We start from the raw sequence: 144,179 nt of genomic DNA, 5'->3' as shown, positions 1-144,179 counted from the left end.
TAAACATTATTGTAATGGTACATGCCATTTTGCTCATTTCAGAAATATGTGGAAGGTATTTTTACAAGCTAAGGATGAGGTATTTAACAGGCACATCTAACTAAGGTAATAATGAGCAGTAAAGAAAATAGCATAATATCTACTAAAAGTTGTATTTCACAGATATGCTTTATGTCCTGCATGTTGCAAAAGTTTATGCCCATCGGCACTACAGAGGTGAAAGAAATTTGTTCTAGGTGTAGGTCACTGACCACCTTTCAGTATGAAACGCATATAGCAAACTAGCACACATATTGGATGATGTCATCAGTGATGTCCAATGATATAATTAGAGATGGCATCTTTGATGCATCAATGATGTCATTTAACATACCATGACGATGTAAACTGTGCGATCAAAAAACAGTGCATGGCGGGGTTGCAAGTTATAGTTAGCTCATTGAACTATAGCTGGGGAATTTCAGTGATATTTTTGCTTTTTAAACATTTGTTTAGAACACATTTCTACGCCTAACTATAATAACAATGTAACCTTTTTCAATTAACACATCACAATTACACTCATGGTGAGTGACAAGATTGCATTCTGGGACTGGTAGTCAATAAATTCCCATGTTGGTCACTGCCATATAAAACCATTAACCAAGTTTTTAAAGGAAAACAATGTCCAGTAGACTTGCTCTTGCTCATTCAAAGCCCCTCCTGCTCCGCACCTCAGCTACTAACATATGCAGCGGTGGTCCCGCTTGGGTCTCACGGTGGTGCTGCTCCATGGCCGGGCTGGCCACATAAATTGCAAAGGTAACCCCTTGTCGGATCTACACTCCCAGGAGGTGGATGCTAGTAGGCAAAAGTGATCTTCACGAACATATTCCTGCCATTTAAAACCGTTATACAAAATCAAAGGGAGAGCTAGGGACTAAGTACAAGAGTACGTCCCTTCCCCAAATGAGTACAAGACTTAAACAATAAGGACGGACCCACTATGTGTATGCAATTGAATCACTCTGAGTAGTAAGAACATGGACCCATTAGGTGTTATTTAAAGACCCCTCACACACCAACCTGGTTGGTGTCATGCTTCATCATTAGGGTCCCAACCGGGCGGCCTCCCGGTTGTGCTACGACGCCTGATTACAGCGGAGCAGGTGTTGTGCATAAATGTGGTGTGAGGTGTATTATTTACAGTTAAAAATATCTCTGAGGATCCTTGCCTATGACTTTAATAATGACGGCTCCGGATATGGTTAAAAATCATACACGTACCAGGTATTATTAACTCCTGATAAAAGCTGCCTCCACTCGGTTCTCCCAGAACTACAAGGGACCGAGATAGGTTTGCAGCGGAGGGACCACGAAGACCAAGTAAGACAATGTGTGCTCCATAAGGTGGCCCCCCTCACAGAGCCCGCAACGATCTTCGTACTTACTATGATTGTCATTTTTTACAGATCGGTTCTTGGATGAACATCCCGAGCCCCAAGCCCCAGTTTTCCTGCCTAATATGCGATTGCAGAACGCGCTAGCCCAGGCAGTGTTAGTATTGCTTTTACCCGTTTTTAGCGTTTTTTAACCTGTTGCTTTTAAAACATTGCTTTTTAAAATTGTATTACCTGCTGTGAATTCGCAAGCAAACATCCTCTGCTAATTAGTCCTCTACCTCCTCCCCGCTTTCCCCACGAGTCTCAGGGGCCTCAGCTGCTGCTCAGCAGGGCTGATTGGAGGGGAGGGGACTAGGGGCATTGAGAAGCATTGAAAGACACGCTGGAGCGGACGCGCAGCGAAGCGATTGCAGAACGCGCTAGCCCAGGCAGTGTTAGTATTGCTTTTACCCGTTTTTAGCGTTTTTTAACCTGTTGCTTTTAAAACATTGCTTTTTAAAATTGTATTACCTGCTGTGAATTCGCAAGCAAACATCCTCTGCTAATTAGTCCTCTACCTCCTCCCCGCTTTCCCCACGAGTCTCAGGGGCCTCAGCTGCTGCTCAGCAGGGCTGATTGGAGGGAAGGGGCCTAAGGGCATTGAGAAGCATTGAAAGACACGCTGGAGCGGACGCGCAGTGAAGCGATTGCAGAACGCGCTAGCCCAGCCAGTGTTAGTATTGCTTTTACCCGTTTTTAGCGTTTTTTAACCTGTTGCTTTTAAAACATTGCTTTTTAAAATTGTATTACCTGCTGTGAATTCGCAAGCAAACATCCTCTGCTAATTAGTCCTCTACCTCCTCCCCGCTTTCCCCACGAGTCTCAGGGGCCTCAGCTGCTGCTCAGCAGGGCTGATTGGAGGGGAGGGGCCTAGGGGCATTGAGAAGCATTGAAAGACACGCTGGAGCGGACGCGCAGCGAAGCGATTGCAGAACGCGCTAGCCCAGGCAGTGTTAGTATTGCTTTTACCCGTTTTTAGCGTTTTTTAACCTGTTGCTTTTAAAACATTGCTTTTTAAAATTGTATTACCTGCTGTGAATTCAAAAGCAAACATCCTCTGCTAATTAGTCCTCTACCTCCTCCCCGCTTTCCCCACGAGTCTCAGGGGCCTCAGCTGCTGCTCAGCAGGGCTGATTGGAGGGGAGGGGCCTAGGGGCATTGAGAAGCATTGAAAGACACGCTGGAGCGGACGAGCAGTGAAGCGATTGCAGAACGCGCTAGCCCAGGCAGTGTTAGTATTGCTTTTACCCGTTTTTAGCGTTTTTTAACCTGTTGCTTTTAAAACATTGCTTTTTAAAATTGTATTACCTGCTGTGAATTCGCAAGCAAACATCCTCTGCTAATTACTAGTCCTCTACCTCCTCCCCGCTTTCCCCACGAGTCTCAGGGGCCTCAGCTGCTGCTCAGCAGGGCTGATTGGAGGGGAGGGGCCTAGGGGCATTGAGAAGCATTGAAAGACACGCTGGAGTGGAAGCGCAGCGAAGCGATTGCAGAACGCGCTAGCCCAGGCAGTGTTAGTATTGCTTTTACCCGTTTTTAGCGTTTTTTTAACCTGTTGCTTTTAAAACATTGCTTTTTAAAATTGTATTACCTGCTGTGAATTCGCAAGCAAACATCCTCTGCTAATTAGTCCTCTACCTCCTCCCCGCTTTCCCCACGAGTCTCAGGGGCCTCAGCTGCTGCTCAGCAGGGCTGATTGGAGGGGAGGGGCCTAGGGGCATTGAGAAGCATTGAAAGACACGCTGGAGCGGACGCGCAGCGAAGCGATTGCAGAACGCGCTAGCCCAGGCAGTGTTAGTATTGCTTTTACCCGTTTTTAGCGTTTTTTAACCTGTTGCTTTTAAAACATTGCTTTTTAAAATTGTATTACCTGCTGTGAATTCGCAAGCAAACATCCTCTGCTAATTAGTCCTCTACCTCCTCCCCGCTTTCCCCACGAGTCTCAGGGGCCTCAGCTGCTGCTCAGCAGGGCTGATTGGAGGGGAGGGGCCTAGGGGCATTGAGAAGCATTGAAAGACACGCTGGAGCGGACGCGCAGCGAAGCGATTGCAGAACGCGCTAGCCCAGGCAGTGTTAGTATTGCTTTTACCCGTTTTTAGCGTTTTTTAACCTGTTGCTTTTAAAACATTGCTTTTTAAAATTGTATTACCTGCTGTGAATTCGCAAGCAAACATCCTCTGCTAATTAGTCCTCTACCTCCTCCCCGCTTTCCCCACGAGTCTCAGGGGCCTCAGCTGCTGCTCAGCAGGGCTGATTGGAGGGGAGGGGTCTAGGGGCATTGAGAAGCATTGAAAGACACGCTGGAGCGGACGCGCAGCGAAGCGATTGCAGAACGCGCTAGCCCAGGCAGTGTTAGTATTGCTTTTACCCGTTTTTAGCGTTTTTTAACCTGTTGCTTTTAAAACATTGCTTTTTAAAATTGTATTACCTGCTGTGAATTCGCAAGCAAACATCCTCTGCTAATTAGTCCTCTACCTCCTCCCCGCTTTCCCCATGAATCTCAGGGGCCTCAGCTGCTGCTCAGCAGGGCTGATTGGAGGGGAGGGGCCTAGGGGCATTGAGAAGCATTGAAAGACACGCTGGAGCGGACGCGCAGCGAAGCGATTGCAGAACGCTCTAGCCCAGGCAGTGTTAGTATTGCTTTTACCCGTTTTTAGTGTTTTTTAACCTGTTGCTTTTAAAACATTGCTTTTTAAAATTGTATTACCTGCTGTGAATTCGCAAGCAAACATCCTCTGCTAATTAGTCCTCTACCTCCTCCCCGCTTTCCCCACGAGTCTCAGGGGCCTCAGCTGCTGCTCAGCAGGGCTGATTGGAGGGGAGGGGCCTAGGGGCATTGAGAAGCATTGAAAGACACGCTGGAGCGGACGCGCAGCGAAGCGATTGCAGAACGCGCTAGCCCAGGCAGTGTTAGTATTGCTTTTACCCGTTTTTAGCGTTTTTTAAAATGTTGCTTTTAAAACATTGCTTTTTAAAATTGTATTACCTGCTGTGAATTCGCAAGCAAACATCCTCTGCTAATTAGTCCTCTACCTCCTCCCCGCTTTCCCCACGAGTCTCAGGGGCCTCAGCTGCTGCTCAGCAGGGCTGATTGGAGGGGAGGGGCCTAGGGGCATTGAGAAGCATTGAAAAGACACGCTGGAGCGGACGCGCCGCTGGCGCGCCAAAGGCGCGCCTAAGGCAAGCCCGTCTGCCCCCGTCCGCGCCCGAATGGGCCCAGGGACCAAAAACTCTGCCCTTGCTTTCAAATACTCGCACAATGAGCTTCTAAGTCTAGGCACTGACTTACATCCCCTAACATCAGAAACTTTGCTTGCCCTCCAGAGAGAAGGTATTCTCAATTCACAGGTGAAGGGGACAGGCTGCGCCTCTCCCCCGCCCAATCCGGACCTCACCCACTCAAAGCATCTCATCCCCATGAAACTCGTCTCCCTCAATACAAGATCACTCCATAAACACGCCCCAGAAATGTTCACCCTCCTACAAGAGGATGCCCCTGACACCCTCGCCCTGACCGAAACCTGGCTCGACGAGGACTCAGAACCCACGCTAATCGCATCCTTACCTCCAGGCTTTGATGCCCTTTGGCACAATAGGTCAGCAGGGAAGCGTGGCGGTGGGGTTGCCCTTATCTTCAAAGATCATCTGACAATTGAGAAGCTGTCTGGGGAAAACTTGGAGGCAGCAGACATACTGGTCACCAAGGTCTGCAACAGCGCCTCTAACATAGTCATCGTGACTGTTTACCAGACACCTAGCTGCTCACCCTCCTTTGTCGACCTCCTCACCGATTGTATTACTAACCTTCGTTCACGCTTCCAACAAATGGTGATAGTAGGTGACTTCAACTACCACTGGGATCAGACACCCAGAGGGGGACAGGCTCTACTTATTGAGACAATGCTTACCTCCCTCGGATTTACCCAGCTGGTGTCAGGCCCCACCCATGAGAAAGGTCACACCCTTGACCTGGCATGGACTACTTCCCCCTCCGTGAACTTAATAAATATCATCCCCTGTGGGTGGTCTGATCACTACTCTATTAACCTTTTACTCCCCCCGGTTAAACATAACCCCAGTCCACCTTCTACCTGGAAGGTAGTTAGAAGCTGGAACAATATTTCCGGTCCTACCCTAGAGAGTACTCTTCGGAGTAACCCTGTCAAGAGGCCTATTACATTGGATCTGGAAAAATGGCCAGATTCCATTAATAACCATCTTATATCTGCCATGAACACACTTGCCCCAATTAAAAGGAAAAAAACAGGAAATAAGGGCAAAGGCTCCCCTTGGTTTTCAAACGAACTCCGAGTCCTGAAAAGCACACTTCGCCAATATGAAAGACGTTGGCGCAAAGCCTATGAACCACAAGCTCATGCAGAATATAAGGCAAAACTCGCCATCTACAAAAAGACCTTGTTGAGCTACAAGGCCAAACATTACGAGAACAAGATCCAGATGGCCACTAATAAACAAAAAGAAACATTTAATATCCTCAATGAACTAAGTCAAAAACAGGTGCCAGTCGCCCCTTCTAGTAAGGAACTATGTAACAAATTTTTATCCTTCTTCTCGGATAAAGTCCAAGATATTCTGACGGACATTAACAATTCCCCCTTTAAACTCCCCCTTAACATGAGGGTGGAGTCAAAAGGGAAAGGAACTGAGCTGATATCCTGTTTCCAGCCCCTTGACTTGGAGACACTGCGAAGCATTGTGACCAAAATAAAATCCGGCTCACCATTAGACCCTTGCCCTCCCAAGATTTTCAAACTGGCCCTTCCAGCAATCGAGGATGAAATCCTGGCCCTGATGAACTCCTCGCTGGATTCAGGAAGTGTCCCACCCCAATTCAAAGAAGCTAGAGTTATCCCCCTTCTTAAAAAGCCTGGGACTGATGTATCCAACTTGAAAAACTTCAGACCCATATCTCAGCTGCCCTTCCTCGCTAAAACACTGGAGCAATACGTCCTCCAAACCCTCTCCAAATTTATGGAGTCCCACAATCTATTTGAGGACAGGCAAGCCGGCTTCAGGGCTCACCACAGTACAGAACTGGTGATGCTGTCTGTTCTAGATGAAATTAGGACCAAAGCAGACAACAAAAAACCCTGCGTCCTAATTCTCCTCGACCTATCGGCAGCGTTTGACACGGTCAATCATGCCCAACTCCTGGATAGAATTAGAGACACCGGCATTGGAGGGTCGATCCTCCGCTGGATTGAATCATTCTTGTCAGATCGTACCCTCAAAATACAGATGGGGGATCTGACGTCAGAGAAGGGATCCATTCCTTGCGGTGTTCCCCAAGGGTCAGCACTATCCCCCCTCTTGTTTAACATCTACCTGGGTCCCTTGATCAGGAAGCTCGCCCTACTGGACTGCCAAGTCTTCAACTATGCGGACGACACACAAATCATTATCCAAATAGACAACAGAACGCAAGCACTTGATAGGGTAAAAGATATCTTGAGATTTGTGGTCAGGTGGATGACCTCTAACTCACTTAAGATCAACCCCGATAAAACTGAGGTGTTAGCAATCACAAACAATAGCAACCCTTGGAACTCCCAGTTCTGGCCAGATGAACTGGGGGCAATCCCTGCACCAGCCACAATGGTAAAAAGTCTGGGAATTAAAATCGATGCGAATCTCTCCTTGTCAAATCAGATCACCTCCGTCTTCGGGACTTGTGTGAGTCTTCTCAGGCGATTAAGAAAACTCTCCCCCATCCTCTCTTTCTCAACAATGAGAACTGTAGTATCCTCCCTGATCTTGGCCCGGCTCAACTATGGCAATGCACTATATATTGGTCTTCCTTCCACACTACTGCACAGACTGCAGGTGGTTATGAACGATGCAGCCAGATTAATATTTAAACTACCCAGACACACTCACGCTTCCCCCTTACTACAACAACTACACTGGCTGCCCATCAAGCAGAGGGCCAAATTTAAAGGCCTCTGCATCACACACAAGGCCTTGTTTGGGCAAGCCCCCAAATATATTAAAGAACGTCTGACAATCTATACCCCCGGTCGCACTCTCAGGTCCTCCACGGAGGGTCTACTAAAATGCCCACGTTTCCACTACTCCAAAACAGGGGGCCGAGCCTTTTCCACCCTTATGCCTCAAACTTGGAACAAACTACCAAGCAACTTGCGCTCTGAAAGCAGTCTCCTGCCCTTCAGGAGGAAACTGAAAACCCTCTTATTCACGGAGGCTTGGGCCTAAAGCCCTTGCTACAATACTTTCATTTCCTGGCACTTCCGTAGTTCCGCTCACAGCGCTTAGAGACCTGTCGGTATTAAGCGCTCTACAAATTCAAGTTAACATAACATAACATAACATATACCTATACATTGTAACTATGATTATTTTCTGTGCTTGATTCACCACTGTCTTGACAGTTTTTAATATTCACTATTGGTCTTAGAAGTATCCAGTCACATCACTGTATGTACATGCTCTTGACCACAAGCGCACTATGTGCCCAGGACCACTCGTCACAGCGCCAGTGGCCCTCTCTCATTTGCATAGCCCGCAGACTACACAGGGTGCTGTCTCACTATTTCTAACGGTCTCCTCCCACTTAGGAGCCAGACAAGCGCCACTTTGTCAGTCTAAGATTTGCACCTATAACTTTTTACTCAAAGCGCACACACCTTCCATTTGCCCTTGCTGTCATTCATAAATTTTGACGCATATGCATAGTACCACCTGCATGCAGCCACAAGCTTGGGCTACATGCCATTCACTGTAGTAGTCATAGAAACACTTGACTACAATACTTCCTTTGCCACTAAGATTGCATTTTATGTTGATTTGATTTGATTAGGTACTTGTAAAGCGCGTCTGTCACTCCGCGAGGAGTATCCTGGCGCTGATTTGGTTTGAAGGTGAGAGAGGACCATAAAGATACTAACAAGAGCAAGGCATAATTCATCTGGGGCACTAAATACCCAAGTCTTCAGGTCCTTCCTGAATTGAGTTTCTGAATTAAATAGCCTTAGATGAGGTGGAAGTAAATTCCAGGCTTTGGCCCCAAGGAAGGCCACTGTCTTCCCTCCTTTCAATTCATATCTGAAAGTGGGGGGTTTGAGCAGGGTCGCTGAGGGTGACCTGAGAGATCTTGTTGTGTTGTATGGAACAAATCGTGCTGCGAGATACTTTTGTAAAAATTTTCTTGTGCACTGGGAGCCAATGAAGACTATTTAAAGCTGCGGAAGCTGAGGATCTTCGTGGGAGTTTGAGCACTAACCGCGCTGCCGCGTGTTGAACCACCTGTAACTTCTTTAGAATTGCTTTCTTAGCTCCTGCGAGAAGACTCTTACAATAATCTAAGCGAAAGAGAATCAGGGACAGTGCCACTGATTTCCTTGCGGCTAGTGGGAGAAAGTTCAAAAAAAATTTTAGTGACTTGATAAGGCTGAAGCATGTCCCTGCTACCGATGTGGCATGTGGTAAGAAAGAGAGTGTTGCATCAAATTGTACTCCCAAATTCTTGGCCCCCTTTACCACATCTGGCGGAGGAGTATCTCCCTCGGGCAACCATTTACAGGGCTGGAACAGGACATCTTTCCCTATCGGGAGGATTTCTGTTTTGTCTGTGTTGCATCAGATGTTGCGAAATTATATGTCTTGTTATGTCTCTTCTTTTCCCAACCCGTATTTTTCAAGTGTCAGTGAGTTCGCCGACATTTTTTACCGCACACCTTAGCGTGTGTGTAGGTATAACTAAAGGTTTCACGTGGCACTATTCACCTTTGCCACTCACAATTCACTCACCTGGTCCTGAAGAAAGCCCTTTTCACTTTTTTTACGGGCTGAAACATGTAGACCGCCACACATAGTCAACTCATGGTAATAATCCCAGATTAGTTGCACTACACATATTTTTTAACCATATCCTGAGCCGCCATTATTAAAGTCATAGGCAAGGATCCTCAGAGATATATTTTTAACTGTAAATAATTCACCTCACACCACATGTATGCACAACACCTGCTCCGCTGTAATCAGGCATCGTAGCACAACCTGGAGGCACTCGACCTCCCGTTGGGACAACAATGATGAAGCATGACACCAACCAGGTTGGTGTGTGAGGGGTCTTTTAATAACACCTAATGGGTCCATGTTCTTACTACTCACAGTGATTTAATTGCATACACATAGTGGGTCCGTCCACATTGTTTAAGTCATTTAAAACCATTAATCAAGTTTTTTTAATGCAATCTTGTCACTCACCTGAGCAGAATTTAGAAAACAATGAAATAAATAAGGGACTATACCGGTGTCTTCTGCTTTCCTTTATTTTCACAAGCTGTCCTGGAGGAAGCGTTACAACAAACAAATGATGGACGGAATGCTGACAATGCAGACATTCTCCCCCAGTCAAGAGATCTGGGTTAAATCCATCGTTCTTTTGCCCACTACGCCACCCCAGTTCAGACATGGCCATATGCAAATCAGTCTTGACCCTGTGCCTCATGGGAACAGTCCAGCCCGAACTGCCAAGCCATGTCTTCCCTGGACCGGAATCAAGCATCCTAGGACCGGTTTCTGGCTATCAGCCGTCATCAGCCAGGATAGCTTGACTCCAATGGCGTAGTGAGCACGGGTCCCACGTCTGGGAATACCCATCCCACTTAGGGCGAAAAGCGTTACAACAAACAAATGATGGACGGAATGCTGACAATGCAGACATTCTCCCCCAGTCAAGAGATCTGGGTTAAATCCATCGTTCTTTTGCCCACTACGCCACCCCAGTTCAGACATGGCCATATGCAAATCAGTCTTGACCCTGTGCCTCATGGGAACAGTCCAGCCCGAACTGCCAAGCCATGTCTTCCCTGGACCGGAATCAAGCATCCTAGGACCGGTTTCTGGCTATCAGCCGTCATCAGCCAGGATAGCTTGACTCCAATGGCGTAGTGAGCACGGGTCCCACGTCTGGGAATACCCATCCCACTTAGGGCGAAAAGCGTTACAACAAACAAATGATGGACGGAATGCTGACAATGCAGACATTCTCCCCCAGTCAAGAGATCTGGGTTAAATCCATCGTTCTTTTGCCCACTACGCCACCCCAGTTCAGACATGGCCATATGCAAATCAGTCTTGACCCTGTGCCTCATGGGAACAGTCCAGCCCGAACTGCCAAGCCATGTCTTCCCTGGACCGGAATCAAGCATCCTAGGACCGGTTTCTGGCTATCAGCCGTCATCAGCCAGGATAGCTTGACTCCAATGGCGTAGTGAGCACGGGTCCCACGTCTGGGAATACCCATCCCACTTAGGGCGAAAAGCGTTACAACAAACAAATGATGGACGGAATGCTGACAATGCAGACATTCTCCCCCAGTCAAGAGATCTGGTTTAAATCCATCGTTCTTTTGCCCACTACGCCACCCCAGTTCAGACATGGCCATATGCAAATCAGTCTTGACCCTGTGCCTCATGGGAACAGTCCAGCCCGAACTGCCAAGCCATGTCTTCCCTGGACCGGAATCAAGCATCCTAGGACCGGTTTCTGGCTATCAGCCGTCATCAGCCAGGATAGCTTGACTCCAATGGCGTAGTGAGCACGGGTCCCACGTCTGGGAATACCCATCCCACTTAGGGCGAAAAGCGTTACAACAAACAAATGATGGACGGAATGCTGACAATGCAGACATTCTCCCCCAGTCAAGAGATCTGGGTTAAATCCATCGTTCTTTTGCCCACTACGCCACCCCAGTTCAGACATGGCCATATGCAAATCAGTCTTGACCCTGTGCCTCATGGGAACAGTCCAGCCCGAACTGCCAAGCCATGTCTTCCCTGGACCGGAATCAAGCATCCTAGGACCGGTTTCTGGCTATCAGCCGTCATCAGCCAGGATAGCTTGACTCCAATGGCGTAGTGAGCACGGGTCCCACGTCTGGGAATACCCATCCCACTTAGGGCGAAAAGCGTTACAACAAACAAATGATGGACGGAATGCTGACAATGCAGACATTCTCCCCCAGTCAAGAGATCTGGGTTAAATCCATCGTTCTTTTGCCCACTACGCCACCCCAGTTCAGACATGGCCATATGCAAATCAGTCTTGACCCTGTGCCTCATGGGAACAGTCCAGCCCGAACTGCCAAGCCATGTCTTCCCTGGACCGGAATCAAGCATCCTAGGACCGGTTTCTGGCTATCAGCCGTCATCAGCCAGGATAGCTTGACTCCAATGGCGTAGTGAGCACGGGTCCCACGTCTGGGAATACCCATCCCACTTAGGGCGAAAAGCGTTACAACAAACAAATGATGGACGGAATGCTGACAATGCAGACATTCTCCCCCAGTCAAGAGATCTGGGTTAAATCCATCGTTCTTTTGCCCACTACGCCACCCCAGTTCAGACATGGCCATATGCAAATCAGTCTTGACCCTGTGCCTCATGGGAACAGTCCAGCCCGACCTGCCAAGCCATGTCTTCCCTGGACCGGAATCAAGCATCCTAGGACCGGTTTCTGGCTATCAGCCGTCATCAGCCAGGATAGCTTGACTCCAATGGCGTAGTGAGCACGGGTCCCACGTCTGGGAATACCCATCCCACTTAGGGCGAAAAGCGTTACAACAAACAAATGATGGACGGAATGCTGACAATGCAGACATTCTCCCCCAGTCAAGAGATCTGGGTTAAATCCATCGTTCTTTTGCCCACTACGCCACCCCAGTTCAGACATGGCCATATGCAAATCAGTCTTGACCCTGTGCCTCATGGGAACAGTCCAGCCCGAACTGCCAAGCCATGTCTTCCCTGGACCGGAATCAAGCATCCTAGGACCGGTTTCTGGCTATCAGCCGTCATCAGCCAGGATAGCTTGACTCCAATGGCGTAGTGAGCACGGGTCCCACGTCTGGGAATACCCATCCCACTTAGGGCGAAAAGCGTTACAACAAACAAATGATGGACGGAATGCTGACAATGCAGACATTCTCCCCCAGTCAAGAGATCTGGTTTAAATCCATCGTTCTTTTGCCCACTACGCCACCCCAGTTCAGACATGGCCATATGCAAATCAGTCTTGACCCTGTGCCTCATGGGAACAGTCCAGCCCGAACTGCCAAGCCATGTCTTCCCTGGACCGGAATCAAGCATCCTAGGACCGGTTTCTGGCTATCAGCCGTCATCAGCCAGGATAGCTTGACTCCAATGGCGTAGTGAGCACGGGTCCCACGTCTGGGAATACCCATCCCACTTAGGGCGAAAAGCGTTACAACAAACAAATGATGGACGGAATGCTGACAATGCAGACATTCTCCCCCAGTCAAGAGATCTGGGTTAAATCCATCGTTCTTTTGCCCACTACGCCACCCCAGTTCAGACATGGCCATATGCAAATCAGTCTTGACCCTGTGCCTCATGGGAACAGTCCAGCCCGAACTGCCAAGCCATGTCTTCCCTGGACCGGAATCAAGCATCCTAGGACCGGTTTCTGGCTATCAGCCGTCATCAGCCAGGATAGCTTGACTCCAATGGCGTAGTGAGCACGGGTCCCACGTCTGGGAATACCCATCCCACTTAGGGCGAAAAGCGTTACAACAAACAAATGATGGACGGAATGCTGACAATGCAGACATTCTCCCCCAGTCAAGAGATCTGGGTTAAATCCATCGTTCTTTTGCCCACTACGCCACCCCAGTTCAGACATGGCCATATGCAAATCAGTCTTGACCCTGTGCCTCATGGGAACAGTCCAGCCCGAACTGCCAAGCCATGTCTTCCCTGGACCGGAATCAAGCATCCTAGGACCGGTTTCTGGCTATCAGCCGTCATCAGCCAGGATAGCTTGACTCCAATGGCGTAGTGAGCACGGGTCCCACGTCTGGGAATACCCATCCCACTTAGGGCGAAAAGCGTTACAACAAACAAATGATGGACGGAATGCTGACAATGCAGACATTCTCCCCCAGTCAAGAGATCTGGGTTAAATCCATCGTTCTTTTGCCCACTACGCCACCCCAGTTCAGACATGGCCATATGCAAATCAGTCTTGACCCTGTGCCTCATGGGAACAGTCCAGCCCGACCTGCCAAGCCATGTCTTCCCTGGACCGGAATCAAGCATCCTAGGACCGGTTTCTGGCTATCAGCCGTCATCAGCCAGGATAGCTTGACTCCAATGGCGTAGTGAGCACGGGTCCCACGTCTGGGAATACCCATCCCACTTAGGGCGAAAAGCGTTACAACAAACAAATGATGGACGGAATGCTGACAATGCAGACATTCTCCCCCAGTCAAGAGATCTGGGTTAAATCCATTGTTCTTTTGCCCACTACGCCACCCCAGTTCAGACATGGCCATATGCAAATCAGTCTTGACCCTGTGCCTCATGGGAACAGTCCAGCCCGAACTGCCAAGCCATGTCTTCCCTGGACCGGAATCAAGCATCCTAGGACCGGTTTCTGGCTATCAGCCGTCATCAGCCAGGATAGCTTGACTCCAATGGCGTAGTGAGCACGGGTCCCACGTCTGGGAATACCCATCCCACTTAGGGCGAAAAGCGTTACAACAAACAAATGATGGACGGAATGCTGACAATGCAGACATTCTCCCCCAGTCAAGAGATCTGGGTTAAATCCATCATTCTTTTGCCCACTACGCCACCCCAGTTCAGACATGGCCATATGCAAATCAGTCTTGACCCTGTGCCTCATGGGAACAGTCCAGCCCGAACTGCCAAGCCATGTCTTCCCTGGACCGGAATCAAGCATCCTAGGACCGGTTTCTGGCTATCAGCCGTCATCAGCCAGGATAGCTTGACTCCAATGGCGTAGTGAGCACGGGTCCCACGTCTGGGAATACCCATCCCACTTAGGGTGAAAAGCGTTACAACAAACAAATGATGGACGGAATGCTGCCAATGCAGACATTCTCCCCCAGTCAAGAGATCTGGGTTAAATCCATCGTTCTTTTGCCCACTACGCCACCCCAGTTCAGACATGGCCATATGCAAATCAGTCTTGACCCTGTGCCTCATGGGAACGTGAGCGTGAGTTATAGTTGCCTGCACTAACTATAACGGGGGAATTTCAATGGTTTTTCACGAGTGAAATGTCCAGCTAACTATAACATGTGTGAAACCTATGGTTTTTTCAGTGAATTTGCAAGGTTTTTTAAATGCTAATTCCTAACTATAACGTGTGTGAAACCTATGGTTTTTTCAGTGAATTTGTACGGTTTTTTAAATGATAAGTTACTTTACGCCGTTCGTAGCGTGCGCGCCCACTTCACGCAGTTCGTTCCGTGCGCGCACGGTGCGCTTCGCGCACCGTGCGCGCACAGTGAGAACGCGGTGCGCTTTGCGCACCGCGCGCCCACTTTACGCAGTTAGTGCCGTGCACGCACGGTGGGCACGCGGTGCGCTACACGCACCGCGTGCCCACGTTACGCTGGATGGGCCATGTACGCACGATGCGCTTCGCGCACCGTCCGCACACGGAGGACATATTATGCGCTTCGTTGTGAAAGGTTATCTATTAAATGTTCAATTTTGAAGTGAATATTCCAAGCACAAAAGGTCCCCTACAGGCACCTTTTGCACACGGGGGGGGGGGGAAATGTGGAATTTTTTTTTTTTTATTTATTTTGGACCGGTAAGCGCAATCGGCGTTTTTAAAAAAAAAATTGAATTTTTGGCCTTGGGGGTTCTTTTAAGACACCCTAACCTAGTCTAGGTGGTTAGGAGCTGTCTAGCCTGCCACTTTTCATGTTATCCAACTTTGTTTTTCCTCTCCCACTCAGAGTGCGAGAGAGAAAATGGCGGCCGACACTTCCTGGTTTCGACCGATTCGAATGTTTACTAGGATCTAACAGCCAATCAGAATCGCGCTCTAGGAGGAGTGGAGGTCTGCCACTCTATCGCAAGGATGATGTCATCAGTGATGTCATCAGTGATGTCATTTGAGATGTCATGAGTGATGTCATGAGTGATGTCACTGACCATGTCATGAGTGATGTAATATGTGACGTCATCAGCAGTGCATTGCGGGCGCGCGAGTTATAGTTAGCTGAACTAACTATAACGGGGACATTTCAATGGTTTTATACAAGTGAAAAGTTCAGCTAACTATAACGCCCCTGAAACCTATGGTTTTTTCAGTGAATTTCTAAGGTTTTCTAAATGCTAATTCCTAGCTATAACGTGCCTGAAACCTATGGTTTTTTCAGTGAATTTCAAAGGTTTTTTAAATGCTAATTTCTAACTATGCCTACAGAGATAGGACATGTGAAGAAAGAAGAAAAAATGCACAGAAAGAAAAAAAGAAATGCAGAAAGAAGCAACAGAAGTCCTCAAAGACGAAGAAAAGTGCAGGAAGAAGGATAACATGCAGAAAGAACAAACAGAAGAGCAGAAAGAAGCCTTGTTGCAAAATCATCCTGTACACTCAACTTTTTCAGACGGATACTGGCAGTAACTGAGTCTGACTAACCAGTCCTAAAGCCAGTGCTATGTTAAAAGACACTCAGAATATAGTGAAAACACCTACATACACTAGGGAACACTATGCGTTTGGGTCCCCCTGTGATTAGCATGACCTCCTCTGTAAGCCCCTAGTATATAATAGGGCAGGGGATTAAAACTACCTCTTAAAACGTGCCACCGGGAGCGTTTGCACACGTCCCCTCAGGCCCCGTCCCCTCCCTTCCCTACTGTGTAAACACGCCCTGTGGTCGTTTTAAGTTGGGAGATTAAGTCCCCTTGAATCCTGAGGGTCCCTAGGATCCAACTAGACCACTAGGTACCTCCAGTAAGCGCCACAGAGCTGTGTTGCAGAGAGATGTAAAAAGGGGCACGGCCTAGACCACCTCTCTGCAACGCAGTGCAGTGGCACTTACTGGAAGCACCTGGTGGGCTAGTTGGCCCTCAGGGTCCCTCAGGATTGAAGGAGAATTATTTGCCCAACTTAAAACGCGCCACAGGGCTTGTTTGCACACGTTAACTCAGGCCCCGTCCCCTCCCTTCCCCACTGTGTAAACACGCCCTGTGGCCGTTTTTTAAGTTGGGAGAGTAAGTCTCTTTGAATCCTGAGGGTCCCTAGGGGGAAAATAGCCCACAAGGTACTTCCAGCAAGCGCCATTGCAGAGAGGTGTAAAAAGGGGCACGGCCTGCACCACCTCTCTGCAACGCAGAGCAGTGGCGCTTACTGGAAGCACCTGGTGGGCTAGTTGGCCCCCAGGGTCCCTCAGGATTGAAAGGGAATTATTTTCCCAACTTAAAACGCGCCACAGGGCGTGTTTGCACACGTCACCTCAGGCCCCGTCCCCACCTTTCACCACTGTGTAAACATGCCCTGTGGCCGTTCTAAGTTGAGAGATTAAGTCCCATTGAATCCTAAGGGTCCCTAGGGTCAAACTAGCCCACTAGGTACCTCCAGTAAGCGCCACAGAGCTGCGTTGCATAGAGGTGTAAAAAGGGGCGTGGCCTCAGAACACCTGTCTGCAACGCAGCTCCCTGGCGCATACTGGAGATACCTGTTGGGCTACTTGGCCATCAGGGACCCTCAGTATTGATTGGGAATTAATTCCCCAACTTACAACTGGCCAGGGGGCGCGTTTGCAGAGTGCTGCAAAGAGGGGGCGTGACCTCCGGTGCGATTTCGGTCTTTTATTTTTTTTATTTTTTTAAGAAGGAGGGCTGTGTGGCCCCCCTTCTTTTTCTAATTTATTGGCCTTGGGGACCCCATCCCCTAGGGCCTGCACCCTAATTTCTTTTGTTGAAAAAAATTAATTTGGCCCTCCAAAGGCCTCAATCAGCCCCGGGGACCCCAATCCCTGGGTCATGGCCTTTTTAAAAAAAGAAAATCTTTAGGAGGGGGGCTGCGTTGCCCCCCTACTCAGGCCACATATGGCCCCGGGGACTCCATCCCCCGGGGCCGGCCTTTGTTTTTTATTATTTTAAAAAAATATATATTTATAGAAACACATAGGACATGCTGGACAAACCGTATGTACCTATCCCCATGACGATTTGCGTGATATTCATTAAAAGGCGCCTATGCATACAATGAATCCACGTGGAATGTATTTATACCGCTAGTGAAGCTCTGACGTGTCTGACGCCCTACCGTGCCTAATCCCTGCGCCCCCGCCGGTGGGTACTCTCCAAGTAGACACCCTTGTCGTTTATTTATACAAACATAGGTAGCTATTGATGGGCACATTTAATACACATGCACACCAAGCCATTCAAAGGGGATTCAACAGAAATTTGACCAAACTATGCAAGAAACCCCCCTCACGGTTAATAAAACACACATCCACCACCGGATGTGTAATACTTTTTATTTTGCTTTCTGGAAAGGAGACAAACCTCACTTGAGAGTCACAGCGTGCTCCTGGCTGAGCCCAATGCTGTGTTACACCCACAAGTGCCCGCCGAGTGCCACACACCTCTGTGTTGTATTCCACCAGCTAGTGCGTATGCTATGACACTCTCTAGCCCATGTGCACTGTAACACCACCCCGTGAATATGTCATGCCACACTTGCCTTCGCACGGGTTATATTGCCACATCTAACGTGCTTTCCTCGATGCCTATGTTATAACGCACAGCGCTATGCCATACATATTACAATCTGGGGTCCATATCTTTGTCACAGTGCATATGCAGCGTTACACTCTCCAGCACATATTTTATATTACAACTTTAGAGACTAGTCAGGTTACACAACACTGCCCTGTGCATATTACACTCCAAGGCGTATATCACATAGCAGTCGCTAGTACCTGTGCTATCTCGCGCTCTCCAATGAATCTGTCATTGCGCACAATGTATTGCATATTATATTGCACGCCCCAGTTCATCTTATATCACACTTTTTGGTGCATAGTTTACACCATATACTATATCTAGTTTTCATTTTCAATCGTGCTCTCAGGACTATGTTCTATATAACACTGCGTCCACCTACCCTTTTCATGGGCATTACATTTTGCGATGGGGGGTGGAGGGTTAGGGGGTGTTTCTGCCAAGTGAGCCCGGAGTCACCGTCACAAACGTCCTCTTCTTCCTAAATAAAAGTGAGATTATACTGCATACTTGTTCATATTTTAAGTAGTTTGCACAGACACACATTTTAAAAACAATAACGTTTCTAATACCCACCTTCTCTGAACAGTTAGCTTGCTGCCCCATCCACCTCCTCCCTATCCTCTGTTGTCTGAATCCATGGACTAGCCTCCTCCCTCCTACCATGCACGGTCTGATGTGCTGCCACTGCCCTCCATTTAGCATGATGTACCAGTCCACTCTTCCTGCCCTCCATTGCCCAATTCTATGCCCCATCATTGACCTTCTGCTTAGCCTCTGTGCTTAGCTTGCTGCCCCTAATCTCCTTCCCCCTGCCCTCCGGTGTCTTTGTGCATGCCCCTGCCCCATCCTTTTTGCCCACCATGTTCCATGGACCTGCCACTCCTATCTACTCTGAGTGTTCTGTTGAGCTGCCACTCCCCTCCCACCTGCCTAACATTGTCTGATGACTGTAACCTGTCCCTGCCACCTCCACCCTGTCTGTCCACATGCCATGCCCCTATCCCCTTCCTCCTGTCCTCCATGGTCCATTTTACTGCCACACCCTTCTGCCCTCCCTAGTCTGTTGTGCTGCAACTGCTCCTCCTGCCTGCCCCGTGCGGTCTGTTGTGAGTCCCCTTCCCCTGAACTCTCTTGTCTGTGCCAAGGTCCTGACCCTCCCTTCTATCCTCCATGGTCTTTTTTTGCATGCCCCTGCACCCCCCTTCTTGCCCATCATAGCCATTGTGCTGCCACTAACCCTCCCGCTTGCCACGCATGGTCTTCTGTGCTGCCATGGCTCCTCCCACCTTCCCTGCGTGGTCAGCTAGCTGCCCCTGACCCCCTCCCACCTTCCCTCCATGGTCTGTGTGTATGCCATCATAGTCTCATTGTTGCTCTCCATAGTGTATCTTGTTTCTAGTGCCCATCCTGCCTGACCTCCATGGTCATCTTGCTGCTCCTGCCCCCTTGCCCCCAGCCCTCTGTTTCCATGTGCAGACCCCTATTCCCTCCCTCCTGGCATGTGTGTTCCATTGTAATGCCCCTGATCCGTCCCTCCTGCCCTTTATGGTCTGTTATGCTGCAGCTTTCTCTCCTGTCTGTCCATTATGGTCAGCTAGCTACCATTGCCTCTTTCCTCTCTGTTCTCTGTTGTCCATGTGCATGGTCCTGTCCCCTCCCTATTGCTTTCTATGGATTGTTGTGCTGCACTCCCGTCCCGCATGCCCTGTGTGGTGTATTGTGCTGCTGCAAACCCTGATGCCTGCCCTGTAGGGTCAGTTTGGTGCACCTCTCCATGTCCCTCCTGTCCTCTGTTATCCAAGTCCATGTCCCTACCCCAATTCCTCCTGCCTACCATGATCCAATGTACCATACTTGCGAACATTTTGAACTTGGTAAGAGGGAGATTTTGAAAAAAAACTGGGGTATTGATTTTCCCCTTTGAGTTACATTGAAAAAGATGAGATTGTAGACAGGAGACAGATCAAATAAAGCCCATTTCTGCTTAAAAGCATTGGACGTTTCCTGGCTGAAACGGGTCTTTTGGCATGTATGGTTGTACTACCACTGCCTCTTCCTTCTGCCCACAATGGTCTATTATGTTGCCACAGCCTCTCTTGCCAGTCCTGTATTGTTGGTTTGTTGCCCCTGCCCCACTTTCCACTGCCCTGCATAATCTGTTGTGCTGCCACTGCCCTTCCTGCCTGCCCAGTGTGGTCAAATTGTTGCCTCTGCACTCTCCTACCTGCCTTCAATTTTCAGAGTCCGTGCCCCTGGCCTCTGCCTCTCAACAGTATCCCAATGAACAACTAGATTGCTAACATTCTATATTAATTACAAAAGTGTGGAACGCCTGACGTCATCTTGATGTAAACAAAACTGTAATACCTAGAGCATTTCCTTTAGAAATTACATATATGAGAGGGTCTTATTTGCATCAAAATTATGGTTAGTGCTCTAAAAAACTAAAATAAGGACATATTTTCTGAGTTTTCAAATAGCGACAAAGAACTTTTAAATTATTTGTAATCTTTATGTTTTTTATCCAGTTGACCACTTGATTAAATGTTGCACTTAGGGGAGAGGATGTGGTGTTACTTCCAGAGCTGCAGACTTTGCAACTGGGGAACCAGGTTGGAGTTTCTGCTTCAGCTCACCATTCTGTGATTCTGGTCAAATCACTTAATCGCCCCATGTCTACAACCAAAATGAATTTGATCTTGTGTGATGTAACCAATGCTCATGTAAAGCACTCCAATACCTGACAAGTCTGCACTATATAAAACTTCAAATACACAAAAAATAAGTGTTTTGCACACTTCTGTCATTGGGCTACACGTGGGCTACATCTGGATGATATTTGTGCTGCATTTGGGCTCTTTTGTCTCTGATGGCCATCTTGGGAGATTTATTTGTTATGAAGTTTCCTAATTTCCTCATTTACTGCAGTCTCCTCAGTAGGAAATGCTTTCAGTTTTTTACTTTGATTCCATCAAGAAGGTATTCAGATGTGTCACACATTTGCCATAAATTTTGAATGTTAGCACTCTAGTTGCTCATTAGATCACTGTAGTAAAGCTACTGCTCACCAGGGAAGTCTGCTGCGGGTATTCAAAGTGCATGTTTCAGTATGCATGTCAGAATTTTTTTAGGAAATAGAAGAGGATTTGAGAAGTCAAAATGTGCCCTAATTTTTCTTTCTACAGCACTAATCATAATTTCTATGGCAAAATGAACCCCATCATGTTGTTCCTTTGTAAATTAAATGTTTTAAGTGTTACCACTTTATTCCAATCAAGATGGCTTCAGGTGTGCCATACTTTTGTCATAAGTAAGACTGTTAGCGCTCTAGTTGTTTGTTAGAACACTCTGGGACATTCTGTCATTGGGCTATACTTGGGCTGCATCTGGGTGATATTTGGGCTACATTTGGGCTCTTTTGTCTCTGGTGGCCATCTTGGGAGATTTATTTGTTATGAAGTTTCCTAATTTCCTCATTTACTGCAGTCTCCTCAGTAGGAAATACTTTCAGTTTTTTACTTTGGTTTCATTAAGAAGGCATTCAGATGTGTCACACATTTGCCATAAATTCTGAATATTAGCACTCTAGTTGCTCATTAGATCACTGTAGTAAAGCTACTGCTCACCAGGGAAGTTTGCTGCTGGTATTCAAAGTGCATGTTTCAGTCTGCATGTCAGAATTTTTTGATGAAATAGAAGAGGATTTGAGAAGTCAAAATGTGCCCTTATTTTTCTTTCTGCAGAACTAATCATACTTTCTATGGCAAAATGAACCCCCTCATTTTGTTCCTTTTTAAATTAAATGTTTTAAGAGTTATCACTTTATTCCAATCAAGATGGCTTCAGGTGTGCAATACGTTTGTCATAAGTAGGACTGTTAGCGATCTAGTTGTTCTTTAGAACACTCTGGGAAGCTGCAGTAGAACACAAAGGAATCAACTGACAATCTCTTCCCTTGTTGCATGCACATGTTTTACTGAGAATGTCAGACTTCAATCTCACATGACTAAGAAAGATAATGTGAATTTACAGAAAATATGCTCTCAGGTTACCTTATAGATCACCTTCCAAACTTCTGTGGGAAAAGCATGAGAAAATAGCTTTCTCTCAAACATGATTCATGATATCACAGCAGAAGGCTTTTTCACATGGTTAAATCACTTTAGAACACACCACAATTCCTAAAATGAGTATGGTACCATCAACAAATGATTTATAATGTAACTAAAGTCTTAAAACCTTCTATTAACTGCAATGCTTTTTAATGAGGTGCTATCATGTATAGTGGTCCCAAGATGGCTGCCAACACTTCTTGGATGAAGTACTGACAGCCAATCCGATCTCACGATGAGATGTGTGGTTAGGCTCCGCCCAGATATATCTATCTATTTAACTCTAATTTTTTCAGGAACTACTGAACGGATTTACACCATTTAAGCAAAAGGCACGAGTCTGAACTGAGGACTGCCTCATTGCCAAATTTGGCGTAATTTCGTTCAGCAGTTCATGCTGTAGCTGCGTCAACAGGTCCGAAGGGAAAATGCATGGGGAGAGCGCGTTTTGGGACCCCCCTTTTTTCTCGGCCCCCAATTGACGAATCACCGTGAAGTTTTCAGGATAGGAGCATACCGGAGCTGGCCAAAAGTTTGGAAAATTTTGCGAAGATTCGTCAATCGGCACCAATGTTATTCCAAATAGAATGTTGCGGATTTCCTATGGAAAATAGGTCCTAACTATAACTTTCTACTGGCGACTGCCAGTAGGTAATATATATATGTGTATATATATATATATATATATATATATATATATATATATATATATATATATATGTACTACAATGCGGCTTGGATTCGGATCGCTCAGCAGCGGGTGCGAGTGTTGGGCCAAGCCAGCGGCCAAGAGTCAATTTTACAACAAATGACGCTCGCACTCAGGAACCTTGCAGATATTTTATTCTTTAACAGAGTACCCTTCTGTTACACCGACGCGTTTCAGCCATGTCGGCCTTGTTCACGGTAGGTGACACCATATCCTGTTGCAATTTAAAGCATTTCCTATGCAACGTAATACACCCCATAGGCTTCTGGGAGCTGTAGTTTTTACATTTTGTGAGTTTTTTTAACATAAATAAAGTTTTATGGTAATCACCTTGTAACAGAAAAAATCAAATTAATTCAATTTCCCAAGGCACCAATAAAGCGTTTGGACAGTTGTCAATTATTACAACAATTGATTGAATGAGAGTAGATTCCCCGATGTGAATTTAAGTAAATGGTACTACTCGAGGAATGGTATTTTCACTGTATACAACCTGAAAGTTCCAGTTCTATAGTAGCCTAAATCTAGAACATACACAATGGCAATATTTTAATAATTTAACCACAGATTTTTCAAATTTTTCAATGAGCCGGCATTAGTGGCCAGTTGGAGTTCCCTGAGTATAACTGAGATTTTTTAAGTTATGCAGAAATCTACTTAATCAATGAATGTTTGCACAAGAATAGGGAAAAGAAATTTGCAGAGATGGGTACGTAAGCAACAGACCCTAGTGGCACAGTCCTACTAGAGGTGTACATAAAGTTCCTCGTCCAAGTTCATCCCTCTCGGGTGTTTAGTTCGAAGTCGAATAATGTATTTTGATTCGAGTTGTCTCAATTTTTTCTGACGGTCGCCCAATCTCTCATTGGTTTCGATGGAATCAATTGCAAAGAATGACATGTTCATCCAGTTGCCCTCCTGGCATGCTAGCATGTGTTTTGCGGTAGCATAGGAAAGATCTTTGTTTTTGACCGCTCTGACATGTTCCAAAATGCGTTTTTTTAGCATGCATATAGTGCTACCTATTTAGAGAATACCACAATCGCATTGAATTGCATAAATGACAAATTTGGTGGTGCAAGTTATTTTATGTTTAATGTGAATAGTTTTGCCTTCTGGGTCAGTAAGTGTCTTCATGTTTTTCCCAATTTTGCAGGCTTTGCAACTGTTGCATTTTCGAAACCCTATTTGTTGCTGCGTGAGCCAGTTGGATTGCGTGGGTTTGATGCCTTGAAAGTGACTCTTGGTAGTAAGGTCCCGAATGGATTGGACCTTTTTATATGCAATTGACGGTTGTGTTCCGATAATCGGCATCAAATCTTGATCCTGTTGTAAAATCGACCAGTACTTTTGGATGATTTGTCGAATTTTATACGATTCTTTGCTGTATGTGAGTATCAACCGAGGAGCAGATTGATGTGCAGTGATTGATTGATCCGATTCTAAGTGTTTCTTGACCAGAATGTCTGTTCTACTTTTAGTTTGAACTCGTTTCATACATTGATCCAAGTCTCTTCTCCTGTAGCCACGCTTTTGAAGTCTCTTGGTACATTCAAGAATTTGATCCTTCGCATCTGCATCTTTTGAACAGTTTCTTTTCATGCGGATGAACTCACCATACGGAATGCTTCTGAGTAGAGCTTTAGGATGAAAGCTATCTGCATGTAGGATACTGTTAGTGGCTGTTTTCTTCCTGAATAAGGTTGTCTCAATTTGATCATTTTCAATGTAAACAGATATATCAAGGAAGTCTATTCTATGGCGGCTAGTATTGCACGTAAAGGAGAGACCAATATTGTTATTATTGAGACTATTGAAATATGACATGAAATCTTTTGTATCCCCGTTCCAAATTAAAAACAGATCGTCAATATATCTTGTCCATAAAATGATTTTCTCAAGTGCTGTGTTGTTCTGTGGTCCCCATGCTATTTCCTTCTCCCACCATCCCATTGTGAGGTTAGCGTAAGTGGGCGAGAAGGAAATGCCCATGGCACAGCCACATAGTTGGTGATACAGTTGATGATTGAACAAGAATATATTGTTTTTCAGACATATTTCAATCATGGTCAATAGCATGGCTGAATGTTCTAGTTCATGTATACTTTTTTGGCGTAAAAAGTAGGCACAAGCGTTTAGGCCAATCGAATGCTCTATAGAAGTATACAGTGATACTACATCTATAGTCACCATAAGATAGTTGGGGTTCCATGAAGTGTTAGCCAAAATCCGTAAAAAGTCACTGGTGTCTTGGATGAATGAAGACAAATTTCTTACCAGGGGTGCAAGATATCGATCAATGTACATGGAAATGTTCTCATATATTGAATCACAAGAGGATACGATTGGTCTCCCTGGTGGTTTGATCAATGTTTTGTGTATTTTTGGCAGAAAATATATCGTTGGCATCGTTGGGTTTTCTTTAAATAGGAATTTCTTTTCCTCAAGGTTGAGTAAATTCTGTTCATGCCATTCATTTAGGTTCTTTTCAATCTCCTGGAGCATTTTGAACATGGGATTATTAGTCAGCTTGGCATATTTCTCGGTGTCATTTAGTTGACGATAAGCCTCTTCTACGTAATCCACAGTGTTAAGTATTACGATATTGCCGCCCTTATCAGCCGGTTTTATGATTATGTTAGAGTTGTTTGCCAGGTTTTGAATAGCTTGACTTTCATTTTTTGATATATTTTCCCTGATTTTATTGTTCCTTGTTTTCTTGAGTTTGTCAATTTCACTCATAATTATTTCGGAGAAAGAGTCAATTTTGTTGCCTGGTGACAACTGTGGGCTGTATCTCGATTTTTGTTTCAAACCACTCGGTTCATGTTGTTGAGTATCAATCTCAAGTAGTTTCAGTGTTTCTAAATCGGTAGTTTGTTGGTTTTCCGTATCGTTTGCTAAATCATATAGACTCAATAGGTGTGGAATTTCCTCAATTGTGAGTCGGTGTTCTTCGATCGATTCCGTACTTCCATCCCCTGAATGTAAAGTGTTCGATTTTCTTGATGCGTGTATTTTTGCTAGTTTTAGCTTGCGTACATATTTGTATATGTCGATTTTGGTGGTAGTGTAGTCGAAGTGTTTTTCAGGACAGAAAGACAGGCCTTTGTTGAGGATTTTTTGTTTGGTTTCCGTTAGTATATGGTCTGATAAGTTCACTATTAAATTATCGATAGCTAGTTCTTCTTGGTGCGATTTCTGAGACCATACCTTTTTCCGTTTGGATCTCCGAGTTTTCCTGAGGCTTCGGAAGACTTTGAATTGCCTCTTCCATACCCTCTGCCTCGTCCTCTGCCCCTGCCTCTTCCCCGCGTCCGGAACAAGTTCTGGTCCAGGTTGACGAGGCGCATTTCCTCTAAAAAAGTGGTGTTGGTAAGTTGAGTAGTGCTAGAGGTTTTTTCACTTTCACTACCACTGATGTCTGATTCTGTGTCAACATCGCTTGGAGGTTTTGAGAGAAGTGTTGTACGATTCAGCTTCATTGTATCAAATCTCTTTGCAAATGTTAGAATCCTGCCATATTTGTAATCGGCCTCGTCGCGAGCAAACTTTCTCTTTTTTCTTTGTTCTATTTCATCTTCATACTTCTCTAGACGTTCTTCCATTTCTTTTCTTAGTTTGTTAGTGTCCTCTTTGTTGTTCACACCGATTTTGGCTTCCAGTTCTTGGATTTGGATATGTATTTCCTCCAGATCTTTTTCAGCATATTTTATAAGGATGCGCATCATGTTTTGACTGCATGCAGTGTTATTCGCCCCCCATTCTTCAAGCATATCAGTTCTTGTATCCGGGTGGGTGGGCATTGTAAAAATTCTCAGTCCGCGTGGGATTCGATTGATTTCGAGATACTTTTGGAGCGCAAGTGCTTCCCAGCTTTTGCTGATTTCACGCTTATACTGTTTTTCGACTGATGCAAACAGTTGTTTAAGTGTTGGATTGGCATCATTGCGTGTAGTATTTTCCCCATCAGTTGGGGCATCATCGTTCCCAGCGGGTTGAAGAAAGGTTGCTACTTTGATAGCGCGTTTGGCTTTACGTTCCTCCATCTTGTGCAAGTTTGCAATTGTAATCCACAGTGGTTAAATCCCTATGACCGTCGTCCACTTAGCCAAGTTGGATTTTAAAAAATTAATTTTGGTATGATGCGGGTTGTCTCAAAAGGTGATAACTCTCTCAAGGTTCCTACTTAGTGTAAGTTGATTCCGACGTGGCGCTCTAATTCCACGCGCAATTGTCGGATTATGCACATGAACACTATCAAGTCGCTTCGACGGACATTGTACGTTTGTAGAAAGCAGGTTGCTGTTCACTTACCCGATGCGAAAGCTCCCGTAGAGGCGGCGCTCTCTGCCCCGCCCTGCGGCGTTTCAACGGGTTTCCCAGTGTGGAGCAGCGTATTGGTCTCCGTCGGGCGCCTCCGATTTCAAAATTGATGTACTACAATGCGGCTTGGATTCGGATCGCTCAGCAGCGGGTGCGAGTGTTGGGCCAAGCCAGCGGCCAAGAGTCAATTTTACAACAAATGACGCTCGCACTCAGGAACCTTGCAGATATTTTATTCTTTAACAGAGTACCCTTCTGTTACACCGACGCGTTTCAGCCATGTCGGCCTTGTTCACGGTAGGTGACACCATATCCTGTTGCAATTTAAAGCATTTCCTATGCAACGTTATACACCCCATAGGCTTCTGGGAGCTGTAGTTTTTACATTTTGTGAGTTTTTTTAACATAAATAAAGTTTTATGGTAATCACCTTGTAACAGAAAAAATCAAATTAATTCAATTTCCCAAGGCACCAATAAAGCGTTTGGACAGTTGTCAATTATTACAACAATTGATTGAATGAGAGTAGATTCCCCGATGTGAATTTAAGTAAATGGTACTACTCGAGGAATGGTATTTTCACTGTATACAACCTGAAAGTTCCAGTTCTATAGTAGCCTAAATCTAGAACATACACAATGGCAACATTTTAATAATTTAACCACAGATTTTTCAAATTTTTCAATGAGCCGGCATTAGTGGCCAGTTGGAGTTCCCTGAGTATAACTGAGATTTTTTAAGTTATGCAGAAATCTACTTAATCAATGAATGTTTGCACAAGAACAGGGAAAAGAAATTTGCAGAGATGGGTACGTAAGCAACAGACCCTAGTGGTACAGTCCTACTAGAGGTGTACATAAAGTTCCTCGTCCAAGTTCATCCCTCTCGGGTGTTTAGTTCGAAGTCGAATAATGTATTTTGATTCGAGTTGTCTCAATTTTTTCTGACGGTCGCCCAATCTCTCATTGGTTTCGATGGAATCAATTGCAAAGAATGACATGTTCATCCAGTTGCCCTCCTGGCATGCTAGCATGTGTTTTGCGGAAGCATAGGAAAGATCTTTGTTTTTGACCGCTCTGACATGTTCCAAAATGCGTTTTTTTAGCATGCATATAGTGCTACCTATGTAGAGAATACCACAATCGCATTGAATTGCATAAATGACAAATTTGGTGGTGCAAGTTATTTTATGTTTAATGTGAATAGTTTTGCCTTCTGGGTCGGTAAGTGTCTTCATGTTTTTCCCAATTTTGCAGGCTTTGCAACTGTTGCATTTTCTAAACCCTATTTGTTGCTGCGTGAGCCAGTTGGATTGCGTGGGTTTGATGCCTTGAAAGTGACTCTTGGTAGTAAGGTCCCGAATGGATTGGACCTTTTTATATGCAATTGACGGTTGTGTTCCGATAATCGGCATCAAATCTTGATCCTGTTGTAAAATCGACCAGTACTTTTGGATGATTTGTCGAATTTTATACGATTCTTTGCTGTATGTGAGTATCAACCGAGGAGCAGATTGATGTGCAGTGATTGATTGATCCGATTCTAAGTGTTTCTTGACCAGAATGTCTGTTCTACTTTTAGTTTGAACTCGTTTCATACATTGATCCAAGTCTCTTCTCCTGTAGCCACGCTTTTGAAGTCTCTTGGTACATTCAAGAATTTGATCCTTCGCATCTGCATCTTTTGAACAGTTTCTTTTCATGCGGATGAACTCACCATACGGAATGCTTCTGAGTAGAGCTTTAGGATGAAAGCTATCTGCATGTAGGATACTGTTAGTGGCTGTTTTCTTCCTGAATAAGGTTGTCTCAATTTGATCATTTTCAATGTAAACAGATATATCAAGGAAGTCTATTCTATGGCGGCTAGTATTGCACGTAAAGGAGAGACCAATATTGTTATTATTGAGACTATTGAAATATGACATGAAATCTTTTGTATCCCCGTTCCAAATTAAAAACAGATCGTCAATATATCTTGTCCATAAAATGATTTTCTCAAGTGCTGTGTTGTTCTGTGGTCCCCATGCTATTTCCTTCTCCCACCATCCCATTGTGAGGTTAGCGTCATTGGGCGAGAAGGAAATGCCCATGGCACAGCCACATAGTTGGTGATACAGTTGATGATTGAACAAGAATATATTGTTTTTCATACATATTTCAATCATGGTCAATAGCATGGCTGAATGTTCTAGTTCATGTATACTTTTTTGGCGTAAAAAGTAGGCACAAGCGTTTAGGCCAATCGAATGCTCTATAGAAGTATACAGTGATACTACATCTATCGTCACCATAAGATAGTTGGGGTTCCATGAAGTGTTAGCCAAAATCCGTAAAAAGTCACTGGTGTCTTGGATGAATGAAGACAAATTTTTTACCAGGGGTGCAAGATATCGATCAATGTACATGGAAATGTTCTCATATATTGAATCACAAGAGGATACGATTGGTCTCCCTGGTGGTTTGATCAATGTTTTGTGTATTTTTGGCAGAAAATATATCGTTGGCATCGTTGGGTTTTCTTTAAATAGGAATTTCTTTTCCTCAAGGTTATCAGACCATATACTAACGGAAACCGAACAAAAAATCCTCAACAAAGGCCTGTCTTTCTGTCCTGAAAAACACTTCGACTACACTACCACCAAAATCGACATATACAAATATGTACGCAAGCTAAAACTAGCAAAAATACACGCATCAAGAAAATCGAACACTTTACATTCAGGGGATGGAAGTACGGAATCGATCGAAGAACACCGACTCACAATTGAGGAAATTCCACACCTATTGAGTCTATATGATTTAGCAAACGATACGGAAAACCAACAAACTACCGATTTAGAAACACTGAAACTACTTGAGATTGATACTCAACAACATGAACCGAGTGGTTTGAAACAAAAATCGAGATACAGCCCACAGTTGTCACCAGGCAACAAAATTGACTCTTTCTCTGAAATAATTATGAGTGAAATTGACAAACTCAAGAAAACAAGGAACAATAAAATCAGGGAAAATATATCAAAAAATGAAAGTCAAGCTATTCAAAACCTGGCAAACAACTCTAACATAATCATAAAACCGGCTGATAAGGGCGGCAATATCGTAATACTTAACACTGTGGATTACGTAGAAGAGGCTTATCGTCAACTAAATGACACCGAGAAATATGCCAAGCTGACTAATAATCCCATGTTCAAAATGCTCCAGGAGATTGAAAAGAACCTAAATGAATGGCATGAACAGAATTTACTCAACCTTGAGGAAAAGAAATTCCTATTTAAAGAAAACCCAACGATGCCAACGATATATTTTCTGCCAAAAATACACAAAACATTGATCAAACCACCAGGGAGACCAATCGTATCCTCTTGTGATTCAATATATGAGAACATTTCCATGTACATTGATCGATATCTTGCACCCCTGGTAAGAAATTTGTCTTCATTCATCCAAGACACCAGTGACTTTTTACGGATTTTGGCTAACACTTCATGGAACCCCAACTATCTTATGGTGACGATAGATGTAGTATCACTGTATACTTCTATAGAGCATTCGATTGGCCTAAACGCTTGTGCCTACTTTTTACGCCAAAAAAGTATACATGAACTAGAACATTCAGCCATGCTATTGACCATGATTGAAATATGTCTGAAAAACAATATATTCTTGTTCAATCATCAACTGTATCACCAACTAAGTGGCTGTGCCAGGGGCATTTCCTTCTCGCCCAATTACGCTAACCTCACAATGGGATGGTGGGAGAAGGAAATAGCATGGGGACCACAGAACAACACAACACTTGAGAAAATCATTTTATGGACAAGATATATTGACGATCTGTTTTTAATTTGGAACGGGGATACAAAAGATTTCATGTCATATTTCAATAGTCTCAATAATAACAATATTGGTCTCTCCTTTACGTGCAATACTAGCCGCCATAGAATAGACTTCCTTGATATATCTGTTTACATTGAAAATGATCAAATTGAGACAACCTTATTCAGGAAGAAAACAGCCACTAACAGTATCCTACATGCAGATAGCTTTCATCCTAAAGCTCTACTCAGAAGCATTCCGTATGGTGAGTTCATCCGCATGAAAAGAAACTGTTCAAAAGATGCAGATGCGAAGGATCAAATTCTTGAATGTACCAAGAGACTTCAAAAGCGTGGCTACAGGAGAAGAGACTTGGATCAATGTATGAAACGAGTTCAAACTAAAAGTAGAACAGACATTCTGGTCAAGAAACACTTAGAATCGGATCAATCAATCACTGCACATCAATCTGCTCCTCGGTTGATACTCACATACAGCAAAGAATCGTATAAAATTCGACAAATCATCCAAAAGTACTGGTCGATTTTACAACAGGATCAAGATTTGATGCCGATTATCGGAACACAACCGTCAATTGCATATAAAAAGGTCCAATCCATTCGGGACCTTACTACCAAGAGTCACTTTCAAGGCATCAAACCCACGCAATCCAACTGGCTCACGCAGCAACAAATAGGGTTTAGAAAATGCAACAGTTGCAAAGCCTGCAAAATTGGGAAAAACATGAAGACACTTACCGACCCAGAAGGCAAAACTATTCACATTAAACATAAAATAACTTGCACCACCAAATTTGTCATTTATGCAATTCAATGCGATTGTGGTATTCTCTACATAGGTAGCACTATATGCATGCTAAAAAAACGCATTTTGGAACATGTCAGAGCGGTCAAAAACAAAGATCTTTCCTATGCTACCGCAAAACACATGCTAGCATGCCAGGAGGGCAACTGGATGAACATGTCATTCTTTGCAATTGATTCCATCGAAACCAATGAGAGATTGGGCGACCGTCAGAAAAAATTGAGACAACTCGAATCAAAATACATTATTCGACTTCGAACTAAACACCCGAGAGGGATGAACTTGGACGAGGAACTTTATGTACACCTCTAGTAGGACTGTACCACTAGGGTCTGTTGCTTACGTACCCATCTCTGCAAATTTCTTTTCCCTATTCTTGTGCAAACATTCATTGATTAAGTAGATTTCTGCATAACTTAAAAAATCTCAGTTATACTCAGGGAACTCCAACTGGCCACTAATGCCGGCTCATTGAAAAATTTGAAAAATCTGTGGTTAAACTATTAAAATGTTGCCATTGTGTATGTTCTAGATTTAGGCTACTATAGAACTGGAACTTTCAGGTTGTATACAGTGAAAATACCATTCCTCGAGTAGTACCATTTACTTAAATTCACATCGGGGAATCTACTCTCATTCAATCAATTGTTGTAATAATTGACAACTGTCCAAACGCTTTATTGGTGCCTTGGGAAATTGAATTAATTTGATTTTTTCTGTTACAAGGTGATTACCATAAAACTTTATTTATGTTAAAAAAACTCACAAAATGTAAAAACTACAGCTCCCAGAAGCCTATGGGGTGTATAACGTTGCATAGGAAATGCTTTAAATTGCAACAGGATATGGTGTCACCTACCGTGAACAAGGCCGACATGGCTGAAACACGTCGGTGTAACAGAAGGGTACTCTGTTAAAGAATAAAATATCTGCAAGGTTCCTGAGTGCGAGCGTCATTTGTTGTAAAATTGACTCTTGGCCGCTGGCTTGGCCCAACACTCGCACCCGCTGCTGAGCGATCCGAATCCAAGCCGCATTGTAGTACATCAATTTTGAAATCGGAGGCGCCCGACGGAGACCAATACGCTGCTCCACACTGGGAAACCCGTTGAAACGCCGCAGGGCGGGGCAGAGAGCGCCGCCTCTACGGGAGCTTTCGCATCGGGTAAGTGAACAGCAACCTGCTTTCTACAAACGTACAATGTCCGTCGAAGCGACTTGATAGTGTTCATGTGCATAATCCGACAATTGCGCGTGGAATTAGAGCGCCACGTCGGAATCAACTTACACTAAGTAGGAACCTTGAGAGAGTTATCACCTTTTGAGACAACCCGCATCATACCAAAATTAATTTTTTAAAATCCAACTTGGCTAAGTGGACGACGGTCATAGGGATTTAACCACTGTGGATTACAATTGCAAACTTGCACAAGATGGAGGAACGTAAAGCCAAACGCGCTATCAAAGTAGCAACCTTTCTTCAACCCGCTGGGAACGATGATGCCCCAACTGATGGGGAAAATACTACACGCAATGATGCCAATCCAACACTTAAACAACTGTTTGCATCAGTCGAAAAACAGTATAAGCGTGAAATCAGCAAAAGCTGGGAAGCACTTGCGCTCCAAAAGTATCTCGAAATCAATCGAATCCCACGCGGACTGAGAATTTTTACAATGCCCACCCACCCGGATACAAGAAGTGATATGCTTGAAGAATGGGGGGCGAATAACACTGCATGCAGTCAAAACATGATGCGCATCCTTATAAAATATGCTGAAAAAGATCTGGAGGAAATACATATCCAAATCCAAGAACTGGAAGCCAAAATCGGTGTGAACAACAAAGAGGACACTAACAAACTAAGAAAAGAAATGGAAGAACGTCTAGAGAAGTATGAAGATGAAATAGAACAAAGAAAAAAGAGAAAGTTTGCTCGCGACGAGGCCGATTACAAATATGGCAGGATTCTAACATTTGCAAAGAGATTTGATACAATGAAGCTGAATCGTACAACACTTCTCTCAAAACCTCCAAGCGATGTTGACACAGAATCAGACATCAGTGGTAGTGAAAGTGAAAAAACCTCTAGCACTACTCAACTTACCAACACCACTTTTTTAGAGGAAATGCGCCTCGTCAACCTGGACCAGAACTTGTTCCGGACGCGGGGAAGAGGCAGGGGCAGAGGGCGAGGCAGAGGGTATGGAAGAGGCAATTCAAAGTCTTCCGAAGCCTCAGGAAAACTCGGAGATCCAAACGGAAAAAGGTATGGTCTCAGAAATCGCACCAAGAAGAACTAGCTATCGATAATTTAATAGTGAACTTATCAGACCATATACTAACGGAAACCGAACAAAAAATCCTCAACAAAGGCCTGTCTTTCTGTCCTGAAAAACACTTCGACTACACTACCACCAAAATCGACATATACAAATATGTACGCAAGCTAAAACTAGCAAAAATACACGCATCAAGAAAATCGAACACTTTACATTCAGGGGATGGAAGTACGGAATCGATCGAAGAACACCGACTCACAATTGAGGAAATTCCACACCTATTGAGTCTATATGATTTAGCAAACGATACGGAAAACCAACAAACTACCGATTTAGAAACACTGAAACTACTTGAGATTGATACTCAACAACATGAACCGAGTGGTTTGAAACAAAAATCGAGATACAGCCCACAGTTGTCACCAGGCAACAAAATTGACTCTTTCTCCGAAATAATTATGAGTGAAATTGACAAACTCAAGAAAACAAGGAACAATAAAATCAGGGAAAATATATCAAAAAATGAAAGTCAAGCTATTCAAAACCTGGCAAACAACTCTAACATAATCATAAAACCGGCTGATAAGGGCGGCAATATCGTAATACTTAACACTGTGGATTACGTAGAAGAGGCTTATCGTCAACTAAATGACACCGAGAAATATGCCAAGCTGACTAATAATCCCATGTTCAAAATGCTCCAGGAGATTGAAAAGAACCTAAATGAATGGCATGAACAGAATTTACTCAACCTTGAGGAAAAGAAATTCCTATTTAAAGAAAACCCAACGATGCCAACGATATATTTTCTGCCAAAAATACACAAAACATTGATCAAACCACCAGGGAGACCAATCGTATCCTCTTGTGATTCAATATATGAGAACATTTCCATGTACATTGATCGATATCTTGCACCCCTGGTAAGAAATTTGTCTTCATTCATCCAAGACACCAGTGACTTTTTACGGATTTTGGCTAACACTTCATGGAACCCCAACTATCTTATGGTGACGATAGATGTAGTATCACTGTATACTTCTATAGAGCATTCGATTGGCCTAAACGCTTGTGCCTACTTTTTACGCCAAAAAAGTATACATGAACTAGAACATTCAGCCATGCTATTGACCATGATTGAAATATGTCTGAAAAACAATATATTCTTGTTCAATCATCAACTGTATCACCAACTATGTGGCTGTGCCATGGGCATTTCCTTCTCGCCCAATTACGCTAACCTCACAATGGGATGGTGGGAGAAGGAAATAGCATGGGGACCACAGAACAACACAGCACTTGAGAAAATCATTTTATGGACAAGATATATTGACGATCTGTTTTGAATTTGGAACGGGGATACAAAAGATTTCATGTCATATTTCAATAGTCTCAATAATAACAATATTGGTCTCTCCTTTACGTGCAATACTAGCCGCCATAGAATAGACTTCCTTGATATATTTGTTTACATTGAAAATGATCAAATTGAGACAACCTTATTCAGGAAGAAAACAGCCACTAACAGTATCCTACATGCAGATAGCTTTCATCCTAAAGCTCTACTCAGAAGCATTCCGTATGGTGAGTTCATCCGCATGAAAAGAAACTGTTCAAAAGATGCAGATGCGAAGGATCAAATTCTTGAATGTACCAAGAGACTTCAAAAGCGTGGCTACAGGAGAAGAGACTTGGATCAATGTATGAAACGAGTTCAAACTAAAAGTAGAACAGACATTCTGGTCAAGAAACACTTAGAATCGGATCAATCAATCACTGCACATCAATCTGCTCCTCGGTTGATACTCACATACAGCAAAGAATCGTATAAAATTCGACAAATCATCCAAAAGTACTGGTCGATTTTACAACAGGATCAAGATTTGATGCCGATTATCGGAACACAACCGTCGATTGCATATAAAAAGGTCCAATCCATTCGGGACCTTACTACCAAGAGTCACTTTCAAGGCATCAAACCCACGCAATCCAACTGGCTCACGCAGCAACAAATAGGGTTTAGAAAATGCAACAGTTGCAAAGCCTGCAAAATTGGGAAAAACATGAAGACACTTACCGACCCAGAAGGCAAAACTATTCACATTAAACATAAAATAACTTGCACCACCAAATTTGTCATTTATGCAATTCAATGCGATTGTGGTATTCTCTACATAGGTAGCACTATATGCATGCTAAAAAAACGCATTTTGGAACATGTCAGAGCGGTCAAAAACAAAGATCTTTCCTATGCTACCGCAAAACACATGCTAGCATGCCAGGAGGGCAACTGGATAAACATGTCATTCTTTGCAATTGATTCCATCGAAACCAATGAGAGATTGGGCGACCGTCAGAAAAAATTGAGACAACTCGAATCAAAATACATTATTCGACTTCGAACTAAACACCCGAGAGGGATGAACTTGGACGAGGAACTTTATGTACACCTCTAGTAGGACTGTACCACTAGGGTCTGTTGCTTACGTACCCATCTCTGCAAATTTCTTTTCCCTATTCTTGTGCAAACATTCATTGATTAAGTAGATTTCTGCATAACTTAAAAAATCTCAGTTATACTCAGGGAACTCCAACTGGCCACTAATGCCGGCTCATTGAAAAATTTGAAAAATCTGTGGTTAAATTATTAAAATGTTGCCATTGTGTATGTTCTAGATTTAGGCTACTATAGAACTGGAACTTTCAGGTTGTATACAGTGAAAATACCTTTCCTCGAGTAGTACCATTTACTTAAATTCACATCGGGGAATCTACTCTCATTCAATCAATTGTTGTAATAATTGACAACTGTCCAAACGCTTTATTGGTGCCTTGGGAAATTGAATTAATTTGATTTTTTCTGTTACAAGGTGATTACCATAAAATCTTTATTTATGTTAAAAAAACTCACAAAATGTAAAAACTACAGCTCCCAGAAGCCTATGGGGTGTATTACGTTGCATAGGAAATGCTTTAAATTGCAACAGGATATGGTGTCACCTACCGTGAACAAGGCCGACATGGCTGAAACGCGTCGGTGTAACAGAAGGGTACTCTGTTAAAGAATAAAATATCTGCAAGGTTCCTGAGTGCGAGCGTCATTTGTTGTAAAAAAAAAAAAAAATATATATATATATATATATATATATATATATATATCCAAACAACAAGTTGCCTGCAGTGAGGGAGCCCACACAAGTATATTCTTTCAGCGGACATCTTTAATGAAGGACAGCGTTGGAAGCATCATGGTACTTCGCATAATTTCAAAAGTCCAGCCCGACGCGTTTCGTGCCTGGCAGCACTTCCTCATGGGCTCTGGGCTTACAGGTAAGAACTACAGCAGTTTCAAACAGCACACCTTCAAATATCTTGACACCCCACCCCTGTGGGTGTGGCCACCCGCGTGGCCTGCTGGTTGACGTAGTGCTGATTATCTTCCTCTAGTGAGTTGTCGTGTCTTACTTGTGATAAAAAATAATATATATCCAAGTGGATTGCAGATAGCACTTCAGCCGCTAACAATGCCTGCTTGCACCTCCATTAGCTGATACTTGCTCCTTAAGCTGCCGAGTTAAGTGGCACCGCAGCAGGTCTGCACCAGAAGTGAAGCAGGGCTCTCCTCGCAGCTCAGGCAGTGCCGTATAACATCCAAACAACAAGTTGCCTGCAGTGAGGGAGCCCACACAAGTATATTCTTTCAGCGGACATCTTTAATGAAGGACAGCGTTGGAAGCGTCATGGTACTTCGCATAATTTCAAAAGTCCAGCCCGACGCGTTTCGTGCCTGGCAGCACTTCCTCATGGGCTCTGGGCTTACAGGTAAGAACTATGGCAGTTTCAAACAGCAGACCTTCAAATATCTTGACACCCCACCCCTGTGGGTGTGGCCACCCGCGTGGCCTGCTGGTTGACGTAGTGCTGATTATCTTCCTCTAGTGAGTTGTCGTGTCTTACTTGTGATAAAAAATAATATATATCCAAGTGGATTGCAGATAGCACTTCAGCCGCTAACAATGCCTGCTTGCACCTCCATTAGCTGATACTTGCTCGGAGTTCTTATTGGTTTCATAAGGCGGCATGACCCACTCGACACAGCTAAACCCATGTGGGAGATGCTACTATAGCAAAAACAACTGCGGCGCGGGAAGGGATTTGATGGGGATGCTTTTCCCATTTCAGGAAAAGAAGCTTGCAATTCAAGTAATGCCAAGTATTTTTGAACATGTTACGAGACTGTTCCATTTTATTCCAGTATTAACCAATGCATCAAATGGCTGTGAGTACATACTCTATGTTGCAGCAATATAAGTATTTTCTGAGTTTGAACATCGTTACATAAACTGATGCATTGTGGGAGATGCAGTATTGAACAAGTCACGTGGTTAGTAACATTTAAATACGCCTACAGCGAGGCAATCTGTGACCACTCCTGTCCGAGATCAAGGCAGTATCGCCGAAACATGTTGGACTAGAAGGAGAATGTATGCAGTGGTACTTGGATTAAAGCAACTTTTCCTGAAATGGGCCTCTGAAAGCTTCTTTGGCTTTGGTTTGAATATTGAATTGGCGAGCATCTCCGTGCTCACCTGTGAGGACGCCCTGAAGGGTCGGGGGCCGCCTGCTCGGAGTTCTTGTTGTTGGTTTCATAAGGCGGCATGACCCACTCTCCGCAGCTAAACCCATGTGGGAGATGCTACTATAGCAAAAACAACTGCGGCGCTGGAAGGGATTTGATGGTGATGCTTTTCCCCAATGATCGGACTAGAAGGAGCATGTATGCAGTGGTACTTGGATTTAAGCAACTTTTCCTGAAATGGGCCTCTGAAAGCTTCTTTGGCTTTGGTTTGAATATATATATATATATATATATATATATATATATATATATATATATATATATATATATATATATATATATATATATATATATATATATATATATATATATATATATTACCTACTGGCGGTCGCCAGTAGGTAGTTATAGTTAGGACCCCTTTTCCATAGGAAATCCGCAACATTCTATTTTGAATAACTTTGGCGCCGGTCGATGAATCCTCGCGAATTTCTCAAAATAGGTGGGGCGCTACGCTCCGCTCCTACCCTGAAAGTCTCGGGGGGATTCGTCAAGCGGGGGCTGAGATAAAAGGGGGGTCCCAAAACGCGTTTTTCCCATGCATTTTTCCATAGGTCCTTTAGAACGAGCTACAGCCCGAACGGCTGAACAGAATTACTAGAAATTTGGCAGAGAGGTAGCCATAAGGTCAAGGAAGTGCCTTTTGCAGGTCTGGTGTAAATCTGTTCAGTATTTCCTGAGTAAATAGCATTTAAAAGCATATATATATGTGGGCGGAGCCTAACCACACATCTCATCCTGAGATCTGATTGGCTGTCAGCACTTCATCCAAGAAGTGTTGGCAGCCATCTTGGGACAAATATACATGATAGCACCTCATTAAAAAGCATTGCAGTTAATAGAAGGTTTTAAGACTTTAGTTACATTATAAATCATTTGTTGATGGTACCATACTCATTTTAGGAATTGTGGTATGTTCTAAGGTGATTTCACCATGTGAAAAAGCCTTCTGCTGGGATATCATGATTGAGAGAAAAATATTTTCTCATGCTTTTACCACAGAGGTTTGGAAGGTGATCTATAGGCTAAACTGAGAGCTTATTTTCTGTAAATTCACATTATCTTTCTCAGTCATGTGAGAATGAAGTCTGATATTCTCAGTAAAACATGTACATCCAACAAGGGCAGAGACTGTCAGTTGATTCCTTTGTGTTCTACTGCAGCTTCCCAGAGTGTTCCAAAGAACTACTAGAGCGCTAACAGTCCTACTTATGATAAACGTATGGCACACCTGAAGCCATCTTGCTTGGATTAAAGTGGTAACTCTTAAAACATTTAATTTAAAAAGGAACAAAATGAGGGGGTTCATTTTTCCATAAAAAGTATGATTAGTGCTGCAGAAAGAAAAATTAGGGCACATTTTGAGTGACTTCTCAAATCCTCTTCTATTTCATTAAAAAATTCTGACATGCAGACTGAAACATGCCCTTTCAATACCAGCAGCAGTTTTCCCTGGTGAGCAGTAGCTTTACTACAGTGATCTAATGAGCAAAAAGAGTGCTAACATTCTGAATTTATGGCAAATGTGTGACACATCTGAATGCCTTCTTGATGGAATCAAAGTAAAAAACTGAAAGTATTTCCTACTGAGGAGACTGCAGTAAATGAGGAAATTAGGAAACTTCATAACAAATAAGTCTCCCAAGATGGCCACCAGAGACAAAAGAGCCCAAATGTAGCCCGAATATCACCCAGATGTAGCCCAAGTATAGCCCAATGACAGAATGTCCCAGAATGTTCTTAAAAACAACTAGAGCGCTTACTGTCTTCATTATGACAAAAGTATGGCACACCTGAAGCCATCTTGATTGGAATAAACTGGTAACACTTAAAACATTTAATTTAAAAAGGAACACAATGAGGAGGTTCATTTTGCCATAGAAATTATGATTAATACTGAAGAAAGAAAATGAGGGCACATTTTGAGTGACTTCTCAAATCCTCTTCTATTTCATTAAAAAATTCTGACATGCAGACTGAAACATGCACTTTTAATACCAGGAGCAGACTTCCATGGTGGAGTAGTTTTACTACAGTGATCTAATGAGCAACTAGAGTGCTAACATTCAGAATTTATGGCAAATGTGTGACATATCTGAATACCTTCATGATGGAATCAAAGTAAAAAACTGAAAGCATTTCCTACTGAGGAGACTGCAGTACATGAGGAAATTAGGAAACTTCATAACAAATAAATCTCCCAAGATGGCCACCGGAGACAAAAGAGCCCAAATGTAGCCCAAAATCAACCAGATGTAGCCCAAATATAGCCCAATGACAGAAGTGTGCAAAACACTTATTATTTTGTGTTTTTGCAGTGTTATATAGTGCAGACTTGTCAGGTATTGGAGTGCTTTACATGAGCATTGGTTACATCACACAAGAACAAATTCATTTTGGTTGTAGACATGGGGAGACTAAGTGATTTGACCAGAATCACAGAATGTCGAGCTGAAGCAGAAACTTCAACCTGGTTCCCCAGTTGCAAAGTCTGCAGTTCTGGAAGTAACACCACATCCTCTCCCCTAAGTGCAACATTTAATCAAGTGGTCAACTGGATAAAAAAACATAAAGATAACAAATAATTTAAAAGTGCTTTGTCGCTATTTGAAAACTCAGAAAATATGTCCTTATTTTAGTCTTTTAGAGCACTAACCATAATTTTGATGCCAATAAGACCCTCTCATATATGTAATTTCTAAAGGAAATGCTCTAGGTATTACAGTTTTGATTACATCAAGATGATGTCAGGCGTTCCACACTTTTGTAATAAATATAGAATGTTAGCAATCTAGTTGTTCATTAGGATACTGTTGAGAGGCAGAGGCCAGGGGCACGGACTCTGAGAATTGAAGGCAGGTAGGAGGGTGCAAAGGCAACAATTTAACCACACTGAGCAGGCAGGAAGGGCCGTGGAAGCACAACAGACTATGGAGGGCAGTGGAAAGGGGGGCAGGGGCAACAAACCAACAATACAGGACTTGCAAGAGAGGCTGTTGGAGGGAAGATCTATTACGGGTCAAGGAAGCTAGGGGCGGTCCCCAGATCCCCGGGAGCCACCACAGAACTGAGCAGGAGAGTGAGTCAGGGACAAAAGGGGCACCTTAATTTGAGCCGGGGTGCCTAGGAACGCTTGCTCCAAAAATGAGGAAAACAGACATATGAGACATGGAATTGGAGGCAGAATACAATGGCAGTTTAATGAGAAGATGCAACTTCAAAGAAACCGCAGAATAGAGACATAAAGTACAAAAAACAGAATCCAGATAATCATACAGCTGTCATAATATTCTCTGTATCTCAATTAATGTACTGACAGAGAGAGAGAGAAAACACATCTATAAATGCAAAATGAGAAACAAGTTACACCAAGGAAAATGTTACCTAGGAACACTCACGTTTACTCTTAGAGCAAGCATTCCTGCAATTACAATACAAAATCTTTTAAATGCAAAAGTAAAGAGAACAATGGTTAAACATAACATGACATTTCATATAGGTAAAATAGAATAAGATACTTCAAGCAAAGCAGAGCAAGACATTTTAAGCAAAGGAAGACAAGAGCTCCCAGCTCTTGGGGAAAACCTGCACTGCCTGTTAACCTACATACAGACGGCGAGGTAGTCCGTCGATATCTGTGGGTGCTCCCTTTTTATATCATTTTGTGGGCTCCTTTGCACGCTACATCTACCTACGTATGCTACCCAAAAGCTTCGACTGCAGATTTTACCAGACATTTCGTCATTTACCCACTTAATGCTGACAATGGACTGGGTGAAAAGGTCAGTCTCTCAGGCCAATCGCTTATCGTAAGTTCCATAGAGCAAGCAGAAAATAATGGGTATTGTACGGGAATTCAATATATTCATGTATAAAATCTCCTCAGTTCTCCTAACTTGACGCTCTGCGGTTGCCACTTCCTTAAAAGCGGGAAACCTGCCCAGGAAGCAAGTACCAGTCCAGGATGCAGCCTACTGTATGTCGACAGCTTCAGGGGGATGTTGAACTTTGATACCAAGCACGGAGCACTCGGGTAGGGTGGGGGCTACTAGTTTGGATCAGAAGGCCTCGCAGACCTGCCTTCAGACTGCTATACACTAAAATTGCAGAGCTATGGTCAATTTAACAAAGAGGCCTACATATTGAACAGAAGGGCCTACACAGGGGTTTTATGCTGGCTGAGTGGTAAGGATGTCTCAGGATAATTATATAGCAATACAGGACCCGCTGGTCAATTTAATACGGCCTACAAATGCAGCTGGCAGGGCAAGGACAAGGGTCTCATACTTCAGGTGTGGACAGAACGGGCCAGGGGCCCCCTGTGATACAAAATCTACCCTCCTTCAAGGCTGTGGCAATGTAATAGACCATTGTGGGCAGAAGGAAGAGGCAATGGTAGTACAACCATACATGCCAACAGACCCGATTCAGCCAGGAAACGTCCAATGTTTTTAAGCTCAAATGGGCTTTATTTGATCTGTCTCCTGTCTACAATATCCTCTTTTTCAATGTAACTCAAAGGGGAAAATCAATACCCCAGTTTTTTTTCAAAATCTCCCTCTTACCAAGTTCAAAATGTTCGCAAGTATGGTACATTGGATCATGGAAGGAAATGGGATAGGGACATGGACTTGGATAACAGAGGACAGGAGGGACATGGAGAGGTGCACCAAACTGACCCTGCAGGGCAGGCATCAGGGTTTGCAGCAGCACAATACACCACACAGGGCATGCAGGACGGGAGTGCAGCACAACAATCCATAGAAAGCAAGAGGGAGGGGACAGGACCATGCACATGGACAACAGAGAACAGAGGGGCAAGAGGCAATGGTAGCTAGCTGACCATAATGGACAGACAGGAGAGAAAGCTGCAGCATAACAGACCATAAAGGGCAGGAGGGACGGATCAGGGGCATTACAATGGAACAGACAAGCCAGGAGGGAGGGAGTAGGGCTGGGGGCAAGGGGGCAGGGCAGGAGCAGCAAGATAGCCATGGAGGTCAGGCAGGATGGGCACTAGAAGCAAGACACACCATGAAGAGCAACAGTGAGACTGTGATGGCATACACACAGACCATGGAGGGAAGGTGGGAGGGGGTCAGGGGCAGCTAACTGACCACACAGGGAAGGTGGGAGGGGCCATGGCAGCACAGAAGACCATGCATGGCAAGTGGGAGGGTTAGTGGCAGCACAATGGCTATGATGGGCAAGAAGGAGGGTGGAGGGGCATGCACAAAGGACAATGGAGGATAGAAGGGAGGGTCAGGACCTGTGCACAGACAAGAAAGTTCAGGGGAAGGGACCTCACAACAGACCACACGGGGCAGGCAGGAGGAGCAGTTGCAGCACAACAGACCAGGGAGGGCAGAAGGGTGTGGCAGTACAATGGACCATGTAGGACAGGAGGAAGAGGATAGGGGCATGGCATGTGGACAGGCAGGGTGGAGGTGGCAGGGACAGGTTACAGTCATCTGACAATGCTAGGCAGGTGGGAGGGGAGTGGCAGCTCAACAGAACACTCAGAGTAGATAGGAGTGGCAGGTCCATGGGACATGGTGGGCAAAAAGGATGGAGCAGGGGCATGCACAAAGACATCGGAGGGCAGGGGGAAGGAGAATAGGGGCAGCAAGCTAAGCACAGAGTTTAAGCAGGAGGTCAATGATGGGGCATAGAATTGGGCAATGGAGGGCAGGAGGACTGGACTGGTACATCATACTAAATTGAGGGCAGTGGCAGCACATCAGACCATGCATGGCAGGAGGGAGGAGGCTAGTCCATGGATTCACACAACAGAGGATAGGGAGGAAGGGGATGGGGCAGCAAGCTAACTGTTCAGAGAAGGCGGGTATTAGGAACTTTATTGTTTTTAAAACATTGTGTCTGTGCGAACTACTTAAAATATGAACAAGTATGCAGCATAATCTCACTTTTATTCAGGAAGAAGAGGACGTTTGTGACTGTGACTCCGGGCTCACTTGGCAGAAACACCCCCTGACCCTCCACCCCCTATCGCAAAATGTAATGCCCGTTAAAAGGGTAGGTGAACACAGTGTTATATAGAACATAGTCCTGAGAGCACGATTGAAAATGAAAACTAGATATAGTGTATGGTATAAACTATGCACCAAAAAGTGTGATATAAGATGAACCGGGCGTGAAATATAATTTGCAATACATTGTGCGCAATGACAGATTCATTGGAGAGCGCGAGATAGCACAGGCACTAGCGCGTGCTATGCGATATGCGCCTTGGAGTGTAATATGCACAGGGCAGTGTTGTGTAACCTAACTAGTCTCTAAAGTTGTAATATAAAATATGTGCTGGGGAGTGTAACGTTGCATATGCACTGTGACAAATATATGGATCCCAGATTGTAATATGTATGGCATAGCACTGTGCGTTATAACATAGGCATCGAGAAAGGCACGTTAGATGGGGCAATATAACCCGTGCGAAGACAAGTGTGGCATGACATATTCACGGGGTGGTGTTACAGTGCACATGGGCTAGAGAGTGTCATAGCATATGCACTAGCTAGTGGAATACAACACAGAGGTGTGTGGCACTCGGCAGGCAATGGTGGGTGTAACACAGCATTGGGCTCTGTCAGGAGCACGCTGTGACTCTCAAGTGATGTTCGTCCCCTTTCCAGAGATTAAAATAAAAAGGATTACACATCCGGCAGTGGATGTGTGTTTTAATAACCGTGAGGGGGGTTTCTTGCATAGTTTTGGTCGAATTCTTGTCGAATCCCCTTTGAATGGCTTGGTGTGCATGTGTATTAAATGTGCCCGTCAATAGCTACCCATGTTTGTATAAATAAACGACAAGGGTGTCTACCAGGATTAGGCACGGTAGGGCATCAGACATGTCAGAGCTTCACTAGTGGTGTAAATACATTCCACGTGGATTCATTGCATGCATAGTCGCCTTTTAATGAATATCACGCAAATCGTCATGGTGATAGGTACGTACGGTTTGTCCAGCATGTCCTAGGTGTGTCTATAAATATATATTTTTTTAAAATAATAAACAGTGGCCGGCCCTGGGGATTGGGGTCAAAAAAATATAATTAGGAGACTGGCCCTGGGGGATGGGGTCATCAGGGCCAATAAATTAGAATAAGAAGGGGAACCAAACAGCCCCCCTTCTTAAAAAACTAAAATAAATAAAAGACTGGCATCGTGTCGGAGGCCATGCCCCCTCCGTGCAGCACTCTGCAAACGCGCCCCCAACAGGCATCTCCAGTATGCGCCAGGGAGCTGCGCTGCAGCCAGGTGTTCTGAGGCCAAGCCCCTTTTTACACCTCTCTGCAACGCAGCTCTGTGGCGCTTACTGGAGGTACCTAGTGGTCTAGTTTGACCCTAGGGACCCTTAGGATTCAGGGGGACTCTCAACTTAGAACAGCCACAGGGCGCGTTTACACAGTGGTGAAGGGAGGGGACGGGGCCTGAGGTGACGTGTGCAAACACGCACTATGGCATGTTTTAAATTGGGGATATAATTTCCCTTCAATACTGAGGGCCCCTGGGGGCTAACTAGCCCACCAAGTGCTTCCAGTAAGCGCCACTGAGCTGCATTGCAGAGAGGTGGTCCAGGCCGTGCCACTTTTTACACCTCTCTGCAACGCAGCTCTGTGGCACTTACTGGAGGTACCTAGTGGGCTAGTTGGACCCTAGGGACCCTCAGGATTCAAATGAACTTAATCTCCCAACTAAAAATGGACACAGGGCGTGTTTACACAGTGGTGAAGGGAGGGGACGGGGCCTGAGTTAATGTGTGCAAAAACGCCCTGTGGCCTGTTTTAAGAGGTAGTTTTAATCCCCATGCCCTATTATACACTAGGGGCTTACAGAGGAGGTCATGCTAATCACAGGGGGACCCCAACGCATAATGTTCCCTAGTGTATGTAGGTGTTTTCACTGTATTCTAAGTGTCTTTTAACATAGCACTGGCTCTAGGACTGGTTAGTCAGACTCAGTTACCACCAGTATCCGTCTGAAAAAGTTGAGGGTACAGGATGATTTTGCAACAAGGCTTCTTTCTGCTCTTCTTTTTGTTCTTTCTGCACGTTATCCTTCTTCCTGCACTTATCTTCGTATTTGAGGACTTCTGTTGCTTCTTTCTGCACTTCTTTTGTTTCTTTCTGTGCATTTTTTCTTCTTTCTTCACATGTCCTATCTCTGTAGGCATAGTTAGAAATTAGCATTTAAAAAACCTTTGAAATTCACTGAAAAAACCATGGGTTTCACACACGTTATAGTTAGGAATTAGCATTTAAAAAACCTTAGAAATTCAATGAAAAAACCAAAGGTTTCACACATGTTATAGTTAGCTGGACATTTCACTCGTAAAAAACCATTGAAATTCCCCCGTTATAGTTAGTTCAGCTAACTATAACTCGCGCGCCCGCAATGCACTACTGATGACGTCACATATTACATCACTCATGACATGGTCACTGACATCACTCATGACATCACTGATGACATCTCAAATGACATCACTGATGACATCACTGATGACATCATCCAGTGATTGTGTGTTTTTATGAAAATTATATATTTTTTATATTTATGTATATCTCAAGGTCAAAGGAAGAATAAATGGGTATATAAGTGTCTAAATGGATACTTTTTTTGGAATTTTTTTTGTGTAACTGGCTGTTTAAGTGTATCATAGTGAATACATGGCTTACTGAGTAATCTTTAAATATTTAAATATCTGTATCAGTTTCTTACTTTGTGTATAAGTGGCTGCATGGGTTGGTGAGTAGCTACATGAGTGTCTATATAGGTTATTAGTTGGTTTTTTATCACTATGAGTGTCTGAGTTTCTGTATGGTTCGGTGGGGGGTATTACTTAGTGCATAGGTGCATGAATGAGTGACTCACTGTTTGTATGTGTTGAATACAGCATGTGTGCAGGACTGTATGGGTGGATGAGTGTGTGCATGGGTGTGTTAGTGAGTGAATGACTGTCTCAATAGTGTCTTTATGAGTAACTACATATGTTTTAAACTAGTATATGTGACTATTGGTGTATATAAGTGAGTATATGTGAGAGTGAGAGATTGGAAGAGTTCCTGTATGAATAAGTATGTGTTTCTATAAGTGATTGTTTAAAAGAGTAAGTATATGTAAGTTTCTGTAGAAGTAAGTGTGGTGGTGTGTGTATAACTGTATATGCAAGTAAATGGATGATTGATTCTTTATTAGCATGAGTGACTATGTGTGTGAGTTACTCTATGGATGAGTGGCATTGTGTAACGGGATGTACAGGTGTATGAGTACATATGATGAGTGAGTACATGTATGAGTGACTGTAGAGGACTGTTGGTGAATTACTGTATGTGTATGTGGTTCTTAGAATTACTGAATAGGTTGTTGTAACTGATATTGATATGTTCATTATTTTGAACATTTTAGTTTCTATTTTTGAATGTGTGTTTCAATGGTTATATTAGGGGGAGAGGAGGTCTGCCACTCTATCACAAGGATGATGTCATCAGTGATGTCATCAGTGATGTCATTTGAGATGTCATCAGTGATGTCATGAGTGATGTCAGTGACCATGTCATGAGTGATGTAATATGTGACGTCATCAGTAGTGCATTGCGGGCGCGCGAGTTATAGTTAGCTGAACTAACTATAACGGGGGAATTTCAATGGTTTTTTACGAGTGAAATGTCCAGCTAACTATAACATGTGTGAAACCTTTGGTTTTTTCATTGAATTTCTAAGGTTTTTTAAATGCTAATTCCTAACTATAACGTGTGTGAAACCCATGGTTTTTTCAGTGAATATATATATATATATATATCACACAAAGAGCCCAAATGATACGCACGCTCAGGAAATGCCACTAAGTGCAGGTTTAGTAGGCAAGTAGTAATGCGTTTCGACAGCAAGGCTGGCTTGATCACACACTGACTAAACAGTGAGTTTTCAATACTTAACCATGCGAACACATAGACAGAGGACTTCATGTGGAGTAGATGGAATTAGACAAATGTGTGGGGGCCATCTTTGAACAAGATGAGAAAAGAGTGATATAATGCAACTTTCAGACATGACTAATGTACTTCTGTAAGTAAATAAAGAAGGTACAGAGTCAAAGTAACCAATAAAAACCGTAGTGGATAACTACAGATACGCAATGATTTAAACATAATCAAAAAACATGATTGTAAATTTCCTTTAACATAGTTGTCATTGCAAAAACCTTTTGCCATGGCATAAGTATATAATCCTAAGTGGCTATGGATATTTAAAAAAAACACATCCAAATCCAAAAGGCCCAGGCCATTGTGTATATCTTTAGGACTTGCCATGAAAAGATATATGTTTGGAGGCCATTATTAAACATATTGATACACCATGCTAATGCATCTAATGGACAAACCTAGATATGCAATGCAATAATAATAATACTGGCATTGTAACTGAGAATAGAATAAATGCATGTTATGCATACGGAATATATTGAGTAGAATTAATTTGCCAAGTGGCAGATGGTAACTAGCTAAATCAACATGACCCCAGAGGCAAACACGGTATGTGCAAATCCAGACAAAGAATGAGCAATGTGCAGAGTGGAAAATAGCAACGGCAACAAACATGAAATTAAAAATATGGTATATTGCTGCTGTAAAAGACAACAGTAAAAAACAAAATTTCTTATCTCTAGGATGTGTAATACTGAAAATGGCAAAGAAAAGGCTAGGGAACCCGTGCATAGTGTCCCTCAGACATCAGTGTGTCCCTTCCTTTCGCCTGTGAAAAACAACAAATACAAATGATTAAAAACTTGTAGAACACTGCAGAATAGTTACACAAAATGCATTACAAATCATTGTTAAAAAAATACAGAAATAGAAATAAAAGGAGAAACAGAAAGACATTCAGGAGTAGGGCTTGTTAGTCATCATGGAGATGCATTCCTAATTCCTCATCCAAATTGTGTCCCCCAGGATGTTTTCTCTCAAGCTCCAGTATACTTTTGGACTCTCGTTTGCAGAGCTTCATTTCCCGATTGCCACCCCTAGGGCCCGTATGGATTTGTTCGATGACAAAGAAACTCAAAAGGGAACTGTTGGATAAGTGGTATTCCTGGAAATGCCTAGCAATGGGAAAATGTTGTCTCTATTGTTGATAGCTCGCATGTGCTCTAATGCCTTCTTCTTAACCATAAAGGTAGTACTCCCTACATACCCCAATTTACAAGGGCATTCAAGCACATATATCATGAAGGTAGAACTGCAGGTCATAAATTGTGTGATTCTTTTGTTCTTGTTTTTTACCAGGTGTGGGGAATTCCTTTTTCATGTAGCTATTGTGGCAAGCCTTACGGTGCCTGCATGGGAAAAAAACCTGTAAATTATGGTCCCCTTGGTGGTGCATGTGGGATATATCACTATGAACAAGAATATCCCTCGGACTGACGCCTTTCCTGTATGTGACCCTTGGTCTGTCATGAAGGGTGTGTCCAACAATCGGATCACTGGTAAGGATGTCCCAATTCTGTATCAGGATTTTGTGCATCTGCTGGGAATTTCTACTGTATGTCAATATGACCCTAGTCAGAGCGGTGGGATGGTGGGGCGGTTGGGGGGTTTCCACACACAACCCTGAGGGAAAATTAATTATTCATTTAATTTTCCCTTGTGGTCGTATGTTGAAATCCCCTCCCACCCAGCCCCACCACTCTTACCTGCACAGGCCGTGGCTGACCCTAGTGTCAGTGTTTTCCGCTGTGTCTGTATCCTTGGTCTGTTCATTAAGATTTTGAAATCTACTGACATTGCTATCCTTCAAAATGGCAAGTTTCAGGACCCAGTTAGGGTACCCTCTAGGCCTGAATCTGGAGATCAAGTTTTCTTGTTCAATGGTATAGGCTTCAATTGTGCTGTACATTTTTCTTGCTCTCAATAGCTCACCATAAGGAATATTCCACTTCAGATTGTCAGGGTGGCTACTGAGAGCATGGAGAAGACTGTTACCTGGTGTGGTTTTACGGAAAACACTAGTCTGCAAAGTACCCTGACACATCCCTTCTTTGACATCTAGGAACTCAATATTCGCCCTTCTCATGTTATGGGAAAGTTTAATGTTGTTTTCATTGCAGTTGAGTTTGTTAATGAATGCAATGGCCTCTTCTTCGGTGCTGTTCCAAATTAAACACAGGTCATCTATGTCATGTAACCAGGGGATAACCTTCATGAAATCGGTGCTTTTATCAGTGTCTTTGCGAATCTCATCCTCCCACATCCCCAGGAACAAGTTGGCAAAACTGGGAGCAAAACATGTTCACATCACAGTCCCAAGCACCTACTTGTGAATGGTGCCATCGAACATAAAGATGTTGTTATGTAGGCATAGCCTCATCATCTTCAGAAGCATAATGGTATGCTCCAGATATCCTATTTGTTTGGTTTGGGGGAAAAGGAAGCAGGCTTTGATTCCCTGATTGTGTTTGATTATAGTGTACAGGGAATTGACATCTAGGGTGATATTAAGGAAACTTTCTTCCCATTGCAGTGTTTGAATTTGAGGAGAGCTTTGGTGACCACTTCATGAAAAGTATATATATTGTCATGTTGTAAGTTCGAGTAGAAGATAGAGTGTGGTTGGAATTTTGTAGATGCAGCCAGGTCAGTGGTGATGTCAAGATCGCTTGAAAAAATCTCCAAACCCCCATGAGCGGACTCTGAATCAACTTCTTGTTCATGTAACAGAAGGAGTGTATCCGCATCTCCAACCGTGAGATTGGAGAGGGAGCATGCATTGGTATTAAGACGAGTTTCAATGTGTGCCTAGGGGTTTTCAGGCTGTGCCATTTTTTCAATTTTAATTTTCTGATGAATTTGAAAGAATCGATGTGGGTTTCCAGTAGTTGAAAAGCTCAGTGGCGCAAAAGGTGAGAACTAAACATGGTGTTCTCCTCTTAAGGTAGGATAAGGGACGATCTGTAAGGTTTATGATGGTTCTATTTACCGTTTCGTTATCCATTACAGCATCCTTTTGGAACTTCCTGTTTAGTTTCACATGAACCCTTTTCTTTTTCCTTTTTGGTCCCTTTGTTTGCGCCGTCTTCTCCTTGTTGGCTCCTCCCTTGTCTCTTCCTCTTCCTCTGCTGTGTTGTCCTCTCCCCCTCACTGGTGTTGTTTGTGCTGTTGTGGTTCTTGCTGTTTGCCAGGCCTTCCTGAGGAGCCGGTACTCGTCTAAAAAAAGTGGTGGGTTTGGTCATGACATCATTTTCTGACATGGAGCTGGCTGTTGTGACAGAGGTGTCTGTGTTGCTGTTGTCCACAATTGGCGGTTCTTTCCTTTCAAGTGTTGCCGCACTGGCCTCAGATTTCTCCGGTTGCGCATCGTTAAGATGATCATGTTTATGGCTATATGTGAGTATTCTGCCGCTCTCATAATCAACAATGTCCCTGTGCAATTTCCTCTATTTTCCTGCTTTGATGTCATCTTCATGTTGTTTTAATCTTGTCTTCAGTTCTTCTTTAAATTTGATTATAGTTTCTTGTTCCCTGTTTTGCTTGAGTTCATCCTCAATGGTTGCAAGTTCATGTAATATTGCCTCCCTAGCCTGCCAGGCATATTTGACTGGAATATTCAACATGTTCTTTGTACTCTAAGCAGAATTCTCTGCCAATTCCTCCAATATGCATGGATTAGGAGACCCATATGATGGCCTTATGTAAATACGGAGCCGTCATGGTACAATGTCCGCGTTGATGTAATCCTGTAGGGAAATTGCATCCCCACATTTAGATGTTTCTGATTTTTTTAAATTTCTCCAATCGCTTTAATTTCATACTTAGAGATGTATCTTGGTTCTTGATGGTTGTGGGGTTTTATCCCTTGCCTGGTGCCTGTGCAAACAGCATTTGTGCTGCTGCACGTCTTTCAGCTTTCATCTTCCATGTTCTCAATTATTGACTTCTGATCAGTACACTCTGTGGTTTCAGCTAGTGGTATAAAGAATATACTTCCATGTATCCCCACAATAACCTGAACTAAGGTGGCAAAATTCCCCCCCTTAGGCTGAGAGGTTCCCTCTGCCGCTCAACTAAACTCGCAGAGCACCTCAGGTCACGGGTATTGATTGGCAATCAGCTAAAAGCAGTGCTGATGAATTTAAGCCGGAACATGATCCAACTGCCAGCAGTTGGATTTATTGTCTGATACTAATGTCTCGTGATTATTCATGAATCACTCAGCGTACTATCAGGTAAGACGTATTCTTCGGTTGGCAGACAGCAGCTACATGTGTATGTGTTCCGACTCAAATGTGCCTCAAGCACCAACCAGAGAAGCAGGTGGTCCCTCGGTGAAGCATCAAAAGGGGGATAATACGCGCCTCCTACGATACACAAACAAGTCCCCCCTGAAAACATCTCCCAGGGTTAGACCTACCTCTGCGACGTGATCCGGTACCTGTGCTGCAAATTCCTGTCATCCTTCTGTATTCAAAAGGTGGCCGGCACTCGGGTTCCTTGTGTAAATCCAAGCAAAACAGAACTCCTACTTGAATCCACAGCCCGTTGTAAGGTGGTGCATAATCCTGGCCGAACCTGCCGGTCTTCAATACCAAACAAAGAGTCATAATGATACGCACACTCAGGAAATGCCACCAAGTACAGGTTTATTAGTCAAGTAGTAACGCGTTTCGACAGAAATTCTGTCTTGATCACACACCAACTAAACAGTGAGGTTTTAATACATGGACATGGACAGAGGAGTAGATGGAATCAGAGAAATTTGTGGGGGCCTTCTTGGAACAAGATAAGAATAGAGTGATACAATGAAACTTTCCGACATGACTAATGCACTCCTGTAGGTAAATAAAGAAGGTACAGAGTCAAAGTAGCCATTATAAACTGTAGTGGATAAATACAGGTACCCAATGTTTTAAACATAATCGAGGGAGCGTTTCCTGCTGGTGCTCCATCTCTGCATGGTCTAAAGCACTCTTCATAGCAATCCCCCAGTCAACGTAGTCCTTGGGGGGACCGCAGGAGACCAGGGGCAGGCAGCGGCAACCTGGGAGCCCAACAGTGCCTAGTCAGAGTACCTACGGGGGCTCAAAGCGATCTAGGATCTGTCCTCCGCACAGGATGCTGCAAACCCCAGTATCGGCGGGGACGAACCGGAGTCCTGGGCCTGGAGCCACAACAGAGGTGACGGATAGAGCAGCGGCATGCACCAGCACAGACACAGAGACTCCCATCGGCGCACCCCGGATCAGGCAGGAATCTTCAGCAGAGGCGCCGTTTTCCCAAGTGTCCGTGCCCTGGATAGGGCCTCGGGACAGCCTGAACACGTAAAACCAGAATATGGGTGGCGGCCGACGGTGAGTGCTACCCTACGATAGAAGGTGCTCAGCAGCCCGGCCGCTCTCTCTGCGCACTGCACTACATCAGGTAGCCCTCACAACTCCTCTGCCCTGAATCTCCTCCCACCGTGGATGCGGAGGCGAGGCCTGGGCCAGCATAGAGGCCTGGTGCAGGAGTGGGCGCCTGCTGGACTTGAGCTTGGGGTGGGGCCAGGCCCCTGCACAACTCAAAGCACATTACACTTGGAGTGACACCAAGAGGCCCCATTGGCATCTAGGCTTGTGCGGAAGGCAGTCAATAATGCCCCTCTTCCAGTTAAAGACATGGGCTCTCTTTTTTTATGCTCAGATCCACTAAGGCCCTAAGAAACTTGTTTTCCACCAGATTAAGCTTTTTAGCGCCTACGTGACCCCAGAGTTCAGCACCATAGAGGGCAGAGCTTTTAGCTTTGGTTTAAATTACAATAGCTGGGGAGAGGTTTCTGGATTTCATTCTCTCTACCATCTTAGTACCTGCCCTACTCCCTGCTGCAGTTTTAGTTCACTCATGCTTATCCGAGCCCTCCAGCTGAAATTGTGGGTCACACTCTCTCCCAGACAAACAAAGTCTTGGACCTTGCTCACAAGGGGGCTTATTTATGGGCTCTTGCATCACTTTTGCAACGCCGGTGCGTTCCTCTTTGTGACGCACCAGCAGTGTCTAGGTAGATGCGTCACTTTGTAAACCCCTGCGCCAGATATAATGTATGCAGGGGGGCATTCCGACGCAAGAAAGAGTCTTAGAAGTGACGCAGTGAAATCTATAAGATTCCACTGCGCCACTTCTAGGATGCAAATGCATCATTATCTTACGCCTGCCTCATGGCAGGTGTAAGACTGACGCAGGCACATTTACCATGAGACTTGCCCATGTGTAATGACCCATTGCTGGAGTTGCATCAATTTTGTGACACAGTCCAGCAATGCATCATTTCTGCGCCTACACATACTTCAGAAATACTGATGTATCTGTAACTCCTTGCGACATGATGCATCATACTGTAAATATGACGCATCATTGGTATCGCAAGTAGGAGTCAATGAAATGTGACGCATCTCTGTTTTTTCGCACCGTTGCATCACTTTTCATAAATGAGGGCCAGGATGTATTTTGCACTGAAATTCTGGATCTCATGACCTTGTACGGATTTAGCACTTTGAATTTCATTTTGCATAGATTTGACTCAAGCTCTCTTTCTTTGCAGAACGTTAAAAAATGGTTAAGTACAGGCTTAAGGCCTGCAGGGGTTTTCGATGTGAGGAGGGTGTCATCGGCAAATAATAATGATAACATTTTAGTTGCACCTATTTTTAGGGCGCCATTTCTTAGGTAGTCAAGGAACCGGACCAAGTTGTTAAAGTACAGAGAAAAAAGAGTTAAAACGCAGCCATGTTGAACACCTTTTTCTATTTAAAGGAGTCAGTCAGCTCCTACTTGCTCCTGTGCGTAACGCCTGTGTGGTTATATTCGTGAAGTCTGATAAGTACCACTAGGATGTGTGCTGGGACTCCCATAATTTCCAGCACCTCCCAGAATTTTCATCAGGGAACCAGGTCAAATGCTGATTTTAAATCAACGAAGGCTATGTATGGGTGACCCTTCACTAGCTCTACTGACTTCCAGTAAATTATGCTAAATCGCATCAATTGATCTAATATGCTAGTTTTTGGCCTGAATCCCTCCTGGAAATTCGACAGAATATGGTTCTCTGTAGCCCAGTCAGTAAGTTCCCCAGAAACTGGCGACAGAATGACTTCTGTAGGCCATCAATTAGGATGATGGGTTTGTTGGTGCTGGGATCACCCTGGCAACCCTTGTTAAATATTGTGATGATCTTGGCGTTCTGCCAAGATTTTGGTATATGATCATCATCCAAAATTCCCCTGGTAAGGGCACTAAGATAGTGGGCCCAAAAATGTGGCTCAGCTGCATATAGATCAGCTGGTATGCAGTCTGCGCCAGGAGCCTTCTTAGGAACTGTTAGACCTGGTACCATTGGCGTGGGTCTCCCTTCCATTTTTTGCTGTTGCCTCCTGTGTTTTTGCTATATGTTTTGGTGGTCTAGATGCTTTGGGCACTGTGCCACTGCTATTCAGTGCCACAGTGCAAGTGCTCCCTATTGTAAAGTGTTGTATTGGATTAGTGACTCCATGATTGGTTTATTTGATTTACTTGTCAGACCCTAGTACAGTGCACCATGTGTGCCAAGGGCATGTAAATCAAATGCTGCTGGTGGGATTGCAGAACTGGTTGTGCCACCCACAGAAGCAGCTGGTAAAGTGTGTCTCAGACCTGCCATTGCAGAGCCTGTGTGCAGTCTGTGACTGCCATGTCGAAGTGGCAAGTGCACCCACTTGCCAGTCCCTAAACCTACCCTTTTCTACATATTAGTCACCCCTAAGGTAGTCCAAAGCGCAGGGTTCATTGTATGTAAACGGTAGGACATGCCGTGATGTGTGTGACATGTCCTGATAGTGAATTACAGCCAATTTTGTTTTTCACTATTGCAAGGCTACCTGGCCAGAATGGGCAGTTTGATTATAACATCTTATAATCCTAACTGACTCAGGGAACTAGGTAGAAATTCGAGTTTAGTATGCCTGAACTCAGAATGATGAAATGTATCTTTTAGTGAAGTTGGTTTTAACATTCTGTGTTTGAAAATATCACTTTTAGAAAAGTAGGTATTTTCTTGCCTAACCATCCTAGACTGCCTCTGCTAGGTTGTGTATTGCATGTCTGGTTTATGAGTGACAGGGGCTGGGGTGGCTCCAGGAGACAGGGTGAGTCAGCACAGGGCTGAATAGACCTTTCTGCATGCAGAGTGGTGGGAGGAGTAGCACCTGGGCCTGAATAGGACTGTGCCTGCCTTCCACAATGCTGGCTCCACCTCCTGCGGTGTGTCTGATGACCCTGGCCCACACTGTCAAAGGAAATAAGGAGTCCTGTAAACAAAGTGCTCCAGGACTGCACAGAACTGTTTTGGACTAGGTACAGACACTCTCTGCCGTCAGAGACAAAGGATTTTAGTGTATAAAAGGGGTGACCCAGAACCCAGAACTTTAGATCACTTCTGGGAATCAAGACAACCCTTTGCCGAGGAGAAGAACCAAGGAAGCTGGAGGAGGACACAGCCCCTATGCTGTGCTGTTGGGGTTGGCCTGCAGTGGTTACTTTATTTGCCAAGGAAAGGAGAAAAGGAACTTTGTGTGTACTTTTGAAATCTTGAAGAAGAATCTCCAAGGGCTTGAACTGAGCTTGCCTCCTGCCTGAAGTCTCAGGGATACAAGACTTCACCACCAGCTCCCCTGAATTACCTTTGCTGTGGAATTCTGCCTGTAGAGAGGTGCCTACTGTTGTTTGGGCCCTCTGAGAAGACTGCAAGTCGCTGGGAGCTGGAAGCGTGACGCAACGAGGTGAAGTGTGTCGCCGCCGCAGCAGATGCTGTCGCATCGCTGAAGAAGCGTGTCACCGCTGAAGCTGTTCGCCATCGCATCATCAACGAAGTGCGCCGCATCATCGGAGAAGCGTGTCACTGCCGCAGAGGTTGTCGTCACATCACCGGAGAAGCATGTCGCAGGGTTTGTCGTGGCTCAGAAGTTACTGAGTTCGCTGCACGGCAGTCAGGCGTGCATGTATCTCATCCAACGTTGTCGCATTGCATCAAGACGCCATTGTCTCGCATCGCACCGGATCACAGTAAGAAACTGACGCATCACCTCCTCTCCGGAAAGGAACCAACGCATCACCTCTCCTGCGCTGCAGTAAGGAACTGACGCATCACCTTCCTGCACAAACACAATCTCCCCATGGCTTAGGCATCCTTGCACCATGGTGCTAGGGTGCCTGTGCCAGCTTGTGGCAGCTGTTTGTCCGCCAGCGCAGGGGAGAGCACAGGAATGCGACATACCATTGTAGATATGTCGCATTCCTGTGCTCTGAAAGTGCCGCAGCGTGGCGCAGCCAAAGGGCTTGCGGTGCTGCGCTGCGGCACTTTTGTGTAGCTCTGCCCTCAGAGTGTTTAGGCCAGATGGAATACCACAGCAGGAGTGGTGCTAACTTAATGCGATCTTCCAAATTCAGTAGGCCTAGCTCAGTGTGACAAAGAAATAAGGGGACACTACTGGGTACAGACAAAAGTCTTCTCAGAAACACATTCTCGCTTACCTGTACGTGAGATGTATCACAATAACTGCGGACACCACCTTCATATGTCATAACAGAGCGACAACTTGACTTATAATTATTAATCATGGCATCCAATGGTTTTGAGCCCAGCAAGTACAGATTCCTGAGGCTTTGTAGTCAACTGTGTGAGAAATTAAGGATGTTAGAGTTGGAGACAAAAGGAATAGCAGAAGATGTACCTCCTAACTTACTGCCCAAATGGCGGATGGGGATTCTCATTAACTGGGGTGAGATTACTCCGGTGGTCAAAGTAGACCCTGTGCATACTACTGAAGTATTTTATTCTCCAGTTAAAATTGAGTTTCTAGATCCAGGCTATTCAAAACATACGCAATAGTAGATCTCCAGACTGCTATGATCAATATGTTTTCTTGAGGTGGCACTAACCAATAGAGGGGTATATCATCAAGGGCTGGCGATAATTATCGCTCAGCGCTCTTAGCGTGAGGATAATTATCACCGGCCAACTCTGAATTGTATCGCAGCCATAGCGTGCTATTAGCAACGCTTATCTCCAAAGCGATAAAATTCAGAGCCCAAGCTGCCAAATGTGCGATTATCGCTGGAAATCCAGCGATAATCACACAACTTTTGGTGATAGCTTGCAAATAGGGCCGCACATACTTAGCCATGATATCCACCTTCCATAGGATATCATGGCTAAGCCAGTTTCAAAGCAGGCGTAAGGAAAGTAGCGATAACAGAGGTTATCGCTACTTTTCTTGTCGCTATGCTGCTTTGCGTGAGGATTGATAATAGGAGAAATGTTGCTTAGCGACATTTCTCCTGTTATCCTGGGGAGGAACGCCCACTTTGCATCTCATTAGAGATGCAAAGCTGGGCGTTAAGGGAAATGGCGATAAGGCAAGGTTTCACGCGATAGCGTGACCTTGCTAATAAGGCGATAAAATTATCGCCGCTTTTCGTCCGAAAACGGACGCAAAAGAGGCGATAATTTTTTATCACCTGCTTGCTGATATGACCCTTAGAGCGGGTCACAGTGGAAGCATCCATCACAGAAAAGTGTTTTAAGGTAGGGTCCTCACTTATACTGCGATGAGCTAGAGGACACCAAAACGGTAAACGTACAGTAAACTGCAGTGTTTTCGTGTTTCTACGGAAGGCAAATGTCCCCTTCAGTATGTATTATTGTTTCTAATAGGTCTTAAATGGAAACCGGACATCCTAGCTATAACACGCCAACATGATCCAGGTAAACCACTTGTGTTGCACTGCTTTCTCTAAAGGAGGGTGGAAACATATTCCACCCCCTCTAATCTTCTTAAAACGGAAGAATGTTTAATTGCTGTCAAATCCATCAGTGGAAGACACTACTTAGTCTGATTAGGCGATAATGGCAATCAGCAACATTCCTGCAAAATTCGCAGCATAGCTGAAACTCCCGGATGGACTGAGCCTGTTCCCTCACCGGATGCTTTAGTAGACCATGTCAGTCTGACTAAGTATTTCTCAATCACCAGTTTTTTAAATAGTGACTTTCGGGAGCTCATCATGTTCTTGGAAGAGATTGAACTTCTCTAAAAAACTAGGAGGAGTTGCTTATTTTTTGTGTGACCCCCTGTACTCCTTGGACCTGATTCCACTTCTATCTTGGGAGCATGGCTCACCTCATTTGGCTTTGGCTCATTGACTATTGCACATTGACCTATGAGCAGGGTCTCTATCCTGGGCAAGTAGCACCACCATGATGTCACAGAGAGAAGAATGGAGGTTCCCTTTCTGAAAGATTGTGGCAAAAGCGATCACTTTGTATATGGTTTCCCCTATAACTAATATCCTCCCATGAAACACTGTACCCAACTCTGCTGTTCGTAGCTTTACATTGTTATGGGCTGAAAAGCATGCCTGCAGGCTCTACATCTGCTCAAGTAGAAGGACAAAGGACCATATCATGAACGTCTTCAGCAACCATGCACTGGCCTAGAAGGGGTCAATGCGCCACTTTTGGCGTAACTGCACTGCATACAGACAATACATTAACTCAGGACATCTATGAGCTTGTGTAAGAACTTCTTATATAGTAACTGAGAAACATGAAGAGGAAAACACTGTTCGGTGTTTCCTATCCTCACAATTATAGCAAAAACAGTTGCATGAACCTGTTCTGAGCCTGTATGGCAAATCAGAACATGTTTGTGATGAAGGTTCAGGATCAAAAAATTCAATTTTCATTCCTATTGCCTCCAGGTCAGAATGAAGCTGGGAACTTACAGTGCAGAAACAAGGCCTGACACTTGGCAAAATCCCCATTGCAAACTACTATGACCGCCTTTAATGGAGAAATATTGAGCTGTGCTCTTTCTTTTCCCCAAGAGGGAAAATGTACTAGAGCAGTAATTGTTATACAGGCAGGGCTGGGATGGGAACCAAAAGCAGCCATATCAAACATTTTCAGTGTGCTCCCCTTCTTCTCATTACTCTTGCTCCTATTCTCTTTCCCCTCTTCTGTTTCCTCTCTCATTTTCCACTCTCTCATCTAAAGTGCCCATTGTGCCTGCTGTAATTACCTGGGGAAGCTGGACAAAGTGGCACAGGTGCTTGCCAGCAGCATCCTTCTGCTCTCAAAAACTAACCTCCGGTGGCTCCAGCCCACTGGGAATATGTCTGGGGAAATAAACAGGCAGTCCAGGCCTGTGCAAAGGACACAAAGTGCAAGTGCCTCACCCATTCCTGGCAGAAGCACAGTCCCCATACAGCTTTCAAATAAAAAAAGATTTACATGCATGATAAAAATCAATGCTAAGCTGACCTCACACTGTATTTCAAATAAACAAAAAATATCACAGTTATTGCTCAACAATATAAAATAAACATATTTTGAGGTGTGAACTGCGTATGGAAAGGACCCAAGCCATCCTGCTGTCCTTTCATTTCATTTACTGCCTCAGTTGCTTCTTTATATAGCAGCAGAGTTTGCTGTTAACAAAAGACTCATAACTAGCAGTATTCATATTAAATCCTCAGCAGATTTCACTGTTATGATTACATAAAACAGGACTATGCCTAGATCCTAGATGAGACTTCTATTGAACTTGTTTGTGCCAGTGCCCAATCCTTTCTTGGTACCTTGAGAAGAAGAACAGTGTAGTCTAACAATGGTTAGCAATTACAGAGCACCGAACGCCTCACAACATGTCATAAGTGAAACATTTTCATTCAGGGAATCTTTGTCGGTTGTCAGAAGAATAGAGCAGCTAAAAGGTGTGTTAAACTCTCACCACTAATCCTGCTACAATCAAATTTTGATAAGGTGCAAATGCATCCCCACTATGCATATCATGGACATGCTGGTGGGTTTGGACCGGAGCAATGAGAAGTTTATGAGCTGGGAAATTAGACAGGCAGGGAAAGAAGGAAAATTAGCTAATTGCAAAAGCAAATTCAAGGAAATAGTACAGGGAATGGAATTAGAATCACGAAAGAGGGAAGACTAACTGGGGGAATGAACAAATGAAGAAAGGAAATAAAAGGCACATTTTTTATAGCCACTTGATAAACACCATTTCCATGATTTATGATACTTTACAGTGCAAAATAGGATAAACACTGATAACCACTTTATTTGTTAATATTTAAAAACTGTGGAAAATGTTTTGTACCTCTGGGCTATTTGTAGAAGTGCTCACAGAATTGGGAGGAAGTCTTCAGTTCTCACACTTATTTAGGCCTAGTTCAAACTGAGTCCTCAAGAGAGCAAACAACATGTGCATGCAAGCCTTGACAATAAGAGTCTTAAGTAAAGGTGCGCCCTGGCTAAAGAATATATATAGTGCACAGAGAGCTGTCAATAGTATGCCAAGACATGTTTTATTACACGGTATGCAATAGAAAATATTTTTCAGAGCCAGAATCCAGGTCATCTTGATGTATAACAAATCATACAGCTGTCCCGGGATAGCACGAGCGAAGCTGCCACAGCATCCTTATCAACTTCTGTGATTGGCCAGTTACTACAGTTTTGAGAACTCTCAATAGAGGGATAGGGAAAGCAGAATGAGTTAAACCCACCATGCTGGCGTCTGGGCCATTGAAACTGTATCATGTGGTCCACCATGTACAGCTGGCCTGAACTACTTCCAAATCTGTCGCAAACTGTGCTGTCTATGACACAGAATGTGTCCCAGTCAGAACCCTTTCCAATAAAGCCCAACTGGGTCCAAGCACAGAACATCTAGAGGTAAGCACTGAATTTAATGAAAAAAAGCTAAATCAACACCATTGACATTAAGGGTAGAGCTTACTGCAGACCTGCTAACTCAAAGCATGCTGGAGGTACAAGATTCTGATTCAGAATTTTCAGAAGTTCAGATTTTTTAATTTAATGATTTATCTATAAAAAAGTCACATTTTATATTTAAAGTAACTGTTCCAGAAGATCTATGATAAAGTACATGGGTAGAGATTAGACGTGCTGTATACATTTATAGAAAGCCCACCTTGAATTATTTCTATGTCACAATCATGGATAATAGGAGACCAACAGGAGACAGACAGAGCAAGAAAAAGGCAGGAAAAAGCAGAACTGGAGGATTTTGAAGGCAGGTCAATGTCGGCTGAGAAACAAACCCTCAGTAAGTGATACCCTCACTTAATGTAATCACCCCTAACTATTGAGAATAATTCTCAGTTAAAACACAACAAGAAAGGTCTGACACAAGTTTCTTTTGCTCATGTGTATTCTCTCAAAATAACTCAATACTCCTCCATGTACTCATTATATACAAAGTGCAAACAACGCAGTGCTCAAGTGAATGTGACAGTACATAAAAGCAAACACAAGAGACTGTACAATCCCAGCCCATCCAAAACTTTTCCACACAAATTATGTTCGAGATTATTGCACATTCATATTCGTCATAATAAAAAAGGGAGCCAGGAATGAGATGTTGATGTTTTGACCAAAGTTAAATAAAAGGGTCTCCTCAGGATTATTCCCCACCCAATTTTTTTATTATCCCTGGCATCCACTGGGCTTTCTTTCTTCTCATGAGCAAATTGGAGCTGAATTATTAACCTCCCCCCCCCAGTAGGGCAGAAATATTGTTGAGAGCATTATGAAATGTGGGTATGGACTGATATAGGCTGGTTACCCTTCCCATTTGTTTTTTTTAAACAGCCATAGGTGTAATTGGCTTTCTGAACCTCCGACCTGAAGCAGGCTGTAAGAAAGTAGGTGATTAGTAGTGCAGGGTGGGTCCATAATTGTCTCCGTGTAGGGATCCAAGCACACTATTGTAGCAATTATCTATCTCAGGGTAGTGAAGCAGAGCAGTCCAAGGCCTAGTCAGGGGAGGTGGTAGCAACCAAAATTCGCTAAACCACAATAACAACATTTAATAAATTATTGACCTGTCAGTGTATTTTCTTTGAAAAATGAAACATACATTTATTACACACACTACTAAATGTTAAACACTAATTTTAAAATATATACATAAGGTAGCCAGAAACACGTAAGGTAACATTCTGAAATCACATGTGACCCCTCAAGGGTCATGAACCCAGTAATCATAACCCCTCGCCCATACAAGATAGACGGTCGCAATATGAGATGGTGTAATTTTAAATAAAGCAGGCCTATTGACTTAGTCAAAGGATCATTAAGGCAAGCCTATTAGCTTTGTCAAGAGGTAGCCATATTATAGGCACAATAATCATATGTTAAAAATCACCATGATATCATAAGAATGGATAAATGCAAACACTGGTAATGAAAGCATTACAATGTTCTTCAAATATCTTTGTCAGCAATATATTTTAAATGAATCATTGAAAAATGACGTAACGTGTCTTTCTTTTATGCACTGACGTCACATAAAACGCAGTCATAGAAGTCATAACCACTAGGAGTTCCGGCACTCCTGAGCTATAAAGCAAAAGCTCCAGCCTTAGGAATACCTAAATAAGGGGGGGGGGGGCTTAGGGGGGGGGACGGCACTAAATTGTGTGTGGGAGAGACTACCTGTCCATTAGGGGAAAAAGTTCCCTGGGGGGACCCTATCAATTTAAACATAAGTTCCTGGGGCTACTAGAGACTTCAGTTAGAAAAATGGCAACTTTCTAAAGGTGGCCTCTCCAAAAGGAACCACGTCAGATCCCTAAGCAAAATGCACAGCCAGTAGTATGTATTAACTTTTAATCATTTTATTATGTTAGTATTCCAATAGTAATCCAAGTTTAATCCAATAATTTTTCTTCATTTTTACATCTTTCCTTTTGTTGTTCTTATTTGTTCATCAATATTTTCCCAGTGCCTCATGGGACTTTCTCGGTGTTCTCATGACGCTTCCTCTTTACATAATACCAAATGTATTTCGGGATCATTCCCTTCCTCATGGGTAACTATGATGTAAAATGATAAAGACACACCCATCTGTGCTAGCTAATGACCATTTCATGCCTACTTCCCTTATAATACATAATCAATATACAGTACCTCAAAAAACTACAAACTACATGTCCCAGAATCCCATAGTCATGCCACCCACTGACATGCTATTTAATCATAAAAAACAAAAATGTGCATATTAACAATCATGTAGTCTCGCACTACAGAAGTTGATAATGCAAACGCCTAATCTGTGAACTCAAAATATACAAAATTACTGCATGCAACCCATGTTAACTGAAAACTGGAAACAACCGTGCATGTTACCAAACCAGCGAATAAAGTTGAAACTAATTTTACCCAGTGCCCCTGGGCATTCACCTGTGTCTCACGAAGGAATCTTTACATCAAATCCAAGCTTTTTTATATCACTTGGCAGCATAACATCTACACTTCAGTACCGTCCGTAAATCGGACACACAAGAAACTGCCCCGTTCCTGGACATTGCCAAATGAAACCAGGTGCGCTCCCAAGTGCTTTAATAGTCCACTTAATTAAACACGATCACGTGTCCAAACGGATCCCAAACATACTATAAAAACTGCCATAGGAATAACACACCAACATAACTAAACCGCCAAAGTGCAAGACCTCATAGTGGTGCTACACCTGTCAAAAAAATATTCTCTACCTCCACTAGTGTGCATAGCCCCTACATCTCTAAAAACTAAGAAAATCTATTGTGTATGAAACATTTATGTGCAAAACAAATGAATGAACCTCCCTGAAAACAACCTTAAAATCACGCATAAACATTAAGCCTGGGCCGAGATCACGGAGTTTCCGTGGTCGCTGCTTCCTTTCTGCCACTTGAGAAGATTTTCTACCAGAGCGCAGATTTCTCATCGCGAACAGACGATTTCTTAATGTGAGCGGTCGCAAGCATATGTGGCCACTCGCATTGAGAAATCCGACCACCCGCATTGAGAAATCTCACCTGGCAGTTGATTTTTCCTTGCTTGCGCTTGCAAACTTGATGATGTTGAGCACAAGCGAGGAAAAAAATTCTGCTCCACGCGCTCCACGCGCTCCACAAACGCGGAGTGCAGAAAACTCCATGAGTGGAGTGGAGTTCACCGCCCAGACTTACTAAACATAAGCAATTCAGGGGCTTATTAATGAACCCTTCTGTCACTTTTTGTGACGCACCAGCGGCGTAAAAAATTTGCCTTGTTGCACCATCTAGGTAGATGCGTCACTTTGTAAACCCCTGCGCCACATTATACCTGCGCCAGGTATAATGTGTGCAGGGGGGGCGTTCTGACGCAAGAAAGGGTCGTATAGATTTCACTGCACCACTTTGAGGATGCAAATGTGTCAACATCTTACGCCTGCCTCATGGCAGGCTTAAGACTGACGCAGGCACATTTCACATGGGACTTGCCCATGTGTACTGACCCATTGCTGGAGTTGCGTCACTTTTGTGACACACTCCAACAATGCGTCAATTTTGCGCTTACAGGTATGTCACAAATACTGACGTATCTGTAACTCCTTGCGACATGATGCTTCATACAGTAAATATGACGCATCATTGGTGTCGCAAGGAGGGTGCAAAGAAAAGTGACGCATTGCTGTTTTCAGACAGCGATGCGTCACTTTCCATAAATAAGGCCCTCAGTTCATAAGTCATGTGTATATTGCAGACAATTATGTTCAGAGTGAAATTAAAGTAAAAACACCAAAACTTCATATTAGTGTTCTTGATATAACTGATCACAAATGAATACATTCTCCAGTGCTCCCAGTCCATTTTTTAACCATCATTTTTTGACATGTACTTTTCTGTTGTCAAATTTTACGATCGGTGCACTCCATCCGGTGGACGGGAAAATGATTTGTTTGCACACAGAGAATGGTGGAGTGCACTTAACAGATATATTGAGCATGATGAACATTAAAACAAAATACATATGGTGGATGGCACTTAACAGATATATTGAGCATGATGAACATTAAAACAAAATATATATTCTTTGAGTGCACTCCAGCATTCTCTGTGTGCAAACGTTCTAAAAGTGGTCCTTTCAAAATAGTAATTTAAATTCCAACTTGACCATCTAATTGAATTTAAATTCCTAATAATTTGAACCCTTGAACCATGGTTCTAACTATTCCCAAACTAAAAGTATGCATTATGTGGTGTTATAATGTAACCCAGTGCTTTTCTGTGGGAGAGCCAGCTTGCCATGGCGAAAAATTACTTTGGAGATTTTTCAGTGCCAGGACATGTATAACCAGCCGCGGTCGGTAGTAGGAGTAACTGCAGGGCGGTGACGTGGGGAGGGGGAGGGGCAGGGTGAGGGGTAGTAAACTATGGATTACGGAGGTTTACAGGTAAGTTAACATATAAATTAATAAAGCGAATTTCGTTGCGTGCACTGCACCCCCAAATGCGATGCAGTGCACGCAACGAAATTCGTTTTATTAATGTTTATGTTAACTTACCTGTAAACCTCCGTAATCCATAGTTTACTACCCACCACCCTGCCCCTCCCCCTCCCCACGTCACCGCCCTGCAGTTACTCCTACTACCAACCGCGGCTGTGTATAACTGAAGTACACATGTCCTACTTTCTAAAAACCAAGCGCCCTGCCCAATATGCATCTAGGGCCTTCCTGTGGTGTGACTTATCAGTATTGAAAAGAAGGTTTAAGTCTAGCAAAACTTTTTTTTTGACAGGTCAAATTAGCATTTTTGAAACTGCACACTCAGGCTGTAGGGGGATGGCCTGAAGACATGCTTAGCCTTGTCACTTTAGTAGTGGCACAATAGGTGCTGCAGTCCACTAGTGACAGGCGTTGGGTACACAGAGTGCCATATACCAAAGACTTATAGGTGAGTTAAACATGCAAATCAGCAATTAGCCAATTCCACACGTTTTAGACACCACAGCACATACAGTAGGCGCTGAACGGCAAAGCCCCAGTTTCTAGAATTTATACAATAGCAGTAAAATCTAGCAAAAAGTGTGGGTGGGTGACCACGAAAAAGGGGGTAGTTTTTACACAGGCAGATTGGTAACCCCCCAATCTGCCTCCTATTTGGGCAGCAACACGTTTGGGCTTGTTATGGGATTGGAGCGAGGCCCAATGTCTGTGTAGGCCCCTCCCAACCCTTCTTTTTTGGACTATTTTCTCCTCTCTCTAGTGAGTTTAGGCCACCTCCCACACTGGAACAGATTGGGAGTAAACCATACTGGGGTGTGGGCAGCTCCCCCCTTTCTTTTTTAAATTCTCTGCCATCTGAGGGGGGCATAGGGCTGAGGTCTGAAAAAGTATTTTTTTTAATTGAGAGTAGCACTTGCCTGGGGTGGCTGCTACCCTCAAACCAATAACTAGTGAGCGGATCTCTGCTTGTCGATCTCCATCCTGGGACTGAACCCAGGCAGGCATCAATTTGGGACATGTACTGCTAGAATGGGAACGTTGTCACCAGTACTGCAGTACCAAGCCTGCTTTAATTTGTTCTTGAGGGGCTGAGTAATCCACCCAAACACCAATTGAACTGAAAGCAGTGTGTCCCCAATGGCCCCAGCTGTTTGTGTGACATCAGTGAGCTATAAGCTTTGACTGTCACACAAAGCAAACACTTATGTTTGCTTTGACTGTCACACAAGCAAAAAAAACACAAACTTGTACAGGAGGGAAACTCTTCCCTTGTATACTGAATTTCTTTTTTTTTTAAAGAAAACCTTTATTGTTCAAACACCAGAAGGATTTTTTCCTTTAGTGAGGTGGATGAACCATTCATGTCCACTGCACTGTAAAGATAAGGAGGTGAACATGAACGGATAATACACCTCAGTAACAGGTTTAATACCTGTCTTTATTACATCACTGATCTATGTTTTACATTTTGAATGTTGTCTGCTGGAAACAAATAGGAGCTATACACAGTTAGGATATTCCATTATTCTTGGAAAATGCCTTATTCATTGCATTGGTTGTCAAAAGAGCAGCCCATTTATTTGAAATCAAAGGACTGTACTTAGAACTTCTATCATCTGAAAATAATGTACTCTACATGAAAAATGTAACTCAAATAATTTGAATTACATTTGTACATTGAAGGTCTCTCCAGGACAAGAGATAAATTAAATATGTACGGGATGAAAAGATGGCACATATTTAATAAATTCACAAAATAATTGCTGTTTTTAGAAGGGGCTACACTAATCTACTGACTAAAAGTGAAACCACAGAATGCTGGGGGTACATTTGACATTTTACATCCAACATCACACAACACTGTTGGCGAGACACTAAGAAGTTTTCATATTCAAGCTTTTACACATTATGCAACATATTTTGTTTTGCTATTTAAACAGGAAATGACATCGGAATCAACACATTTATATTATGCAACAGAAGGTGCATATGGTGCAACACAAATAGCGTATATGTTATGCACAGCTTGCACTCCAGCGTTTACTGACTGCTTAGAAGCTATGTTGCAGCCTTCAGACACAGCATGGATAGTTTCACTTATAAAAGCAGTGAATAAGGGAATATTAGGCACATATAGATACACTTATGATCAGCTTCCAATTTACAAGACTACTTGACCTATGATGGAGTGGAAATCTCACTTCATTTGTAGGGGTGCAACATAATCATGTGTAGAGCGCATCAGCATATAGTCATCCACTGAATTAACCTGAAGTGCTAGAATTGTGAAATCTATTTACATGAATACGTGACATGTATTAGGTTATTGACAAGTCTTATACAAGTCTTATGGAGAATTAATCTAGAAAATGAATGTGACTAGCAGAAACGTTAACATGAGGCACTTGTGTTGTGACACAGACAATTACCCATGTACTAAATGTGTTTATTAATTATGACTTTTTGACGTAGATAAATCCTTTAGTTGAAATTGCATTAATGTTTATGTGAATTTGAAAATCTTACATGAAGCGTTCTTATGTTAGCTTTAGAAGTAACAGTTGAATTTCATGTGTGCTGTGAAATCTGTTCTTTCCCACGGGACATTTAGACTCATGCTTCCTGATCCCTACTTCTTGAATTAATAGTTTTGTTTATACTGTACCGTCTAAATTTGATTTGCAGATTTGGATTCATGCTAATTCCTTTCTATTTATATACCCTCCTGTTGAGGTCTCTTTATGTCCAGTTGTTTTTGACTTTTTAATAAAGTAACTAACTAACCTGAAGTAGCTCTCAGTAAGTTCTTATGTATCCAGTAGAGTTATTAGTTAATTGACTGTTTCCTAACGACTTTTCTCACCTTCACACTTCCTGCTGCGAAAAAGAACCATCGGAGTGTGATTCTAGAACAGGTCTAGCACTTATGAGCCCGGCCCTTTCACATCTAGTTTCTCACTGGATTGGCTTCAGTTCTAAAAGTGGGTGGCATTGCACCTGTCATGATATTAGTGATGAAGAAATAATTTAACTCAGTAGAATGATCAACGTGCTTACAGTGTTATTTAGGATCAGACGATTGCAAACCGCAAGCATAGGTGCAACAGCGAAAATACGGGCATTCTGAAAAGCTGTTGTGCATTTGAGAGTTTCTGACCTGAGAGTCGTTGTTCCACAGCAGTGCACCAGTAGTGAAACTCAGCACTCTGCTGATTCACGAAAGAAAAGGACTATGATGAAATAATGGTCTAAACTCTAAGGGGGATATTCACAAGGACTCATCTCCGATATATCTCCACCTTAACGCATCAAAAGTGGAGATAGATTTAACACCTCATTCACAAGCTGGTGCAAACTGCAGACAGAGCCAGTATTCCCGCGATAACTGCCCCAAAAAATATCTCCACGGTGGAAACCACCAACTAACCCTAATGAGATGCAGAGTAGGCGTTCCGGTGCAAAAACACACGAAAAAAACACAACACCACTTTCACAATGAACTGCAAGATCTGCGATGCGAACCAAAAACAGGAAATAAGCCGTGGTAGCAGCAGGGAATTAACACCTGCCTTTTGCTGGTGTTAAGCAGGACGACTACCAGCAGAACAGAAGGGAGCCCAGCCAAGAGCCACACCGGAAGACCCACAGATACCATGAAGACAATGATCATGCAATGCGGATACCCATGAGGGCCAATACACACCTCAACCACCTCAGGCCCGACACCACCCCCAGGACCCATCCCGCCCCCCCTGGGAACACCACAGAGGCAGCGTACACAAAGACAGCGGACCCACTTGAAACGCACCTGTCGACCGGACCCAACTCCAGAGGAGGACATTGCCCACCACAGGCCCAAAAGGACAACCATCCTGACCCCCATCTCCCACCTGCTGACGGTACCAACTCAGCGGACAACCAACATCCCTCTGCAGACAAAGCTGCTGGCTGTGCAGCACATGCCAGCCTAAGGTAACATCCAACCCACAACTGCCAGAGTCAGAGGAGTCACACAGCCAGCCCCATCCAAGGTCATCACACCTGTCCTGGATGCAACATCAGCCTGGTACCCCAGCACTCCCACGTCACCCACACTGCGCAGGAGCAGCTGGAGACCAAGCAAGGCCCCTACGCCATAGCTGGATTCCCTCACATGTCAGGGACAATCAACTGCACACATGTACCCCTCGTGCCCCCTGCCCACACTGCACACAACTACCACAACAGAAAGCACACGCATAACATGAATGTGCAAGCAATAGTGGACCGCCCGGGACTCCTCAACAATGTCGTGGCCAACTCCCCAGGCAGGGTGCATGAAACTCACATCTCCCGACAGTCCATCATCCCCCAGTACTCCCAGGATGGCACACATAGAAATGAAGTGCCCGTTGGTAAGTCCAAAATAAACACACCACACACCTCCAGCCCACAGTCATGCAACTCACAACACTGCCAATGGGCATGCAACACAAGTACATTCAACATGACACACAATATGCCAAGCAAGAAGACACGACAACACAAATACATTGGGAATCCGGCCTTGCCATGCCCACAACCCAGCCACGGCATAGCACCACAAACACACATTAGCAGGATGTGAGGAGAGGCATGGAGCAGGCATGTGCAGGAGCGGCAAGTGACTAAGGAATATGAACCTACCCAATGCCAGGTGTGGCGGGGAGGTGGAGGTGGCGGACAGACCACATAGTGCAAACCATGGAAATGGCCATGTGGAGATCAGCTGCTGGTGCATGGAGTGTAGTGGCCAGTGGACGCTACCATGACCCCACAGGCTGTGGGGCAGAACGCGGAAATATCACACGTTATGTCCGCCCCTGCATGCACTTGCGTAGTGGGTTGGACCTGCGTACGCCAGGCCTGCATAGGGGTGTGAACAAGAAGCCTGTTGCACTGGTCATGGTTCTTATTCGGAATAGACAACGCGTCTGCCAGGGTGGCACCTATCAGCACGCCACAAGTCCTGCGCCAAGCGTGGCAGGGACTACGTCCGTGTGCGCCTGCTGCACCCCAGGCCGCTGGTCTCCAGACCCGTCATGCATGTCCCAGCGCACCAACGATGCTCCGCTCACCTGCCTACACTGGCGTGTGTCAAAGAGGGCCCACCACGTGTCGGTGCAAGCTCTAAGCACCAGTCCCACGACCTCTGCAGCCTCCGCAGACCATCGCTGGCCCCCCAACGCTGGTCCACATTACTCCTTTCTCATTGACATACTCCACCGGCGTGCCCTTCGGCCCAGTAGGTCCCACATGTGGAACTGTGTCCTGAGTCCTGAAGGGCAGTGACCCCAAGCCTGTGGCAGCGGCCACAGTACCAGACTCCCTTTGATCAGTGAGGCATAATTCCATATCGCAGGCCTGTGACACGGGGTCCCATTAACCCTGTTCAACGCAAGTTGGCGACATGTTGTGTCACTAACCCTGTTCAACGCAAGCTGGTGACACATGGATGAGGGCTCAGGCCTACCCTGCGGACCAGTAGATCCCACATCCAGCACATAGTCGTGAATCATGAATGGCAGAGTCCACACCAGTGAACGCACCTAGAGGAGTAAGAGGAAGATGTGGCTCAGTCTGGACGAAAGCCGGATCAGAGTCACGGAGGTGATCGAACACTATCAACAACTGACCTGGTGGCGTCAACCATGTTCACCGCAAGTCAGCGTCCCGTGGTGGTAGGCCCGTGCAGGACGCTGTGCATCCGGGGCCACTAACTCTGTGCAGCACAAGTCATGGAGCCTTTATGGTTGAATGGTTGTGTCCTTTACGATGTACACTGTTGTCAATTTCTGACTGCACCAGGCAGCCCTTTCCGGCTGGTGTGCACACACCCCACACACATACAACACAGATGTCACTCGCTATGTGTGCCTGCTAATAAATGTGGCCGCGCGCACGTGCCCGTAGCCATTCACACCATCTGAGCAAGTGTGTCAGTGTGGTCATTGTGTCAGCATGATGGGCAAGGGCCCTGCAACATCACAGCGTGCTGTCTTCAGCGGACATTACCATGTCACCTCCGCGTTGGCAGTGACCCTGGACATGTAGCTTCGCACGCACTCCCCTGCATGCACAAGCAGCGTGTGCTGGTCTGGTGTATGTCAGGTCATTGCAGGGGTGTGCTGATTCAGCAGGGGGAGCAGGGCATGGCTCAGACCTGGCCTTGGGCAGGAAGTGCGGTAAGTGTGTCTCTGTGTTGGGGTGTTGTCGTCACCAGGGTCACAGTAATCAATGTTGCAATGTGGCATGCACCAGGAGGGCGGACCCACACATACGGGGACATGTAGGAGCACAAGATCGCTCGGGGTCTTGTCACATGCATGCCAAGTGTTATGTGTATCAGTCCTGTGGATGCATGAGTCAGTTGTCTGGCCTCATTCACAGCACGATCACAGCAAGCCATGGGCTGTACACCTGTGTCCGCTCTGTCCGGACCATTGGCCTACACTCATGTGGCCGCACACCTTCAAAGGCTAACGTCACGGTGTTGTTGGCATGCCTCTGGACATGCGCGGACAGGCATTACAATGGTGTGCCGTAGGAGTGCATGTGATGCAACTGCGCAGTGCACACAAGTGTGGGGGCTCGTTGGAGGGAGGAGCAGCTGTTTGGCAATGTAACACACAGTGAGGCCGCTCATGTGCCACGTGCTGGGCATATCATCCATGATTCCCAGCGTCGCAGACATCCCACCACAACCACAACAGGCCTCTGTACATCTCCTGTACGCATGCAGATGGTGAAGTTACTGTAGGGATGAAAGGTTCTTTGTCTGAACTATCTGGCGGTAGCACATCTGCAGCTCCGAGCAGGAGCTTGCATGTGGCCAGCTCCCCCTGACAGATACGATAGCATTTGCTTGAGTCTCCCACCCTGCACACTGCCCGACATGAGACCAAAGTGTACACATCCCACATGCAGAAGTCCTTGGTCGTAGTTAGCGTCCGTGAAATGGCCTTCACACGTACTCCCACCCCACCCCAGGCCTGCATCTGTTGCACAGAGACACTGCTCATCGCACCAAGCTGTGTCATTTCATCCACAGGACTGGCGCAAGGCAAGCCATTGCTGCTTCAAGCAGAGCCGCTGACGTAATGGCAGACCTTCCCGGACACATTCTCGACTCCAGTCACATGGACCTGTACTGTGCATGTCTGCTGCATGTACTGGGGGCACTGCCGTTGGCAGTGCTGCAGATCAGTTACCGGCTGACCTTCCGCCTTGCGGACGTCACCTGCGTACAGCCTGTATTGCATTGTCGCTTGTGCACATTCGAGTGGTCCATGGATGTCTGCCTCCCAGCGTAACGGTAGCTGACCTGGATTACGACGTGTGTGTTCGCCCCCTGCTGGTCCACGACTAGGAGTGTCACCGAGATGCCCGTTTATGGCATGCATGGATGTTTGGCATGCATGCTGGAAACTGGACCTGGGAGATTGCACGAGTCGTTGTGTGCAGTGAGCACATTGAGCCACTACCGGATTGGGCTTTGGTGCACATTGGGTCCAGTGGTTGAAATCAGCACAACTGTCCGGGTCAGCTGATGGATTACGTCGACGACATGTCAGATGTGTTGGACAATGATCGCTCATTGGAGATGTTGGCCTACGCAGCTGCACTCGCGTTCATGGACGAGTGAGAAGGTACTTGCAGCCACAACTGGATGTGACCCATTGCACGTGTCCCGTAGCCTGGTTGCATGTTGGGAATCTGGTCGCATGTCCCAAGACGACAGTGGACATGACTGCATTGGCCTGGACTCATGATTTAGGCGCGGACAACCAACACGGGTTGGCACTGACTTATGTTGGTGATGGACTCCCCCGAGGTGGACATAGGCGCTTTCCTACGTTCCTCATTCAGACATGCTGCTGCATTGGTCAGCATATCATGGCACTTCTCTTGCCTGTACTGACACGCACTTGTTGATAAAGTTTCCGCCCTTTGACTTGTCTCCAACTGTGTTGTGTCTTGATTTGTATGCCAATGTTTGTGTCACGGACTCTCTGGCTCCCTGCCATATGTGCATTGCTACCTCATCAGGACTGTGTGTTTGTACTTGAGTATTGTCATGTCCCTGTTTCGTGCTTTGCCAGATGCGTATGGCCGTTTACCGGTCACAGGCAGGTGCACATGTGTCCTGTGTTCGGTTGTGCAAATGTTGGTGTTTGTACCACATTGTGTTCGATGTTGGGGTGCTCTGCTTCCTATGTGTGTGTGCTGCATTGTGTGTGAAATATCCCTTCAGCTCTGATTTGGCTCACCCTTCTCCCTTTCAGGCAGTGTGGTTTTCACTTCTGTGCTTGTTCAGTGGTGTGATTTTGCCGGGTTGTGTCACTTGTGCTCCTGGTTGGTGTTGTTACTCTTGGGCATGGTTTGTCTGCAGTTGTGCTGTGCTTAATTTTGCATGTGTGCCAGTGTGCCCATCTCCCCCCGTCCCCCCAGTCCCTGCTGGTTCCTCTCCCTGTTGCTGTTGTGTCTGTTGTTTTGGGTCCCCAAGTCCTGCCACCATCTCCAGTCTGATGTGGTGGACAACATTTCCTCCATGTCATCCAGCTCCTGGTGTGGTGCTGGACTCCCTTGCTGCCTTCTTGTTGTTGGTGTGTTTCTGCTTGTTTGTGCCTTTCGCATCATTCCGGATGTTCTGGTTTTCTTCCATTATCCTCCTCCGCTCTCCGGCTGCATTCACCTTGTCCAAACTGGCCTGCCATGTACAATGTTTTGTTGCCAATGGGGCTTGTTGGGTTGTCTGCAGGCTCCAGTTGCCTCCATTGTGCTTGGCTGTTGTTTTTCTTTTGGTTTGTCTTTCTTTTTCAGGCTTTTGTTGTGCTTATTCCCACCTGCCATGTGTGTCGCGGGCCTGGCTGTGCTCATCCCTGCTTTCCTCATCGCGAATGGGGTCTTCGCACGTTTTTGTGTGTTGTGGTTTGTGTTTTTATCTCCGTCAAGGTGGTTGTATTTCGGACATTGGCCGCGGTTTCAGAAGACTATTGCATGGTAGCACCCTGTTGTGAATTCCACGTTGACACGGGGTTATTTTCCCGCGATAGGCTGCGATGTGTAAAGTTGCGTTCGCATTTTTTGGTGATGTTTAGCACACGTTCTTGTGAATATCCCCCTAAAGGACTTAGCAGCATCCCAAACCCATTCTAAATACCCACTGAGCATCTTTTTTCCTGCTCTCGAGCTGTATCTACTGATCAACATACACACTACTACACTGCACTACACTACACTTTAGTAGTATTATCGAATTTTAAAATTGTCAAGGTTTAGTTCGCATACAAGATAGAGAATTTTTTTTGCAAATTCGGATGTTCGGTGCAATGACGGGAATGTTGTGGGTGGCAGGACATTTGTATGATAACAACGCATGGTATATGAAAAACAAGTTTGAGTGCTTGCAAACATAACTTTTAATATTAGAGACTGTACAAGCCCCTTGTGTCACTTTTGCACCGTCGTTGTGTCACTTTTGTGACGCAGCGGCAGCGTAAATGTTGCAGCCCATTTACAACCTGACGCATCTAGGGAGATGCATCACGTTGTGAAGCCCTGCACCACATTAAACCTGCATCAGGTTTAATGTATGCAGGGTGGGCGTTCCGTCACAGGAAGCCCCGTAAAAGTGACGCAGTGAAATCTACAAGATTTCACTGAGTCACTTTTACATCCATGCTGCGTCAAAACCCTGCACCTGCTTGAAGCAGGTGTAAGGAGTGACGCAGAATGTTAGGCATAGGGCGCCCCTGAGCATTGCTGGAGTTGCGTCGTGCTTGCGACAAAACTCCAGCAATGCGTGACTTTTTTGTCAACAGATGCGTCAGAATTTGTGACGCATCTGTCAATCCTTGCGCTGGGGTGCGCCGTATTGTAAATACGGCGCATCCATGGTGACGCAAGGGTTTTGCATGTTGGCGCAGGGATCTGTAAATCTGCCCCTGTGTATATAGGCATAGGGCTCAGAAAAGCAGATTGTTTGAATGGTAATGCTAGTAAACGCTTGCTTGATTTCTACCGTCAGTCTAGAAATTCCTTATTTCGACACAAAGCAGAGAAGGAAAACATTACACTTCTTTGGTGCACATGATATCATCAAAGCTGCAGGGTAAGATGACCTTGTAGAGCTGTGCGTTTGAAGGGAGTAGGACACATTTGAATTAGCTTTATAGTTTTAGTATGCTTCAGCAGAAGAGCTTTGTTTGAACCTTTTTCTTGCCAATCAGGAGCCAAGAATGAATGCTCCCTCCACAATCCATACGACACAAATAGCAATATTGGTACATAAGGTACTTAAGGTGTGTTGTAGGGACTCGGTTAAGCACATGGACCGTTCCAGAGGGGAGATGATGAAGGGTTGAATTCCAGCTGCTGTCCCTATGCCAGCATAAGGTATATATGGAAACTAAACATGGATTTGCATAGTAAAGCTGAGAGAAGTAATACAGGCACGTAAGTTGGTTGACTGATATCATTATAGACTTAAAGGGTAAAAATATTAGGCATGTGTGATGACATGATTTGGGATTTTCTAACCTTCTCCTTTCTGTGCACAGTATCTGCAGAGATGTTCGCAATCATGAACATTTTGACACACTGGCTAAGTAGACAAGTACTGCGTAATAAATAACCATATCTTTGTAAATACTAATTGTTGGGTGTGCGTATTGATTCAGGGTTCTACTTTATCATGACCTGCAGATAAGGGATGCTCTAACAGAACTGTCTGACTCCTAATACTCCACATCTCACAGAGCATCACTCGCTGGAGAAGGAGGGAGAGACACCTGCCGGATCAACTTTTCTCAGAAAAGGGCACTTTTACCTTTGGGGCTAAGACGATCTACTGGTTGTAATCACAATAATATTGGGAGAACATGACACTTACCTGGGGAAAATTTCTTACAAGCACTCCTGGAAATAATCAGACTTATTTGGAAGATCATGAATTTCTGAAATATTGCGCAGAAACCCTTCGAAACTACCTGTAAAAAACACAGGGTTTGTGGAGGGTTACCATGGCTATACACTCTATTGGAGCAGATAGGACATAATTTTTGGAGAATACCCCACAGCCACCAAATCCTATCATTTTTGCTGCTGTATTTGAAATCTGTGCTTCAAAATGCACCGTGGACTCCTATTTATATTCACAATTTACAAGCAGGACTCCCCCCCCCCCCGCCCACTTCAAAATGTCAAGCTCTACTAAGCTAGTGAAACTGAAGGCTGAGATTTTAGCCCACACATTCTGAAATGGTTATAGGAGCCAGTTGTTACATGGTACACCGTCATGATAGTTAGAATCCAAAACAAGAACATACAGCTCTAAAAATTGTCCTGGAATTCCGCCTCACTGTTCTTTACGGTGCCTCATTCCACCTTATTGTGCCCCAGCCTCTGTACACGGGCTCAGATTAGTAAGAGCATTCCCACTCTGCCTCAGTGCCACATAATTATATGCTACATAATTACACTGCACTCAATGCAACATACACTCCAAATACCACTCAGTGCCACATAATTACACGCCACATAATTACAATCTACTGAATACAACATACACTCCCCATAATACCACTCAGTACCAAATAATTACACGCCACATAATTACACTCTACTCAATGCAACATAAATACACTCACATAATACCACTCAGTATCACATAATTACACGCCACATAATTACACGCTACTCAATGCAACATAAATACACTCCACTTAATACCACACAGTGTCACATAATTATATGCTACATAATTACACTGCACTCAATGCAACATACACACCACATAATTACACTCTACTGAATACAACATACACTCCCCATAATACCAATCAGTGCCACATATTTACATGTCACATAATTATCCTCTGCTCAATGCAACATAAATACACTTCACATAATACCACTCAGTGTCACATAATTACACGCCACATAATAACACTTTACTCAATGCAACATAAATAGACTCAACATAATACCACTCAGTGCCACATAATTAGACGCCACATAGTTATACTCTATTCAATGCAACATAAATACACTCCAAATAATACCACTGTGGCACATAATTAGACGCCACATAATTGCACTCTACTCAATGCAACATAAATACCCTTCACATAAATGCACTCTATACCACATACCACCAATCAACATAAATGCACACCACAACATGACACTATTTCACTAAGCATAATTTCACTCAACACCACAGTTCCAGGCCACACAATCCAACTCCACACATTTCCAATACACACCGCATAATTACACACCAAACAACATATTTCAACTCCAGAACTCCACAATCCACAACGTACCTCCAATCCACACCATATAGTGTCACCACCTGAGCATCAAACATCATTCACCACCACCATTTTGTATCAGCGCACTACCTAAGCATCATGTCAGTCTGCCCTTGGAATCTTGCATCTGTTGATTCTCCCCTAGTGTCCGTCCGCTGCTCATGTTCCAATTAAATTACTGTTTTTCAACCTCCACTCCCCAGTTATTTATAACAAAAAAATAATAGCAAAGAAGCATGAGAACAGGCATGAAGAAGTTGCCAGCAGTTCAAGTACAAAAAAAATAGAAGACTTTTTTTTATGTTAAAATATTTTTTAATCAGGTTTTTCAGCTGTATATAATGTTGTCTTCGTATGTATAAAGGTAACAAAAATGCTTAACACTTTTTATTATAACTTTTCAACATGATGCACAGCAGCCACAATGCTCTACAACATAGCCAAAAGTTCTGGCTAAATACATAAGGACCCAAAGGCGAGACCTATTGTCTATGCCAATGCTTGTTTTAGTATATGGTTCGGTTTCTCCCTGGAGCCCACTGTGTATTTCGCTATTTACGAATGTTCTATTGATTTAGTATTGTGTGCTTTATGCCCTAGTCTCGTGGAGAGACTAGTAGAGAGTTTTATATTGATAAATACATATTTTTATATAAAGAACGTGTGGTCCTCCTTTCATTTAATCATTTAGGAGATAATATTCTGGTAAAACAAGCTGCTTTACATTCCTTCAAGATTAAGCCTGAAGGCTGCTCTCCATAGCTACCACTACGATAGCTTTCAATAAGTTTATCTTTAACCTCAGACATCATAAGGGTCGTGTGGACTGGTACAAGGTACCCACTTTAATTAGTGGACAGCATATACCAACCCACCTTCTCATAGGCCCAGCCCCCTTTTTCCATGACTTTGCAAACATGAATGCTAGGTAAAAAATCATAGAAATTCGCTGAAAAAACCCACAGGTTTTAGGCACTTCATAGTTAGTAATTAGCATTTAAAAAAACATAGACATTCATCAGATTAACCACAGGTTTCAGGGACATTACAGTTAGTGATTAGCATTTGATAAACCTTAGAAATTCACTGAAAAAACACAGGTTTGAGGGACGTTATAGTTAAGAGTTAGCATTTTAAAAACCTTGGAAATTCTCTGGATAAAACACAGGTTTCAGGGACGTTATAGTTAGGCTGACATTTCACTCATACAAAACCAGAGAAATTCAGCTGAGCTAACTATAACTCGTGCCTCCACAATGCACTGCTGATGACGTCACATATAACATCACTCATGACATGGTCAGTGACATCATTGATGACATCACTCATGACATCACATGTAGTCTGATCAACAGCATCCGCTATGGGGAACTTTTGAGACTCAAGCGAAATTGTTCACTCTCTGAAGATTACTCTAAAGCTGCTGGTGAATCTCTGAAGAGATTTAGAGAGACAGAGTATCAAAACAAGGTTCTACATGATGCTGTTGAAAAAGTCCATCTCAAAGACAGACAGGAGTTATTTACTTGTAAACCGACCAATGGTCTGACACTACTGATGATACAACAAGTGTAAGGCTGATTCTCAGATTTTTGGCCCAGTCGCACCGGATTATGGATCTGGTCAAGCGAAATTGGAGAGTGCGGCAGACAGGCAGACAGATGGTGTGATTGGACGGTTATTGCCTACAAGACTGAGTATTACGTATAGGAAAAATGCATCATTAAAAGATATTCTTGTCCAGAGTCATTTTGTTGAGGAGCCACTAGCTAAAAGAAGGTCCATCACAGGGTTCTATCCTTGAACTACCTCTAAGGCATGCAAGAATAGCACAGAAGTTAGGGATTATCCTGTTCTAGGGAAAAAAGCGAGACAAACCATCAAAGATTCCTCAACTGCATTTCAAATTTTGTAGTGTACTCTTTGGTGTGTCTGTGCGGCCTCCAAAATATTGGTAGTACTCTCCATCCAGCGAAGAAACGGGGATTTGGAACACGCACGGGCAATAACCAACCAAGATAATTCCTATCCTGCGGCTAGACATTTCGCTGAAGTCCACAGCACCAGAAGTGACAAATTATGTTATTTCTGTTTGGATCAAGTCCCTTTGCAAGAGACGGGAGGCGACAGAGTAAAGCAACTGAGACAACTAGTGGCAAGATACAAAGTTGAGCTGCGTACTCGAGCACCCCGGGGGCTGCACAGTGAGGAGGAACTGTTGTCATTTGTCGGTTGAGAATGTCTTGTGAATTATAGGCCCATACAGGGCACAATTTGTTCTTAGGTTTCTTATACACACATGTGTATTTGTTTAAATGTATTTTTTAATGTGTGGGAAATAAAAAAAATTCACTATTGAAGTGAGGATTGCTAACAGTTGTACATGTGTTGTATATGATTTTCAACCAGAATGGAGAAGTGATGAATCAGTTTTGCGAATCGGCCCATACAGGGCATAATTGCACACATTGAACCTCACTGACCCGTGTAAATGATCAATAATGGATTATACTTGAAAATTCTAGTGGTCAAATTATCATGGTTGAAGATTAGAGGGTTGCAAAATGTTTATATTGGTTTAATATCGATGCAACAACACACCTCTGCACACCGAGTGAATAAGATGAATAGGAGGCTGTTAGCGTACTCATAATGCTCCATAGGCATGTTCTAAAATGGCCGACACGTTGGATGTGAATATATCACCCTTTTTTGAGTCCTTTTATTATTTTTATTATGAATTGTAAACCAATGAGTTTGTTTCTTGGTATAAGGTGAAACTATGCGATTGCTAACTTGTCAGTTTCACTCTTTCAGCAGCATGAATTCAAATTCTAAATATTAATGAGCCTGATTGGGCAGCTTTTTGTCTTTTGACGATCGATGCAATATATATACATATATATATATATATTTTAATATATCCACACAAGTCAGTTGCTCCTTCCGGAATTGCTGGGACCGATGAAAGGTGGCGCACATCCCGGCGGAGCACGCCGGTAACATCAACATCCAAAACCACAAACGAAATCTATCGTGCGCTCTCAGCAAGAAACAGGCGAACAACCAGGTAACGAAGTCCAAGTGTTTAATTCACACAACGCGTTTCGGCGACAAGCTGTGGCTTTCCGAAAAAGAGTGGTACACACCTTGTTCTGTTTGACTTCTAATCCTACATCTAGAAAGTCAGTTTTCGTGGCATTGATGCTACCAGTTAGGACATTTCTGTCAGTTGCAATGCCATGGTTATTCACTATGTTTTATTACCAGCACTAATCTATCCTTTGGCTACATGAGCCTATTTGAGACTCATCATGGGCTATTTTTCTTGCGGCTGACACCTCACTCGAGGCACATTTCTTTTGTCTTAGTATCCCCACGCATGTTTATGTATTGGTGCACTTGCCTATTATCAACAGAAATTTTACCGCTGTGCTACGACTGTATTATGAACTCCATTTCTAAATGTACCGACTGCCTATTTTGGTATCATGATAAATTCATTTATGTTTTCAGACTTAATACATGCAGGTACATACGGTGCATATAAGTTCATGAATGTTTTGTATCCATCTAGGTAAATATTCCTCATGATATCTCTTACCTATGCCAACCGTTCCAAGATGGCTGATATGTTTACAGCTATGTAACCCTTGCTGTGAGTCCTTTGTTGATTGTGATTACCACCAGTATCAACGCTTGAAAACTTTATTTAATGGCTGCTTTCACGTGCACTTTCACACGTGAACAAGGCTTGTCGCCGAAACGCGTTGTGTGAATTAAACACTTGGACTTCGTTACCTGGTTGTTCGCCTGTTTCTTGCTGAGAGCGCACGATAGATTTTGTTTGTGGTTTTGGATATTTTAATATATATATATATATATATATTGTTAGACATGGGGTCTCTAGTTGGCACAGGTATGCATTTGTGACAAATAGGGACCCTCGCCTCTAGTGAGGGTAAGGGGATACACTCCTAAAATAACTCCTGCTCACCCCCTTGGTAGCTTGGCACGAGCAGACAGGCTTATCTCAGAGGCAGTGTGTAAAGCATTTGTGAACACACATAGTAATCAAGTGACAACACTACAGATGGACACCACACAGGTTTTATATAAAAAATAAGTTCTTTAAATAGATTTATCACAAGACCATTAAACGACAAAAACACACAATACTGTTAATTTAGATGGTAGAATTTTGCTTAGTTCTCTTTAGTTCTTAAATGCGACACTTTAAGTCAATGTACCTTTAGATGCTACACGCAGGGCAACGAAATTGTTGCAACGATGTTGGTGTGATGAAGACTTTGGTGCAAAGAAAAAAGACGTGAAGCTCTTCCAGATGCGGCATGCTTCTCGATGTTGCGAGAAGACTCGACTCGATGCGTCAGCTGCAGCGGTGACACACTTTACGCGATGCGACGACAGCAGCCTTGGCGGCGACACTCTTCTTCCACGTTTGCGAGACGCTTCCGCTCGATGTGACAGCTTGCAGCGGCGACACACTTTACGTGATGGGACGACAACAGCTCCAACGGCGGCACGCTTCTCCGTGGATGCAAGGCGCTCTTCTTGATGCGGTGCAATGCGACAGCTACGATGGCTGCGATGGTGACACGCTTCTTCCACGATGCGAGACTCTTCTCTTGATGCGGTGCAATGCGTCAGCTACGATGGCAACACGCTTCTTCGGCATTGCGAAACACTTCTTCGATGATGCAAGATGCTTCCGCTAGATGCGACAGCTGCAGCGGTGACACACTTTACGCGATGCGATGACAATAGCTCCGACGGCGGCAAGCTTCTCCTTCTTGAGTCGCGCTTCCAGCTCCTTGTGACATGCGGTCCCTCAGAATGCCCAAAGTCAGCAGCAGGCACTTCCAAAGAACTCTGGGGAGCTGGGGGTTGAAGTCTGTTGTTCCTGAGACTTCAGCAGGAGGCAAGCTCTTTTCCAAGCCCTTAGAGATCCTTCACAAGTTGAGCAAAAGTACACTCAAAGTTCCTTTCTCCTCTCTGTGGCAGTAGGCAACCCCTGCAGGCCAATCCCCCAGTTTCAGGGATAGTCTCTCCTCAGTTTCTTCTTGGTTCCTATCCTCAGCAGAGTTTCTTCTTGTTTCCCAAAGTGATCTAAATTCTTGGGATCAGGGTCCCAATATTTATACCCAAAAATCCTTTGTTCTCTGAATGCAGAGGGGCCTTTGCCTCGTTCAAACTGGTTCTGGTCCGTCCTGGAGCACTTTGTTTACCTGACTCCTTCTTTCCTTTCAGAGTGCATTGCAGAGACATCAGACGTACCACAGGAGGTGGAGCCAGCATTGTGGAGGGAAGGCATAGCCCTATTCAGGTCCCAGGTGCAACTCCTCCCACCCATCTAGATGCAGATCTCTCTATTCACCACTGGGAAACCTCACCCTGTCTTCTGGAATTCCCCAGCCCTGTCACTCAAACTTCAGACAAGGAATACACAGCCTAGCAGAGGCAGGTTTGAATGATTAGACAAAAAAATACCTACTTTCTAAAAGTGGTATTTTCAAACACAGAATGTTAAAACCAACTTCACTAAAAGATGTATTTTATCATTCTGAGTTCAGGCATACTAAATTTGATTTTCTACCATGTTCCCTGAGTCAGTTAGGATTATAAGATGTAATAACCAAACTGCCCATTCTGGCCTATGGAGAACAGGTAGCCTTGCAATAGTGAAAAACTAAAATGGCTGTAATTCACTATTAGAACATGCCACACACACCAGGGCATGTCCTACCTAATCCTTACAATGCACCCTGCCCTTGGGCCTACCATAGGGGTGTCTGATATGAAGAAAAGGGAAGGTTTAGGGACTGGCAAGTGGGTGCACTTGCCCAGTCAGCATGACAGTACCAGACTGCACGCAGGCTCTGCAATGGCAGACCTTAGACACACTTTTACAGGCTGCTTCTGTGGGTGGCACAACCAGTGCTGCAAGCCCACCAGCAGCATTTGGATGTACAAGCCCTGGACACTCCTGGTGCACTGTACTAGGGTCTGACAGGAAAACCAAACCAACCAATCATGGAATCATAAAATCATACATCAATTTAACATAGGGAGAGCATATGCACTTTAGCACTGGTCAGCAGTGGTAAAGTGCCCAGAGTCATAAAACAGCCAACAACAGGTCAGAAAAAATATAGGATCGAGGCAAAAAGTTCAGGGATGACCCTGCAAAAAGGGCCAAGTCCAACATATATTTATATATATTACCTACTGGCGGTCGCCATTAGGTAGTTATAGTTAGGACCTCGTTTCTATTCAAAAACTGTTTTTTCTTTTCCCAATAACTTTGGCACCGGTTGGCGAATCTTCGCGAAATTTTCAAAACTAGTGGGGTGCTTCTGTCTTGAAAGTTTCAGGGTGATTTGTCAAGCGAGGGCCAAGAAAAAAGGGGGTTCCCAAAACACGTTTTCCCCATGTTAATTTCCATAGGACACCTTAGCCAAAGCTACAGCCAGAACTGCTGAAAAGAATTACACCAAATTTGGCAAAAAGGTAGCCCTTGGTTCAGAAAGAGACCGTTTTTAAATGGTGTAAATCTGTTCACTAGTTCCTGAGAAATTAGAAAAAGAAAAAGTTTTGATATCTGTGGGCGCGGTGGGTTTGCAAACCCTCCCGGGCACGAGCTTCACTCTGATTGGCTGCCAACACTCCAAACCAGGAAGTGTTAGCAGCCATCTTGTGACTCAGTAGAACCGAATCACAAAAAAACAGTAAAACAAAGAAAAAAAACAAGAAAAGGGTGCAGGGTAGAAACACCCTGGCCCCCTAGGCCTGCTCAGGAGGTCCCAAAAGGACCCCAAGGGCCAAAAAAAGCATTTTTTTAAAATAATTTCAGCGGAATTCACGTTGGGGCCGTGAATCCCGCTGAAAGTTTTTAAAAGAATGAAGCACAGGCTGCCGCGCTTCTTTTTAATGATGCCCCTGGGTGGGCCAGGTCCCGGGGCTTTGTGGTTTGAATTTGCGGGGGCCCACGGGGGCACCCGCAGCCCCGGGGACCACCACCTCCCCAGGGTAACCTGCTCTCGCTTCAATGAAGCAAAGCAGAATTGCTTTTGAGCAAGGTGAGCTGCATGTCAGCAGCTCCCCTTGCCCAAAAGCAATGCTGGCTCCCACAGAAGGCGGGGAGCTGGCGGGACCATGGGGGCTTTGGGGCTCCCACCACGGTCCCCAATGGAGTGGCCAGGCCCTGGGGGATGGGGTCCCACGTGGCCCCCCTCCGATTTATTTAAAAAAAATTTAAAACAGACAGGCCGGCCCCGGCGGATGGGCAACCCGGGCCATAATTGGCTTTTGGAGAAGGGCAACGCAGTCCCCCTCTGCATAATAAAAAAAAAACAAGGCTGCCAGGCCCCGGGATATGGGGTCCCCAGGGCCAAAAATGGCACTGGGAAGGGGGGGCCATGCAGTCCCCTCTCCAAAAAAATGCACAAAAAAGGAACCGACAATTCGCCGGAGGCCCCGCCCCCTCACTGCACCACTGTACGAACGTGTCCTGTGGCATGTTTTAAGCTGGGGAATTAATTCCCCTTCAATCCTGAGGGTCCCTGGGGGCCAACTAGCCCACCAGGTACCTCCAGTAAGCGCCACAGGGTGCTTACAGGAGGTACCTGGTGGATTAATTGGACCCCAGGGACCCTCAGGATTCAAGGGGACTTAATCCCACAACTTAAAACGCGCCATGTGGTGCGTTTGCAAAGTGGTGCATGGAGGTGGCGGGTCTTACAAAACAAGTGTGAAAATGTGCCCCCTGGTGAGTTGTAAATTGGGGAATTAAGTCGCCTTCAATCCTGAGGGTCCCTGAGTGCCAACTAGCCCACCAGGTACCTCCAGTAAGTGCCACAGAGCTGCTTTGCAGAGATGTGCTCCGAGGCCACGCTCCTTTTTACACCACTCTGCAAACACAACTTCTGGTGCACTGCTGGTGGGGTGATGAGGTCCTTTTGTGTCCTGAGGACCTTAGGACACAAGTGGACTTCATCCTCCAAGCAGCAGTGCACCAGAAGCTGCGCTTGCAGTGTGTTGTAAAAAGGGGCGTGGCCTCAGAACACCTCTCCAAAATCAAGCTCTTTGGCGCTTACTGGAGGTCCTTGGTGGGCTTGTTGGCCCCCAGGGACCCTCAGGATTCAAGGAGACTTAATCCCTTAACTTACAGCACGCCAGGGGGTGCATTTGCACAGTGGTGCAGGGAGGGGTTGAGGCCTGATATAACAAGTTAGCAGTCTTGCTGTGTGGGACTTACTGGAGGTAATAAAAGGGGTAGTTGGCCCCCAAGGTTGACGTTGGGGGCTAACTACCCCACCTGTTACCTCCAGTAAATCCCACACAGTGGGCTTGCTAAAAGGTGTTTGGAGGCCATGCTCACCTTTCTTATCCACTCTGAAAATGAGACTGCTATGTTATAGTTAGAAATTAGCATTTAAAAAACCTTTGAAATTCACTGAAAAAACATAGGCTTCAGGGATGTTATAGTTAGAAATTAGCAATTTAAAAAAACATTGAAATTCACTGAAAAAACCATAGGTTTCAGGTACGTTATAGTTAAAAATTGGCATTTGTAAAACTTTGGAAATTGACTGAAAAAGACTATAGGTTTCAGGGACATTATAGTTAGTTGGACATTTCACTCATACAAAACCAGAGAAATTCCGCCATTATAGTTAGTTCAGCTAACTATAACTCATGCCCCGCAATGCACTGCTGATGACGTCTCATAACACATCATTCATGACATGGTCAGTGACATCACTGATGACCTCACTGATGACATCTCAAATGACATCACTGATGACCTCATCCATGTGAAAATCTGATGCACCTCCTCACACCCTAATATAACCTTTGATACTCCCACCGTAAAATACAGACTACCATTTTCGAAACCATCAACACACCAATGCCAGTTACTACATACGCACTCACTGATTCCTAGGTCTACACACTCATCTACGTATTCACCCATACAATCACTCATACATGGAGTCACTCATCAATACAACACTATCAAATGCACTCATACACCTATACAGACACTCACATACCACCACTCATCCAGAGTTACTCACACACCTAGTCAGTCATGCAAAGAATCAATCACACTTCCAATTACTCACGTATACAGTTATACACACACCACATCACTAATTCTTACAGAAACAAATGCATGCTTACTCTCTTATACAATCACTGAGACACGTACACACTCATCCATACAGCCACTCTCACAACCACTGACTCTCATGTATAATCATTTATATACTCCAACTCTCACATACAATGCCTTTTCCATATGTAGTTACTTGGACATGTACCAGTGAGACATCCACTTACTCACCAACATACCCATACACACACTCACCCACCCATACAGATGTTTCCACATGCACTCTTGCACCCATACACCCAGTGAATCAACCACTCAAACATCTATGCACAGAGTCACACACCTTCCACCCACCCACACACACACTCAGGCACCCATTCAAATACTCAGGCAACCAATCGATAACCCATATAGACACTCATGTAGCTATTGACCAATCCATGCAGCAGCTTATACAACAACAGACAGACTGATACAGACATTCACACAGTTTATTTACTAACCCATGCATTTAGTAAGACACATTTAATCGCTCACTGAAATAGTCAGTCACACACCTACTAAATCCTCCATCCAGACACTTATACACCCACTCATTTGTCAATACACCTTGGCATATATATATATATATTCACTTAAAAAACCATAGGTTTCACACATGTTATAGTTAGCTGTACATTTCACTCGTAAAAAAACAATGAAATTCCACGTTATAGTTAGATCAGGTAACTATAACTTGCGCGCCCACAATAAACTGCTGATGACGTCACATATTACATCACTCATGACATGGTCAGTGACATCACTCATGACATCAATGATGACATCTGAAATTACACATTTTGGATTGCGGTCGCGCAAGTTATAGTTACCTGATCTAACTATAATGTGGAATTTCATTGGTTTTTTACGAGTGAAATGTACAGCTAACTATAACATGTGTGAAACCTATGGTTTTTTAAGTGAATTTGCAAGGTTTTTTAAATGCTAATTCCTAACTATAACGTGTGTGAAACCTATGGTTTTTTCAGTGAATTTGTACCGTTTTTTAAATGCTAAGTTATGTATTTATTTTTTATTTTTTTTTCTGGTTTTTCACTGTGCGCACACCCTGCGCGCACGGTGCGCAGTCCATGCCGTGCGCGCCTCGCCTTTTTTTACACATTAACATTTGTTTTTTTCTCCCTTGTGGGTCCTTTAATTTATTTAATAATTGTGATTGTTACTTCTTTTTTTTTTTTTTTTTTTCACCGTACGCGTACGGTAAGCTTACCGTACGCGCACTCCACGATTTAAAAAAAAAAAATTAAATGTATTTTTCGTACTTTTTGGTCCTTCGTGAACCCCCTGACGAACGCTAGGGGGTCTGCAACTCTCTTCGTTGCCCCCTTTTCACGTTATCCACCTTAGTTTCTCAGTGCGAGAGACAGAAAATGGTGGCCGACACTTCCTGATTTCGACCGATTCGAATGTTTACGGTCCTGTAACCACCAATCAGAATTGAGCGCACGCACGGCACCGTACGCGTACGGTAAGCTTACGGTAAGCGCTCGGAGCGCGCTTACAGATATATATATTGATTTAAATGCTATTTTCTCAGGACCTACTGAACAGATTTACACCAGACCTACAAAAGGCACATCCTTGACCTGAGGACTACCTCTCTGCCAAATTTCAAGTAATTCTGTTCAGCCGTTCGGGCTGTAGCTGTGTCTAAAGGTCCTATGGAAAAATGCATGGGGAAAACGCGTTTTGGTACCCCCCTTTTTTCTCAGCCCCCGCTTGACGAATCCCCCCGATCAGGGTAGGAGCGGAGCGTAGTGCCCCATTAGTTTTGAAAATTTCGCGAGGATTCGTCGACCGGCGCCAAAGTTATTCCAAATAGAATGTTGCGGATTTCCTATGGAAACAGGGTCCTAACTATAACTACCTACTGGCGACCGCCAGTAGGTAATATATATATATATATATATATATATATATCTTCCAAAAATGCCCTGCATTAGAGACGCACTCCTCCAGCCAGCAAATTATTCACAATTCTTTAATTTCAGGAACAGGCATTTTCATTCTGCTTCAATACATCCTCCTGCCTGACCCGTTTCAGAGCATTCACGCTCTTTCCTCAGAGGCAAATTCAGCTGCACACAGTGTTTTGGCTCCCATAGTTCCCTGCATTTTCACGTTTTATAGGCCTCCGGTGTGCCTTGCTTGATTGCTTTTTTCCTAGTGTATGCTGGAACTTGTGGTTAAGCGCCCTTAATTAATATCCTCCAGTGGATTTTGTGCAGTTAAAACAATTCAAGGATCGGTATTACCCTTCAGTGGGTTACAGAAAGACAATCCTGTTCCTCAGTTCGAAACCAGCTGCGCCGATGAATTCTCCTGCACAGTTCAGGAAACTCGGTCCCTTTTGGATTTTGAAAGGCGGTGCGTTTCTCTCACGGCTGGACCTGCCGTGCCATAAATCTTCCAAAAATGCCCTGCATTAGAGACGCACTCCTCCAGCCAGCAAATTATTCACAATTCTTTAATTTCAGGAACAGGCATTTTCATTCTGCTTCAATACATCCTCCTGCGAGTTTCCTGAACTGTGCAGGAGAATTCATCGGCGCAGCTGGTTTCGAACTGAGGAACAGGATTGTCTGCTGCATATATACCATTGGATTTAAGGACTTTGTTCTTGAGATTTCAAAAGTAAGTACAACACCTCTTGTATGAGGATGTTGTTTGTTTGTATGTGGGCATGCACCAGTATTTGCTTGTACATTTATTCGGTTTTTGAAAGTTATTGTGGTGGTAGGCCTGCATTTTTTGTATAGGAGCCTAGTTAAAAATGTTTGCATTACATTTCTCTTCTTTCATAAAGGAACAATGTTGCAGAGTTTAGTAAATTTTCTCTATGTTTGTTACATTTGCAATATTTATTTATTTTACTGTCTGGCCTAGTCTGCCAAGAGGCCATTCTGTAGGCCCAGGACAGTTCTTGTCATGGGTGCTTGAAACAACTATTCCTGAGGGATATGTTGTTTTAAAACATAATTTAGGGCAGCAATGGCATTGGAATGAATTAAGAAAGTGTTGTTTTTCTGTATTTCCCTTTTATTGTACATGGAGGATATGTAATGTAAATTTTTATAGCTCAATTATTTCTAGTTTTTGGCATTGACATTTTTTTTTATTTTGCACCTCCTTGCCTCATAATAAGTTTCTTTTCATTCTCCCTTACAAACATCGGCACATATAGATTTTTTTTGTTAATTATTATTTGTATTTTACCTTTTTAGTTTTTATTTTCCTTTTCATATTTTGCATTTTTATTTTAATTTTTTTACCTTGTTGTATTTTAATTTTTTAATGATTGTACATTTTTTTTCTCCATTTTTCCGCGGTCGACCGATCAATCAATCTATCCATCCACCATAGGTGCACAGCCATGAAACAGTATTCGGTTTTTTGAGGTATATAATTCCATTTCCTCCTGGACACCCTGACTGCTGTGCATTTCAGACACATCAGCAACATTCATTTGTGTAACGATTATTTCATTTTCCCCTCAACCACATTGCCTGCCATAGGCACAGACTAACCTCCACTTAAAGAATATATATATTATTCCCTTTACCCATGTAGTTCCCTGAGTGCCACAGGTGTCTCCTTTAGACCATATGGACATAAAGGAAAGAGCTCTATCATTCTTTATATTGTATGTTATCCTAATGGGAAATTACATTTTATGGTATGGTGGTGTGGTCTGAATTTAAAGTGGTTCTTAACTAAGTAAACAACCACACTAACATTGCCTTTGTCAGGACTAATAAAAACTGAAACAATGCCACGTTTTGCTGAATGTTTTTTTGCTTGCTTGCTTTTAGGTGCACAAAAGAAGAGATATCACTTGCAGTACTGCCAAACAGAAAGCCTGTACAGTGGCTTCACAAGTCAGACCTCCAATCTCTTCCGCTTGTGCAGCTTAGTGCAACTGCCAACTCAGAGCTTTAGGATGGCCCAACAGAAAGATGGTTCCAAGAAAGTGGTCAGTGAGAAGAAGCAGCTTCCCACCAGTGGCATGTCAGCCCAAAGCTTTAGTGGACCTCGTCATGTGCCTGCTGCACCCCAACCTAAGCCCAAGAACATGTCTGTCAGTGAGGCGTCCATTGCAATCATAGCAATGCTGACGAGCAGTGATGCTGATTTTGATTTGTCCCTTTTGCAAAGTAGCACCCAATGATTTCAGGAAACAGAGCAAAGTGGGCAGCAATAGTACATCTTACTGATGTTGGAGCAGAAGAGGAGGTTGGGCTTCCTGCAGAGCAAGGACCTCCTTTTTTAGAATCATTGGCACCCAGATCTCCAGCAAGGAAAAGAAAGGGCAATTCACTACCATCTTCTCCAGGCACCCCATCGGATGATGATGATAAGGACATGGAGTGGACCCTAGCAGAGTCCAGGAAACGCCAGGAGAGGTACGGCAAAAGAAAAGTTCCTGAAAGCCTTGAAAATATGCAAGGTGATGATGAGGACGATGATGACAATAAGCGAGTCATTGAGGAGGGTGACACAGACAAGTCCGACAATCCTACTCAGCCTACTCCGAGGGATGTGGCACAGGCAGCAACTCCAGTTACCATATTTGCAAAGCCACAGCTCAGATCTGCACTAACCGCTACCTAAGTCAAAGTGCCTGCATACCTTCAGTTCTTCTTCAGGCTTTGCCAGTGGCACAGTAAACAAGTATTGGCAAAGCCAATAGGTTTTACCTATGTGAAATCTATTAACTTTGTCAATGTTTTTATTACATGTTGCACACTTTAAGTCCTGTTGCGCAGCAGCCCACACTGCTGTTCAATGTGTAAAAAATAGCCAGAGGGGTTGGTTGGGCCAAAAAACTCAAGGGAGGAGGGTGGGAAAGACATTGGAGAGCAAGAGGAGGACATGAGAGTTGGGTAAAACCACGGGGAGGGTGTTGAGGATAAAAAACCATCAGGGAGGCTGGGAGGGTTAAGCAACACAAGGAAGGAGGGGTTGGCAACAAATCATTGAAGAAGTAAAACTCCTTCTGTAAGGAGGGAATTCTGTGCTCTTGACTCTGTCTCAGAAAGCACACCAAACACATGGGGAGAGGATGTGGTGTAATGGCTAGAGTGGCCGACTTTGGAGCGGGGGCGAGCTTTAGGTCTCTGCATAGGCTCGACATTCTCTGGCAAAACCTCTTGATCACACCTTGTCTACAAAAAAACTGCATGTATCTTTATATAATGTACCTGTTGCTCATGTAAAGCACTCCAATACCGTCAGGTGGAGTTCACATTATAGAAAACTGAAAAAAGTACATTTGACTAAAATGCAAGCATTATTATGTATTGTCATTCTTACATGACTGCCTCCCTCCACCAAATCTCCAGGCCTCTATACACCAAGAGCAACATACAGAACCAACTAATTTCCAGCCTCCACACTCCAATTGACACAAAAGAACCACCCTCTTGAACCTTGCTAGCCAGCCTTTGAAAGGGTCACTGGATACATGAAAGCTAAATAAATCCACCCCTATGGATCTTTTGGTGTGTCTTTGTACTGCCCATCGAGACGACTCAGGGGCATAAAAAGGTGTTAAATGAAAGGCAAGGCACAGGGTTGACATGAAACCACCAGGTAGCTGCTGGCATGCGTTCAAGGATCAGCTCACCTAGAGGTTTAATTATTGGTCTGGCGTGATCCAAACACCTTTAAAAAAATGGAAGAACTTTCTGGAATTCTCTTTGGAGATTAAAACATGGGCCATATTCACAAGGATTTATCTCCGATTTATCACCACCTTAACGCAACAAAAGTGGAGATAAATTTAACACCCCGTTCACAAGCCAGTGCAAACCGCAGACAATGCAAGTATTCCCGCGATAACTGACCAAAATCTAACACCACGGCAGACACCACCAACTAACTCTAATGAGATCCAGAGTAGGCATTCCAATGCAAAAACACACTAAAAAACAACAACACCACTTTCACAACGAACTGACAGAACTGCGAAGCGAACCAAAAACTGGCGATAAGCCACATTGTCTGCAGGTTTTTAACACCTGCCTCAAGCAGGTGTAAAGACGGAGCCCCACACACAGCCATACCCGAAGACCAAACAACGCCATGGAGCTACTCTAGATGCAGCTCGGAGCCCCAACAGACCACAACACCCACCGCCACCAACCCCTGGGCTTCCCCCCTGGACCACCACAGAGGCAGCACAGAGTGAGACAGCGGACCTTCTGAGAATGCACCACTCTCACAGACCTAACACCCACGGAAGTCATTGCCCACTACAGGCTCAAAAGGTCAACCATCCTCAGCATCATGACCAACATCGCCCACAGGCTGACGGTCCCAAAACAGCAGAGAACCAACATCCCACCTCAGACAAAGCTGCTGGCTGTGCTGTACCTGTTGGCCTCTGGGACATTCCAACCAACAACTGCCAGAGTCGGAGGGGCTCACAGCCAGCCCTATCAAAGTTCATCACACCTGTCCTGGATGCCATCCTCAGCTTCATACCTCAGTACCTTCACTTCCCCAACACTGCGTAGGAACAGCTGGAGACAAAGCAAGACTTCTACGCCATAGCCGGATTCCCGGCTCTGTTGGGTGCAATTGACTGCACACATGTCCCACTTGTGCCCCCTGCGGATACTGCACAGCCCTACCGCAACAGAAAGCACATGCATTCCATCAATGTGCAGGCAATAGTGGACCACCAGGGACTCTTCACCAATGTCATCGCCAACTACCCAGGCAGTGTGCACGATTCCTTCATCTTCCGACAGTCCATCATCAACCAGCGCTTCCAGGATGGCACATATGGAACGGGACTGCTCGTTGGTAAGTACCAAATCAACACACCACACATCCCACAGCCACCAACGCACAAAGCACATCAGTGGGGATGCACACGTGTCCAAGCCACATTCGACATGTCAGACTACACGAACACCTACAAGACATGACTACACCACTCCATGGTAATCCGGGGCTACACCCTGAGGGCTGGCTTAGGCTCACCCCACACATAGCCAGCACATGCGTCACTGAATTTGTGGGCCTGCCATCATATCCTGACGAACAAAGTACTGACTCTACTCTCCCTGCACTGTCACAGGTGATCAAGGATATGCACTCAGCCCTTGGATGATGACACCCCTCCGAGACCCGAACACACCCGCCCAGAGGCAGTACAATGCAGCCCACATACGCGCCAGGGGCATCGTTGAATGCACATTTGGTGTGTTGAAGTCATGTTTCAGGTGCCTGGACGGCACAGGGGGAAAGCTCCTGTACAGCCCAGACATAGTGTGCAAGATGATCGTTGCATGTTGTGTGTTGCACAACATCTGTGTTCGCAACAGGGCCCCATGGATCCCAGTTCCAGAGGTACCGAACGATGATGATGGTGAGGGGGCAGGTGGGCCACATCCCACTGCAGAAGCTGCTGAAATGGCCCATAGGAACTCCATCATTGACACCTACTTCTCATGAGCACGTCACATTGTGTCGGGCCGTGCAATCATGGGACTGTAGTAGCTGTCTAATTGCACTGTATGTGTGGATTAAACATTTTTGCAGGTTAAAGTTTGGAATTGTGCATTGTCATGTTACATATCCCTAAAGTGACAGATGTGATTTGCCTGGTTGTGCACATTTTGCGGTCCAGGTGTGTCCTGTGTTCAGTTGTGGAGGGGTTTCTGTTTGTACCGGGATGTTGTGGGTGTGTAGCTCCTGCGGGTCAGATTTCCCTGCCACTGGTCTCTTTCATGTGGTGTGCCTGTCGGTTCTGTCTTTTCACAGGGCTTGGATGTTGTGGTGTGCATGTTGTCCTCTGCTGTTGGCCAGGGTGCATCCGTGGTACTCCGCTGTTGCTGTATTTTGTTCAGTGGCATTTTCAGTATGATGTTCTTGTGCTTGTTCACATATTGCGCGTGAGTATTGCTGCCCTCGCGCTGCTTATCCCTGCTTTCCTCATTGTGGAAGGCCTCATCGCAGGTTTTCTGGTGTTGTGGTTTGTGTTTTTATCTCCGTCGGGGTGGTCGTATCGCAGACATTGTCCACGTTATCTGGTGCCTATCGCATGGTACCGCCGCGTTGTGAATTCCACGTTGACACAGGGTTATTTTCCCACGATAGGCTGCGATATTGAAAGTTGGGTTACACTACTCTTGCGGTAGTTATCACACGTTCTTGTGAATATGGCCCCATGTATTTTCAGTATACACTATCTGGACTGGGCTGCACCGGGTTGTTATCCATGATGTAAAAGAGAATGAAGAATAGTGAACGTGAAGATGCAGCGTAACAGCCAGAGCTGCCAACTTTGGAGCTGGGGAAGCATGTCTAGTCCCTGCGCCGGCTCAACATCCTGTGATTCTGGGGAAACTGCGTAATCTCACCCTGCCTACAAAAAAATAATGTCACTTGGTTTAACGTAATTGGTGCCCACGTAAAGTGCTCCAATACCTTCGGGTCTAGTTTGCGCCCTATAAAAGTCAAAAAAGGTGTAATTGATTTTTCCACAGGTTCAGGAAGGTTGACAACACAGGGAGAGTTTTAAAAAAGGCACAAGGAGGGTCTATTAAACAGAAATAATGTTTTGAAACAGCACAGCTACAAAAATACATGCACTCTAAAAATACCTTGATTCAAAACAGAAAAGTAGCTACAGGAACAAAAAATGAATGGTAACAGGAATGCGTGGAGCCAGACGCGACTGATAATAAGCAGATGGAGGCATACATGTGGTTGATTACCAGAAGCAGTAAGAGTGAAGGAACTGGTGGTTTTGCTTTTCCCATCCGACACCTGGGTCTGCTTGTGTAAACATTTTTTGAATAAGCAATGATTTAAATAGCTCAGAGTAAGAGTAGCTCTTTAGAAGAACTGATTTGTCTGCATGGTGCTCTTCACTGCAATGAGATCGAGAAGTACAGCATGTTATCATAACAAAATAACATGTCTAAAGGGGGAACCAGGCAGCTACTTACTTGAGCAGTCCATAGATTCAGCCCAGCATCCTTTGTTCGTTGTTACTTTTTCAAACAGATGATCCCATGACAGCCTATCCCACAAATTAACATACTTTATAAGTCACCTGCGAGCAGGCAGGGCTCATAATTTATTAGGAGGCCTAAGATAGATGTGACAGCAGCTCTCAAGTCTGCTCTGCCACTGTGCAGGAAAATGTAGATAAGTGCAAGCGCTGTGCAAGGGAGATTATGTCACTGCTCCCTGCTTGCCCCTGCAAGTGCTGTGGAGGAGATTTGACATCAATGCTCCTTGCTTGCCTCTCCATGGTGTGTAGACGTTGGACCAAAAAAACAACCAGAGCAGACAAGCATTCTTGAAATACGTTCTGCCGGGGGAGAATGATTAAGTAGACAAGCACAGCACAAGCTCTATGCAGGGGAGATTTTGTAAACAAGCACAGTGCAAGTGCTGTGCAGGCAAAATGTTAGAAATGGGGTCCCTAGTTGGCAATGGTTTGCACCTTTGTCAAAATAGGGACCCTTCTTTCTAGTCAGGATAAGGGGGATACACTACTGAAATAACCCCTGCTAACTCCCTTGGTAGCTTGGCAGGAGCAGCTAGGCTTATCTCAGAGGCAGTGTGTAAAGCATTTGCACATAACCAACAGTAATACAGTGAAAACACTACAAAAAGACACCACATCAGTTTTAGAAAAATAACTAATATTTATCTGTGCAAACAAGATCAAAACAACGAAAGACCAACATACAGTAATTAAAAATATGCACTTTGCAAGAGTTATTTGAAAATGAAGTTTCTTGAAGTTGGTAGATCTGTCCGGAGCTACCACAGTGCTGAAAACAACAGAATCCAAAAGTTCTGTCTGAACACGTCAGTCCGGACCGATGTTAGTGTCAGCAGACTCATAAACAATACCTTCAGTTTTGGCCGACCACATAGGTGTGCAGCAACATAGTCGGAGAGACCAGGGTGGCAAAGTGAAGTGAGGCGGTGCAGAGTGCGGTGCCAACAAGTTGCGGTGCAAGCAGTGGTGGTCATTGTTGTCAGTGATTTGGGGCAGTGCCTTCGGGACACGGAGCCAGCAGTGGTGTTGGTGATGGTGTCGGCTGCTTTCCCCCTCTTTGGCAACTGAAACCATGGTTCCAGAAGCGGTACCCAGAGGTAAGTGAAGTCTTTGTTGCCCCTGAGACTTCGTGAACTGGAGGCAAGCTCTATTCCAAGCCCTTGGAGATACTCAGCAAAAAGTGAAGAAAGCTCAGCCCGGTTCTTTCACTGGCTAAGGCAGAAGCCGCACCAGCAGGCCAACCCACCTGAGCAACAACACAGCAAAGGGGCAGTACTCCTCCTGGCAGTTCTTCCAGCTCTACTCCTTGGCAGATTACTTGATCCAAGCGATTTCTAAAGTTCTGGGGTTAGGGCCCCAATATTTATACACAGTTTCTCTTTGTTCCATGGGCAGAGAGTGCCTGTGCTCGGTCCAAATCAGTTTGGACCTCTCTTGCCAAGCTTCCAGGCAGGAAGTAGAGACAGCATTGTCCAAGCAGGCCAGGCCCATTCAGGTGCAAGGAAATCTCCTCCCACTACTCTAAATGCTGCCCAGGTCTATTAAGCCCAGCCCTGACTCTTCCAAGAAAGCCAGGACACACCTTGACCCCCGCAGTGGCTGTCTGAAGAGAATGTACATCCCCAGCCCAAGTCACTCCAAAGCCAGTCCATCCACAACCCAGCAGAGGCATACAAGATGGCTAAGCAAGAAAATATCTACTCTCTAATAGTGGTCTTTTCAAACATAGAACATAAAAATAATCTTTACTAAAAGATGCATTTCTACATTCTGAGTTCAGGCATACTAAACCCCAGCTCTCTATCTTATCCCAATGGGAAACTGTACTTGTAAGATGTTTACACAGTATTCCCCATTCTATCTTATGGGACAGTTAGCCTTTCAACAGTGAGAAATGAACTATACTGTATTTCACTATAAGGACATGCCACACTCACCAGTACATATCCTACCTTTCAAATACACTGCACCCCACCCATAGGGGTGACTCAAATGTAATAAAAGGGAATATTAGGGCTTGGCAAGTGGGTGCACTTGCCAAGTCAACATGGCAATAAAAACTGTGCGCAGACACTGCAGCAGCAGGTTTGAGAACCCTTTGAAAGGCTGATCGTGTGGGTGGCACAATCAGTGCTGCAGGATTACTAGCAGCATTTGATTTACAGGACCTTGCACTCTCAATACTAAAAAAATATTTTTGCACTGATTTTTTTGATTTTTAGTAAATTGTTTTATACCATTTCTTTTTAAATTGTAACTTATAAATGAAATTCTTTGAGGTGTCTGTAGCAATGGTTTTAAGTAACTATGCTAAATAAAATACTTTTGATACTCTCAATGCACTTTACTCTGGACTTACCAGTAAATCAAATATGCCAATCATGGAAACACCAATCCATAATCCAATTTACAATAAGAGCACTTGCACTTTAACACTGAACAGCAGTGAGAAAGTGTGTAAAGACACCAAAACAGAGATAAAACCAGGAGGTCAGAAAGCAAAAAGAGAGGGGAAACACAACAAAAGAAGCCAGGTCTAACACAAAACATTTAAAACAAAGTGCTCCAAAAGCGGATGGAAACAAATCATTAATGCTGGGACACTGCTAAGAGAAGCACAGTAAGAATGTCATGAGGAACAACAGGAAACAGTATGCTGCAGCCAATAGAAACAGAGGGAAAGCAAGTGGCAAACTCATGAACCAATGGAAAGCAAGGGGGCAGAATGTAAGCCCCTTTTATGATTTATATTGAATACATTAGATTTCAAGCTGTGCATGTGACACCTACAAAATTCTCCTCCCCACTTTGGGACGTTTTATGCTTAGCAAAGGGGGGAACACTTTGCAGTATGCAACATTTGCAACACCCATGTTCATCAAGGTAAGCCTGGCACACATTTTGGAAATGGAGGCCAAACGATCTATATGAGAAAACACAATGCAATCCAGTGGGAGGAGCACCTCCCAAGAATTTCTGAATGTTGTGTTGGTGGTGGTGAGGGGAGCAGGGGAACATTAGGTACAAGTCCAGTTATGGGGGGAGTTGATGATGAGGAAGTAGAGGGTAGCATCTTCACACAAAGGAGTGGAATTTTTAGACTTTTTGGGAACCATCTCTCCAAAATTGAAGGTTCCAAGCCAGACCTATTTTGCCAGAGTCACTCTCCCAGCACTGAATCACGATGTGCTGCAATTGGTTGGGCAAGCTTTGCAGGAAAATGTTGTTCACACTATCCACCTGATGACAGACATGAGGACCAGTTGTCGGACGACTGTTTTCATGTGCATCTCTGCACACTGGATCTCTTTTGCTGGGGTGAATAAAAAGATAACTACAGGTCTTGGCCCAGAAGGAGTTTTTAAGAGCATTCGTAGACATGCAACAGTGGCCATATTTACCATGGAGAAAACACATATAGCTGTAAGTATCTAGGACAAATTTAACAGCAAGGTGTATGAATTGCTACAACCCAGATGTCTCAGAATTGGATTTGTTGCCATGGGAAATGGTAGTAACATATTCAAGTCCATGGCAGATGGTGGCTATTTCAGGGTCCTATGTTTGGCTCATTGCCATACCTGGTGGCGCAAGATGTTCTAAAAAAAAAAGACATAGTCAGCAACAAACTGACCAACTGCAGAAGAATCTGCACTCATTTCAGCGATTCTTTTAAAGCCCAGTAGCAGTTGTGGATTACTCAGCATGCTAATAGAGTGGCAGTTAAAGCCCTGATACAGGGAGTGCCAACAAGTCGGAACTCAACCTAATACATGTTGCAACGTCTTTTTGAGCAGTACAAACAGACCACTGACTATGTCATTCAAAGAGGATGTGATGCAGTTAGAAAAGCTATGACCATGGGTATGGTGAACCAGGGCCTAGTCAAATGCCTGACACAGATGCTACTCCCTCTTGAGGTATTCATGTAGTAATTTAGCAAGAAGGACAGCATGATAGGCCAAGCTATCCCACTGTTGCATCTGCTACAGGACCAGCTAAAACAGGTATCTGAAAGGTTTGCCCACGTAGGTGTTAATGAGAACACAGACATGCAAGCCTTGTTTGAGAGCTTACTTTGTTGATTGGCTTCCAATGCAAGGCGGCAAGACAACATAATCTCATCCAAAGAGCACAACTGTGCCACTCTACTTGATCCATGGTACAAACAAATTCTGCCTACTTTCATTCCTTTTTCTGAAGGGGATGTTTCAAAATACAAGAGGTGGATTGTTGAGCAAGCTGGAGGCCTGGAAGAACAATTGCTGGAATTTAGAGTCCTACCTCACAGTTCTGGGGTGCCGCCCTCAACTTCCAGAGAGGGCAGTCTTGACTCACAGCAGCTAACAACACCAACAAACAGAAAAGCAGCAACAACAGCAACAGAAGGACCAGACACAACCTCTGCATTGTGTTGACTTCAATTGGCAGGGCTTTAGTCCAGTGCAGCGGCAAGCAAGTGGAAGCATCAATGACCATCTAGAGGATGGTCCAGGAGTATTTGGATGATCCAAAAGAGGTCTACATGGATCAAAACCAATTGATGCATTGGTATTGGAAGATGCATCAATGGCCAGATCTCAGAAGGTTGGCAATAAGTATTTGGCTTTACCTGTAGCCAGTTTGCAGCTGGTGCAGTTGTTACAGTGAGAAGGACCAGTCTCGCAACTCAAAATGTGGAGAAATTGATTATTATCAAAATGAACCAAAATGTTATACCACATAATTACAGCGTTCTTGAACCAACTCGGAAGGAGGAGGATTGGTCAGAATCGATTGTGTTAGCTGACCGACTTCATGGTGAACAACCAGAATTTGAGGACAAACTCTACTTCCCAGGCTGAGTATGCCAGTGCCACCATAGAACCTTTTAATTATAATTATTTATCGTTCAACTTCTTTCTTTGCAAGCAATAAAATAGGAAGTGGAACATTCTAATTGTGTCAGATTTATGCTGCCCCACCATTTTCTAGTTACTTGTTTGCTGGATTGCAGTTGGACCAGTGTGCAGTGAAGACGTATCCACAATTCCTTCACAACCTTGGAGACAATGCCTGCCTCCCTCGCATGCTTATCCTTTTTGCATCACTTAGCATGGCTGCCAAAGAAGATTGTTGATTTACAAGAGTGCCAATAACAAATTCCAATGTGTTACCTGCATTGACGATGCAATTGTGTATCTACTACCTAACCTGCAAGCGCCTGAGTTGGAAGAGGTAACTACAACTATGGCAATGGTGAGTGAGTGATTGTGTGTGATGATTGATGAGTCATGTGGTTGCAAAGAATGAAGGAGGGTGTTCTGTTCAACTGTTATTTGGGAAGTAGTTTGAGATGATTTACATTGTTTGGGGCTTGAATGATGGGTGATCAGTTTTTTTTCTGGAGGTGATTGGCCTTTACATATGTACTTAGCAAAAATTAACCTGTACGGTCCACTCCTATGATCCTTCTTTTTTTCCAACACCTACGAGGGCTGTCCTGGAAGAACATTTGATCCACAAGACTGCCAAATTCCAATCTGTTGCTTGCATCAAGGTGGTGATACAATAATCTGCCTACCACCGTGCTTGGATTGGAACAGGTAACATTTGAACCAAGGAGTAATTGGTTATTGAGTGATTGTGAGTGATGATTGATGATTCATGTGGTGGCAGACAGTGAGGGAGGGTGTTCTGTCCAACTGCAATTTGGGAATTTGCTTGAGATGATTTGCATTGTTTGGGGCCTGAATGAGGGTGATCATTTTTTCCTGGAGGTGATTGGCTCTTTCACACTTAGCCAGATTTACTTGCAGGGTCCACTCCTTTTTTCTGGTTCTTTAGAGACCAGACGTGTCACTTTAGTTAACAAACAAACACCTATACAAATAACTGCAATTCTGTTTCTCTACTTGTTCTTTAACAGCGATGCACAACATGTCTATCTTGCTCGGGTCATGATTGGGACGGAGTTACTCAGGAGGAGGATGGAAGAACTCAGGGTGGGACTGCCACATCAACAGCTAGAAGAAACAAGTTATTGACTTCAAAGTAAAACCATGACTCTGAGGCCTAGTATTCAGTTACGTGGAATGGAGTGAGGTGCATTTTGTTAAATGCTGCTGCTGTGTGTGTGTTGTACTGGTGGCAAAATTGAAACTCTGAGTCCTTTTGTTTTTTGCTCAACCTCTGAGTCTTGTTAGTACAATCCTCATGAAGCTTACCTTCCTTCTGTCCTTCTCCTTGCTCTAAAATATAGTTTCTGTTTTACCATCCCCAGGACTTCTCATCTCCTGTATTATCCAAAGTTGAAAGATTAGTTCAACAATCCTGCTTGCCTACCGCACCAGTCCAGACAGGCACCTAAGGGTGATGAACATGCCAGAGGAGAATGTAGATTCACCTTCTAATTTTGCAATACAGTAACATTTTTCTTTTAACAATCACATTTTTTTAACTGGGTGGGTTCACTCCTCCAGAATTTGATTTTTTCAAACCTAGAAGACAGAAATTTTAGATGTCCGATAACTTGTGTATCTGGGGAAGAAGGACTGCATTCAACTGCACTGTGTCATACTCATTCCTTCATTTACTTCCACAACATATTGTTGATGATGATGTGCTGCCTATTGCCCAGATGAATATTGTCCTTGTGTAGTGTTTATCTTTGTCACAACTTTCCCTAAATCCTCTTTTCCATCAATTCATCAAACCACTAACTCTCTTCCCCCGAGCTGTGTGATTTATTGAGGTGTGAATTACTTTAGGCCATAAATGGATCACACACTTGGTGGGGCAGATGTAGTGAAAGTGACACCAACTCACTGAAGGATCTTCTATTATGTAAGCAATAGCCCACACCGGCCCCATTTACCCACCTGCACATAAAAGTGATACATATTTTATACGTAGTACAACATCAGTCATCAGCATCAACATTCAGGCCTCGGTTGCACAAACACTTAACTTTGTCCACTCCAGAGTCCACTTTTCATGACTCTTGGATTTTGTAACTTCAGTTTTAATTAAATAATAACTCCCCAGTGCTAAGAAGTATTAACTCTTGCTATTTATTTTTGTTATTTTATCATCATCAGTTATTATTTGTTGTGTCATGTAGTAGTCTGGTCTCAATTCTTTATAAAGCTATGATGATATAATTTATAACCCACTAACTCAGAATTTTTATTTCCATTAAGTTGCCTGTGATGGAAAATCCTTCCCAGTTATCCTACAATTGGAGCTCACCTGGGTGGGAGTGGGATATCACTTGTAAAGTTGTGATGCCTTCCCTTGTATTGGTTCATCAATATTCAGGTACTGGAACTATGGAGTGAAGTGAACTAGTTAAGTTAGTAAGTAAGCACCTAACTGCTCCTGCATAATAAATTGGTTATCTAGCTTATTGTATGTCATAGCAGCATCTCCCCCTAATGATCATGATTGTTACAGAGGTATACAACTATCCATAACTAACTGGTATAGACTTTTATGAGCAGATTAGAAAGAAAAGGCTGAGTATAAACTGAGGCAGCACTGAAAATTAAAAGTAAAACACAAATAAACTACTTCAGACAACAATCGTGAAGAAATAAAATGTTCCCCTTTATTTCTTTTACATAAAACCCCATCCACTCGACTCATAACAGGCACAATCCTCGCCTCAAACACATTTTTCCATCCCTATTCTACAACCAATGTTCAAATGTCAAACAAATAACAAAACCCTGTCATTCATTTCAAAACTTTGTTCGATTGTTTAAAAACAGTCATAAAAGCACATGGCATCAGTAATACAATACAATACATGAAATGATAAAATAACAATACATTCGGTTAACGATAAAAAAAAATGGGGCAGGAAGGGGGGTGAGCCAGATGGACAACATCTACGAGCATCATTTCACATGTAATTTCAGTAGATCATACTTTTCCTGACGGACACAGATTGCAAAATAAAAGTCGCTGTAAAAAAGCATACATCCGGTTCGTCAAGTGCAAAAAGAAGGCTCATCGCAGATCAAGACACTGAATATTTTTTAAAAAGTGGTTTGAGGTAGGCAATTCGGAGATATAAATACAGAGGGCAAAGAAGCAAAAAGTGCTCGGTACTCTGCTTCGAAGTCCCATCACAGGGACAGGGCATTGCCGTGTAATTATTAATCAACGGAAAGGCCACTAAAATGTGGGCAATACCTAGACGTAGTCTGGTGAGGACAAACTGATGAGATTGTTTAGTGACCACTTTTAGGTACTTGGCGAAACCTAAACTTGCCTGGTTAAGGGAGTAGTGAAATTGGTGAGTAGCCATCGGGCGGGTTATGTCTCTACGCACTTCGGATTTAATCCCCAAGTAAATAAGTTTTAGCTCCTTTTTTGAGGAATCTACAGCCCTGGCAGGGTCCACCAAAACATTCATATCGAATATCTCTCTATAGGATAAGATCACGTAAATAAGCCTTGGGATCTGGTTATGTTTATCCAAACGGAGGCAGTCTTGGACAATTTTCCTAGTGAAGCCAGTTTCCTCCTTTGCCCAAATCGATTGCCAGGTCATTAGTGGGCCTAGCCCCGTAAGGTCAGTCAGGTATTCCAGCCCAACCTCAAGGTGGGACAGTCCAGTGGAGGCTGAAGTTGGAAGACAAAGAAGCCTCTTTAAAAAGCTATTTTCCTCCACCTGGAGGTCTCCATGGCGACAATGACCCCAAACCCCTGATCCATAGAGGGCCACAGAAACACATCTAAGGCGGTAAATGTGCAACATATCACAAAGACGCAAGCTTCCTAATTTTGAGGCGAATTTAAAAAGACCAGAAATGGCTTTGCCCATCTTGGCCTTAACGTTACAAATCTCCTGTGCCCACATGCCATTACTGCTGAGAGTGATGCCTAAATAGCAAAATGTATCCACCACTTGTATCTTTTGGTCCACAAACTGGAAAGATCTCAGGTTTTTTTATTTTCGTGCCACAAGCCATAATAAACGTCTTGGAGTTATTCATTTTTAATTTCCTCCCCTGGATAAAACTAAAAAAACTATCCATTAATCTCTGCAGACCCACTGGAGTTCTAGACAATAAAACAGTATCGTCTGCGTAGAGCAGTACAGGAATGGCTTGGCCCTCGGCTTGTGGTGCATCAGCGGAGACCAATCTCAATTCAGAGTCCATGTCATTAATAAAAAGAGAGAAGAGCAGTGGGACAAGGACGCAGCCTTGTCTGATACCTGATTTGACCTCAATATCATTAGTGCATTCACCCGCTTGGCCATAACGAATCCTGGCCGATAGTTTACTGTATAGTCTGGCCAGAAAATAAATAATTGCGGGTGGGGCGCCCATATTTAATAACGTGGTCCAGAGAAGGGCATGGTTCACCAAATCGAAAGCGCTGGACAAATCAGCAAAGCAGAGGAATAAGGAGCCCTGTTTGGCTCGGGTGTATTTACCTATGATAAGATCTAAATTAACACACTGCTCAACGGTACCAAGGCCCCTACGAAACCCAAATTGGGAGTCAGCCAAGATACCATTGACCTCTGCCCATTCCTCCAGACGCTGTAGGAGCACCCTACTCATAATTTTTAGGGAGGAGTCCAGAAGGGAGATAGGGCGGTAGTTCTTTGCCTCGCTCCTATCGCCCTTCTTGTAGATTGGTATAATAATTGATTCACCCCATGTAAGAGGGGTGCTTACCATAACTTCCGCGTTGAAGACTTTGGTCAGAAGGGGGCCCCACAAAAGAGTGTCAGCTTTGTAAAGGTCTATCGGCACCCCATCAGGCCCTGGGGCCTTTCCTCCCTTGCTGTTTTGGATGGCAGTAACTACCTCGTCAGTTGTAATATTTAGGGGAAGGTTTGGACCAAGGGCTGCTGCTCTAGGGCACGTACTAGTTTCCCCCCGTGGATTAAAAATGCTATTATAAAACACAACCCAGTTTTCTTCACTAACCTGGGCTGACAATACTGGGTAAGCCTCCTTCTGATGCAGAAAAGGACTATTCACAGTACTCCAGAAGAGTTTGCTGTCCCGCAATTCGGCTGCTTTGGAGAAATTATCCCAGGCTTCCTCCCGTAATTCATGCTTCCTATGGGACAACTGGTCCTTATAGTTTGCTCTGAGGGATTTAACAACACACTTGCCCCTGGGGTGATTGCATAGGGCTTTCTTTAGTTCCTGCAAGGACTTCGTACAAGCCCTATCAAACCATCCCACGTTAGCCCTGGGCCTGTTGGGGGCAGTAAGTATTTTTTTAGTTATGGCATTAATTTCCTTGGTCAACGATAATGCTTGCCGCACTTGTATTATCATCTAAACAGCGCTGCAGCTCAGGTAGACTTACAGCCACAATTTTTGACATCAGCTTCTCAGAATTGTCACTGCACCATTGTATTCTACATCCATTAGGCCTATGAGGGATTCATTCAGCAACTGTCTTACGGGCAACTTGGACCTTCCTCCCCCAAATCAAGGTGGTAAAAGTAATTCCGTTATGATCACTAAGGGACAGGTCTACAATTTGCGGGACAGAACAGAGAGAGCTGATGTTCTCCGAAACCAACAGGTGGTCAATAACAGAGGCTGAGTTCCTCCCTACGAAAGTTGGGACCGGGTTGCCCTCCCCATCATTAGTGGGCACATGAACAAGTAGATCCAATTTTAACAATAAGGCATTTAATGACTCTCCGTAAGGTGTATGTACAAGATGAGCCCGGTCGGCCCCTCGGTCCCCATCAAATCCGCAGGCATTGGAAAAAGAGAAAGTACATGTGGGAATATTAAAATCACCCCCCCAAATAATAACAAATGGAATCGGGTTAGCCCTACATAGTTTATCAATTACAGTTGCAAGTTCATTGACTACAAATGAGCTCGAGGAATCAAACATGTTGTTATAGTGGTTAATCAGCAGGACATCACGGCCCCCACTTTGCTGCAGCCAGAGGACCTATGAATGGGATCCTACAATGGTATGAGATTTAACTTGCACCGGGAAGCTTACGGACAAAAGGATCACAAGACCGCCTTTGGCCCTACCCATGGTTGATGCCTGCGCCGGGCAGTTAAAAGAGACAAAGCCATCAAAGAGAATCTCTTCTGTGGACCAGGTCTCTTGGAGGTAGAGTATGTCCTGGCCGTTAACAGTCTCCCTCCACCCTAGGGCCTCCTCCTTTTTACGCCAGCCTGCGATGTTCCAACTCAAGATTTTAAACCCTGCACCATAATCCACAGCATTCGATCCAGGGATATCCCCCACGGGACTACTGAGGGATGTCAAATCCTTAGTGGCCGCCAAGCTACTGAGTTGACTGGCGCACACGGAGGAAAATTGGGACTGGATGTTTGGCCCTGGCCGAGCACCAGCCGTTGGCAGATACTCTGCACGGGCCAATTCTAACTGATCGGTACTTCCTATTAAAGCTTCTACACTCAGGGGTGTGCTCCCCTCCCCAAGAGATGGCTGTGTTTCCTGGGGTAGTCAGTCGACTGCATCAAGGCAGCTAAAACGGTTGTAATCGCAAAACATGGCTCTAGATGGCATAGGGCCTGGAACGCCATGATATCTCCTATTTCTGCCCCTATAGTTGACCCTGGTCCACTCGTTACTGCCACTCCCATAGGTCGTCGGGGATGGGGGGTAAAAGAAAGAAAGCGGCAGGGTCTGGATAGTGGAGTCAAAAGACCTATTAAAACCGGCACAAATATGGTGGACTGTTCTGGGGTCCCTAAAATTAATTGTTATACAGTCCCCATTTATAGTTTTTGCCAGCTTTCCCACCCAACGTACCTTTCTTAGCATTACAATCTCACTAGACAGCTGGGTTGGCAGGGGTCTGTTCCAATTAAGCCATTTGACAACCTTGCTTTTAAGTGAGGTAAATGATTCATCTTCCCCTTCTTCTAGGGCTGGGACACCCGCCAAGACCACCATAAAGCGGTTAGCTTCAGGGGGAAGGTCCGGGGTTCGGGGTTTACTAGCCCTGATATCTTTCACTGACGTTGGAGGTGCACTATTACCCCTGTCTGTAACTGTAACCCCCGGGTTGTCATTGCCTCTGGCCCCTGCCAGGGAGCAGGCCGGCGACTGCCTAGGAGGTACCAAGGGAAGAGGGTTAGAGCCCAGTGGTCCAGACAATCTGCAGCTGGGGATAGGCATACTACTAGCTGAGGGGGGGAGAGCACCCTCAGGAATAATTGTACTGGAAATATTGGCATGAGCAGGTCTTGCTACTAAAGTGGACGTTACTCTCTCAATGTTAGCCAATCTAGTTTCAATATGTTCCAATTTGGCCTCTAGGGGATATAAAATAGATTTAAATAGCGCTCCCAGATTTTCAAGGGTCAGTGCAGTACCATGCTGGCCTGGGATATGGGTAACGGGAGGGGGCAAAGTCAAGTCTACCAATCCACTGCCCAAATCTTGTAGCCCTGCAGCAGGCCTTCCTGGTTTGATATTACTACTATTTTGCCTGGAAACCTTCGCTAGACTTCCCTCTTTCTTGTTATATACTCTTTTCCTTTTTGGGATAGTCCCTTCTCTAGGCCCTAGATGCATAATATTATTGGGGGCAGCCCCTGGAGTGATGGGTGAGTTCACAACGTTATCGAGGATTAAATCAATTTCTGGCATTATTTCGTTAACCAAAAGGTCCAGATCCTGAGAGTTATTCTCCTCCCCTCCAGGGGTGCTATCTTGCTCGGTTATACAGGGTGCATTATCCGCCGTAGGCAAGTGTCTATCCGGCATTATAGCATTAGCGATTGGTCCCAGTGAAGATCTTCTAGTTGCAGTAAGTTCTTGCGACATGCGTTTTTCCAGTACTAAGATTTCTTTGGACACTATTGAATTTGCTCTAGTTAGGAATTTTTCCATGCCTCCCGCAATGGAACCCCCAACAATCGAGGACTTACTTCTAAGTCCCCTGCCAGACATAGTTCAGATGGAGATGAGAGACCTGGAGCCCAGAGGCATAGAGGGATGGTCCGGTCCGGTCTTGACCGGTCAGAAACGGGCCCGCCCTTGGCCCGGGCTTCGCGCTTCTCCCGCGCGCGGGGGTAAGGGCTTGTTAAAGTAGGAAGGAAAATGGGCGGGTGGGCGGGGCAAGCAGGGAGAGTGGCCCGGGTGGAACAGATTGGGCTCACAGGGGCTCCTGGGAGATGGAGTCCCTGCTTCCACGCTCGCAGCCCAGCTTCCACACAACACACCCCAGGTCCTCCTACAGGTCACAGCCCCTCTCCGTATTCCGGCTCCCGCTGATGGTAGGTGCGCTGCAGGACCCGCGTAGCGGGTCTGGCGAGCCGTGGGTGAGAAATGGGTGAGAAATGGGGAAATGGGGCAGGAAGGCAGCAGCAACAATCCAGTGGCATGATCCTCACAAGGCAGTTAAAGTCACCAAGGCGTGATTTCGCGCTGATATACTATCGAAGTTTAACGGGGAAGGCCAGTTCCACAGAATGTCCCCCGACTGCCGCTCAGCGTTGGGGGAACCGCCGTTTCCTGGGTCCGGAGCTTCGCCTCGCGGCTCTACGCCAGTGCTGAGCTGTGTTTGCTGCGAGATTCAAAGGGTTGCTCTTCCCAAGCCGCTTGTCAATCCCTGTGGAGCGCCGCCAGGATTCAATCTCGTGTTCTGTTTCATCACAGTCCCAAGATAAGCATCCAAGAGGATAATGTGAAATCCAAAAGAAAAAATATTCCTCTTCTCTCCACTAGATGGAGCTGGTGTCCGGCAGGTTGGTGCAAGCAGATGCAGTCGATCAGATCATCGATGCATTCGAGACCAAAACTCCGGAGATTTCTGTGTTTGCTTCAGAGCAGGTGAGTGCAACAGTTCAAACCAGCAATCAGCAGTGTTAAATAATAATTGCGTGATTGGCCCGTACAAATGATTCCTGTGTCCGGGATGAAAGAAGGAGTGATCGCGCGTTCCAAGGCAGTCAAGGCGCAGCGATATTTTAAACAAAGTTCAAGTTCGGGGAACGAGGAAGTCTATTCGCACTAACTCGTGCGTGAGGGTCTAACAAACAAAATGAGGTCGCAGCCAAGCGCGGAGCTTTCCGAAAGGCAAAACCCTGTCCTTATTTCCTTCCAGCCCTCTCCACCCATAACAAGTCTGTCTCACCAAAACAATTTTAAAAACAGGGCCTGAAAGAGGGCATTGTTCATTTGGGTCTGGAGCTGGTCCAGGGTCTGCTCGATCCTGTCCAGCCAGCTCTCCACACACCTCTCCATGCGGTCCAGCCCCTGCAGGATGGTTCGCAGCAATGTCCTGTCAGCGTCGGAGGGGGAGACAGCAGTTCCAGTCAGTGCCCATAGCTGGTGACCATGCCTGTGATGTAATGGAAGGGAGACTGGAGGCTGTTGCTGACTGGCTGCACTGGGGCCTGGCTGAGAGGCAGGTGTTCCAGCCTCTTCTCCCTCATATGCCTTGGGTACCAGCCACTGACATTCTAGCTGGATAAGGTCCAGCCTCTGCTGCTGCACATGCACCACTATCTCCTTCCTGGTGGGTGGTATGGGTGCTCAAGCAGGACCAGCTATATCAAGGAAAACAAAAAGAAAAAAGACAAATTATAACTAATGCTCTGTGCAAACAATTGTTTAAACTTAGTGGGTGGCACAGTAGCAGTACATTGCTGGCCCCCTAGTGCCATTGGAATTTGATGTGATTGCTAGGGAGAGTCACAAGGACAATTTTATATTTTACCCAGAAATGCCTCACATAAAAAGCACTGACTGTCTGGCAGAAACGTATTATGACAGAATAAAATCAGATTAAAAACAATGGTTTGATATTTGTTTTCTTTTAAAGGCTTTTCTAGTAACTAAAGAGATATGTTGAGCGGAAAAAAATACCTTTCATTAATGAGTAAGGCATTATGCACTGTGGAGTATAAGTTGTTTTGTGCTAAATTAACCGAGGCATGATATCCAGCACATAGGGTACTTTGCTACTGTCTGCAACTGGTGCAGCTGTAGTTGCAATTATCTATCTTTAAATCCAATGGCCCTGCTCTTCTCCAAATTACTTTCTCTTTCTATCCTGACTCCAAATAGGCAGATAAATAATAAACAAGATACTATGTCACACACCTCATGTATAAAGAATGCAGATATTATTATCCTGTCTTCCGTAAGTAGACATTGGAGAAAACAATGCACTGCACTGCAGGCAAATAAACAGGCTATATAGATTGCATTTGTTGCGTTCATCACAGAGTAGCCCATATGCTATATCAATCAATCAATCAATCAATCAGGGTACTTGAAAAGCACGCTACTTACGCGTGAGGGTCCCAAGGCGCTGAGGGGTGGGGGGGGGGTGGGTGCCGCTACTGCTCGAGGAGTCTTCTGAAGGCGAGTAGGTCTTGGGTCTGTCGTAGGTGGGTTGGGAGGGTGTTCCAGGTTTTGGCGGCGAGGTAAGAGAAGGATCTGCCGCCGGCGGTCGTACGTTGGATGCGGGGGACATCTGCGAGGGCGAGGTTGGCAGAGCGGAGCTGGTGGGTGGGGGTGTAGAAGCTGAGTCTGCTGTTCAAGTAGTCTGGTCCGGCGTTGTGGAGTGCTTTGTGTGCGTGGGTGAGGAGCTTGAAGGTGATCCTCTTGTCGATGTGGAGCCAGTGCAGGTCTCTCAGGACGGGGGTGATGTGGCTGCGGCGGGGGGCGTTGACGATCAGTCGGGCGGAGGCGTTTTGGGTGTGTTGTAGCCGCCATTGGTGTTTGGCTGGGATTCCTGCAATGGGCTGGGATTCCTGGGATTCCTTCCTATACCTGAAGTTGAAATCAAATCAGTCACTTAGTCCCACTTTACTCACTAGCCTTGCCCACCATCACAAAATATTTCCAACAAATTAATTCTCTGGGATTAAGGAAAGGAAACTTGACTTACTCTACTGCAGGGTGAGGTAAAGTGATTAGGCGGGTAGGTCGAGCTTTTTATATAGAATAGTAGGGTGTCTCTGATCATCGATTCTTCAAGTGACTATCAAGCTTTGGCTTACTCAGTAGTTGATGAAAGGTGAAAGGGAAAAATCTGAAGGGGGTATAATAAATTCGTTATGGGAAACCATGAAATATATTTTGGAACAACTTCTCATGGCCAATAAATGTGGCAAATGCCAAGAATAGATTTTTCATTTTTTTGTTGGCTGGGGCGGAAAAATTTAGGAAAGAATAAACGAATAAAGTAATAAGAGGTCACTGAGTGGGCAAACGAAAACACACCTTGTGTTTTCAGTTTGCAATGCATTGAGAAATTTGAAAATTGCTGCATTAACTGAAGCAGACTCACATTGCCCATCCAACACTACAGTCACAAAATTGAACCATACTGCACTTCGGTCATGGGTGGTGGAATGCCATGGGCAGGGAGGGGGGTGATGAATGATGATGGGTAGGGTACATATCTGACTCGTTTAACAGATACAGTGAGTAAACGGAGTAGAATTTTTTAATTTTTTTTAAACAACCCCCCACTTTGAACCGTAGATGTGATAACCATAAAAAAAAGTAAGCAAAGTGGCTGATCAGCATGCTCCTCTCCAGAAAAGCTCCCTTGCTCATTAATGCAAGAAATCACATTATTAATTCATCCTTTCATTCTTCTATATTCACCCACAGCTGCCATGATTTAAGCTTTCCTTTCTCTCATTCAGTATTTCATCACCCTTTTACCCACCCATGTATCCTTTCACTCAAATACCATTTCACTCATCCTTTCTTTTAACCTTCGTTCTTTTCCGTTTCCCTCAAGTCATTATGTTGAGCTCCCATTCTGGGAGCTTTTGCTGAGTTGCAGATAGAAGAGGCCATAACTCTGCTGCAGTTGGTAAATCCGGGGGCTCCTGATCACGATGACACCCTTGTAGCTAGTGAGAATAATTCTAATTGTCAATAAGCAAACAATGTGACTTAACACCGCCCGTCCGTGCCATGACTTCTTTTACTCCAACTGACTCTCCTCCTCATGGAGCAGCACTTTAGCCAGCAGCACTGGTGGCTGGTGTGGCTAGAAGAAAACATCATACATTTTTTAGATTCCAGATATGCCTCAATTTATTTTTTTTAATAGAGAAATACAACCGCAATACATCACTACAGCTTGGTTAACACTGAAATATCTTATAACAAAAATATCACTCTGGGCAAAGCCAGGTAATGCAGCTAGCCAAAGCTTTTTGGAGTATGATGTTCATAATGACTCCGAGTCATGGAAGCACAATGAAGGGGTGGTATAATAATGTTCGATGAAATACATATGGTATTGGTTGGCAAATGCAATAGGACCTCATACATTCCAGCCATACTGCACTGTCATGGAAACTGCTGGTATACTGTATTAATGAATTACAAAGCACAACACTGGAGGTTGGAGGGTGGTCTGTGACCATGGCCACTCTCTCATTAACTGTTAGAGCAAGAGCAAGAAAAAGCCTTCTCAACAAACATACATGTTGAATATTATTTATAATACTAGCTTATTTGGACATGCAATCTTCACAGTAGACAGTAGAGTACAACAATCTGTTCATAGTCTTACAGTACCACAAGATACATAGGAGAGAGTGAAGGATTACCAACAAAACAGCAGATAAGTGAACTAGAGACTAATATAGACTGGAAAAAGTCAGCTATCCTCCAAAAAACTATGAAATAAGGGAAAACATATAATGCAGGAATAACAGGAATGAAAGAGGAAAATGGGTAAGGGAGATGGGAAAAAGGAGAAAGTATAAAAAATAAACAACTCAAAATTCAAAAGTGGGCAGAGGAAAAAGAGCTAATCCACTGTGCTTTGCATGCATGGCTTCGTATCTCAATCTAGTTGCCACTTGAAAAGAAGATGGCAGGTAAGGGTGCCAGAGCAACTTTATTTAATGCTATCAACACCAGGCTTCAGACAGCAACTTCCTTTCTGGAACCCAGCACCAACATTCCAATACATCAAGACCCTACACTAAGCCCACAATAATCACAAAAAACAACTTTAGGAAATAATAATAATAAATATTAAGACTTTCTATACTGAGCAGAGCCCACAGCGATGGCACTGGTGGACAGCACTTCCTCCACAGCTCTTCACGGACACTCTTCTGAACTGCTCCTCTTCTTGCCCATGAGTGCTGATGTAATAAATACAGTAGATAACAAAATAGGTTAGTGGTAGAGTTAATCTCCACAAAATTATTATGGTGGGCAAGGTCAGTCACATCATACTTATCTAAAGCAGATAGACTGTATTACTAGATTCAAGTCCATCAAATGCCGTTGAGTTATCCAAACTAATCCTAAAATCCCTATTCCAATTTTCCTTAATAAAACCTACATCTGGAATTAATGCATTGCAATAAATGATCTTTGATTCTACTCTCATTTCTCAACCCCATGATGGATCAAATCAGTCTTGCTTTTTCGCAATGCATAGATGCATGCTACATATCACTGTGTAATAGCTTAGGACTGTATGAGCTACATAAAGAAAAGTCACAGAGAATACACACTCATTGATATTACAGATTCATTTTTGTGACAGAAGGACAAAAGAGTATGGAATGACTTCTTAACTAATCAGCCTGTCCCCAGTCTAAGATATCCTCCCAGCGGTGCGTCAGCTGCTGGTTGGTGCGCTGGACTTGGCTGGCACACCGCACACACCTGCGCACTCTGCCCCAATTAACTTAATGCTCTTGCAGGGGGTACCCACTACTGAGCCTGCCACCTACTGCAAGCATGGAGGGGAGGAGGCCCTGCACAAAAAAAGTGCTGCCATCTCGACCTCGCAAATCATTACCCCAACCTACATCCCTAGGATATGCAGCTGCCTGGAAGGTAGGCGGCTGCTGCTGCTGGATGTTTAGGGGGACCTGGTTGCACCACTCCCCTGGTCGTCCTGCTCTGCCATAGCACTAGATGGGGTAAAGAAAAGAAACATGAAAAGGAAGGAAGGAAATAAGGAAGTAAAGAAACTAAACAAAAACAAACAAAAAAAAAAAATTAGGAAACAAAATTTACAGACAAAAAACACAGACTAATACAATAAATAAAAATTAGGGGTAGATTAATTAGGAGGGTGGAGGATTACAAAGATGAAGTTGGGAATGAAAAACAGGTCCAGCACCAAAAACAGAGGGCCCGATTCACAGAACTAACTTACTTCAAAATCCTAAACTTACTACCATTTTGGTATTCACAGAAGGCACTTACTCATTTTGGTATTCACAGAATGCACTTACTCATTTTGGTTTTCACAAAAGGCACTTACTCATTTTGGTATTCACAAGAATGCACTTACTCATTTTGGTATTCACAGAATGCACTTACTCATGCTAACTTTATGCCCGCACTCGGGCCGGAGATTCCGACCCGGTGGCGGAGATTACGGCCCGGTGGTGGAGATTCCGGCCCTGTGGTGGAGATTCCGGTCCGGTGGTGGAGTTTCCGGCACGGTGGTGGAGATTATGGCCTGGTGGCGGACATTCCCACTTGTGCCCTAGCAGACAGTAAACAAGCATGGCTGGACTCAGCTTTCAAGGTACCTGAGACCCCCCCCATTCAAAGGGAACCTGTGCCACTATGCAGAGGCACTCTGAATTGTCAGCGGCAACTACTGGGTAGAATGTGTTGGGGACCACCTGCTCTTCAGACACCAGCCGACAACTGACAGCTGTCACACTGGCTCCGGTGTCTCTCAGAGCCTCCACTCTATGGGCATTGATGGTCACCCACTGCCTGTACTTTTTAGTGTTATGAGGCAGCTGAGCACTTGGGACCATCTCACTGTCTCCTAAAGAGACCAGGGACATTTCTGCGGGACCCCACCCATCTTGGGCACCCGATTCCACCCACAAGGCTACACTAGACATTTGCCCGGGCAATGCACCAGTGGATGCAATGGTAACCTTGTTGAGACACCTAGTATCACCTTGGAAGTGGCCCACCTGACCACAACTAAAACATGCCTTCCAACCCCTATGAACAGGCTTACCTGTCGAGATCCATGACTTCTTTTCAGTGGGAGGCTGGGAACCCTTACCTTGGTTCCCTTAGGGATTACTTTGGGGCCCTTTTTGGAACTCCTTCTGTTTACCGTTATCCTCCCACTCTTCTGCTGGGGACCCTGCCCACCCTTGGCAGAGTCTCCCACACAACCTTTTTGGACCCTCGTGCTGACTCAACGGTTTGCTTCCACAGCAAGCTTTCTGGGATCAGTCAGCTTACTATCAATCAGGTGCTGGCGTAGCTCTGGAAAACAAGTGTGCCCATGCAACCAAATCATAGAGCCCCTGCAAATCATTCACCTTTCTTCCCTTCACCCAACCATCCAGTGCTCTGCAAAAATAGGATCACATGCTCCACCCATGTGCTTGACTCCAGCTTCTATCAGTTTCTAAATTTCTGTCTGTAAAGCTCTGGGGTCAACCCACCATACCTGACTATCAAGGCTTCCTTCATGGGGACATAGGATATCTGATCCTCAGTAGGAAAGTTCAGCAAGGTTTCCCTTTCTTCACTGACAAAGCGGCCCCACATCCCCGCTCCCCAATCTTTCTCAGGGATCCGGTGGAACCTCATTGCTACTTCATAGGTCTTGAGCCACTTCCCAATGTCATCATGCTTCATGAAACCCTTAATAACATATTTGGGAATATATACCTTTCCTTCTTCAGGCAGTGATGGTGTGCTGCCACCAGAGGGATTGATCTCTAAACTCTTTGCTTTCAGATCCATCTCCCTCAAACCTCTCTTATGCTTTAAAAGCATCCTCTTTTCCTCCATGTCCAATTTCTGCTTTTCCAACGCCAACTTCTTATTTTCTATGTCACCCTCCTTCCCCAGCCTAAGCTTAGGAAGCTCTCTCTCATGCACCCTATCTTTCTCTCTGTCTTCCAACTCCTCTGAAGACAGATCCCTTTGAAAAACACTGCTGCCATCTATGGAAAGTACCCTCCCTCCTGTCAGATTCAATGCCCCATCTGTTCTTATACACATTCGCTGCCCCCACCAGAGGCTCCTCATCCTGCCCACTGGCATTACTGGATTCCAACTAGGCCCTCAGCGCCTTTTGGTATTAATACTTTCTGGTGAGACTTTTCACAGAGACTTTAAATTTCTTGTAGATAGCTTTCAGTTGAGACACAGTGTAGGTTTCCACCCTATCTTCCTCAAATTCGACATCAATGGATGCAGTGGATACTGGTTTGGTCATGATGACAAAGATGGCAGTTTTTTACTTTGCAGAAAAAATCCAAGGGAAAAGTTCAGTAAATGTATGTGGTCACGTAATGGTCTGCACTACGCTAGTAGAGTACAACAATCACTGTATATAAATCACAAATGAAAGAACAGGATCCTCACCACTGACCACCAATGTTGAAAATGGGGGTCACTAGTTGGCAGAGGTAGGTACCTTTGTCAAAATAGGGACCCTTGCTTCTATTCAGGGTAAAGGGGATACACTGCTAAAATAATCCCTGCTCACCCCCTTGGTAGCTTGGCAGGCTTATCTCAGAGGCAGTGTGTAAAGCATTTATGAACACATACAGTTAAAACACTACAAATGGATATCACACCAGTTTAGAAAAGTAATACATCTTTATCTAAACCAAAAAGACCAAATACAATAAAAATTCAACATACAATACTCTTGAAAAATAGTATTTGTGCAAAATAACCTTTAAATTGCAGGAAAATAAATAAAACACAGTTTCTCCGACTCAGTAGCTCCTCCTGGGGCTACCGCGATACTGAATACAACAGAGTCTAACAGTTCCAGCTGACCGCGTCGATACGGGCCAGCTAAAGTTTCAACAGACTCGGACACAGTACCTTTCTTGTTGCGACCAACATGTCGATGAGAGTCGGTCGGGGAAAACGTTGTGGTCGTATTGTGAAACGGAGTGTTGCGGCAGGCAGTGTCCTCACGATGCGGTGCAGACAGCGGTTCGTTGACAAACTCGGTGAGACCAGAGCTTGCATTGAAGGGTAAGATGGTGCTTGCTGCGGTGCTGACAGATCACAGTGCGGCGACAGAGCAGGTCGATGTTCGGGTTGGGCAGCGACGGAGTGGGTGACGTCCTTGCAGCATGTAGTGAAGCATTGTGGAGTGCGGTGCCCTCAGGACGCGGTGCAAGCAGCGGCTCGTAGACAGACTCGGTGAGACCATGGTTGCATTGCAAAGCGAGGCGTTGCTCTCGGCGGTGCTTTCAGTACACGGAATCCTACGACGGACTTGATGACAGAGTCGGTTACCCTTTCTGTCTGCAGAGACGGTCCTCACAGCCACGGTGATGTATTTGCTGTTCCTGAAACCTCTAGAACAGGGGAAAAGCTCAGGTCAAGCCCTTGGAGATCTTTTCTTCAAACAGGGGGACAAAGCAGGCAGCAAAGTCCTTTTCTCCTTTCCTTGGCAGCAAGTAGCCACTGCAGGCCAACCCCAGACAGCAAACAGCACAGGGGCAGTATTCCTCCTCAGCTTCTCCCGCTCTTCTCCTTGGCAAAGGTTCCTCTTGATTTCCCAGAAGAGATCTAAAAGTCTGGGGTCTGAGCCCCTCTTTTTATACACAATAATGCTTTGATCTCTGAAGGCAGAGAGTGTCTGTCCTCACTGGTGCAGCTTCCTGGCAGGAGACGGAGGCGGCATTGTTGAAGGCAGACCAGGCCCATGCAGGTGAAAGGAAATCTCCTACCCCTACTCTAAATGTAACCCAGGTCTATTCAGCCCAACCCGGACTCATCAGACTTCTGGAGCCACTGCCCCTCTCCATCCCCTGTCATCCAAAAGCCAGACATGCTATACACAAACCTAGCAGAGGCACACCGGATGGTTAGGCAAGAAAATATCTACTTTCTAAAAGTGGTATTTTCAAACACAAAATGTAAAAATCATGTTCACTAAAAGATGCCTTTTATCATTTTGAGTTCAGGCATGCTAAACATTATTTTCCCACCTTGTTCTCAGGGCCAGTTATGTTTATAAGATGTTATAAACAAACTCCCCATTCTGTCCTATGGGAACAGGTAGCCTTGCAATAGTGAAAAATGAAATTGGCAGTAATTCACCATCAGGACATGCCTCACAAATCAGGGCATATCCTACCTTTCCCATACACTGCACCCTGACCACAGGGGTACCTTGGGCCTACCTTAGGGGTGTCTGACATGTAAGAAAAGGGAAGGGTAGGGCCTGGCCAGTGGGTGCACTTGCCAAGTCGACATGGCAGCACCTGACTGCACACAGGCTCTGCAATGTCAGGCCAGAGTAACATTTACAGGCTGCTTCTGTGGGTGGCACAATCAGTGATGCAAGCCCACCAGCAGCATTTGATTTACAGGCCCTGGGCACACAGGGTGCACTGTACTAGGGACTGACTAGTAAATCAAATAGCCAATCATGGAAACACCAATCCATAACAGTAATTTAGAAAGGGAGCACTTGCACTTTAGCACTGAACAGCAGTGGAAAAGGGCCCAAAGCATCTAGACCAGCAAAACGGAGTCCGGCATACAGCAAAAACACAGGAGGCAAGGCAAAACAATGCAGGGGAGACCCACGCCAATGGTGCCAGGTCTAACAGTGTGGAACAATCAGTGCTGTAGGCCCACTAGCAGCATTTGATTTCCAGGCCCTGGGCACACACAGTGCACTGTACTAGGGTCTTAGCAGCAAATTAAATAAGCCAATCATGAAAACACTAATCCTTATCATAATTTATACAGGGAGCACTTGCACTTTGGCACTGATCAGCAGTTGCAAAGTGCCCAAAGCATCTAGACCAGCAAAAAACTAAATTTAGCACACAGCAAAAATACAGGAGGCAGTGGTAAGCAAGACAAGGGAAACAACGGCAAGGATGCCATGTCTAACACCCCTGATTTCAGAATTTATTAGGTGTCGTAAATTCCATCATTCACTATTTTTCAATTAAAATGCAACATAAACATGAATTTAATTGCTTTCTGCATTAAAATCCACTTGTCCCAGATTATACTGCGCCTTTTTATCTTTGTAGAGTGTGGCCTGAAAGAGTGTGCCTGAAAATAGAGGAATGCGATTGACTGTGGGTAGATCTGATAGAGGCAGTGATTAAGGGACAGTCGAAGTCCTTTGAGGACTCTAGTAGCGTTGGGCTGTGGATCAAGAGTTAGACCGATTCCTGTGGCCATAAAGGAAGCTATCTGGATTGAGTTTCTCACTGATTTGTATGCAGCAAATGGAGAGGAGGTTGACTGGACTGTCAATCCAGAAATGGCTGAATATTCTCACTACCCTCCCTCCGTTAAGAAATTGAGTTGGCTCTATGAAGGATGCACGCATCTGCCGCGATGGGGCCTGATAAAGTCCCTATCTCTGCTATAAAAGAAGAACCATCTCTTTGGAGTAAACTACTGATCACAGTTTTCAAAAGTTGCTACAAGAATAGTAAAGCCCACACCACCCAACAGGGAGTCTCATAATCCAGTTAGATAGGAAGGGAGATCGAAAACTGCCAGGGAACTACCATCAGAAAGCCCTTTTATATGCGGTGGGCAAAGCTTTTACAAAATGCTCACTGACTCAGATAGTCCTGATCGGGCTAGGTGTTCCTGACGCGGATGCACGGGCTCGCGGCACGCCGTCAATTGAGCGAAAATTAGTTCACGTTAGAAGCTAAAGAAAAGGGACACGAATAATTAAAGTCGAAACAACGTTGGTACGAAAAATTACATCAGCCCATACGATGAGTCAGACCACAGATTGTAGGAAAGAATGACAATATGAGTAGGTACATTTTTGTGTTTGGTTTTCCACAGCTCCGGCTCGAGCTGGTTGAATCGTCTGAAGGCCAAAGCAGGTCAAGGTTCCATTCTGACACTTGTCCGTAAGAAATTGATTGGTCCTGAGGAGAACCTCATAAAGATAGAGGTTCGAAACGCGTCGACCAGTCGGTCCTTCGCACATCCTCTTTGAAAGCTCTGCCCTATATGCTTTTGTGGTTCTTTAACTGTATATGAAGAAAGAAAATGTTACAATACGCATAAAGTGCGGATAACAATTTTTGTTAAAAGGGAGAGGTGTCAAAAGGACCGTTTTGTTTAGTGTATGTGAGTTTCTGGTATGAATGGATTGGCCAAGAATGCTTGATGATTGAATGAAAAAATCCGCTAGGGTATTGTCTAGTTTGTTGTCATTGGTTTTGAATATATTTGTATGTGTAATGTATAGTTTTTTGTAAATTAAAATTGCTGTTCACACAAAAAATAAGAATATGAAATAAACAAAAGTATTTTGAGTAACAGGCAATTCGTAAAGCCTTCCTTTCTTGTTTCACTTCATGATAGGTTTTTTTGAAAATAGTTTGTTGTCTAATAGATTTCAGTTTGGACAAGATGTTTTGTTGGTTCAGATAAGTTAATGGGCAGACGATAATATAATCCCCATGGAGCAAACCAGGTTCCAGAAAAACAATTGATAACAATGACAGCTCTTCAGCTAATCAATGAGAAGTATGTAGGGGTAAGAGGAAAAATAACTTATGCAGCCTTTAAAACTTCTCCGCAGCATTTGGTAAAGTAGATCAATCTTTGTCGTGGAGGAGGCTCATAAGGCTCGGTATGACAGGCACCCTACTAGATTTAGTCATTGCACTCCACTTGTCTACCTGCTTTAGAATAATCTTAGACAGTGATCAGGCTTCTCTAGAAAAAGAACAACTCAAAATTGCTGAAAATAAAGGGGCCCGATTCATCGAACTAACCTAAGACAAAATCCTAAACTTACTACTTTTGGTATTCACAGAAGGCATTTAGTAGTAGTAAAGTTAGGATTTTGTCTTAAGTCTGTTTTAAGTCTGTCTTAAGTCTGTCTTAAGTCTGTCCTAAGTTTGTCTTAAGTCTGTCTTAAGTCTGTCTTGAGTCTGTCTTAAGTCTGTCCTAAGTTTGTCTTAAGACTATCTTAAGTCTGTCTTAAGTCTGTCTTAAGTCTGTCTTAAGTCAAACTTAAGACAAAATCCTAACTTTACTACTACTAAATGCCTTCTGTGAATGCCAAAAGTAGTAGGACAGACTTAAGACAGACTTAAGACAGACTTAAGACATTCTTAGGACAGACTTAAGACAGACTTAAGACAGATCGAAGACAGACTTAGGACAGACTTAAGACAGACTTAAAACAGACTTAAGACAGTCTTAAGACAAAATCCCAACTTTACTACTACTAAATGCCTTCTGTGAATACCAAAAGTAGTAAGTTTAGGATTTTGTATTAAGTTAGTTCTGTGAATCGGGCCCAAGGTGCCTCCTAGCCCCAATAATCTCTTTGCTATATATTTTGTATCTCCAAGTCTGTCTATCACCGAGTGATGGTACAGCACCATCCATTGGCAGTAAATCAAAAGTCTGCTTACTATATGCAGATGATATAATAATTTTCTACCTTAACCCGAAAAGACTAAATAGTTGTCTGCAGGCGTTACAACAATTTTTTGAAAACCATCACCATCACCTAAAGATTAACATTACGAAAAATAAAATCATGTGTTTTCATGGTAAGAGGAAACCCAAATATACTAACTTCTCTGGACTTACAAAAGTTATAAATAGTAAACTCCATTATGTTTTTGGGGAAGATAATGTGCAGCATTCTTAGTGATAAGGCCCATATTGAGAACAACAAGACTAAAGATCAGGCACAGGCCAAAGGAATGGGTGCTCTTCATAGGGCTACTGGTAGAAGACATTTCTCCTAACTTCTCGAGGTCTATCAAGTGAAAATCCTGGCTTCCCTACTGTATGGTTTGTAGCTGATTAGAGTAGCTAAAGGGAGCTTCCTAAATGTGATGCAAGGTCAAATATTAAGAAATATATTTTTCTTTTATTCTGCGATTTCAGTGGCTACTTTAAGGCTGGAAATGGACTTAAGAAGTGCGTATGTGCAGGGTCTGGCTGATGTAATAAGCTGGGTTTCCTGTGTAGAGAGGAGTAAAGTAGACTCTTTAAGGTTAAGGTCACTTATGTAGAAAGAAATTCTAGTAGACAATTTTGCAGCTAAAATTATGGAAAGGGAGCTAAATAGATCCCTGACAGAATATTTAACTGCCCACAACCTACTTGATTTGAGCCAACATGGTTTTCGGGCACAGCATTCTACTGAGTCAGCCCTTCTGGTGGCAGCAGAGGAGATCCGCAATATTGTGGACAAGGGAGGTAAGGCAGTCCTAGTGATGCTAGATTTATCAGCAGCCTTCGACACCGTAAATCATACGGTGTTGACTCAGAGGCTTCAGGAGGTTGGCATTCAGGGAACGGCACTGTCCCTTCTCTCCTCTTTTCTGGAGGGGAGGGAGCAAAATTTACTTTGGGACGGGCTACAGTCGGACAGTTTTCAGCTGCCGTGTGGTGTTCCTCGAGCCTCAGCATTGTCACCCACGCTGTTCAACATATATGTTACTCCCTTGGCGAAACTTATCAGGAAGCATGGGTTCCAGATAGTCTCCTACGCTGATGACTCTCAGCTCATAATTTCCGCGGCTAAACATTCTACTGACTTAGCCCTTAAATTCCATAGCTGTCTGTCAGAAATTATGAGTTGGATGCAGGAAAGCTTCCTGAAGATTAATACTGAGAAAACCGAGATTATTGAGTTTGGTCATGGAAGTCCCTTGTGGAACAGATCTTGGTGGCCAGCAAGGGCTGGGGAGTGTCCCTGCCCCGTGCCCAAAGTGAGAAATCTGGGCATGCTGTTTGACAATCAGCTGAATTTTTCAGCCCATGTCAACAGCCTTGCATCATCCTGCTGCTTCCTTATAAGGACCCTGCGTAAGATTTTTCCTTTCATCAGCGTCGAAATGCGCAAAGCGGTGGTAGTGGAACTTGTCCTATCCAGACTAGACTACTGCAACGCTTTATTGATAGGGATAAACAAGACGCAGATAGGAAGGTTGCAGACTCTCCAAAACGCAGCGGCGAGGTTATTATTGGACGTCCCAAGAGATCAATCGATCTCAGAGGGAATCATTGCATTACACTGGCTTCCTGTCCATCTGCGTATAGATTTTAAAGCTATCTGCCTGGTACACAAAGCTGTCTTCGGAGGTGGTGCTAGGGACGTTCAGAAGCTGTTTATTCCTTATACCGCCGGCCGTGTGCTAAGATCTAGCACTCAGAGTCTCATCAAGATTAATCGGATTAGGAAAGCTAGATGGGGCGGCAGAGCCTTTTCGGTTCGTGCCGCCGGACTCTGGATTAGGCTTCCCCACTCTTTAAAATCTATACATAACCATCAGACCTTCAAAAAAATGTTAAAGACACGGCTCTTTCAAGAGGCTTGTATTTGAGGATTTCGTTTCCCCCTTTGTGTTGTATGAGCACCAAGACGCTTTGGCATTCGCTGCGCTATATAAATACGTATCCTATCCTAAGTCAATTGTATATAGAAATGTCCTCTTAGCTACATTTGGACCCAAACTTTGTCTTCACACTAACAGTGACACAATTGAAAGCCACCCTAAAACAGGCCATGTGGGCATTAAGCTTTCACCTGGATAGGGAGACGTGCCATAAAAGAAAGGGTTTCCCATTCATTAATGACTTCATCACAGTAAATAGAGTGCAGCAATGTATTAATTCGAACTTGCCTCATTGGTTGAGACGTTTGTGGATCTGCTGAGGTTGGGTATGCTCAAGCTCTACTCCCTAATGACCAAAGGGTATGGAATCTCCCCTGAATGTAATATATGCCATAACGGGATTCAAGATTTGAACCATGTCCAGTTTGTCTGTCTGGTGCTTTTATTACACTGTTGAAAAAGGTTGAGCCACTTATGATTGTGGCTATCTATATGATCAGTTACAGAAGCACTACAGTCACTTTGGTTTTCCTATAGAATTTATAACTTCTTAAAGTGTTTTTTTAAATGTATACCGATCTTATGATTGTTATGATATGGTAGTTTTAATGTGGATAGGGATTTTCTATGCATGGTATGTGAATGCTCATGCATTATGAGAATATGTATTTTTTATAAATGTTTTTAAGTGGATCTCTTTGGAGTTGTGTAACATAAATAAAACTTGAACTTGAGCACCGTGGGCTTTTTACACACAGGATGATTAAGTGATTCGCTCAGAATCATACAATATAGATTCTCGCACTGAAGCCGGGATCTGAAACTGGGTTTCAAGATTTCAAAGGTGGCAGCTCAAACAGCTAGTCCTCATCTCCCATTCTCATCCCAACCTTACATATTTGTATTACTGGATAGAGATAGTGAAAACAAATGAATCACCCTCTCAGAGACTTTTAGTTGCGTAATATTAGATTTGAAAAGGGCTAGAACTTTGACAAAGGTAAAATTAGTTAACATTAACTAATGTATAGGGCTCCCAGTTTTATGATATCTATTCTTAACTTTTCTCTTTGTACCTATCTTTTATTTTTTTATTTTTGGGCCATCTTGTTGGTATTCATCCATGCTTTTGTGTTTTGTGAACAAATGAAGTAATTTATTAATTTATACTCTTTATAGAGTGCGCTATCACCATATAAGTATCCTGGCGCTGTAACCTCATTTAGACCAAGGACAGACTGTTATCAAGAAGAGCAGAACACAGGAAAGAGACAAGATTAGTATCTATTCAGATCTTAAAGTGACTGGTAACTTATTCCATAGCTGAGTCACTCTGACCATAAACGCTCGGCTGCTTTGTCTTGTTTTCCGAAATTTTGCAATGCAGATAAGATTTGCAGTTGCTGAACAGAGAATCCTCCGTTGACACATATCTTTTTAATCTTCTTTGCAAGGACAAAGGTCCCTTGCCCTGGATTCAGTCGATTGCTCGAGACTGTCTCTGTGCAAGGAGCAAGCCTGAGTCAGTGTATGCCTCACACTATATGGTGGAGCAGAAGCATTAAGATTGTTGCCATCGGGTGCATCCGTTCCTGACTCACAGGAAAAGCAGGACCCCGGGGAGGGGGGGGGGGGCAGGACAAAGCGCACATCTCTGCCCATTTCCACCCAGGCTTTGGCGTTCCCTTTAAGACAGTACAAAAATAGAGGATCAAAAGATCAAAGGCGCTCCTTGTTGCACTCCACCAGTGTGAGAGGCGTACTCGGCCCTCGCAGATGGTGAGCCCCGGCAATCCATGGAGGTGGCCCGACTAGGACCGGATGCGGCCTTCGGTCTGTTCGGTTTTGCACCTGCCTGATCTGCCCGAGGATTGCCCCCCGAGATTTGTGTGGATCAGTAGTGCCAAGGCACACAACCTTCTTCTTCTCTGGAGTTGGCTGAAAGAGGGCCACAGGCGGCCCAGAGGAGGAGATGGAGGTGACCTGAAAAAGCTTGGCTCAGCCTGCACCCCACGTGTCCAGGCAAGCAGACACTGGTAAAGGGGCTTTGAGGGGCTTCATGAACTTGTTGAGCGCACAGCTGGACAAATCAGGACAAACCACTGCACTGAGTCTACTGGGCAAGACCACCAGAAGCAGGGAAGTGCAGACTGAAAGAGGAGACCACCGGGACTACCGGACCATTACAGCAGTGGCAGCTGGGGACTCAGCTGCCAAACCAGATGTGTACCAATTAGTAATTGGTTATTAGCCATTTGCCCCAGGCATGTGCATCTGGTGGGAGGATGGAGGTTGTGAGACACCTTTTAAATTCTACCCTCAACTCCCACTGCCCAAGTACAGAAACTTACCAAAAGAAAGCTTTAAGCACACATAACAAGGGGCAGAGAGTGAATCACCGAATACCAAGAATTCCAGCAGTGGCACGGCAGAGGTGCAGATCAGCATAGCCCCAAGCAAGCAAGCAAACAGTCAACAGCAAGCAATCAATAATTTAGCTAAGTGCACAAGGAGTCACGAACCTTAAGGGAGTAACAATATGAGATTTGGGAGAGAGAGACAGACAGCCACATTGATACTCAACAAAAGGAGAAAAAAGAGTAAAGGACTTAATGAAATTGCCAACAAGGAAAACATAATGATGAAAGAGAATGGCACATCCCACCATTTGACTTTGGTAGATGTAGATCCCCTCTCGCTAACTAAAGCAACAAAAAGTGGCCACCAGCCAGAGATCTACACAAAATTCTCATTTGTGATGAATGCGTGGGCTCAACAGCCTCCCTTCCCCCTTGCTCACTGTGGTGGTAGACCAACCAATTTTCACTGCAGACAGGCCAGAGCCAGCAACTGAGGAGAATACAAACATGGAAAAAAACCTTCTAGGTTTTAGGTGGCTACCAAGGAGGGACAGTCCAGAAAAAGGGAAGCACTGAACTAGCAAAGGAAAACATCACTGCAGCTTGCTCTGCATACCTTACAACAGAAGCATTTAGGGCAAATCTAACAATAGCAAGCGACAATCGCAAAGGTAACACACTCTCTGCTTTGGCCGAGGTCGGTGGGTGTTCAGGTCTCCCGCTCTAACCAACTATCATAATCTTGCCAAGAAGAACAATTTCCACCCCAAAAAGGTTCAAACTACCTCCTCGACTACTTCATCTAAAACTTTCAAGGGGGCACCCACACCGACCGTAGCAAGTCCCGTACACGGCTCTGTGCCAACATGCAATGGAGCTTCTTATAAAGGGCAGGCTCCCCAGCCACAGGAGATAAACTATCTATTTCACAGCTGCCTGGCGACAGATCAGGAAGTATCATACACCCTTAACTGTCCCGATCAGCCTAAGGCTTTACAGATTAACAATATCATGGAACCACAAATATAATATTAAGAATAACGAGCATTTGTAAAGTGCACGGCTACCTCAGGCGAGGTGTCCCGGCGCTAATATGGCAGACAGCAGAGCAGAGGGACCTGTGCAATTATATCAGTTGCCTAAAGAGCCAGGATTTCAGTGCCTTTCCGAACTTTAACTCTGAGTTCAGCAAGTGTAAGTGGGGAGGCAAGTCATTCCACAGCTTGGCCGACACCACCGAGAAAGACCTGCCCCCCTGCCTGACTTTGGAATAGCCAGGGACTGTGAAGTAATGTCGTAAATTTGATCTTAAGGTCCCCACTTGGCGGTACAGCTGGAGTCTTTTCCTCAAGTAGCCGGGGCCCAATCCATGGTAGGCGCGGAAAGCCATTGTTAGGGCATTGTATTCAATCCATTTGGCTATAGGGAGCAAGTGGAGTTGTTTGAGGTGCGGGGAAATGTGTTGACTCAGAGGGACCTTTAAGATTAGCCTGGCTGCTGTGTTCTGTACCAATTGGAGCCTCTTCATCAAGAATCCAGGAAGGCCCAGGTAGAGGCCATTTGCATATCCGAGATGAGAAGTCACAAGAGCATAAAATGTGGTCTTTCTGCTTACTTCCGGCAAGAAGCCCAAAAGTTTTCTGATGGCTCTCAACTTCCTGAAGCAGCCTGCTAACACTTACCTGACTTGGGCCAAGAGGGCTAAATTCTTATCCCACTGAACTCCAAATTTTTGTCCGAGTCTTTCAGTGCAGGTGGGGAGCCGAGTTCCACCAGCCACCATAGGCCCGAAGATGGGGGGGGGGCTTGATTACAAAAACAGGACCTCAGTCTTGTCAGCATTTAGCTTTAATCGTTTTTCATTCATCGAGCTTGCTATGTCTCGTAGACAGTTTCTGAATGAGTTGAGTGCTGCAGCAGAGTAATCATTGAAGGAAAACACCAGCTGGGTGTTGTCCGAGTATGAGATCACCTTAACACCTCTCCTAGCAATGAGAGCTGCCAGGGGAGTCATGTAAATGTTAAAAAGTAGTGGACTTAAGGCTGAGCCCTGGGGCACTCCGCATTTGAGTGGTTTCACTGAGGAAATGAATGGGCAAAGAAGGACTTGTTGTCCTCGGACAATGCGATAAGCCAGGCACAGTAAACTGCCCTAGCTCAGGCGTCTTGGGTATAGCACCTCATCAATTTACAAACCACCCTCCATTCAACAATAGGGAAGTATAAAGGATCCCAACGGCAAAGCAATCAATATTTTTTTCCGCACAACACAAGAACAGGAACGTATGGAAGCTTCACATACTCCAGGCTCCTCGCAGGCAGACGCTAACAGTGCTTACCAAAATCACATTAATTAAATGAATCAAACGGGCATAGAAAAGATTTGGTCATCCTTCATAAATACCATGTGATTATCAATAAAATCAATGCAGTACTACAACGACAAGATGGACATTCAACTATTTATCCTTAACTCCTTGGCCACTCATGTCTCAAACATCGACAAAAGATTATCGGATCTGAATAACTTGATTGAAAGGGCTCAGACAGAAAAGCAATTAATGCAAACACACTGCACCTGTGTCACCATTGTGGATAAGCTCTCAACCCTCCCAGCTGCGATAGGGACCTCTTAGCAGGCATGAAGAATGTAACAAATACAGCAAGGACACCAGATCGAGATGACCAAGATAATGGCTCCACAGAGGGATCAACTGGCATCACAGAAGTGTCGACTAAAAAGGGTCGAGGGAAAGGACCCTTAAGGACCCCCCCAAAGAAATATGGGCACCTTGCCATTCCAACTCCGGAATGACATACACAGCTAATGTAACAGCTGATTACACAAGTGAAAATCTCCAAGATGAGAGTACCAGTGCAGAAGGGGGATTAGGATACAACGAACACTATAAGGTCAGCGAACACATCAGAGATCTAGAACAAACAGATCTCCTGCTGCAATATGAGGAAGCACGACCAACAAAAAATGAAACAGACCTACCAGAATCGCCTAATGAGGCAGGTAAAGGGGGTTTAAAACATAGTTGGAAACAGAGGAGGAAAGGAAGAAAGAGGAAGAAGGACGTAATGGTTTATTTTCAAACAGGTATTGAAAGACCAACCATAAAAAGCCCGGCACACAGGGAAATCTGTGGACCATCGACTCCAAAAGTGGACCACAAACTTAGTCAACTAAAAACCAACAAGAAAAAGGTAATCTGGTAAGCAAAAAGGGAAGCAGATGACAAGCTGTGGGCCAAGCTACTATATGACTCAAAGACTAACAATAGTTTAAGATTCTGGTGAACAATAAACAGCTTACAGAATTAAAATGTACAAAAAGTCAATTCACATCTAACAGAAGAAGCCTGGGCAACCCACCTTCTGCAACATTTTACCTCAGAACAGGAAGGATTTAGGATTTGGAATCCTAGACCCAGCTACTTTTGCAGAGGTACATTGCCTGATCAAGCTAATCGATAGGCAACTGATTCTCTCTCATTTTTATTTATTTATTATTATTTTTTTTTTTTGAAACCGTTTATTACAAGACTCAAAAAATTATACAAGTATGGGCCTACAACCTTCCGGCCGGCCGCTAGCAATAAAAGGAGCATACGGTATACATTTATAAAACACATAGTGCTGCGGCCGAGCATTTACAGGAGATAACATCGTTGCGTGCCACACTATTCAGACCCCATTATACGGTTCCATTTTAAGTTTAAAGAACAACAAACACAAACAAACCCACAAGGCAATCCTCAATCGGAATAGCAACACGTGCTCCCCTAGAGGGGGGATTCTAGCCATCCATAGGAATCTCAAGAGGGGGGGGGGAGATCAGAACTAGGGTTGGGGACACCTAATGCCCAGGTACCGGGGGGATGAGTTGGCTAAGGGGACGGGGCCGGCGACGGATCAGTCAATAGGGGTGGAGCACAGATTCCCCCGCGGTAGGCGTTCCAGGGGCCCCACACTTTCACCCATGTCGCAGGCTTACCTCTCGCCACATACACCACCCTCTCCCGAAACATGCACCAATCCATATGTTCCTTCCAGGCCGAGATAGTCGGGGGGCTCTGGGATCCCCACAGCTGGGCAATATCACGCTTGGCAACCATATACCCCAGAGTCACCCACCACGTCTGCGGCACCGAGTAATCGGTAGGCTCCCACACATTCAACAGGCATCTCCTCGCTTCGGGCAACAGAGCCACATGCGTGACCACTCGCAGCACCTCATGCACACCTCGCCAGAACCCCTCCACTCGCGGGCACTCCCAAAGGATATGCAGAAAAGTCCCCAGCGCACCACACCCACGCTTACACAAACCGTCCTCAGCATAGCCCATACGCAGGAGCTTTGGCCCCGTCATGTAGACCCTGTGGAGTATCTTGAGCTGGACGAAACGAAGGCGAGCCGGTATGGCCACCTCTTTCGGGGAGGCCACCGCGGAGATCCAGTCCTCGTCATCCAGCTCCAGCCCATCGGCTACCCAAGCCTCACGAAGGGCAGTCAGCAAGTCTGAGCGATCGTTGATCAGTTTTTTGTAGATCAGTGAGATCGTGCTGTCAGGGACGTGTCCATCCAGCACTCTATCCTCCAGGGGGGAGCACTCCGGGATGGAGGCAACGTCCGGAAAGACGGAGCCCAGCGCATGCCGGACCTGCAAGTACCGAAAGTACTCGCTGCCCTGCAACTGAAATTCCGTCTGCAGCATCTCGAACGTTTTAAATCCTCCCCTCGTCCAGAGATCCCCCACTTTGCTGATGCCTATTAAATCCCACTTCTCAAAGCCCTTCGAGGTCCACAAGGAGCCCAACCGCTCCGATGCGTATAGTGGTGACGCCCGGGTCAAACGGTCCTTCCACCCCATTGCAGCATTGGCCGCGTGCCACACTCGCACCATGACACGCGTGGGGCCCGTCAGGCGAGCGTCGGGCGCGCTAGAGTAGAGCGCTCGATTATAGTCACCACCTGGAAGTAGCATCCTATCCATTTCAAACGCCGGGTTTAAGGCTGGCCCATATAGGCCCTGATTAATTGCAGCGAGCTGGGAGGCCCAATAATACCGTTTAATATCCGGGAGGGCAATCGCCCCATCATACCAGGGGAGCGTCAGCTTAGCCAGGGCAATACGTGGCCTCCCGTCCCAGAACAGGCGGCGCTGCAAACTCTCCACTTCGCGGAAGTAGCGCGCTGGGACGAGGTCCATCGTGTTCTGCAACGCGTATAGGAAACGCGGCAACGACATCATTTTAAACAATGCCGCCCGGCCGAGCGGCGAAAGCGGCAAACGCCGCCAGCGCGCGACATCCTCTTTCAGACGCTGGAGAGGGGGAAGCAAGTTCCGATCATACCGAGCCTCCGGGTCCAGAGTAATGAAGACACCCAGGTACCTAAATCCCTGCGGGGCGACCTGGATCGGACAGCCCCGCGGGAGGATAGGAGCCTCCCCAGAGAGAACATACACACACGATTTAGCCCAGTTGATGACCAGACCGGAGTTACGACCGAATGAATGCAGAACATCAACTAGTACTATGAGTGATTTACGTGGGGAAGCTAGGTACAAGAGGATGTCATCAGCGTATAGGGATACGCGGTCCTCATACTCGGGGGTCCAGCGGAGACCACGGATGGAAGGCTCCCACCGCAGCCACTCCGCCAGGGGCTCCAAGGCAAGTGCAAAGAGGAGCGGCGATAAGGGGCAGCCCTGTCGAGTGCCCCGGCCCAGCTCAAACAGAGCCGATACTCTTCCGTTCACCACCACCTGCGCCAATGGGCCCGGATATAGCAATTTGACCCAACTGATGAACCCTGGGCCAAATCCAAACTTCGCAAGCATCGCCCAGATATATGGCCATTCAAGCGTGTCAAACGCCATGGTGGCGTCTAAGGACGCCAAAATGGCCGGCTCCCGTATGAACGGGGCACGTGCGAGCACACCGTGCAAACGCTGCAGATTAAGAGCTGTGTTGCGATGAGGAATAAAGCCAGACTGGTCCTGATGAACCAAATCGCCCACCACGCCGACCAGCCGATTGGCCAGTACCTTAGCGAGAATCTTGGGCTCCGCATTCAGCAGCGAAATGGGCCGATAGGATGTAACCCGGTCCCGAGGTCTCCCCTCCTTGTGGATGACCACGATTGTAGCCAGACGCTGGTCCGGCGGGAGGGAGCCCACCGAGTGTGCCACCAGGAACATAGCCCGGAGGTGGGGTGCCAGCGTATCCGGTCGTAACTTATACAACTCGATAGGGAGACCATTCGGACCCATGGCCTTGCCGGAAGCGACCGAGCGTATGGCGAGGGCGATCTCGTCGGAGGTGGGAGCGGCGTCCAACGACACCCTGTCCTCCCCGGAAAGGGACGGCAGCGCGATATCACTGAGCAGGGCAAGGGAATCCTCGTCCGAGCAGGGAGACACCGGGGAATACACCCCATGGAAATAATCCGCGAAGCAGGAGACAATTTCTTCTGGCTCAGTCACACACACACCATCCGTTTTCTCAATCAGCGGTACCACACGATTCGCTCTCTCTTTTTTGTCCAACCACGCTATAAGTTTACCAGCCTTATCACCCACATCATACAGACGCCCCTGTTGCTCTCTACTGAGGCCCCTGGCCGCCTCCGTGACGAGGGCCCTGTAGGCCGCCTGCTTGAGTTGGAGGACATGTAATGCAGCATCCGTCACCCCACCTTCTAAATGCCCCTCCAACTCGGCTATTTCAGCCTCCATCCGGGTCACCTCCTCCCGCTCGCGCCTCCGGGCATGGGAAATAAGGGATAGGGCCTCCCCTCGGAGTACTGTCTTGAAGGCCTCCCATAGCGGTATGGCCGAAGGCACAGACCCCACATTCTCATCAAAATATCGCTGAAGGGATTTAATCAATGCAGCGCGAATGGAGGGGTCGCGCAGGTACCAAGGATTGATTGGGACCACCCTACCCTCACCCCTCGGAAAGACATCAAAGTGCAATAGGAGCGGGGAGTGGTCCGAAATACCCCGTGGCAAATGGCGTACCTCTCCCACCCTCCCAACATAGGCCGCCGGGACAAGGACATAGTCTAGTCTTGAGAGACTACCATGGGCTCCCGAGTGGAAAGTATACTGCAGCTGCGCGGGGTGTTTTAAACGCCAGCAGTCCACTAATGCAAATGTATCTAAGAGGCCGGGTAGCCACGCCTGTGCCCGGGGGAGGTCCCTAGGGGGGTGACGATCCAAAGATCCAGATACCACCGCATTGAAATCCCCCCCCACAACCAAAAGCCCCCCCGGAAGGCCAAGGAGAAGGCGCCCAAGGTCCGCAAAGGTGGTCGACTGCAGCCCCGGTGGGATGTATACTGACACAAAGACAACCACTTTGCCCTCCAGTCTTCCCACCAAGACCGTATAACGTCCCCTATCATCGTGGAGCACCTCATCAATTCCAACGGGAGCGAGTTCTTCACCATGATGCCCACACCCCGTGAGCCGGACATAAAGCCCGAGTGAGCCACTAGGCGATAGCCACGCCGATTCATGGCGCAGAAGGAGTTACCAATGAGGTGTGTCTCCTGCAGAAAGACTACATCAGGCGAGATTCGCTTCAAAAACTGCAGGACCACACCCCGTTTGATCCTGTCCCCCAGTCCATTCACATTCCAGGATAACAATGTTAGTTCCCTACCCCCCATCATATACAAAAGCCATCATTCGTACCCCGGAGAGCACTTTAAAACCAACACAATAATACGTTTGCCTTGTGATAAAAACGAACAACACCCCATCCCTACCCACCCACCCCAACAGAACTCCCCCCTCCCTGCACCCCTGCATGAGCCCAAACAGCCCCCCCAACGTGCAGTGTGCCTGTCGCCCCATATGTAGTTAGACTAACTAAACCCCCTAGAGGAGGAGGGAGAACCCCCAAGAGACCCAACACAACCTCCATAGGAGGGGAACTTACAAAAAACTGACGCAGAATCAAAAGTGGCATCATTTTCGTCCAGAGTGAGGCCCATTATGAAACCCTCAGTCCTGATCCAGCGTGCCGTCTCTCCCCGCCGCCCCCCCCGCCCCCCCGATCACGATCCCCGGGCAGAGTATCCAGCCAGTCCCCGGCCGCCTCGGGACGATCAAAGAAATGCGTGCGACCATCCACCTCCACACGCAGCTTGGCCGGGAAAAGCATGGCATATTTGAGGTTTAGGTCCCGAAGACGGCGTTTGACACCTAGGAAGCTCAGTCTCTGCTTCTGGACCGCTGGGGTGAAATCAGGATAGAAATTAACCTCCATATTGTCAAGCTTGACCGGTCCATGCAGTCTGGAGGTTTGCAGGATAGCGTCTCTATCCCGAAAATTGAAAATCCGGGCGATGAGAGGTCTCGGAGGGGATCGGACATTCGGCCTTCCCCCGGGAACCCTGTGGGCCCTCTCCACAGCGAAGAATTTGCTCAGCCCCCGTGGCTGGAGATGGGTAGCAATCAGGTCCTCCACAAAAAGATCCGCCGCCGCCTCCTCGCGTCCCTCGGGCACCCCGATAATGCGGATGTTGTTCCTCCGTTCCCGACTCTCGGAGTCCTCCAGGCGTCGATCCATTAGCGCAGTCGCCCGACTAAGCCGGCGCACCTCTGTTTGCAAGGCCGCCACATCTGTCGTTAGGCCCGATGCGGTGTGGGCCAAAGACTCAACTCGGTCATTGGTTTTGGAAAGATCGGCCCTCACCAGGCCAACATCCACGAGGACCGAGTCAATCTTCTGCGCCAGTGTATCAAACCGCTGGCCCACCGAGGCCTTCATCTCGGCAATGGCGCCCATAACATCTCGCAGAGTCAAATCTGCGGGCAGGTCTGGGGCATCAGGAGGGCTCTCAGGGGACTTGCGCGGTCCATCGGGCGATCCCTTCTGGAGGGTATAGCGGTCCATACTGTTGGCCTGATGGACGGCGCCGCGCCGGGTCGATTTGGTCTTTGCCCGGTCTCCATCTTGTTTCGTGGCCATGGCCACCAGTCTCCCAGTCGCACCAGCCACGTCGTGTAGGGCAGGAAAGCAGACACGAGCTCCGGGGGGGCCCCCTCAGGGCAGCGGGGTGGATCACAGCCTGCAGGCAGGCAGGGTCTCCCAGCAAGGCCACACCACACCAACACCAAGGGCTCCGCGACCCAACCTCGCAGAGACGACAAGGTGGTGCGAAAGCGAAAGCGAAAGTGCGGGGCACGCGAGTCGCCAGGCCCTGCCTGCCGCTGTTGTTCACTTTGTCACTGGATCACCCCACAGCGCAAATCCGGGGTCCGGCGAGGGGAAGGCCGCACACTTCAATCGGTGCTCACTCCGGTGTCCGAGGTCCGATTCGGAAGCGGGAAACGGGTGCCACCTCAGCTCAGGTTCACCAACCTAGTCCCCTCATCCAGGGCAGGATAATGTCAGGATAGTTGTAGGAGGTCGCGGAGGTCCTCGGGAGCCTCGCACCTACGCGGCCATCTTGGTTGTGCGCTAGGCTCCTCCCCCTCTCTCTCATTTTCAATCAATCAGATTAAGAACTGGATAGCGAAAGGGCGACAGGAAGGCATGCCAGGTCCCAACGGGATTCCACGATCCTGTTTAAAAAAGACCCCGACTACTGAACGGCTGCATTATTACCACTGTTTGAATAGATCTCGGGAGGAGAAACCATACCAGATTCTTGGAGGGGGTCCGTCATATACCCAATACATATTAGAGGCAATAAGAACGAAGCAAAAAGCTACAGGTTGGTAGCATTACTTGATAATGATGCCAAATACTAAGCTGGCCTTCTCCTTGATGATCTCATAGATTGGGCAACTGAAAATTAACCATCTCCATCAACCATACGGGCTTCTGTAAGGGCACGGGAACTATCACAAACATACTTGCCCTTTCTCTACTAACAGACGCTGTTAAAACTGCAAACTTACCATTTTACTTGTGTTTCATCGACTACTCATCGGCTTTCGACAACATAGAAAAGTATAAATTCTGGGCTAAATTGAACAAAAAAATATACCATCTGCTCTCTTAAACCAGCTGATTCTTTTACACACTAACACCTGGGTCCAAGTGAAGCTCAGAGACTGAAGCATCCTGTCCAGAAAAATACCAACTACAAAGGGTTTGAAAAAGGGGTGTGTGCTGCCTCTGACGCTGTTTAATCTGTTTATGACTGATATATCGATGGAACTGGATAAATGTAAATCACACTCCCCAAGGATGGGTGGGCTTTCACTTTCCAACTTACTGTATGCTGACGACCCTGTACTGATCAGCCCAACTCTGTTTGGACTTCCACATCTACAAGACACTACGAAAGCTTCTCTGCTAACAATGGTCTAAGCTTTAACTTAGATAAATCCAAATTGAAGCAACTAAACCCAAAAAGAGCGCATCCAATGACTGCTGGCATTTGGCTGGTCAAACAATAGAAGTAGTCGAGGAATACAAGTACCTGGGGTGATAATGGATAACAAAAGCATAAACAAGGCACAAAAAGAAGCCCTCAGAAGAGGAAACTCAATCGCGGTGGCAATAAAAACCATCAAACACAAAACTGCCGGTCCAAATCTCACGCCATAGCTCCAAGTGCTACAAGCAAAACTCATCCCAACTATCACTTATGGAAGCGAGTGTCTGAGGGGAAGAGATACGGGCATACTGGACAGCATAGTCTTAAGATCAGTAAGAATGATATTTATTCTACCTAAATATGCCTCGTCTGCCCAAATCAGACTGGAATTTGGTCTGCAGATCCAAGAAATCACCCGCAAAGGTGCCTATGTCAAGTGCAAGCAGAAAATCAAAAGGGCTGAGCCTGGATTGTTTAATACCCACTTATGGAATGAAATACACTCAAAAAAGGAATGTGCAGTTATGACCTATTTGTCAGCTTCAATAGATCGATTGGGCCTATAGGAACTTTGGGAGGCCTCAGGTACGCCCAATAGCTTCAAACATCTTGTAAACAAGACAGTAAAAAAGGGGTCCATGGTGGAAGATAAGAGAGTGCTCAAATAAAGACCCCATGGATGGTTCGTCCTGCCAAGATACACTAAGCCCTCCCCACAATCTTATTTAGGCGCTGGATTTACCAAGACAACAAAGGAAAAATATCTTCATTTCCAAATGGGAATTCTTCAGACTCATCTGCCACCTTGGAAATGGACACAGACATTGACTACCTGCAGCCTATGTGGGGAAGCTAAAGAGAATGTTTTACCCCGATTGTGCATCTGGGGAAAGCTGCAATTTGAACGGCAATTGCTATTATAGCCCATTTTTTAAATCAAGGGGATGGGATCCTGCAGGAAAGCAGTGAAAGTATGCTTTGGAGGGGGAGAAATTCAGCTGATTTGCTGCTTTGTATGATTCATGGAGACAGTGGGGGGGTGGAAATCCTAAAAACAAGTAGCTAGTAATTTCTCACACTGCAACCAAAAGGTTTCCCACAGAGAAGCTGCTCTGGCAACAACAAACAATTAGGCAGCATGCTCTATCTATTTCAAACCCACCCATTGAACTGCATAGCCATTTCTTTGCTAAAATTCATCTCTTGCACAGCTGAAATCCTCCCCTCCTCATGGGCCCCTTCAGTCTGATGTTTTTACACCTGTGCTCTGATTCATCATTTTGAATATCGGAACTATTTGGATCTGGTACCTAAGTCTTATTGTACTACGGCCACTAGAGAACAATCATATATGCTGCTTCCCCCCATTTTTAGAGCATTAATTATTGATCTTAATGCAAGCTGTGCACACATTTGATAGGTGTAAAATGCTCTCTTAAACCAGCTGATTCTTTTACACACTAACACCTGGGTCCAAGTGAAGCTCAGAGACTCAAGCATCCTGTCCAGAAAAATACCAACTACAAAGGGTTTGAAAAAGGGGTGTTTGCTGGCTCTGACGCTGTTTAATCTGTTTATGACTGATATATCGATGGAACTGGATAAATGTAAATCACACTCCCCAAGGATGGGTGGGCTTTCACTTTCCAACTTACTGTATGCTGACGACCCTGTACTGATCAGCCCAACTCTGTTTGGACTTCCACATCTACAAGACACTACGAAAGCTTCTCTGCTAACAATGGTCTAAGCTTTAACTTAGATAAATCCAAATTGAAGCGACTAAACACAAAAAAGAGCGCATCCAATGACTGCTGGCATTTGGCTGGTCAAACAATAGAAGTAGTCGAGGAATACAAGTACCTGGGGTGATAATGGATAACAAAAGCATAATCAAGGCACAAAAAGAAGCCCTCAGAAGAGGAAACTCAATCGCGGTGGCAATAAAAACCATCAAACACAAAACTGCCGGTCCAAATCTCACGCCATAGCTCCAAGTGCTACAAGCAAAACTCATCCCAACTATCACTTATGGAAGCGAGTGTCTGAGGGGAAGAGATACGGGCATACTGGACAGCATAGTCTTAAGATCAGTAAGAATGATATTTATTCTACCTAAATATGCCTCGTCTGCCCAAATCAGACTGGAATTTGGTCTGCAGATCCAAGAAATCACCCGCAAAGGTGCCTATGTCAAGTGCAAGCAGAAAATCAAAAGGGCTGAGCCTGGATTGTTTAATACCCACTTATGGAATGAAATACACTCAAAAAAGGAATGTGCAGTTATGACCTATTTGTCAGCTTCAATAGATCGATTGGGCCTATAGGAACTATGGGAGGCCTCAGGTACGCCCAATAGCTTCAAACATCTTGTAAACAAGACAGTAAAAAAGAGGTCCATGGTGGAAGATAAGGCAGTGCTCAAATAAAGACCCCATGGATGGTTCGTCCTGCCAAGATACACTAAGCCCTCCCCACAATCTTATTTAGGTGCTGGATTTACCAAGACAACAAAGGAAAAATATCTTCATTTCCAAATGGGAATTCTTCAGACTCATCTGCCACCTTGGAAATGGACACAGACATTGACTACCTGCAGCCTATGTGGGGAAGCTAAAGAGAATGTTTTACCCCGATTGTGCATCTGGGGAAAGCTGCAATTTGAACGGCAATTGCTATTATAGTCCATTTTTTAAATCAAGGGGATGGGATCCTGCAGGAAAGCAGTGAAAGTATGCTTTGGAGGGGGAGAAATTCAGCTGATTTGCTGCTTTGTATGATTCATGGAGACAGTGGGGGGGTGGAAATCCTAAAAACAAGTAGCTAGTAATTTCTCACACTGCAACCAAAAGGTTTCCCACAGAGAAGCTGCTCTGGCAACAACAAACAATTAGGCAGCATGCTCTATCTATTTCAAACCCACCCACTAAACTGCATAGCCATTTCTTTGCTAAAATTCATCTCTTGCACAGCTGAAATCCTCCCCTCCTCATGGGCCCCTTCAGTCTGATGTTTTTACACCTGTGCTCTGATTCATCATTTTGAATATCGGAACTATTTGGATCTGGTACCTAAGTCTTATTGTACTACGGCCACTAGAGAACAATCATATATGCTGCTTTCCCCCATTTTTAGAGCATTAATTATTGATCTTAATGCAAGCTGTGCACACATTTGATAGGTGTAAAATGCGTATTAGCACAATATATCGACAAACAATCATTGAACAAAGTAGTTGCAAGAACAATGGACCACAGGAAACAGGATTATATTCAGTCTCTCTGTTTATGTAGAGTTAGGAGATCCAACCAGCCAACACGTGTTTCGTCAAAGGGCACAAAACCCCAGACTTCTTCAGGGCTGGTGAAAAAACATACATGAAGTACGTATCACAAACATATTCTTTAAATAACATTTCAGACATGTCCATTCTTAAATATCCATTAGTGGATGGTGGGAAAAGGCACCTGTTAAAAAGTGATTGCATCCTGTTAGGGGATCCAGAATGATAGATTGAAATGAAATTCAGTGAAAATGCACAAATATAGCATAAGAAGAATAAATTCCCTTATAACTGGATAGCAAGAAACTCAATCAGTGAAAATCATAATTAAGAAACACGTCTGCGAAACTTGACAAAACACCGAGAGATGGTGTAAAAATCGACATGCATAAAGTTGCAAACTTCCAAAATAATGTTAAGTGCCGGTGTGACAAACTGCAAACACATATCACGATAAGTAAACCATCTATTGTGAGTCTATTGTGTGTTACAAAGTAAAACTATGTCTATTCGCGTCACGTGATTAAGGGGTATTCATAATGCCCCACATCTATAGGAAAACATGCGAACGGTTTGTTAAAAACCCCTACCTTCTATATGCGTAGCAGGTATATCAGACCTATTGGTCAGGAAGAAAATCAGTAACCGTAAGGGAACATCAAGCTTTGCATGTCCTCAAATTATTAAGTGTGAGACGCATATCTATAACTCTTGAAGGTAAAACCAAATAAGGCTTACCTTAAAACCGGTGATAATTCCGACCCGGTAGGTCTTAAAGGAAAATGTGAACCGTCTACGTCCTCCGAAAATAAATGGCCATTCAAGTGTTGCCAATAAAAACCGCTTCAAATCTGTAAAGTGCACATAGTACATATAAACCCTTCTGTTGTGAACTACGTTATCCGAATTAAATCCATCCAAATGATGTCCAAATCAGTAGAGGCTCCCCCTTACCTAGGACGAGTACATCCCGAACTCTTAAGCCTCAATCAACTCGCGTGAATTTCCTTCGGTGTTTGCAGCGTGCGCATACCCGGAAGTTCCTTTTAACGTGTGCGTCTGTAAAAACACTAGAACGTGTGCGTCAGTCAACACACTAGATCGTGTATGGTGATAGTGCGTATGCGTAACGTTACTTGCAGCGCATCCCGGTTTTTGTCAAGTGGCATCATTTTAAAAGAATAATTTGAAGTTACTAGGAATAGAACTTTTGTTTGGGTTATACATGAAAGTCAAGCTGCTCTAACACATACAGGAAAAGTCCAAACTAGGTGTTATAAAAAAATATATACATTGACAAAAAGCCAACATTCCAGAATCATTGTAAGTCTTAAAGGCGGAACAGATAAAGGCAACGAGATCTCATGTCATTACTGTTGAATATGACACATAGGGTGAAAATAATAGCAGCTGAAGTTCCCCATGTTTCTAATAGGACAGATTCAAAGCCTTAGAGTCCTTTACTTTGTAGTGTAAGAGAGAAACATATGATGATGTAGAAACGAAAACAAGATCACGAATTACATGTAAAGGTATACACACATATAAATAATGATATTACATACAGTCATGATGAGAATGTCCGCAATTGATGTGGTGGTCATTCTAATTCCCTATGAGACAGTAGTACGATACCCGGGAAAATATCTTGTATGCATGTAATTGAGAACACACCTAGATATTAATATATAGCGTTCTTTTGTTATTTTTAAGGAAATCAAAATCCCTTGGGAGGCGTGCTGGAATAAAATCCCGTTAGTATTCATTTAGTATTTCAGCTCCCTAGGAAATAGTGCATCTCACTATCGCTGTTAAAACCTAGGTCATAAGTGCGTAAACGCATAATCCAAAAGGCTTCAAGCCTCCTCAAATTCAGCTCCCTATTACCCCCTCTGGGGTTTTGTTTACAGATATCGATTCCGTAGAACTTAAACTTCTTACTTGCATCTTGTGTGGGACATTCCCAAACATGCAATGCCATGGGGTATCTCGAATCCTTGTGTTTCAGAGCCCTAATGTGTTCCCCAATTCTTTCTTTTAGGCTCCTAATGGTACTGCCCACATATTTGCCCCCACATGTGCATTCCAGTACATAAACCACAAATTTGCTATTGCAGTTTATGTTCACTCTTATTTCATATGTCCTATTGGGGCCTTCGAAACCTTTCTTCTTGTCTTCTGCCCATCTGCATGTACCACAACACCCGCATTTGAAAAAGCCAATTGATCGTGCAG

This window comes from Triturus cristatus, chromosome 2_2, assembly GCF_964204655.1.
Source record: "Triturus cristatus chromosome 2_2, aTriCri1.1, whole genome shotgun sequence".
Classification (NCBI taxonomy): Eukaryota; Metazoa; Chordata; class Amphibia; order Caudata; family Salamandridae; genus Triturus; species Triturus cristatus.
This window is presented reverse-complemented; position numbering follows the sequence as displayed.